The sequence below is a fragment of the Tiliqua scincoides genome, chromosome 6 (genome assembly GCF_035046505.1).
Source record: "Tiliqua scincoides isolate rTilSci1 chromosome 6, rTilSci1.hap2, whole genome shotgun sequence".
In the NCBI taxonomy this organism is placed as follows: Eukaryota; Metazoa; Chordata; class Lepidosauria; order Squamata; family Scincidae; genus Tiliqua; species Tiliqua scincoides.
The window spans coordinates 22,434,125-22,578,303 of record NC_089826.1 but is presented as its reverse complement, the minus strand read 5'-3'; the positions used below and the strand labels follow the sequence as shown (position 1 = coordinate 22,578,303).

The window sequence follows — 144,179 nt, the reverse complement described above, 5'->3', positions numbered from 1 at the left end:
TTTGAAGAAGCTTTTATTATTCCCCTTAATGTTGCTGGCCATGCGTTCCTCATAGTCTCGCTTGGCCTCCCCTATCACCTTCTTACATTTCTTTTGCCACAGTTTATGTTCCTTTTTATTCTCTTCATTAGGGCAAGACTTCCATTTACGGAAGGAAGCTTCCTTGCCCTTCACAGCCTCTCTAACTTGGCTGGTTAGCCATGCGGGCACTCTCCTGGATTTAGTGGAACCCTTCTTTCTTTGCGGTATACACCTCTGCTGGGCCTCTATTACTGTTGTTTTAAGCAGCCTCCATGCACTCTGGAGAGATTGGACTCTTTTTACCCTCCCTTTCAACCTCCTTCTAACCAGCCTCCTCATTTGAGGGAAGTCCGCCCGTCGGAAGTCAAGGGTTTTTGTTAGAGATTTGCTTGGTATTCTTCCCCCAACGTGCACATCAAAACGGATTGCAGCATGATCACTGTTCCCCAATGGCTCAGTAACGTTTACATCTCTAACCAGGTCCTGCGTACCGCACAAAATTAAATCCAGAGTCACCTGTCCTCTGGTGGGCTCCTTGACTAGCTGATCTAAGCCACAGTCATTCAGCACGTCAAGAAATCCGGTTTCCTTATCGTGACCAGAACACAAATTGACCCAGTCAATATGAGGATAATTGAAGTCCCCCATGATTACAACCCTGTCCTTCCTTGTCACCTCCCTGATCTGTTTCCTCATTTCAAGGTTCCCATCAGATTTCTGGTCTGGAGGACGATAGCACGCCCCCAGTATTACATTGCTGCACAAGCCTGGTAATTTAACCCACAGAGATTCTACGGTGGAGTCGGACCCACCTTCAATCTCTACTTTGCTGGATTCTATCCCTTCCTTAACATAAAGGGCCACCCCACCTCCAACACGCCCCTGCCTGTCCCTCCTGTAGAGTTTATAGCCCGGGATTGCGGTATCCCACTGATTCTCCGCATTCCACCAGGTTTCCGTTATGCCCACTATGTCAATATTTTCCCTTGTCACCAGACATTCCAGTTCTCCCACCTTTGCTCGTAGACTTCGGGCATTCGCATAAAAGCATTTATACACGGAATGCCCCAGGATGGGCTGCTTATTCGCTCCTTTGTCCCCGCATCCTCTCATTGTGCCAAACCGTCTATCACATCCCATCACCCTACCTTTCCCAATTTCTTCTCCTACCCTGCCTTTGTCTTGTTGTTCTCTAACCTCCCCATCCTCATCCCATAGGGATGAGGAGTCCCGAACCGGATGCCCCTCGGCTCCTGTCGGCCTTCCCCCAGGGATCAGTTTAAAAGCTGCTCTGCCACCTTTTTAATGTTATGCGCCAGCAGTCTGGTTCCATTCTGGTTCAAATGGAGCCCGTCCCTCTTGTACAGGCCCCGCTTGTCCCAAAACGTTCCCCAGTGCCTAACGAATCTAAACCCCTCCTCCCTACACCACCGTCTCATCCACGCATTGAGACCCCTGATCTCCGCCTGCCTAGCTGGCCCTGCGCGTGGAACAGGTAGCACTTCAGAGAACGCTACCTTTGAGGTCCTGGCTTTCAGCTTCCTGCCTAAAAGCCTAAATTTGGCCTCCAGGACCTCCCAGCTACACTTGCCCACGTCGTTGGTGCCGACATGCACCACAGCCGCTACCTCTCCCCCAGCACTGTCTACCAGCCTGTCTAGACGAGAAGTGATGTCCGCAACCTTCGCACCAGGCAGGCAAGTCACCATGCGGTCCTCACATCCGTCGCAAACCCCCCTCTCTATGTTTCTAATAATTGAATCCCCCACTACAAGAAGCCCCCGACCCCCCTCCCGCCGAGGAGTATCCCGAGTGCGCTCGGATACGGGCCCATCCCCTGGAGAAGGGATCCCCCCTAGGGGATTGTTTCCCTCCTCTCCAGGATGACGTCCTCCAGTCCCGAGACTTCCCACCCGGGCAGCCGAGGAGCTGCACGCCTGAGGTTGGGACGAAGCCTGATCGTCCCCGGAAGTCTCCCCACGGTCCTCCTCTGGCTGCCTGTGCTTCTCCAGGTCAGCCACCAAGGCTTCAAGGGAGCGGACGCGTTCCCTGAGAGCCTGGAGCTCCTTGCAGCGAGGACACACCCATGACTTATGCCCCAGAGGCATATAATCATACATGTGGCACTCGATGCAGAACACTGGATAGCCCCCACCCTGCTGCTGGCTGTCTGACTGCATAGCTTTTTTGTTGTTGTTGTTGTTTTATTTATGGGTCCTTTTAAAAACCGTACACTGGATAGCAGCCCTCTTCTCAAGGGAAGAGGAAGGGCAGTGTATGGGGCCCTGGCCTCCTCGCCCTGCTGCTGAACTCGCCCAGATGCTAAACTCTTGTGCCTTACCTGGCACTTAGTTCCCAGAGGCACTTGTTTCCCAGAGGCCACACGCGTCTGCAGAGGAAAGAACTGGGAAAGAACTGGGAAAGAACACAAAGTGATTATCTTTCTTTCATGTGCTCAGGGGGAAGGGAGGGGTCACTTGCCTTAGAGTGAAGCTCTTCTAAGTGCCTGGAGAGAGAATGATTGATGGATTGCCAGCCAGCTGCCCTTTCTCACATTAACAAAGCTATTGTTAAACAACTTTTTTCCTTAAATTTAAAGGGCTTTCTCATTGTGTTGAGATAAAACCCATGGATCATTAGGTTATTTATTATTATTAGCAGCAACACACCTGTATTAGCACTTTCATTTGTGGCTTTTGTGGTTTCACATTGTCAGTTACACACTATATTACTGTAGAGAATATATGACTCACTTTTTTCCCCCACCACATTGTAACTTAAGACTGATTTCAATGTGTGCCTCAGTGATTATTAATCATAATAATACGTAGAAACAACTGTCTTCTAGTCTATTAGGTCATTGGTTCCCAAACTGTGGGTTGGGAACCACCAGTGAGTTGGGACCCAATTTTTGGCAGGTCACAAAACTGACAAACTGATAGCTGACAAGGAAAATGTATTGGGTGCTATGGAAACCAAAATGGAGACACCTGTGCACATTTACTCATGAGTAGGTGACCTTGCATTGGTCCATTGCAAAAGGAAATACAAGGCCACCAGAATGGTCCAATTCCAATGAACATGGAGCTGAACAATGCCCCAGGAGGTGATTATCCCTACCCCAATAGAAAAAAGAATGAAAAACAGGGGCTTGACTGGCTGTGAAAACGTGAAACATTTTTAGGGTGCAATCCAATAGGTGCCTTATGCTGGCCCAAGTCTCTTGGGCCTGCATAGGAGGGTCGCAAACATGCCGTAAAGCATGTTTGCGCCTCCGTGGGAGGAAGCCGCATCGGCGCATACAGATGTGCTGATGCGCGGAGGCATGCAGAAGCCTCCATGGCGGCTTCCTCGCTACTGCTTGTGTCGGCGTGCCTGTGCCGACACAAGTGGCAAAGGTAGGCGTGGGGGGCGGGGAGGAGGTGGGAGGGGAGCTTTTCTGGGCAGGGGGAGGGTGCGATGGGCAGCCCCGGGGGCGGGCGCGCGGTGAGCTGGGGGCGGGGTTGGGACCCAGCAGATGCCGGATCCCAACCTCTGTCCCCGGGGAGAACGGAGCGGCTTCAAGTCGCTCTGCTCTCCTTGGACTTGTGCCACCTCCAGAGGTGGCGCAGATCTGAGAAGACTCATTGGGGCCAGCAGCTCTTACCCAGGGGTAAGGGGAAGAGTTTCCCCTTGCCTCTGGTTGAGCCGCTACTGGCCAGAAACCCTCGTTGGATGCAGCGCAAGCCTCCTGGCTTGCCTGCTCCAGCTTGGGTTTGGATTGCGCCCTTAGTCTTGTAAAGCTAGACAGGTCCTGTTCGAGGGCCATTTGAGTCCCGGTGCTAAAATGTTTGGGAACCACTCTACTAGGCCATTTGAAATTTAAAAGGTTTAGAATGCTTACTCCATTGCCATTCATTAGTTGTAATGTGAAAATTTGAAACTCAGTTCACGCATTTATAGCTGAAATCATGATATGTACGCCACAATATATGAGGTGAGAAAATAGTTTAAATGTGGTTTGTGTAATCCTACCTTCTGTTAATTAGGTCTTATATAGCTTATTTCAAAGTGAAAGACATACATTATCTTGGATACAATCAGCTCTATAAGATTGCCATTTTGGACCTTGTTATTATCCCCATATTCCAGATTAAAAATGAGGTTAATTAGATAGCACCTTACACAAGGCCAATAAATACTAAGCCAAAAAAAATCCTTCCCTAATTTGCTGCCTCGTTTGCAGGCAGTGGAGTTGAGGAGGCACATTTTCACAGTTTGAGCTCACAGTCTGAGACTAATTGAGGGAGCTCACTGCCATTAGTGGTGTTCTCTTCTAGGTTAACATCATATTTTTTCCCAAAAGCTCTGAGAAAAATCCTGTTAGGATATTTTTAAAACCCATTTTTTCAATGTTTACGCATTTGTTTTTAAACTATAAGAAGCCAATCAAGGAATTTGTGATGAAACAAGCTAGATCTTTATATGCAGAATCATAAGTTTCAAAGTAGAAAAAGGCAGCAGAAGAAAACACAGTAATGAAGAATTTAAAAGTTGTTTGTGTGTGCGTGCTTCATGCACGCGTGTGTGTTTCAGAGCCTAATCCTAGCCTTCCTCCCATGCTGTTGCAGCCACAACAAAAACAGACGTGCTGTATCCAGTGGGGGTGGATCAGGACCCTGTAAGCCTCCCACTATGCAATTGGTCTCCTTGGACCTGCACTATTTCACCAGCGCAAGTCCTAGGAGAGAATGAAGGTGGGGAGGCTGCAGGAAAGGGGGATAGGATCCAGTGCATGCCATCACTGCTGGATCCACCCCCTCCCACAGATTCCGCACCCCATTAAACCCCCTCCCTGCCCAGTTTCACCCCCTCCATATTCCTGTTCCACCCTCTTCCAGCCCTTCCTGCCTCTCCCACTGACTTACCTGCTCTGGCGGGCAGCTGGACAGCCAGTGACGTGGGTGGAAAGGCTCTGGCCTTCCTGCCAGTGTCCCCGGCAGCGCACCACTGAGCGTGCTGCTGGTTGGCAACCTTCAGTCTCGAAAGACTATGGTATAAGCCTACAGCACCCAGTATTCCCAGGCGGTCTCCCATCCAAGTACTAACCAGGCCTGACCCTGCTTAGCTTCCAAGATCAGATGAGATCAAGCATGTGCAGGGTAACAGAGCGTGCTGCTGGAGTACCTTTTACAACTGGTGCTGACTGCTTTATGGCAGTCAGCACCAGTGAAAGAAGCGCTAGAACGTATCTGCCAGTCCAGCTAGGATTGGGCGGTTACAGACTAAATGGGGTGTGGCTATGGCAGGGTGTCACAATGCACGTTGAATTTACCATTGCACTACTACCCAAAGGGCACAATCCTAACCCCTTATGTCTGGGCTTTCCAGCACAGACATAAGGGCAATGCAGCTCTGAGGGAAGGGAACAAACATTCCCTTACTTTGAGGAGGCCTCCGTGAGTAACACCCAACTGCAGGATGTAGCACACGTCCCATTTGCACAGCTATGCCAGTGCTGGAAAGGACTGGCATAAAGGGTTAGGATTACACCCAAAAGGGCTCAAAATCTTAATGCACACAAAACACCATCAATACCTCCTAGGAGGGCAGTTTGCTGAGGCAAATAAAGGCAGTTTTTCACCTCTTGCTAAAGAAAACCATTACTTAAAATGCATCTTACACTTACATGGCAGCTTACATAGGAAAATATGGCAGGCTATGGTAGAACATTGGAAATTACCTTATGGCAGTGGTTCTCGAACTTTTCTGGCCCGTGGCTCCCCTGATCCTTGTGGCCATTGGCTGTGGCTCCCCATTACAACATCTCACCTCAGTTACCCCCAAAATGGGGATGAAGGTGTTATAATTATACACTAGAAACAAAAAAAACAGCTGCCAGCACTCTGAGGCTGCAACCCTAATCACACTTACCTGAGAGTAAGCCCCATTGAACAAAATAGGACTTACTTCTGAGTAGACCTGGTTAGGTTGCAGGGCTAGGGCAGCCCCTGGGGGGGTGCTTGTGACTTGCTTGTGCTTGTGAAGGCAGGGCTGCAGCAGGCTGCAGGAGGTGTGGGGAGCCCTGATCAGCCCTCCGCAGTGCTCCCCGAGGCTTGGAACTTTCCCTGAAAGCGGGCGCAAAGCGCCTCCTGCAAAATTGAAGTGCTTTGCGCCCACTTTCAGGGAAAGTTCCAAGCCTCGGGGAGCACTGTGGAGGACTGTGCGGGGCTCCCCGCACCTCCTGCAGCCCTGCCTTCACAAGCATAAACACAAGCACAAGTAAGTTCAAGCACTCCCCCTTTGCCCCCCCATATGATGCGATGGGGATCGCTTCCCTGCCTCTCCCCTTCCCCCACCTCTTAAAGGGATGGGGGAACCTGTTCATGAACTGGTGGGTCGCAACCCACCAGTTTGAGAACCACTGCCCTAGTGTTTCAAAACCAGCTTGCTGGGTCATATGGAGATCTGTTGTTCAGGAAACACAAGTCCAAAGCTGCATTGAGCACATGGGATTAGTTGCACAATGATTTTGAAGAGAGTTGAAGGTAGTGTGGTAGAGATTTTACTTCCCGTGGGCTGTATATTCACTTATTTTGTCCCACTGTAACATTTAGTCAAACTGGTTTTTTCCAAGCTTAAAAAAAACCCTGAAAAATCCAGGAACAGAGATGAATGGAATGAATGCTCATAACAGACAGCAATGCCTCTATTATACCAAATTCAGCTCTCTGAAAAGAGCAATCTATCTTCAACCGAAAATGGTTTCTAGTGAAACAGTTCATGGAATGTATTAAAAGTAATAATAATTTTATAGCCTGAACTCTGCTTTTGTTCTTCTACTTTGTCTTCAAGAAAAGCACTGCTGTGTTGCATAATTTGGAGAAACAGACCGATGCTATTAACCATATAAATTATCTGCCAGGACTCAGCAAAAGGTCACCTGCATGGCTTATTCATCAAACATTTTTTCCTAGTCTTTTGGTCTTAATACCATTTGTTTGGCAACACATTTTTTTCTGTCTCTCTGTGCTGTCCACTGTGTCTAACTGGAGATTGGAACCAAGTGGCTCTCCTCCATACATATGTTCCAAACTACTATAACAACTTAATTGTTGAAAAAGGAACTTGTGAAGGTTTATTTTGAAAGGATATTCCCATTTTATGGTTAGTAAGAGCCCAATCCTACCCAATTTTCCAGTGCCGGTGCAGCCGTGGCAATGGGGCATGCACTGCATACTGTGGGGGGGGGGGAGCAGTCATATAGGCCTCCTTAAGGTATGGGAACATTTGTTGCCTTACCATAGTGCTGCATTTTGGCTACACCATTTTGGCTACATCCTATCCAACTTTCCAGCACCAGTGCAGCTGCAACCTTGAGGTCAGGGAACAAATGTGACCTTACCTTAAGAAGGCCTCTGTGACTGCCTCCCCAACAAAGGATGCAGCACACCCCACTGGTACAGCTGCCCTGGCACTGGAAAATTGGATAGGATTGGGCCTTGAGTTAGTTAGTTCATTAGAGCCGAGTCCTAGGCTAGGCGCGCTGGATTACTGCCGGCGCACGCTATTGTAAACATGCTATAAGGCACGTTTGTGGGCCCTACCACCAGGCAAGTGCCAGTGGTAGCCCAGAGCTGGCCGGCACTGGGCTACCACCAGGCAGGTACCCAGCCTCCACTGCTCAGCAGTTGCGCGGACCAATAAGCAATGGAGAGGTAAGTGGGGGAGGAGGGCAGAGGGCGGGGAGAAGGTGGGGGGAGGCGTGCCATAGGGAGGGAGCGGAGAGGGAGGGAGGTGGGACCGGTGGAGCGACGCTTCACCGGATCCAAAGCCTCCACGTCGGGCTCACTGCCCGACATGGAGGCACTTGATTCACCACCGACCTTTTTGTTGGCAGTGAATCAAATAGCCCCATTGCGAGGCTACTCTCTTTATTCAGGGGAAGGGAATAAAAGTCCCCTTCTCCTGAGGAGCTGCCATTTTAAGAAAACAAGTCCTTTTTCAGGTACTGTGCAAAATGTAATGGGTAAGAGGATGGAATTTTGAATAGTACAAGGAAACAGGATCATCCATCCAACAGCTACTCCAGATCAGAGATGAGTTGAACCATCTTGGAAAATATTTGGCAAACAGATATTTTTTAAAAATCCAGATATCCATTAAACCTTCATTTGAGAATATAGGAAGCTGCTTGACCGTGAACCAAAACATGAGTCTGTCTAGATCTGTATTGTCTATGTCAACTGGCAATGGTTTTCCAGGGTTCAGGCAGGGGTACTTCTCAGGCCTACCTGGAGAGGACAGGGATTAGACCTGGGCTCTTCTGCATGCAAAATATGTCCCCCACATGCAGAGAAATCACTTCATGAGACTTGAACGTGGATGTGCAGCTTCACAGCCAACCTCCTTTCCCCACTGAGCCAAATTGGGTGCCATGTAAGACATGATGATGATGAAGAAGAAGAAGAATATTTATATAACACTTTTCATCAGGAGTAGTTCACAAAGTGGTGTACGTAGCAAAATAAATCAATAAATGGTTCGCTGTCCCCAAGGGAACATACCATAGATACTCGCCTATACGGTGATAAATTTGTGGCCCAAACTCATGGGAGAATCGTCCCCTTGCCTTATCTCCGCAGTCACCCAGGCAGATGGAGGGGGCACCCAGGGGGGGGGCTTGGTAAGAGGATGGGCAGCTGCGCCTCCCCCCAGCTTGCACCCAACCGGTCACGCCTGGCACCTTGGAGGAGGCAGGGCATGCTGGGGCAGCCTGCCGGCTGGCATTCCCACACGCCCTCTCAGAGCCTTCTGTGCGCACATCCCGCCACAGTCCTGCAGCCCTCAGGGGCAGGGAGCAGGGGCATCTAGGCCGCCGCCACCACCAGACCAACGGAGGGCAGGGCATGCATGGGGATCGTCCTGTGCTGCCATGCACTCCCCAGCGCTTTCCCTCCCTGCCCGTCATAGCTGCGTGCTTGAGAGTGGGCAGTGCAGGACACACCGCGCATGGCTCCTGCCCTCCATTGATCTGGTGGCAGCAGCAGTAACCAGGACACTCCCGCTCCACTCCCTGCCCCCTCAGGCAGCGGGGCTGTGGTGGGGAATCCACACAGCGGGCATGGAGGGCTCTGAGAGGCAAGGAGCACTGGCTAGTAGGCTACCCCTTCGTGCCCTGCCTCCTCCAGGGCTCCTCCAGCTCCAGGAGCAATGGGGGGACCGGCTGGGTGCAGGCTAGCAAGAGGTGCAGCTGCCAGGAACTCTGCGCTGCTGCCCTTCCTCCGCAGAGGGTCTACTTCCAAGTAAATCAGGTGCAACTATGTGCAGCTGCAGTCACTCCTTGTTACTTGTCTGTCTCTTGTGAATTGAATTGCACACTCCCAGTTATGTGTTATATGCTGTGCTTAAGGCACCAGGCACCTTAAAGAAGAATTTGATTGATGGTTTTACTGCACTTCTGTAGTGCATCTTCTCTGTATTGTTGCACACTATGACTTCAGAGTGGCAGTGACGCAGGCATCTCTGTTTTATCAGTGTATGCATGCTAGGGATTCCAGCTCGTTCCAGGACTGTGTTGTTTGGAACTTTGTCCTGCCAGGTGATACCAAGGATGTGTCAGAGGCAGCGCATGTGGAAAGCGTTCAGCTTCCTCACCTGTCATATGCGAAGAGTCCAGGACTCACTGCAGTACAGAAGTGTACTCAAGACGCAAGCTCTGTAGACCTGGATCTTGTATGTCAGGAACTATGACAGAACCTTCCAGATGTTGACATGTGCCCAGTTCATTTCAGCGTGACAGTGACATGAGAAGATCTGCATATTTACCAGTTATTCAGATTTTGTAAGCCAGTGTTTCTCAAACTTTTACGGAGATTTACCCCCTAAATAAGTTGTTGTGGGAGAGGGCCAAGGGCAGTGACACGACCGCCAGGATCACATTGCTAGGGGGGAGTTTTTACTCACACAGGGTTGAAGGACATTGCAGGAGGTGTGGGGAGCCCCACACCTTGGAACATTCAAAGCAAGTGATCACAAAGCACCTCCTGAAAACTGAAACCCAGAAGAGGGCTGCATGGGGCGTCCTGCACCTCCTGCAATGTCCTGCAGCCCTGTGTAAGTAAAAGCACCCCCTCATCCCCCCCCCTTAGCGATGTGAACCTGGGGATCATGTCGCTACCTCTCCCTTCCCCCATGGGGGTTGGGGAACCTTTACACAAACCAGTAGGTCACTACCCACCAGTTTGAGAACCACTGTTGTAAGTCATAGTGTGCAACAATACAGAGAAGATGCACTATAGAAAAGTGCCTAATAGAATTACCTGGTTACTGTTAGGCACAGAAAGAGAACAAAATAGTTCACGAGGATTCATCCCCCCCAAATCCAAGATGCATCATTCTGTACAATTCATGTTTTGCCTAGTCAGTGTAGCTCACCAGCCATGTTGGGCAGCCCATCAGAAGCTAACTAGTTACTGGTTTTTTATAGACACAATCTCAATAGCTCATAACTATGCAAATGTAGAAAACTCTCCCTCCAGACGGGAGATAAGAGAAGTGGCATTAATAGGACAGCAACAGCAAACAAGTATATTTATGGCGGTTAGTAAGCTAACAGATATATGGGGCTGCCTTAAACTGGATTGGACCTTCAAATCCAGCATTGTGTACCCTGACGGACATGGCTCTCCAGGGTCCCAGCAGAAGACTTTTCTAGCTGTTGATGCAACTACGGACCTTCTGCATGCAAGGCATGTGCTATGGGCCCTTTAGACAGCTCATAAAGATCTCAGAGACTGTTCTGTAATATGTTCAGTACTGGATCTTCAGCTCATGATAAAGTAGAGCCCTCCAGGCCCTTGCAATGCGTCACTTGCAAGTAATTACAGAAGCTTAATTTATCCAAATTGATCATTATGGCTTATGTTTTTAGTAAAGGCCAAACCCCACAGCCCTTACTTTTTATTAAGGGCAAATTCCCCTTGAAGTCATGACCACCACCACGTTCACTGCAGCTGAAGCAAGGAAATAGTCCTAAATCTTACATCTCTGAGCAAGATATCAAAAGCTAGAGATGTTATTTGAACCTGGCAATGTCACTTTGAATTAAAATCCTTTTTATGTTCAGATAACCATCTTACTTTCTAGAAAGATAGAAAGTAAGAAAACATTAAATAATCTATTCAATCAAAAAATCACGTTTGCTCATATTTACCTTATTGGAAGATATTTTAAGACCATATGGGAAACAGCTGATTAATTTCGTAAGTTATTTTTTAATGTGGATCACATTAAGGTCTTAGAGTTCCCTTCTGAAAATGTGTAGGCTCCCTCTAAGCCTAAAATAAGGTATTTCCTGTCTATTTCACTTTAAATTAGAGGCAAAGACCAATTTTCTTCTATTTCCTAGCTGAAATATTCCTGCAATTACTGTAAGCAACCACCAGTGAATTCAAATTATAAAATATATTTGCCATGTGAACTGAAAAGAGGCCATCCTGGGGTAAAGTCAAATCCGTATGTTCCCCTTATAAAGCAAGATAGGGAAAACAATTTTTATGTAGGGCCACATTGCTCTCTGAAATTGACCCAGGGGTGACATCAAACCTGGATTAAAAATTAACCTGTATGTGTTGTCCCTCCCTTTCACACACCCTCACGCACTCCAAAACAAAGGCATAATAGATCTCTTCATACAGTTGTCAACATTCTCTCCCCAGCTATCCAATGCTCTCCCAACAGCAAAAATTCAATAATAGCAATTAAAAGGAGGTGATGTGCAACAGCTACAGCCTGTGACACCACCCAACAACCACAGTGTCGCTCCTGACAATGCTTTCTTATTAGCCGTGCATTGAAAGCATCAATCAACAAAAGGCACCAGAAGTCCTACCATGATGACATCACTTAATGTGTTCCATATTCCTCCCACGCATGATGCACAAGCATGGTACCAGGATGAAACGACAGCATTAGTTATAGCATAGCTGTTTGACTGAGATCATCTCATTAGGCTGAGCAGAGGGAGATAAAACTTTGTCATGTGCAGCAGTTGTTTTGATATTTCTTAGTTTTGGTTCTAAGACTGGAAAATTACACCGGGTATAAACAATGAGCTTTCCTTGTGGCTAGATGATTATTCACATGATAATTTGAATCATATACCTGAGTGATTTCCTGACCTTTCCACTTAAGGAATCCACCTCAGTTCATCCATGACTAATTTTTTGATAGCATCGCAATTGTATCATTTAGATCAGGTCTTGGACATCATTTTCAAACAGAACTTATCCTTGGGCTGGATTGAATGATATATCTCTCTTGATTCTAGTCCATTACATAGAAAAGAGTGAGAGTCCACCCACCTAGCCTGCTGAGGTCACATTGGGATGGAACATCCCAATTCTATTTAACTGCATGGTTGATTAGCTACTGCATACAGTATAAATAGGCAGTAGAGGAGTCAGAGGGTGAGCAGAGCTGTAAGTGCTGCAGGGCTCTGAAACTTGCTGTGTAAGCTGCCCCGGGGCCATTCCGAGGAGCGAAAGCAACATGGAGACATCTCCTCTGCATTGTTTTTGCCCCTGGACAGGCTCTGAGAGCAAGTTGGAGTAGCAGCTTACACTCCTCCAGGGGGTGGAATGCCAGGGGGCGGGCGGGAGGCATGTCAGGGGGAGGGAGAGAGGCGGATCAGCGGAACTATGCTCCACAGGATCCAGGGCACTCGTGCAGGGCTGCGCGCCCTACAGGAGTGCCTTTACTCTACTAAAGAGAGTAGCCCCATTGCGGGGCTGCTTCCCTTACTCGGGGGACGGGGACGAGGAGCCTCCCGCAATAGCGCGGAAGGCGCAGGATTCGGCGGCAGCCCTTTTTGGTGCCGCCGAGCCTGGACGCTGCAGGCAGCTCAGGATTGGGCTGTTACTTCTAAGTAGCTGTGCACAGGATTGTGTTGTAAGAGAAGGATGACAACAGATGCTGTGCAACAGAATTTCACATGCAACTTATGTAGAATTCAACTTAATATTACTTATCTGAGAGTTTTACTTAATTTGTGCATAGAAACAAGCTCAACTCAGTTCAGCCTTGAAGCACTTGAGCAAAATTTCCCCATGAAATGTCACTGCCAACCATGGGTGGCCAGCGTTTGCATATTCCATAACCAAATGAATGTCCTTAGCGAGAATTGCAGGGCTGGCGGCAACCATTCACCTGAAAGAGCATCCCTCCCCTTCAACTTTTCATTGTCACATGACCAGCTGTTTGTGCGACCAAGTTGGTCAAACTGCTGCCAGGCACCATTTTCATCACAGTTTCTTCCGACCCAAAGACTCCAGAATCAGAAAAATGGGTCTGGCAAAAGCAGGAAGTGAATGAGAACACCACAACATGTTAGTGAAGACCCCTTTTTGTGTCCCCATCCAAATGACATCCTGGGTTTGTCCTATGTGCATAGGGATGGCAAAGTTGGCGAGCACATTTTGGTTTTGCTCTGATACCATTGATGCTTTTGATACCATTGATGGTAAAATTTATTTCTTATTGAATCTCTTTACAGTTTGTAGTTCTCAGGGCGCAATCCTACCCTGCACTGGAAAAGGCAAGCCAAGAGGTTTTCACTGTATCCAGTGCGGGATAGGGGCCCAAAGTGGCTCAACCAGAGGTAAGGGGAAACTTTTCCCCTTACCTCTGGGTAAGGCACCCTTGCCCCATGGGTCTCCTCGGACTTGCACCACCTCCTGAGGTGGCACCAGTTCAAGGAGAGTGGAGCAGCTTGAAGCTTGAACGGGGGTTGGGATCTGGCATAACTGCCTGGTCCCAGCCCCGCCTCCCCTCCCTGTCCTCTCCCGGGGCTGCCCACTGCCCACCCTCCCTCCTACCTCCTCCCGGGCCACACCAGAGCCTTGAGTCAGCCCAGCTGGATTCAGCCTCTGAGTGCCAGTGCACCTTCGTGTACCAGTGCAGCTTACTCCTGAGGAGGCATGTTTTTGACCCTCCTGGGCCCTCTGGATTGAGCCCTTAGGCTCTGTTCTTCTATCTTGCTGCTCATTCTTTTGTATTTTTCTGTTAATTGTTATCTTTTCCTTATTGTTTCTACTCTCCATTGGTGACTTTTTTTCCTCCCAACACCCCAAGATATAAAGCTTTATCCTGTTTATTTTCTACTTTCCATTTTCTATTTGGGCAGTTTCATCTAAGTTCTTTGCTATAATTTGTATGATGAGACCCAGTTGTCACACTTGCTGTACAGTCACACATTTCTGATGCAGTTTCTTCTATTTTCACCTGGTTGCCTAATCATTACCTGAAACTTTACAGGCAAAACCCAGCTGAAATGAAGTACTTTTAATTCCCATTGATTTCAGTGGAAGAGTTAAGCATGTGCTTACATCTCTTACATGGCTCAAAAATATAGGCCTTGAGAAAAAGTTTGGGCTGAATCATATTCAATCTATCTAAGAAAGAATTTCTAGTTATTTCATTTAAATGAGCCTAGCATTAATATCATCCAAAATTTATATAAGCCTATTGAATTTATATCAAAATGCCCAACATAAAGAGAGAGCACTGTATTGGAAAGGATAATTTTAAACAGAAATTCCCCTTTTTCCATTGCAAAATAAGTCAACAAAATTAGCCAGAGTTATTTAAAAAAAAAAGCCAACAATATACATTTCCAGTGTCTATTTTTAAAGAGAGTTTGAAATGTCAGCCAGCTTAATTGAAAATAAAATATTTTCCGCTTGCAATTCAGAATTCATAAACTTTCATTTTGGACTTACGAGTGAACAAACTACAGTACAAAGAATTGACCCTTCCGTTTCTTTGTAATATTATTTTTTATCAGTCTGTATATGCTTGAAGCACTAAATATCCTATTGAAAGGTTTCCTCTTTGTCTTCAGGTGCTGGCTGGCAACCTTAAGTCTCGAAAGACTATGGTATAAGCCTACAGCACCCAGTATTCCCAGGCGGTCTCCCATCCAAGTACTAACCAGGCCTGACCCTGCTTAGCTTCCGAGATCAGACGAGATTGGGCATGTGCAGGGTAACAGTTGCTGTTGGTGAAGACATTTTTATTTGTTAAAACTTTTAACCTTGAACAAAATTGATTTTATTATCTTCTCATCCCATTCTTGTCCCCCCACCATAGGCACCGGTGCGGCTGCACCATGGAGGCTTGTGCTTATCCAGTAGTTTGGGTGTGACCAGCGGGCCTCTTCAGGTAGGCCCCATGATGGCCTAAGGGGCTCTCCTTATGCTGTAGCCTGCATAAGGTGAATAAGGAGGCATAGGCTGAAATCTGGGGGATAGGATCTGGAGTGCGCATTTGCCACTAAGATCCCCCTTCTCCGGCCCACTCCCCACATCCTGACCTTCCTCTGATATGCCCAGAGGTTTCCCCTGCCCTCCCTCTTCCCACTCATGAAACCCTGCACCAACTTACCCCCTGCACCAACTTACCAACACCAGTCCAGTCTAGCACCGGCTCAGATGGCTCATTTTATAGCAGTATGACACTGTCCTGATGTAGTAAAGAACACTGTAGGACTGGGCTGTTTATTTGTGTTTACTGAGTGTTGTGGTTCTTAAACTCTTTGGTTTGTTGTTTCATGATTATTTTTGGTAAGCAGTTTTGGACTTTTCGGAGGAAAAGTGAGGCGTAAACATGAGAAATAAATAAATAAAAACCTGCAGCTAAGGAATTGGTTCGTTAGTTCAATTATGGTCCAGTTTCATCCGGGACCAGCCCACATTGTACAGTGGTGCAGATGCAGCCTCCAGTGCATGCTATGGGCCAGCCAGGAACCAGGGAGTGGTGAAGAGGTAAGTAAATAACTTTTATACTTACATTTTCTGCAACACTATGGTCCTAATTGATCCATGTTAGTCACACTACGCAGATCCATGCCAGTTATTTTGCTGATGTAAAACTGAGTAGGTCCAAGGGAGTGTATTGAGCCTGGGCATAGGACATAGTCATGACACTGCAACTGATATCTGCCCCAGGCCCACCCCCAACATGCCCCATGCCTAACCCAATCTCCATTCCAATCCTCTCCAGAACACAAGGACTCAGCACTCTGTTGGCATCTGCATGGGGCCAGCCATTGCCCTGCTGACTCTGGCCCATGCACCGTCACAGCGGCTGCTGCACCAGCAAGCCCAGGGCTTGCAGTGACCAAGTGTGAGTTCTGTCAGTGCAAGGCCTAGATAAAATTGAGCCTTTAGTATGTCAAATTGACACACATGTCAATATGAGAGCCAGAACAGTATACAGGTCAAACCTTGTTATACGTGGACACGGAATTGACTCAGCACGAATGGCCACTGCATGAGAAGGAACATGCTGCTCCCTGGAGAAGGGGAAACATCATGTTGGCAACCTTCAGTCTCGAAAGACTATGGTATCGCGCTCTGAATGGTGGTTCTGGAACAGTGTCTAGTGTGGCTGAAAAGGCCAATTCGGGAGTGACAGTCCCTTCCACACCGGGAGCAAGTGCAGTCTGTCCCTGGTCTGTCTCCCTGGCTATGGGCCTTCCTTCTTTGCCTCTTTGCCTCAGACTGTTGGCCAAGTGTCTCTTCAAACTGGGAAAGGCCATGCTGCACAGCCTGCCTCCAAGCGGGCCGCTCAGAGGTCAGGGTTTCCCACCTGTTGAGGTCCACTCCTAAGGCCTTCAGATCCCTCTTGCAGATGTCCTTGTATCGCAGCTGTGGTCTACCTGTAGGGCGCTTTCCTTGCACGAGTTCACCATAGAGGAGATCCTTTGGGATCCGGCCATCATCCATTCTCACAACATGACCAAGCCAACGCAGGCGGCATACATGAAAAGGGGAAACATGCATCCCTTTAAAATCACAGTTTAAAAAACTGCTTTTCTTACTATTGTAGAGAGAGTCATGCAAGGAATTACAGGTAAAACCTAATTATCCACAGATTTTTCACCTGTGGAAAAATCCACAGATTTTTTTGTCTCAACAAAAAATGAGATGAGAAGGGCCCTTTAAATGAAAGGAAAAAAGTTGTTTAACAATAGCCTCATTAATGAGAGAGGGCAGCCAGCTGACAATCCATCAGTCATTCTTTCTCCAGGTACTTACAGCTTCACTCCAAGGCAGCGATCCTTCCCTTCCCCCTGAGCATGTGAAAGAAAGATAATCACTTTGCTCTAGATAAAGGGAGGGGTCGCTGGCTTGAAGTGAAGCCTTTCTAAGCACCTGGAGAGAGATTGATTGATGAATTGTCTGCTTAATGAGTCTGTCTTACATCACAAAGGCCAGCAAGGCTGTTTTTAAATCACTTCACAAAGGATCATAGTTTTTTAAATAGATTTACTTTAATTCGATTTTTGCCATTCACATGAGTTCTGGGAATGGAACCCTGTCGAACAATGAGACTCAACCTATAGTCTGGTTTGGGAGTTGGACCTAGAAGATGCAGCTTCAAATTCCTGCTCAGTAATGAAGCTTCCTGGGTGACCTTGGACCAGTCACTATCTCTCAGCCTAACCGACCTCACAGGGTTGTTGGGAGTACAAGAAGAGGGAAAGAACTATGTGTACCACGCTGAGCTCCTTGGAGGAAGAGTGGTATAAAACTGTGGAAAAAAAAATAAAATAAAAATAAAATCAGACCCTGACATCAACCCCCTTCTACTTGCATCTCGTTGCTCCATTAGGGTTATCAGCTCTTAGTGTTACCATTATGGTAGAAACCACAACTGACAAACACCCTCTTCTATTTAATTCTTAAGAACAGCATCTCTGTAGACCAACTAAGCTTATACCCTTCCCTTGCCTCAAACACAAACCCAGCCTGCATATTGTCTCGGGCCTGTTCACTTCCTTTCTGCCAGTTGTGTACTGCCCTTCCTGTTCCTAGGTCACATGTGAACTTTTGCCTCTGGACTATTTTCTTGTGTCCTCCTTTTTTGCTCTGTACCATCTATGGTTTCCTGAAGTCTCTGTTTTTCAACCTACTGTTTAATTCACCTAACTATCTTTACTGCCCAATCCTATGCATAGCTACTCGAAAGTAAGTCCCATTATAGCCATTATAGTCAAAGCAGACATGAACAGGATTGAGGTCTTCCAAATGTGATGCTTGAGACAGATCCTGGGTGTCTCTCTTTGTGGTTGCCATCTTAACGAGACAATTTGAATAAGGTGTGATCATCAACCATCAGCTGAAGAACAAATCAAAAACACAGATTTCAATGGTTTGGCCATGTCTGCAAAATAACACCAGCCAGCTACCACACAAGCTCCTCTGGCGAAAGCAACCTCCCTACTGAAGGGTTCAACGGCCAGCACCAAAGAAAATGTGGCTCAGACACATTGAGGAATATCTAAGGAACCAGTGATTGACCATTGATGAGGCTAGAAATATTGCGAACAATTGCAAAGTGGAAGCATGTCATTAATGACACACAAATCCCAGCAGCACCTATAGCAGTATACTAGTTGAGAGGACATCCTGCTCCCCAAGCACCAGCTAAGGACTAAAAAAGAAGAGTCAATGGAGATGACTCCCAAGTAAGTGTGGATAGGATTGCAGTTTCTGACATTTCTCTCAGACTACCTAGAATTCCATTTGTTTCTTTCTCCATAGCATACACCACCTCTGGAACTTAAGCATGTTGAGATTTTGCCAGAACCTCTTCTTGCCTTAATGCCCTGCCTTCTCTGCAAATCTTTGGAGAACATAGCTTCCTGATTCATTTGGAATATTCATACCAGCTCAGCCAACCAGCATTGGAGCACTGCTACAAGCACAATACAAAAAAGATTCAGAACTACCTTTAAGTAGGGGGGGGGATGATCACTACCAACTCCACAGCCCAGGACAATTAGGTGGGTCAACCTGGGCTCCAGGTTGAACTTGTTAGCCTCCATGGCCAAGGTTCATTGGGCGGGTAGTCCTGCTCTCCCTCCTGGACCTGGAGCCTAGATATACCTGCTGGGTAGACCTGGGCTCCCTATTTAACTTATGGTCTCAGTGGTAGACCTGGTCTCCTGCCTGGTCTTGGAGCTATTGGCTGGAATGGGAGCCCAGATCTACCCAGCCGGTAGATCTGAGCTCCAAGTCTGGGTGGGAGCCCAGATCTACTCAACCACAGAGACCATGTTAAATCAGGAGCCCAGGTCTACCAGGCAGGTAGGTCTGGGCTCCAAGTCCAGGCAAGAGCCCAGGTCTACCCAGCTGGTAGATCTGGGCTGCCACCTAGACTTGGAGCCCAGGTCTACTGACTGGGTAGACCTAGAATCCCATTCCAGCCAATCTTGCCGATGCCCCACCCAGTGGGTGTTCCCTCTTCCTGATTTTGTTCCCTAGTCCAGCAGGTTCCCTTCCATGCTGGCAGACAGCTTGGGAGGGGGGCATGCACCCATGGCCCCCTCCTTGGATCCACCCCTATGATATCTTAAATATGAAACAAATGTAAGCCAGTGCATTATGGCTTTTCTGAATCAAGGTCTGACAAGATGGTAAGATCGAGAAGATTGGAACAATTACTTGGAAAAGAAAACCCATTCATTATATTTCAATATTTTGGCTTACCTGTATTTTAAGCCTTTGGCAAAGAGTAATGACACATAGCTAAATGTGTTTCCTATTTCAGTTACAATGTCAACCATTTTAACTAATTTTTCTTGACATTTTCCACTTCATATCATTACAATTTTTTCATCAAAAGAGAAAAATGCAATAATAAAATAGATCCCCATGAGACAAATTTTTCCACTGTGAAGAATTTCTATCAAGTGCCTTGTCTAATACAAAACAGGAAAAAAGGGGGCAGGGTGCAAAGTAACATAAATTGTGTCTCTGATTTTCCCTTCCACCCTGATTTTATTCTACTATATGGCCTTTCTTCCCCTTTTCAGCACCTAATGCCATCCAAGACCATGATAAATTAACTTTACCTACAATTCTCTCACATTTTGAAATATTTCCTTTTCCTCTATCAGGTTGTCTTTTTGGAAGAGTATGATTTTATAAAATACATATGCCGGTAGAGATTGTTAATCTCTAAACCTAGATGTTAAAATGTGCAGAGAAAAAAATATTTAGTTTGTATTTATTATTTAATAGATTTGTACTCTGTATTTCATCACAGAAGTGCTCTCAAAGTTTTTAATTAAAAGTAATAAAAGAAATAATGTAAAAAAATGTAAAAGTAAAAAAAGAAATGAGATAAAAAATAAGCAGCAGTAACAGAACAGACACCAAATAGCTTCAGCTAACCTTGCGCATACATAAGTGTCTAAAGCAGCCATTTTCAACCACTGTGCCAAGGCCCACTGGTATGCTGCAGATGGTCTGTAAGTGTGCCATAAGAGTTTGGGGAGAGACATTTTTTAGTACGCCACTGGGGGATGCAAGCACCTGCCATCAACAGATGTGCCTGGTCAATTGTCAAAAAAAGACACGGATGGTGTGCCTTGACAATTTTAGTGCCTTGTAAGTGCCATGAGATGAAAAAGGTTGAAAATCGCTGGTTTAAAGTGACCAATGAATTGAAGGCTGAGCCAGAAAAATTTGAACCAGAAAAATTTGAATCCAATACCAATTTATACAGTACATAGTTTGAATTACATACAGAGACAAGCTAGCATGCTCCATTCACTTGGCTGTGATTTTGATCTACAGGTGTGCTTCACTTCATTGGCAAAGAGGAAGTCACGCAGACATTTCAGCTGGACTTTGCTCTCAGTCTGGAGAGGTTGAAGAGCTTTCCGTCTGATCTGGTCCGGAGATAGATGCCTTCTGTTGCGGTTCCAAAGGCATGCTTCAGCAGGACAGCAAAGAAAATCCCAAACAAGGTTGGCGCAAGAACACAGCCCTGCTTCACTCCGCTTCGGATGTCAAAGGGGTCTGATGTGGAGCCATCAAAGACAACAGTGCCCTTCATGTCCTTGTGGAAAGTTCTGATGTTGCTGAGGAGCCTGGGTGGACATCCGATCTTGGGGAGAATCTTGGCCGTCCCTGCTGACCAGGTCGAAAGCCTTGGCCTCTGAGCGGCCCACTTGAAGGCAGGCTGTGCAGCATGGCCTTTCCCAGTTTGAAGAGACACTTGGCCAACAGACTGAGGCAAAGAGGCAAAGAAGGAAGGCCCATAGCCAGGGACAGACTGCACTTGCTCCCGGTGTGGAAGGGATTGTCACTCCCGAATCGGCCTTTTCAGCCACACTAGACGCTGTTCCAGAACCACCATTCAGAGCGCGATACCATAGTCTTTCGAGACTGAAGGTTGCCAACAACTGTGCCTCACTTAATGATGGGGATACGTACTCTTATCCTCACTGTTATAGGATCAGGTTGTTAATTGAACATTCAGTCCAGTCTAGTGTCAGACACTCCCTGCCAGACACTAGTTGGCTGCACAGGCTACTGGAGACAGATTGCCTCTTCTTTGCATTAAGAGCCTCTTTGTTTTGTAAACAGAAACTCTGCTGCAGGTTATGGAAGACCTGCTTACCTCATTAAGAGCCTCTTTGTTGTTCTTTGACCACCATCATATATGCAGTTTGCCGTAGGTTGTTAAGCAGTGCACACTTGTATAATATGTTTTTGACATCCAATCCCTGTTGACTATCCTACTGACTTTATAATACAGACCCCTGGTGCTCCTGGACTTTGAACCTGGATCCCACTTAAACATACTTTCTTTGATTCTGAGCACCATACTCTAACTTGCCAGTTTGACTTTACACTGGCTTCTTTGTATCTCTAGATCAGGGGTGTCCAAATTTTCGGCAGGAGGGTGACATCAGCTCTCTGACACTTTGTTGGGGGCCCAGGAAAAAAAAATTAATTTACGTTTAAAATTTGAATAAATTTACATAAGTTTACATAAATGAATATATTAAAGATGAACTTATATGAATGAATGGTCTTGCAATAGCTCAAGGCCTATAAAAGGCCTTGCACAAAGCAAGGCTGGCCTTTCCTTTGCTGCCGCTGCTGCATCACAGATGTGAAAGAGCAAGCAGTGAAGGGAGCCCTCATCCCACAGCTCACATGAGAGGTCAAACAGTCACCCTCACGCTGAGAGACGTTGCATTGGGCCAGTGCAGGCTTCAACAAATCTCCGGAGAGCCAGAGGCTCATTGGAGACTGGGGGCTCCCTGAGGGCCGCATTGAGAGGCCTCGAGGGCCGCAAGTGGCCCCAGGGCCAAGGTTTGGGCACCCCCTGCTCTAGATGTATCTCTGAAAAAATCCATAGCTGTCTTCAGGGGAGGGAATTTATCCTACTTTCACCCTTGCACTTTCTCCACATGACTGGCACATTTATAGTATAGAAACTCAGCCAGAAAAAGGTCATTTCCACCTCACCTACACTTTCCTTAGTTCCAGCTTCCAGTGGCCCTTTTGAATACCACAGTTGGTTTTGCACAAGGTTAGCATGAGAAGGACAGAAAATCTGGTTTAGATCAACACCATGTCAGGAGATACCACTAGCTGTGCGGACCCATTACCACGCTGTTGTGCTGACATTATTGTCATCAGATAATATGACCCTAGGATTATGTTGTCTCGCCCATCAAGCCTGAATCTGAAGTGAGATGAAGCTCCTGCACTATTTTGGATCAAATACAATTATGTCACTTAATGAAGGAAGAGAAGCTTCCTTCTGGACATTCAGGAATACATAAACATGTGGAAAACAGTTAGGTTGGATTCAGTATAATGGCCAGGATCCAAGGAGCTGCTTAGATTTACACAAGGGGCTTCTGCTAAGTTTACTGGAAATTTCAGTGTATTTTCATTGGCTTAACTCCCAGTGTCATATTATAAACTGCTTTTGAACGTCCCTCAATTTCAAAAGCAGTTTGCCATATAAATATGTATATATAGGTCATGTGTTCTGGACTGCTGCTTCAGAAGAAAAAAAAACAACTAAGGTCCCCATCACTCACAGAACTGTCTACACTGTTCTTTGATAAGATCTCCTGGCAGGGCCTCTGAGAGGAATTTTATTAGGGGGTATGACGTTTCTTTTGGGCTCCTTTGCAAAAGGGGAGATGTGAAACAGAGTGGGGGAGGGTGGTGACAGGCAAGCAGAGTAGGGGCAGGCAGGGGCAAAGTATGGTGAGGGGAGGGTAGAGACAGCTGGAAAAGTCTTTGGAGCCCAGGTCTACCCACTCATGTGGGTAGTAATGTCCCTAGCATCCCCAGTTATGTTGGTGTCCCCAGTAGATAGGAAAATGTCAGATCCCAGGAAATGTCTGGGGCCCCTCCTTTGGCTCCTGGGCCCCCCTTTTGACCCTGGGCCCGGGTACAAATTACCCCTTTACCCCCCTCTCTTAGGGCCTGTCTCCTGGCTGTTGTTTACAATTTCTGTCATATTCAATCAGTAATTTTTCCTTTTTTAAAAAGTTGCTTTAATTAGACCCAAATCCTAACCCCTGCCACCAGCACCAAAGCAGCTGTGTCAAAAAGGTGCACACTGCATCCTATGGTGGGGGAGGATGACCTGAAGGCAAACAGGAGATAAGTACAAACATGTTTTACTAACTTCCACAAAAGCCCTGAGGTCAGCTATGGGTCTTCTTGGTCATAGGAGTGTACATCATCAAATATATGCTATTTTGGTGACGCATATCCAAGGAAGGAAAAGGGGTGGGGAGGTTTCTGATAAGAGGGAATAAAAAAATCCAGCATGTGCCATTGCCACCAGATCCGGGAGGAGCTGGGCAGGAGGTCTGGTCTAGAGGGTAGAGCCTTCGTTTGCCTGAAGATAACATCCAAAGGTTGCCAGTTTGAGGCCACCGGCACCATGAACAGCGAGACCTTTGAAGCAGCTGACAAGCCTAGCCGAGTTATGCCAAGTTATTCCACCTGCTCTTTGGCCGCTGTCAGCCTGTGTGGGAGGAAAATGGAGGCCAGAATGTGATACCAGATCATAAAAGATCCATCTGAAATGTTGTGGTTCTTGAAAGACAGAACCTTCTTCAATTGTAAAAATCCCTATTGGGATTTAGTATAGCCTGCCTATGTAAACTGCCTTGAATTAAAGTCTGAGGAGAAATCTGACGACCAAGAAAGGCGGTATATAAATACTAGTATTAGTATTAGTATTGGCAACCTTCAGTCTCAAAAGACTATGGTATCGCGCTCTGAAAGGTGGTTCTGGCACAGCGTCTAGTGTGACTGAAAAGGCCAATCCGGGAGTGACAATCCCTTCCACACCGGGAGCAAGTGCAGTCTGTCCCTGGTCTGTCTCCCTGGCTATGGGCCTTCCTTCTTTGCCTCTTTGCCTCAGACTGTTGGCCAAGTGTCTCTTCAAACTGGGAAAGGCCATGCTGCACAGCCTGCCTCCAAGCGGGACGCTCAGAGGCCAAGGTTTCCCATCTTTTGAGGTCCATTCCTGAGGCCTTCAGATCCCTCTTGCAGATGTCCTTGTATCGCAGCTGTGGTCTACCTGTAGGGCGCTTTCCTTGCACGAGTTCTCCATAGAGGAGATCCTTTGGGATCCGGCCATCATCCATTCTCACGACATGACCGAGCCAATGCCAGCGTCTCTGTTTCAGCAGTGCATACATGCTAGGGATTCCAGCATGTTCCAGGACTGTGTTGTTAGGAACTTTGTCCTGCCAGGTGATGCCGAGAATGCGCCGGAGGCAGCGCATGTGGAAAGCGTTCAGTTTCCTCTCCTGTTGTGAGCGGAAAGTCCATGACTCGCTGCATTATTATGCACCCATCCCCGCCCTCCATTTTCTCCCTGCTCATGACCATCCCCTGCGCCAGCTTACCTGCACCAGTGTAGGTAGCAAGTTTATTAAAGGTAACTATCTTTGCAAAAATATTCTAATTTTCCATGGGTGATGATGCTTTTTTTGAGTGGGAGGAGTTTTCAATCAAGTGACTCCCCCTAGCACCATCATTTCCCATCAAAAGCGATACAGTCGAGAAATAGTTTTACCATTCTTCTGCTATTGGTGTGGGCAGGGTTCTAATTCAGACTCCAGAAGAGTAGCTATTTCTACTATATCTCAGAGTTCTTGCAAATGGATTGTAAAATGTGCTTTTGTAGGTTCGAACTTAGGATAAATGTATTAGACTTAAAGATGCCACCGTCTTTGTAATGTCTTAATGCCATTACATTAATCTCACAATGTCCTTATAAGCCTTCATTTCATCAAAAACATTAGTGCTTTCATCATGGTTAAAACTGCTAACTTCATTTGGATCAAATATTACTGAAAGGAATAAGAAGTCCATAATAGAATCCAGAGGTTTATGATGAAAGTTTGTGTGTTACCTTTCGGGAAATAGTTCTCCCATAAGAACCCCAATTGAGAGGTAATGGGGAGGACACGGTCATTCTGCTTCTCAAAAGAAAGAAAGCCAAACAAATAGCCTTATATTAATGCTTTTCCTTCTGACTGTGGAAATAGAGCCATTTATCAGCCTGCTGAATATGATCTGTTTCTCCTTTGTAGACCTTTCAACACAAGACACATTTGGCTGGGCTCCTCCCTGTCCCTTGGGAGAGTCATCTGGAGCATAACCACATTACCAGCAGGATTAAACCACCACTTGTAAAGAAATGGATCCTTTTTCTTTTGGTTTTGTAAAACTTTTAAAACAACCTTAAGCTTTCCTCATTTAAAAAAAAAAAATGGAGTGTGTGTGTGTCTCTGTGTGTGTGTTCCTCAGGCCCCAAGCCCAGCTTTAAAAGTCCCTTTGAAAAAGAGAAATAACTGGTTTGGCTTTTATAATTTCAAATACCCTGCAGGCCAGAACATAACTCCTGATTGTTATCTGTATGCAGATTTGACTTTATGGTTGCCAGATCTAAATTTCAGAAACAAGGAACATTTGGGCTCTGTGGGGTCTAAAATATCCATTGTGTTCTATGCCACACAATCTGCTGAAAAGTGAAGCACAGAATTGAGGAATAGGTAGGGGCAATGTGTAGATGGTCCAAGGAGCTGATAACAAACTTGAAAACCCTCTTGGTGTGTCAACTGCCAGGGCCACAGATTGCTGAAATATAGGGAAGACTACCTAAATATTGGATAATCCTAATTCATCTGGATTATTAATCTGAATTGTAGCTCAGTGGTTGAGCGCACACAGGAACATCGCCATTTCAATCTTTGGCATGTCTGGGTAAGGCTGGGAAGGACCCCTTGCTGAGCAGCTGCCAGTCTATAGAGAATACTGAGGTAGACGGTCACACTTGGTACATGACAGCAGTCCCATCAGTGGAAATTTTGCCTATAGAAGAGCAACAGTTAAAAAGCATTAGCCCTGAAGACACTTTTTTTGTTCATACAGAAGTTTTGCCTTATCCTTCCACTAAAAATACAGACTTGGTAACTTCTGTCTTGCCTTGCCTGTAACAAGTCAGTATAAGTCAAGGATGGCCAACGTCTGTAGTCTTAGATGACCACTGAGAATGGAAGCTGTGGCACAATGGTAGAACAAACACATGCTATGGACAGGGAATAATGCCAAACTTTGCTTTCCAGGTAATAAAAAAAATTGTAGATATCTAGAATAATAACAGCCCAATCCTAACCAACTTTCCTGCGCTGATTCAGCTACAGTGCAGCCCCAAGGTAAGGAAGCAAACATTCTCCACCAGGGGTGAGCTCTGTTCCACTGGATCCTGAACTCAAAACCCAATCCTGAGCTTGGTGCTCCGTCACAAACGTGCCATAAAGTATACTTGCAAGGGTTCGTGCCAGCCAAGCACAGGAGCTCTGATGCTTGCCAACTCTGGTGCTGGGCTGGCATTTTGCCACTCAGTAGTTACCTGGACCACTTGGCGGCAGAGAGGTGAGTGGGGTGTGGGGGGGCAGGGAGGAGGTGTTCTGGGGTGGGGGAGGCAGATGGAGGATGGGTGGAAGGTGGGAAGGAACTGTGGCAGGAGCAGGCCAGGAGGAGGGTGTGACCAGTGAAGTTCGGCTCCAAAAGATCCAGATCCCTGTTTTGGACTGTACAGTCTGACACGGGACTCTTCAATTCTGTGGCAGCTCGAAAGTCACCACAGAACTGAGTAGCCGCATTGGAGGGCTACTTCTCTTACTCGAGGGAAGGGGACAAAATCTCCCTTCTCTCAAGAAGGAGGAGGAGGTGGCGGCTGCCTGGGATACGTTGGATGCCTTGGCTGCCATAATGGCGCTGCAGCAGCCTGGCGCTCCGGGCAGCTCAGGATTGGTCTGCCCGTGACAGTCCAGCACAGACTTGAGAAGCCCCATTGTGGGACTTGGGGCTTTCCCTGAGGAGAAGGGGATGAAAGTCCCCTTCTCCTGAAGATATCTCTGGTGGCCTTGGCGGTGCCACTGGATGCAGTGGTAGCCGTTTTGGTGCCGCTTTACATGGTGGAGATGCTGCCTTCAGGACTGGGCTGTCCACTCTGTGATTCCTGCAACTCCTTGCAGCTGAATCAGCACAAATAGATAGGTGACTTTGGCAAGCCTAGCCATTGACGTACAAGGCCTCCTTTCTGGTCTCATGTGCACTAAAATGGATATTGTTTAGTACCTTCATCTTTTACTTTGTTCTTTGAGTGCTGAGTGTGTGTTATTTTAACTGCTTAAGGCTGGAGATAAATCTCAGTTCTTCAAAAAATGATTTGCCTTACCCAATCTATCCAGGACTATGAGAACAGGAGAAATCCTATTGATCTTCAATTACAGCAGCCATTTTCAACCACTGTGCCATGGCACACTGGTGTGCTGCGAATGGTCTGAAGGTGTGCCAAGGGAATTTGGGGTAGGGTCTTTATTAGTAGGGCCATTGGGGGATATGAGCCCCTCACCAGCAGCATGGTGTGCCTTGTCAATTGTCAAAAGACTGATGGTGTACCTTGATAATTTTAGTACCTTGGCAGTGTGCCATGAGACAAAAAAGATTGAAAATTGCTGACTTAGAGGCTTGGGGCAATGGTTGTGAGGAATTGTTCAGTGGGAGATGCGAGCCTTCCCACGGCAAGTGAGTGATGACTTCATGACCTGCAGAGGGGCTCATTCTTTACCTGTAGCCTTGGGTTCAGGCTTCAGAAAACTGCAAATCAGCCATAAGAACATAAGAACAGTTCCACTGGATCAGGCCATAGGCCCATCAAGTCCAGCTTCCTGTATCTCACAGCAGCCCACCAAATGCCCCAGGGAGCACACCAGATAACAAGAGACCTCATTCTGGTGCCCTCCCTTGCATCTGGCATTCTGACATAGCCCATGATCTTGCACCACAGCCCAAACCTTTAAACCTCTCTTCTTTCTCCCCCAGTTTCCCTTCCCCTTCCTGCTATTGCAAAACCACCTATTTGTCCAGACCCAGTTCCCCTGGGAAACTCAGTACATTCTCCTCCCATTCCTTTCTTCTTTCCTTGCTTGTGACATCACTCAACCCCTTTTCCTCTTCTTGCTACATTTAGGGTCCAGTCATGTGAGTGACGAGTGAATGCTGCACTGCATTTTATTTTTGAGTCCCTGTTCCTGTTATTGTCTTAATATCATCCCCACAATAAAAGTTATTTGCTTATATGCAATCTGCTGAGGAGTGCCACTGGCCACTGCCATAAGCCTCTGCACAGATTTCTTCTGTGTGCACACATTGTATGTGTACTAAAAAGCACACCTGGTAGCACTTTGTAATGGAAACGTGCAAGATCAAGATCAAGGAGAAAGGTTGTGGTGTCAACAATGGCCCCTTGCTCCGGCAGGCAAGCATGGGGTTAACACCAGGGCCTTCAATTGCAGTGAGTGTGCTGCCCAGCTGCAGCCACTTGGAGGCAAAAGTGCCCTCAGGGTTAAAAGCAGCACCTGCAGGAAAGAAAAGGTGTAGAAGGAAGGAGGTTGGAAAGATTGAGAGCAGAAGGTAGGTGCTTGGAGGAGAGAGGCCTGACTGACAGACTAGCTGACTACCAGATAGATTAACAGACTGAGGAACTAATGGACTGGCTGACAACTAGACCTGCTGACTGACCAATGGACTAACTGGTTGAGTGACAGACAGACAGACAGACAGACAGACAGATGGGTGAATGGACTTCTGAGGATTGCTGGAATGAGGACTGTTGGAACAGAGACTGTTGGAGACACTGAAGACTGATGTGTGGCTGCCATGCCCAAGACCTGCTGAGGACCAAGGTGTTGCTGTGGTGGCTGGAGAAGCTGCTGACAGGAGAGGGGAGGAAAGAATACCTCTGCAGGTTGAACAGGCAAGCTACCCTGGGCCAGCAGTGCTGCAGTGCAGAATGAGGGCCATTGTTGGAGAACAAAGGGGAGCTAATTAGCTTAAAGTGGGTGTAGGTTCTCTATGTGAAGCTTGGACCGGGAATTTGGCAAAACACACTCCTCAATTCTCCCATCCCATTCACAAAAGGAAGCACTACCACAAATCTTAGAGGGGGCTCACCCAGGTAGGTGAGTTGAATTACCCTTCAATTTGCTGAGAGTCTCCTAGAACCAGCTCAGATAATGGTTGCTGACAACATGGCAGCACTCGCCCAGTGTTGCTGGTACATCCTAGGTTAACCTGTGACAACTAAGTGATGCTGATTATACTGGCCACAACATTTAGAGCTCTTCAGTCTAGAGAAAAGGTGCCTGAGGAGGGACATGATTGAGACATACAAAATTATGCACAGGAAGGACAGAGGGGATAGAGAGATGCTCTTTTCCCTTTCACGCAACACCAGAACCAGGGGGCATCTGCTAAAATTGAGTGTTGGGAGATTTCAGACAGACAAAGGAAAATATTTCTTTACTCAGTGTGTGTTTGGTCTATGGAACTCTTTGCCACAGGATGTGGTGATGGCATTAGGCCTAGATGCATTTGAAAGGGACAAATTTCTGGAGGAAAAATCCATCATGGGTTACAAGCCATGATGTGTATGTGCAACCTTCTGATTTTAGAAATGGGTTATGTCAGAATGCCAGATGCAAGGGAGGGCACCAGGATGCAGGTCATGTCTTGTGTGCTTTGAGGCATTTGGTGGGCCACTGTGAGATGCAGGAAGCTGGACTAGATGGGCCTGTGGCCTGATCCATCGGAGCTGTTCTTATGTTATCATCTTGTGCTAGCTCAGCAGTCATTGCACCCCCATCTGTAAAATTTATTTTGCCAGCACAGTGGCTCACAGGATTAGGCTATTTCTTTTTGAGTGACTTGTATTCTTCAGAAGACTACATATGCAGTTCTTAAGGAATGAGCTCAGGGCACCATCATCACAAGCTGCAATGTTTCTCTCTGACTTTTCAAGTAGAAATTGTGCCAGGATTCTGTCCTTGCACACCTTCATCTTTCTTCATGAAGACAATTCAATTATAGACATATTTAGTGCAGCTATTCTTAGGAGTATAGTTTATAGTTCTGGTGAAAAATCCATGCCATATATGACATGCATGAGCCAAGGATAAGTTGGCAGAACGCATTTCAATAGAAACCCATTTCCCCTGAAACACAAAGGCATTACCCCCTCTGGAAGATTATTTCCACTTTTTAACCACAGTAATTTTGGCTTAGAGGTTCTTTGGAAAAGTTCCTTTGCACTCTTATAGGGTATCTGGGTGCTTAGCATGAAAAATCAGGCCACATTATAGCGGTTAAATGTGGATTTGGAAGCCAACTTCATTTAACACCGCAGTTTTAAGACAAAAATAGATGGAGCTTTCTGTGCAAGAATGGTCCAACTGCTTACATTTTGACATCATAGAACTTTGCATAAACTTTATACTAGATGTTTATACTCACAATGGAGTCAGCATAAACAGCATTGGCAGGGGGGAATGAGAACACTCTCCTCACTGGCAATGGCCTCTTTGGTGGCCCAAGACACTCAGTGTTGGCCAGAGGCAATTTTCTTTCGCAAGTGACATCTAAGAGGAGTGCCATAGGATCTCTTTCAATGTAACAGAGGTTGCTGGGAACAGGATGCAGCGCTCTGATTATGTATACAGTGATGTTTTGGAAGAGGCTGTACCTTTGCTGAGTGATTCTAAGCTATTGGACAACTTCAAGGGCAACCTTAAAAAATGAGAGACATCTGCTATCCTTGCAGCTGCCATCCAGCCACCAGCAACAAACATACAGCTTCCCCACGCAGCAGAGGCTTAGTTAAAATGTGGCAAAGAATATAAATAAACGGAGGATAATGGGATGGTAAAACAGTAAAAAAAAATCCACATCACTGCAGGATCAATTACCAGTGTCATCTTACTTGTTGCTGGGAGGTTGTGTGCATCTCAGCAATCTTCCTTTTTCCCTCTGCTGCCTTTGGCACTTAGACATCTTTAAATTAAAAGTAGCTGGTCTTTGTTTATCGCATTGAAGATTAGCTCTTCAAATGCATTCACCATGAATTCTAATAAAACATTTTTATTACTCAAGCCTGCATCCTCTGTATGCTTCAAAGTACTCTGTCAGCCCAATCCTAATGGGGGCCTCCACCAGTGGAATGTGTGATCTGCTGGTATGCGCTGTTGCAAAAGTTCTGTAAAGCACTTTGCAACAATGCATGGCCTAGTGCAGGACTAGGCGTGCTGGTGAGAAGGCCAGGGTCTTCCTACTGGTGCCATTAGTCATCAGGAGGCCCACTGGAGCAGATAAGTCCAGCGCAGGGAGCAGAACAGGGCAGGGGGAAGGTGGAACTGGGCAATAGGGGTGGGTAAATCAGGATGGGGAGGCAGGATTGGTGGCACCAGCACATGCCATAGCCTTCTTAGGTAGACTTACCAGAATTTTTAAAGTTGAAACCAGGACCAGTTGGAATTTCACCAGGTGTGGCACTGAGTTGGGAGGGTGTAAAAAAAAAAAAAGGAAAGGCCACACCTACATAGGAGTAAACCCTGTTGACTATAATGGGACTCACTTCTGAGTAGACAAGCATAAGATTAGGCTCCAAGTGAATTTACTTAGCAGGCAGGGTATAGAGAGAGGGAGAAATAGGAAGGGCAACCCTGTTCCACCAAGAGAATAAGAGGGGCATAAGAGGGGGTTGTGGCTTGGGGGATGGCATGTTTGGGAAGGGGGCTGTCTGCTCCTGGGGCTGCGGGTGCATTTCTCTTGGAGTTTGCTGGGAGGTTTACACAACCGTCTCTCTCTCTCCCCCCCCCCATTTGTAGTCAGGTATAAAGAGGGTGCCAGGCCTGGAGCATCAGGGGGCAGCAAGCAGGGTAAGGGCAGAAGGCAGCTTTGATCTGGAGGTGGGAATGGTTGGAGGTGCTCCCAGCACCAGGGTGTGGCCACTTGCCTCATCTCTTGCCACTCAGAAGTGAGGCTTTGGGGCTCTGTGCCAAACAAGAGCACGTTGCCTCTGGCAATTCCAAGGTCCAAGCTGTGGCGCTCCCCCCCACACCCCCATCAGGCCTTCTGGGGGGAGAGTCTGGGGAGTGCTGGACCTGAGCTGGGGGGGGACAGACAACTCCAGGGAGGGAGACGAGCCAAGAGGAAACATGGAGTGGCTCCAGCCGGAGAGGGGGGCACAAAGCAAACAATCTTCTTATATGATGGGGACTGTGGTCTTGTGCACACTTACTTGAGAGGGCTCCTAATGGAGTTTAATGGGATTACTCATGTGTAGCATGGCGCCAGGAGGCTGCAGTGCCTTGGCCCCCTGGTGTGCCACGTGGAACACAAATGCAACCCCATAGTGCACCTTTGAATGCGCCTGCGCCCCAACCCTCCCTTGCAGCTTCTTCCTCATCTCCCTCCTCATCTCCCTGGCATTCAGGCTTGCCTAGCAATGTTCCTGTTCTCTCTACTGTGGTTTGGCTGCCTTTTTGTTCAGCACCTCTCTTTAAACAGAGTCCAGGGCAAACTGGGACAGAATTTCAAACTGGGTGGGACGCCGGGACAACATTGCTAAACTAGAACAATCCCAGTCAAACTGTGATGTACAGTAACCCTATTCTTAGGCCTGATCCACCTGCATGAATCAACACTTAGTACATGTTGGCATCCTTTAGTCTCAAAAGACTATGGTATCATGCTCTGAATGATGGTTCTGGAACAGAGTGTTCTCTCCAGTGCGCGAAGCCTGGGTAAAGTAGGTATGGAGGACAGGCTGTTACCCATGCAGCAAATCCCCCCTCTCCACGTCGCTGAAATGGTCCAATGGAAAGGCAGAGGCCAATGCGGTTGGTTCCAGCGGCGTCGCAGGAGTTGCCAGAACATGACTGTGTTCAGCCACGAACTGCCTCAGGGACTCCGGCTCCGGATTTAGCCTTGAGGTTGACTCCTGAAACCTCTTCCATAACTGGATGTAGCCACAAAGCAGTGGAGGTTTGGGATCAGAGTTTTCCTTCTCTCAGATGAGCTGCCTTCCCAGGCTAAGGAGTCCCATCTACCCGGTGGCTGTCTAGTCGCCTCTTATGACAAGTACAACCAAACTGAGGGCCTATTCTTATCCCCCAGCCGCCAGGCTGGGCCCCCAACACATAGTGGTGCCAGCAATATCACTGGTGCAGGTCTGAGTTGACCCATTTCTGATGCTGGGGCTTACCCTGGGACAAGGGGACAAATATCCCCTTACCCTGAGGAGATGTTCAGCAGCCAAAAATCTCTACAGGGTGCAGTATATCTTGCTCTGGTACCACTGCATCACCACACAAGGATTTACATTGAATTGGGCTGTGTGTGTAATTCACCAGCTTAGAGTGTTGAGGAGATAACAAGTATTCCATTAATGAACTATTTGAGATGAATAAATCTTCAGAAAAGCTGAGCACCTGTTTGAATGGAAAAAGGAATTTTTAATCTAATCTTATCAACGAGCTGGTCTATTGGTCCATACATTCAAAACATTCCTCTAACATAGTTTTAGTATTTTCAAAAATGTCCAAACAATCTTTAGGCGTTGATCATCCTGAGCATGTATTATCTATGATGAGTAATACCTGACATACTATTTTCCATTTAAAAGTACTCAACCCCGATGGCGGTGCATCCTCTTCCAGCCAGCACTGGGCCTAGCACCTGACTGGTGCAGTCCCAGCACTGGCACACCTTATTCAACGGGAGAAATAAACATGCTTTACGGCACTTTTATGGCACCCAGAGCAGGTGCCAGGGTTCAGTGCCTGAGCTGGCTGACTTTAGGATTGGGCCCTAAGATAGCATGTGTGATACTCATGCTCCAGTTCTTCATATGTTTACTACAGTTCAACTTGCTTCCTCAAAAGAAAGGTTAAGATTGCCGCATGACACTACAAAAGAATCTTAATGAGTCCATATGGATTATTGGGGAGTATACAACCATGTAATGTTAAAATATCACAATGCACACATTATTGGACCCAAGTTGGCCATCTGGTCTTTTTGGCATTTCTGAGAGCTTCACCATTTCTACCTTTCTACCCTGCTTTTAATGCAGATTTTTTGTTTGTTCGATTTTGGTCTGGAGTAAAAATGTGTGTGAATGTTATCTCGTTTATTTATTGTTCCTTTGGCAGCCGTCCTTGATCTTTTGCCTCTTCTCACACAAGCGCTTTCAACAATAGGTACTTGGCAGGAGATGCTGGATGTGCTGACTTTTTGAACATGAGAGCCCAAAGGGCGGAAATAAAGTTGCTGGAAGAGGTAACAGACGATAACTTAATCTTTCACTGGAGGCAGATTAGAAGTCTTTTATGCAGCAACTGTAGGAAAGGGCCTATGACATCATGTCTCAGACCTGGGCTCAATCACAGTACATTGTTTGCTCTTTGCATGTCACTCACTCTTTGAACAAAATTGATTGATGACGCAGCACCACCGAAGTCAAAAGGAGAGATGACAGAAGAGAAGTGGACTCTTCGTTTTTGAAACCTCTCAGCATCATTTCTTTGTCAAAGGGCTCTTCTAGATTATTTTTATTCTAAAATCCTGGGTCTGAAACCAATATGGATTTTGACACATTTTGTATCTTTTGGAATCCAAAGATGTTCCTAACCTTGCCTGATCACGAACGAGCAATAAAGATTTGTCTGACCAAATCTGTGCTTTTTCCTTTTGCCCAGTTTTTAACTGAAGACAGACCATGACACCGTAATTGATTAGGAAACTATTCATCCCATGATAAATAATCCTAAACCTGTCAGATAGAAATGGAACTATCAGAATGGGGTGCTGCCAATTCCCATTCCATAGAGCTGGCTCAGAAAGATATTATGGTAGATGATATTTTTTTGAAACCAACTTTCTGAGAGATTTAGGGAATGCCACTCCCCTTCCCACAAATGTGGGCAGGACTGTATTTTGCCTGGTTCTCCCCTATACAAGGCAGAGGACAGGTCTTTAGCCAAGAGGCTGGTTTTGACAAAGGGAAGGGAACTGCTGACAGTGCTTGTTTCAAGTGTAGCAACCTCCCTCTCATCAGTTGAGCATTGGAGAAAATGACCTGACTTAGCCCACCTATGAACATAGTTCAAGACTAGCTGGTCACTGTTTTAGGGCTGGATAGGAATTGTTTGCTCCACTCCTGATTAGCCTTGGTGTTATCCAGGTTGACCACAGCTGGCAGATATAGTGTGAGACAGAGAGTAGAAATGATCCAGTACCTGTCCTTAGGCAAGCAAGAGTCTGACAGAAAACCAGAAGTGATCTCAAGAGGTGGTCTGGCTCTAGCATGCAGGCTGGTGATTCCTTAGGCTTGAATTGTGATGTCTACTTTAAAGGCGGTCTGACTTGAGGCGGCTGGAAATATATGTCTTCCTTGACCCCCTTTCCAAGGATTGGAGGTGAAAAGGCTTGGGTAGCCAGGAGGCAATCCTGGGTTTTGGAGCCAGAGTGGCATCACCCACAGAGGTCTTGGTGAGTTGTCTCCTCCAGGGCAGGTGCCTAGACATCGGCCCAAATCCTAACCAACTTTCCAGCACTGGCAAAGCAGTGCCAATAGGCTGTGTGCTGCATCCTGCAGTTGGGTGGCACTCAAGGAGGCCTCCTCAAAGTAAGGGAATGTTTGTTCCCTTAACACGGAGCTGCATTTCCTTTATGTTGGTGCAGGAAAGTTGGTTAGGATTGCACCCATCCTCACCTAATTTTGGCCCACAAGTCCTTCCATTAATATAAAAATGATTAATTTGCCATCTTCACCTTGTTTTGTTGGAAGGCCCTACTGGCTTTCCGCTCCCATACTCTGGAAGTTGCTACTCTTGAAGACAGGACATCAGTTACAGGTTTATTCATTTGGATTCATTCATCCTGAAATTGCATAATTAATGTTATTTCACAGTCCATCTGAAGGCTACTACATCGAAATTGTTTTCTCCCAAACTCTCAAATTCCTCATACAAAGACAGAATCATACCACATTAACATTCAGTAGAGGGTATGACATATTTGCAAGAGGTCTGCTGTTCATTCAATGCACTTACTGCTCTGCAGCATCCATCCATTGAGGTGAGGGACTGAGAAATGGAGGTTGAGCTTATGTAAGAACCAGTTCCATGTGTGGTGCAGCTTTGATAAAATACCATCAAATAAGCAATTGAAAACCAGGAAATTGCAAGGCCTGTGGTTTTATGATACCTGTGTCTTTCCTAAAGCTCCAAGAGCAGACAATTCTTTTTTTATTTGAATATGTCCCTGAGGGATTTGGAATGATAAGGAACAGTTCATATCACAGGCATTGGTGGGGGTTTTGGAACATCTATTTCTCTTGAAAAAAAGGTTTTCAAAATCCATCTAAAAACAACCCAAATAAGCCCAGTGATTGCCACATCAGCAGAGCACAAGACTCCTAAGCAATTCACAGAATCTGGAACAGAGGGAAATATCTGACAGAGAAAAATGTGCTTTGGTTTCCTGAATTTTTGGTTGTTATTTAAAAAACAACAGCAATTGAAACCACCCTTTAATGGGCTCACCCAGTCACTGATTCATGGAAGGAGATTCCTACAAAAATGGGCCACTTTCTCCTTCTTTCCCATCCTACTTAGGCATCCGTCAGGGCTGATGGTCCAGACACACATAAGGGCAGGTAGTCAAAATTCAACTCAGTCTTGGACTTAGCATCAGAATGCTCAGACCAAAGAACCAAGCCATAGTCAGCAGCTTCATAGAATGAGTTGAAATCCCACTGGCACTTTTCAGTGGCGTAGCTGGAGGGGGGCAGGGCACTCAGGCTGGCAGCAAGGCGGGCAAGCGGCCCCTCCCTTCAGAGCCATTCCTGGCGGCGAGAGCAAAATGGAGCCATATGTGCTGGTGCTGGTGGCATAGCTGTGGCATAGCTGTGGCAAAGTGCTGGTGGCATAGCTGGAGGGGCGCGGGGCACTCAGGCTGGCAGCGAGGCGGGCAAGCGGCCCCTCCCTTCAGAGCCATTCCTGGTGGCGAGAGCAAAACGGAGCATATGGCTCCGTTTTGCTCCCGCCACCGGGAATGGCTCCGAAGGGAGGGGCCGCTTGCCCGCCTCGCTGCCAGCCTGAGTGCCCCGCGCCCCTCCAGCTATGCCACCAGCACTTTGTGCCACCCTCTGGCCATTTCCAGTTATGGTGCTTCAGCAGAGTGGTGACACGAGACAGCACTTCTTTCTTTCAGTACACAGCATAAAGGACACTGCTGGAGTCTGGTTTGTGCCCCCTTCCAACCTCTTGTTCAACAATTAAACCAAGCTGGTGATTTATTATGGCAAACAATAGCCAGATTCATGAGTGCATGCTTTGTTAGAAAGGGAAAAAAGCAATCAATGTCAAGAGACTGAAGTCAATGACGTGATGGGTGCTTGTTCAAGTGTACCTCTAATGATGAAAAAAAATTATTCACTTATTCTCCCAAATTTGGGAAAGAAATCACATCACTTACTGAGTCATGGTTGGTAAATGCCTTTGCCGGCTCTCCTTCCCTTCAAACACTGTCCTCCTGTAGCCTTCTACCTGCAGCACACCCTTTACTTTCCCTAGCAGTCGTGAGTGGCTCTTTTCTTCCTGCCTCCTTGCTCTGCACTTAACATGGTTAAATTAAAGTGTGTGGCACAAGGGTTTTTTCCGCTTTTCTCCAAGCAGGAGGAAAGAAAGGTGAAGGGGCTGGTGGGAGCTGTAGTCTTTGTGAAACCTAATGCACTGGAAGTAAACCTCACAACAATTGCAATTCTCATCGGCCCCTTAGCCTGCTCTCTTCTTGTTTGGAGGGACAGAAAGAAACAAAACACAGACAGGACTGGCCAGTATGCATCTGGGTAAAGGGGGTGGCATAAGAGGATGAGTAGGTCATGCAATGACCAAGGGCCCACACCCATCAGGTTACCTCCTTGCCATGATGACTTCTGAACCTTCTGTACTAGTGGCAACAGCTGTGCCCAATGCACCAATGGGGGCAAATAGGGACTGTTACAGGGGAGACCAGCACAGGGCTTTTCCCCAGGGCCCCCAGCAACCAGTGGTGGGATGTGGTTAGTGCAATTCTGAGGATCGCCTTGTGCATTTTCTTTCCAGGGAAAGGGAATATCTGAGCAGGGCACATACCTTCAGCATAATGTGTATGCGCAGACAACAGAGAGAGAGTTCTTTCCAAATGATAAAGATCCCAATTGACCTACAAGTTCAACAGAACACCTGAGTTCTGGAGTGAGGTCAGTGCGAATAATCCCACTCCCCTACACTACACATGCCATGAAAAGTATAAAAATGTGATCAGTTTTGAATGAATTCTGCTTTATTTTTTTCCATTTCCAAATGGGAAAAGGATCTCACGTTTAGCAAAATTAATTCTTTTTGTCCTGGAGCAGCTATTATCATCCCATTGAAGTTAGACCCCATTACTCCCTTCCTGATTTATAAGTGCAGAAACATGAAAAGAAATGCATGCCTCAAAGTGTGTAGGGACTGTTGAGGAAAAGGCATTCTGTACAGGATTGGAGGTGATTTTCTTATTGCATTTCACCTCTATAAGATAGCGAGTGACCAAAAAGGAGAGAAAGTGCATGACCAACAATGAGAGGAGAAAGCTAAAGGGGTGTTGTTAAAGGAGCTGAGATGGAGTTACAAAGTTATGGAACTTTTAAGCAAGTTTTGCCATGGGCTCCCCCATGGTTATTTGTATATAAACTAAAATTGAGAGCCCCCCTCCCAAGCTTTTTGACAAAATTCTTGTGGGAAGCAAAAATGGGGGGAGTTTCATGTCTTCCATGGAGGGCCCATAAAACTTGTCATTTGGGGGGGGGGGTGCAAGACTAAAGATCCATGGCTAACCAGCCAAGTTAGAGAGGCTGTGAAGGGCAAGGAAGCTTCCTTCCGTAAATGGAAGTCTTGCCCTAATGAAGAGAATAAAAAGGAACATAAACTGTGGCAAAAGAAATGTAAGAAGGTGATAGGGGAGGCCAAGCGAGACTATGAGGAACGCATGGCCAGCAACATTAAGGGGAATAATAAAAGCTTCTTCAAATATGTTAGAAGCAGGAAACCCGCCAGAGAAGCGGTTGGCCCTCTGGATGGTGAGGGAGGGAAAGGGGAGATAAAAGGAAACTTAGAGATGGCAGAGAAATTAAATGAGTTCTTTGCATCTGTCTTCACGGCAGAAGACCTCGGGCAGATACCGCTGCCCGAACGGCCCCTCCTAACCGAGGAGTTAAGTCAGATAGAGGTTAAAAGAGAAGATGTTTCAGACCTCATTGATAAATTAAAGATCAATAAGTCACCGGGCCCTGATGGCATACACCCAAGGGTTATTAAGGAATTGAAGAATGAAGTTGCAGATCTCTTGACTAAGGTATGCAACTTGTCCCTCAAAACAGCCATGGTGCCAGAAGACTGGAGGATAGCAAATGTCACGCCTATTTTTAAAAAGGGAAAGAGGGGGGACCCGGGAAACTATAGGCCGGTCAGCCTAACATCTATACCGGGTAAGATGGTGGAATGCCTCATCAAAGATAGGATCTCAAAACACATAGACGAACAGGCCTTGCTGAGGGAGAGTCAGCATGGCTTCTGTAAGGGTAAGTCTTGCCTCACGAACCTTATAGAATTCTTTGAAAAGGTCAACAGGCATGTGGATGCGGGAGAACCCGTGGACATTATATATCTGGACTTTCAGAAGGCGTTTGACACGGTCCCTCACCAAAGGCTACTGAAAAAACTCCACAGTCAGGGAATTAGAGGACAGGTCCTCTCGTGGATTGAGAACTGGTTGGAGGCCAGGAAGCAGAGAGTGGGTGTCAATGGGCAATTTTCACAATGGAGAGAGGTGAAAAGCGGTGTGCCCCAAGGATCTGTCCTGGGACCGGTGCTTTTCAACCTCTTCATAAATGACCTGGAGACAGGGTTGAGCAGTGAAGTGGCTAAGTTTGCAGACGACACCAAACTTTTCTGAGTGGTAAAGACCAGAAGTGATTGTGAGGAGCTCCAGAAGGATCTCTCCAGACTGGCAGAATGGGCAGCAAAATGGCAGATGCGCTTCAATGTCAGTAAGTGTAAAGTCATGCACATTGGGGCAAAAAATCAAAACTTTAGATATAGGCTGATGGGTTCTGAGCTGTCTGTGACAGATCAGGAGAGAGATCTTGGGGGGGTGGTGGACAGGTCGATGAAAGTGTCGACCCAATGTGCGGTGGCAGTGAAGAAGGCCAATTCTATGCTTGGGATCTTTAGGAAGGGTATTGAGAACAAAACGGTTAGTATTATAATGCCGTTGTACAAATCGATGGTAAGGCCACACCTGGAGTATTGTGTCCAGTTCTGGTCACCGCATCTCAAAAAAGACATAGTGGAAATGGAAAAGGTGCAAAAGAGAGCGACTAAGATGATTACGGGGCTGGGGCACCTTCCTTATGAGGAAAGGCTACGGCGTTTGGGCCTCTTCAGCCTAGAAAAGAGACGCTTGAGGGGGGACATGATTGAGACATACAAAATTATGCAGGGGATGGACAGAGTGGATAGGGAGATGCTCTTTACACTCTCACATAATACCAGAACCAGGGGACATCCACTAAAATTGAGTGTTGGGCGGGTTAGGACAGACAAAAGAAAATATTTCTTTACTCAGCGCGTGGTCAGTCTGTGGAACTCCTTGCCACAGGATGTGGTGCTGGCGTCTAGCCTAGACGCCTTTAAAAGGGGATTGGACAAGTTTCTGGAGGAAAAATCCATTATGGGGTACAAGCCATGATGTGTATGCGCAACCTCCTGATTTTAGGAATGGGTTAAGTCAGAATGCCAGATGTAGGGGAGGGCACCAGGATGAGGTCTCTTGTTATCTGGTGTGCTCCCTGGGGCATTTGGTGGGCCGCTATGAGTTACAGGAAGCTGGACTAGATGGGCCTATGGCCTGATCCAGTGGGGCTGTTCTTATGTTCTTATGTTCTTATGTAAGAGTTTCCTGGAGTTGGCAAGGACAGTAAATTCTTCTTTTCTGCAGGAAAAGCTACGGTCTCTGAGGATAGGTCCTCCTGGTGCTGTGTGGTGCCAGGATATGCTCTTGAATGAAAAGCTACACCCCACAAGAGGAGACCAGGAGGGCTTCCAGTGTTGCAAGGCAGATAAGCAACTCAGAACGACTCGGTACACAGGGATGAAGGTTCATAGGCTTTTATTGAATTGTATACAATTGGTCCACGGGACTCATGTCCAAATCATGGGCCCTGATTTGACTGTGTCCAGAACTCTTATATGACTCTTAGCACTTTGTCTGATAATCCAGAAATTCGCTGAAAATTTGACGTCATAGATGGGGCTAACTCTTAATAGGCTATAGATAAGATACCATTTATGTAAAAGATAGAAAACAGGTGGGCAACAAATGAGCAAAACCGTTGATTGGCTCTGATTTACATACGGGTGAGGTTTCACATTAAAACTTAGCCAAAATTACACAATTTCCAAAAGTTTTCAAAAACCAGTAGGGTTCGCTGTAACATCCTCATTAAAGAGAACACAAAAACACGGGTGTGAAGACCTCATTTGGCAGAACTTCTGACCCATTTATTGGCATATATTCCCTCCAGACCCTTCCTAATTGGATGACCTTGCTTGAGCCACCAATCTTATCTCTTCTGCATCTCTTCTCCTGGTTTTAGTAAAACACTGTGAGTCCCTCTGCAAACCTCTGCGAGGCAAAGTCCTTTAAACTTCCTTTAACAGTTTCACTAACATTCTATGTTTTAATTCTATATGACTATTGTGACCAGTTACCTTGTGTACATTGGTATATAGTGGTATATATACCACTATATATATTGGTATATAACTCTCTTACAAGTTACAATTAAATCTGGATAAGACAGAGGCTCTCCTGGTTCGGAAATCCTCGATGCAGGTGCTGGATTATCGGCTTGCTCTGAATGGGGTTGCACTCCCTCTGAAGGAGGAGGTCTGCAGCTTGGGGGTCCACCTGGACTTGCAGCTGCTCCTGGATTCCCAGGTGGTGGCTGTGGCTAGGGGGGGCCTTCGCTCAGCTTCGGCTGGTGCACCAGCTGCGGCCGTACTTGGATCATGCAGACCTGGCTACGGTGATCCATGCTACGGTGACATTGAGGTTAGATTATTGTAACGCGCTTTATGTGGGGCTGCCCCTGAAGATGGTTCGGAAACTGCAATTAGTGCAGAATGTAGCGGCCCGTGTGGTCACTGGAGCTAGGCGGTTTGACTCTGTCAGCCCGCTTCTCCGGGGGCTACATTGGTTGCCCATTTGTTTCCGGGCCCAATTCAAGGTGCTGGTTTTGACCTTTAAAGCCCTATACTGCTCTGGGCCAGGGTATCTTAGAGATCACCTACTCCCGTACAATCCGGCTCGTCCTCTCAGGTCATCAGAGAAGGCCTTTTTACAAGTGCCGCCGCCTAAGGAGGTACATAAGAACATAAGAACATAAGAACAGCCCCACTGGATCAGGCCATAGGCCCATCTAGTCCAGCTTCCTGTATCTCACAGCGGCCCACCAAATGCCCCAGGGAGCACACCAGATAACAAGAGACCTCATCCTGGTGCTCTCCCCTACATCTGGCATTCTGACTTAACCCATTCCTAAAATCAGGAGGTTGCGCATACACATCATGGCTTGTACCCCATAATGGATGTTTCCTCCAGAAACTCGTCCAATCCCCTTTTAAAGGCGTCTAGGCTAGACGCCAGCACCACATCCTGTGGCAAGGAGTTCCACAGACCAACCACGCGCTGAGTAAAGAAATATTTTCTTTTGTCTGTCCTAACCCGCCCAACACTCAATTTTAGTGGATGTCCCCTGGTTCTGGTATTATGTGAGAGTGTAAAGAGCATCTCCCTATCCACCCTGTCCATCCCCTGCATAATTTTGTATGTCTCAATCATGTCCCCCCTCAAGCGTCTCTTTTCTAGGCTGAAGAGGCCCAAATGCCGTAGCCTTTCCTTATAAGGAAGGTGCCCCAGCCCCGTAATCATCTTAGTCGTTCTCTTATGCACCTTTCCACTTCCATTTCCACTATGTCTTTTTTGAGATGCGGTGACCAGAACTGGACACAATACTCCAGGTGTGGCCTTACCATCGATTTGTACAACGGCATTATAATACTAACCATTTTGTTCTCAATACCCTTCCTAATGATCCCAAGCATAGAATTGGCCTTCTTCACTGCCGCCGCACATTGGGTCGACACTTTCATCGACCTGTCCACCACCACCCCAAGATCTCTCTCCTGATCTGTCACAGACAGCTCAGAACCCATCAGCCTATATCTAAAGTTTTGATTTTTTGCCCCAATGTGCATGACTTTACACTTACACAAAACTCATTTAATTTCTTCTGCCATCTCTTGCCGTACGTGGGGTGGCAGCAAGAAACAGGGCCTTCTCAGTAGTGGCACCAATGTTATGGAACTCCCTTCCCCTTGACTTGAGAATGGCTCCCTCTCTTGAGACTTTTCGGCGAGGCCTGAAGACCTTGCTGTTTAAACAAGCCTTCTGACTTCATGGCCTTTTTAACATTTTTATACATCTTTTAGTTGCTTTTTTACAGGCCTGATTCCTCTAAGAACTGCTGTTTTATGCTCTTTTTTATTCTGACTTTTATCTGACTACTGTTTTTATGGTTTCTGTTAATGTGTTTTTAATATGTTTTTATCTGTTTGTGAAATTATGTTTTAATCTGTTTTTATATATTGTTAGCCGCCCTGAGTCCCTTTGGGGAGAAGAGCGGGATAGAAATAAAGTTTATTATTATTATTAGTGGTGTATATCCTTGCTATGAAGTGGCCTCTTTGAGCTAAGGCTTCAGCCAGCTTCTTTGCTCTCTTATATCCTTGAATCATCACAACATCACCTTCCCTGCTTGATTCTTCATATATTTTAACATATCCTTCTCCCATTTACCTTGTTTGAAGGTACTTATTTGAAGTTACTCAGATTTCCTTACATTACATGCACTGGGCAAACTGCTTGAAACATATCTCTCTCTCTCTCTCTCTCTCTCTCTCTCTCTCTGCACCTTCCTAACAAAGCTGCACCAATTCCCTCTAAACATACATCTCTCCTTTTCAGTTGCACTTCAAACAAAGAGACTCCAAAAGCAGAAGTTTCCTGATTCTCAAGGATGGTTTTCCTTATCTAATTAAAATGTTTGTTGTTTTCTGTCTTCTAGAATTCATCTGTTGCAGGTGTCCATGGTTAGCTAGCTAGACGCTTTGTTAGTTTGCCAAAAACATTGCCAACTGATAAGCCTTCCTACAATAGCTTTTGTCTGTTTTAAGGCTTTTCTACCATGTCTCCATATATGTATCTTTTCAGAACTGTGATGTCCTTGGTAAGATGTGTACTTCTGCGAAAATGAAGCCTATCTTCTCCGTTGCCTTAGTTGCACTATCTTTTCCAAATTCCAAAGTGTATCAACGCAGCCTTTGAGGCCCCAAAATCCCAGCTTCTGTGAAACGAACAAACAGCTTCTAAATAATTCTTATTAACACAGCCTTTCTGTGAGACTAACTATTTGCTTTTTTAGATAAAAACAGCTTTTACTATTCTGTGTGCCTTTCATGCTTTAGCAGTGTGGCTTTTAAGCTTTTTGTACAAATGGCATGCTTTTAAAACCAAGCAGCTCTTTAGCATTGTGTGTATGCTATAATATTTCTGGGCTATCCAGTGGCTCTAGGGTCAAAGGTCACCGTGCCTCACCAGCACTGCTGCCACCACTCTCATGAGCTGCAACTCTTCCTGTACATAAAAGAATGCACCACCACTGCCCCTCAGAAAGGCTCCCCATCTTCAAAATTGACTACTATGTGCATGAGTCTTCCCACAACTTCAGTCAAAACCCCTAAAACCAAATTCTCCCTAAAATCAAAGGAAGTGTTTTCAGCCCAGCACAAAACTAAACTGATGTTACAAAAGCAGCATAAATCGCGAGTACTCTCACCTTACAATGGCATTGCCTCTGTGAAGAACTGTTACTGGGACTCCCTATTATGTACAGAAATGGGCGGCAGAACACAATATGGATGTGAGATCAGTATCCAATTGCTGGTGAATGGGCCTAACACTGTGGTCTTGCCACATGACAATGCCTGGTCAGAATCTGGGATTTGACAGAAAAGCTAAGGACGCAATCCTGACTGCGCCTTGGGCTGGCGCAAGTCCCTTGCGCTGGCCCAGGAGGGTCGCAAACATGCTGTAAAGCACGTTTGCACTTCCTCAAGAATTGGCTGGGCCAGTGCAGGGTCGTGTGCCAGTTCGCAGAGGCTATATCCAACCTCCGAGCCGACTTGAGGAGGGAGGGTTGCATCGGCTGAGCTTAATCAACACAGGGGTCTGGGGTGGGTGGGGAAGAGGCAGGAGGGAGGCGTTCTGGGGAGGGGGTGGAGGGCTGTCCAGGGGGGCAGGTGGGCAGGCAGGCGGGAGGCGTGGCTGGGACACAACTGTTATACCAGATCCCAACTCCACTCCCTGAGCAGTGCAGAGCGGCTGCAAGTCGCTCCACTCTCTTGGACTTATGCCACCTCCAGAGGTGGTGCAAGTCCGAGGAGACACATTGGGACTGTGGTGACTTACCTGGGGGTAAAGGGAAGAGTTTCCCCTTGCCTCTGGCTGAGCCATTTCAGGCACCAATCTTGCACTGGATATAGTGCAAGGCCTCCTGGCCTGCCTGTTCCAGCACAAGATGGAATTGTGCTGTAATGTTGCTTAAAGGTCAATGGATGCTTCCTTCACGGGACAGTTCTCTGGGAGGTGGAAGGCCATTGGAGCAAGGAAGAAGTGATTCCCAACTAAGAGAGGGTTGATGTAAGGTGCTGAGTAGCTTTCTGGTGTGAGGCAGGAGACTGAACGGGAGATTGAGTGGGAGAAGCTGAAAGAGAAATCACTGAGAGCTAGAAGTGTCTTAGGGAGTATAGTAGCTCGCTGCGGTGTTCTGAAGTGAGATGCAGACTTGTGGCTTAGGACAGTGTTCTTCAAGTGTGGGCCAGGACCCAGTGAGGTTGCAAATCCTCATTTTGGGGGTCATGGCAAACTTTCAAAGCCTGTGCAAGAGAGTGCTTGAATCCAATCCAATAATGGTACTGCCTTATCAAAACTGCACTCTTGATATAATCCTGCTTAACCTCTTCTTGCTGTCTTGCCCTGCAGCACCTAAGGCTAGACCTGCTCTTGCTGCTACCTCACAGGGTGGTTGTGTAGACGCAAGAGGTGCGGGAAATGGGGCAGGAAGGGGCAGAAGTGGGCAGCGATGGGAGGCAGATCAGACCGTGGTGGGGGCGGGATTGGCAGTGGGTTCCTAGTGTCATCATTCATTCATTCATTTGGGTCGTAGCACATAAAAGGTTGAAGATCACTGGCCTAGTAAGGCATGCTGTTCAACTCCACCTGATGCGCCACTTGTATACTGTAAATAAATCAAACATTACAAAGGCACCATAAATCTCCAGTGATTTCCCCTCCAAAGGAGGCCCAAGCCCAGGAAGCACTGCCTCTGGAACTTTGGACTGCTCAGGGTTGTGGAGAGTGCAGAACAATATTTTAAACATGAATGCATCTACTAAATAATTACTTCTTGCCTTAATAAGTGGTTGTCCAAGCCTGTATAAAAAGCACATGCAACATGCAAAGAAACATGCAGTATGCAATTTGCATCTACCTCCATTGCTACCTGATTTTAGTTAAATGTAACTCTGCCCGAGGATTTATCACTGTAAAATCATATGAAAAACAAACTAGGCGCATTATCAAAACCATTCTGGTTCCAGATAAGGAGAAAAACAAAACAGCTGCAGTTCTTGGCATCTGCTCCGACACTCACATCAATATTCAAAGAGACCCTAGCAGATGAAGGAAGCTGTGCTGAAAAATGTATATTTAAAAAGAAAAGTTTGTTTTGATACTAGCAAAGACTATTCAAGGGCTTGATTGTTTGTTGCTTCGCTCAGATGGCAGTTTCCCATTCTCTAAATTTTTCCTGTCCAACTAAAGTCATTGTATTTATTCTGTATTAAAAAGAGTAGGATGCGTTGAAATTAAAGAGTTTTTCCTTGACATATTTCAGGAAGTCATTAAGTATCAAATTCTGCCAAACTAATTAGCCTGTCAGCAAATGTAAGCTCACAGGACTGTTAGTGAATCAAACATGTGAGGGGTGTAAATTTGTTCATTAGATCATGCAGATTACACATTTCAGTGGTGGACAACTCACTTCCTTAGCAGGGTGGAATTAATTAAAAAAAAAAAAAGAATGGTGCCCGCTGATTAGTTAAATGACATGTTAAGTCACACCAGATATGGGCTGCATGGTATCAAATGAAAAGTACTGTTGTTTCAAGTACAATATTGTTTAAGAAATTGGTTTGGGTACAATAAATGTGAAAAATCAATCTTGTAGAGTTCAGTGATTCTCCACAGTTTCAGGGAAGGATCTTTCCCAGTTCCACATGGAGATTCTGGGGACTGAACCATGGACATTTCGCATGACAAAATGTGTGCAGTGCCACTGGGCTGCAGTTCCTCCCCAAATAATTCTCTAGTCACAGTGACCTGACACATATGGGACAGTGCCACTAAACATCTTTTTCTTCAATTGCTGACTGAATAGCGGCCCAAACCTATTGAGCCATTCTGCTACTGTAACATGTTCTGGTGGCATAGCACACTTTCTGCTTGTTGAAAGACGACAACACCAGAGAACACAGCCTGGCCACCCCTGCAATCAGCAAGTGGGGCAACAGACTGGGAGTGCCAGTTGCCACAGGTAAGGCTGCATAGAGGATGGAGGGAGGTTGAGAAAGGGTGGAAAGGGGCAGGAGGAGATCTGGGGGAGGGCAGAAAGGGAAGAGATGGGGGTGCGGAGAAGGAAGGGTCATGCCTGGGAAGGGGGCAGTTGATGAGAGTCTGAGGTGTTGGCGCATGACTTTATTCCATTGACCGGATTGTGAGTGTTCAGAACTGCAGAAGACAGAGATCCTAAGTAATGATCATACCCTGAAATCATTTAACTACGAACAACCACTTGGCAGAACAATTAACTCTAATGCAAATGTCCTGCCTTCTCCCTTTGCTCCAGGGTGTTGTTAGGGCAGTTCATCCAAACTACAGCCGAACACATGGTTCAAATAGTACTTTAAAGTGGTATTTAAGTCACTTGTAGTGGGGCATCTTTATGTGATAAAGTGGTGGTGCCTGGACCTGAGAAGAAAGAGCAAGGCATGTGTGCTTACAGTGCATTCACATCCTGAATGTTGCATGAAGCTGGTCTAGTTGGGAAGGCATTGCCCTGTAAACAATGAGGGATGGAGGGCAAAACACTTGCAGAGCCTAGTAGTTAGTGCTCATCCTTGCTCTTTGCTTTACTCTTCTTACTGGTCAGACTGGAATTTACTAGGAAATGGATTGTCTTTCTGTTGCCAGCACCCAAAACTCGGAAGCTCAGACAGAAAGAGGACATCTTGAGAAGACTCCTCTCTGGGTAAACAGAGCGCTCCAAAATCAAGGAAATTCTCTTATAGAACAAGCCAGAAGCGGAACATGGTAATCTGGTAGGCCTGGCAATCCATGTCCTCCCAAGAGAAATTGGTCCAGGCATGGAAAACAGTAACAAAAAAAAGTTTATTTAAAAGCTTGAAGGAACAAACAATAACATTAAATTGAATCAAAACAAGGCACAGATCAAAAAGCAAACAGAAGAAACAAAGAGGGTCGTGGCAAAGAGATTAAAACACAAGCAGGCAAATTTCCTGATGCAGCTTGCTGAATACTGCCCTTATGCTATGCTCCTCCAGGGTCTTGCGTCTTACTACTTCCCATGTCGGACCTGGGCAACACATTTAAGCATCTTTGTGCGTGATTGTAAAAGAATTAGGGTTTATTTATATCATAGGTCAATAGTTGACAAATATCTGAGCTTCCCTACCTGCCCTTTAACCTGGTCAGTTGGGCTTGGATGCCCAATCAGTTGGCACATCCCAATCTGAATAGGTGGTTAGTATTGTCTTAGTTTACCAAGACAATCTATCAACCAGATGACCTATCAGCTCTGCCATGCAGTTTTTATTCAAGTGCACTGATCTCAAAGAGCTTCAGGGAAGCACCCCAGGACAATGGCTGTTGCAACAGGATGTCTCAGGCATTTTTCTCAGGATGCTGAGGCTTCATGAAGTCTCTGGAGCACCAGAGGCATTCAAAATAGGTGGAGAAGAGGCAAACAATGTGGGGGAAATCTTTGATTTTCCCCACAAGTTCAATGGATTATTTCACTAATAAATTTTCCCTAAAGGATGAAAGTAATTATTCCTGATAGTAACTAAACTTCCAACAAAAGGAGTACTACATTATTTGAATTATTTTTCTTAAAACTGCCATTCAACTGTATGAAAAGTGGTTTAGCTTGAGTTTAGAGCCTCCTCTCCACATTTGATTGCTTTGCGGTAGGCTGGCGCACAGAGAGCCTGCAGCATCTCAGTCTGAAGGAGGGGGGAATTAGGCAAACACTCGGCTTTTTTTTAAAGCAATCCCCTCTGTTACTACTGCACCTGCCCCTCTGTGTGTGTGTGCGCGCGCGTGTGTGTGTGTGAGTGAGTGAGTGAGTGAGTGAGTGAGTGAGTGAGTGAGTGAGTGAGTGAGTGAAAGAGAGAGAGAGAGCACCTGAGCAAGCACAAGCTCACAGGCTCCACCTTGCTACACTGTTCTGGTGACAGAGGTTTTTCCCTTGGCTTCCCTGCTTCAGCCTCTTTGCTGGCTCAGGAGTCTTACCAAGGCACACAATCATCCAGAGCCTCTTCCGAAGTGCAGCCTCTTTTCAGTGTTTTGGGCTGCCTTGAAACTGAGCGAGACAGCAGCGCTGGGCAAAGGAGGCAAAGGTGTGCGTGACTTTGAATTCCACCCCATGAACTGCCATCCTATTTATGAACTAGGTCACTCTGTATTCACATGACTGAGGGTAGCAATCGGGGAAGGGAAATCCGTGTATAAAAAGGCTGCACCTGTACTATATACACTAAGGGCGCAATCCTAACCCCTTATGTCAGTGCTTTCCAGCACTGGCATAGCAGTGCCAATGGGACGTGTGCTGCATCCTGCAGTTGGGTGTCACTCACAGAGGCCTCCTCAAAGTAAGGGAATGTTTGCTCCCTGACCTCAGAGCTGCATTACCCTTATGTCAGTGCTGGAAAGCACTGACATAAGGGGTTAGGATTGCACCCTAAATGTAACAATACTGTATGAAAACATTTCACACTTTTAAGACTGACAAGACAAGATTGGTTATTGGTTATTTTTCTTGTGCCGTGTTTGTAAATTCTAATCTGCTAACTAGATAGTGTGCAGAACGGTAGAGCTGAGATGTATACAACAGTGTAGCCAGGGGCAATGCCACCTGTGTCATCACTTCCAGGTTTGGAAGTTCCTTCACCAGCAGCTTCCTGGACAACTTTCTGCTTCTGCCGAGCTGCTGCAGGCCCTGTGCTAGGAGGTTTGCAGCACCTCGGCGGAAGGCAAGAGTCAGTCAAGAAGCTGCTGCACAGTGGTGCCACCCTTCAAGTGGCATCCAGGGCATGTGTACTACCTCATACCTTGGATATGCTACTGGATGTATAGCATCTTAGCAAAGTGCACTTTGATCAACGTGAACTGGGATTCAACTCCACTTCAGCCTGGCGGCTCAGACAATGCACTGCTCATTTTAATTAGCTAGCTTGCATGAGATAGCTCTGCTTTTACCTGAATGTCAAGTAAATGCATTGTTGTTGTGGGCAACCTTCAGTCTCGAAAGACTATGGTATCGCGCTCTGAATGGTGGTTCTGGAACAGCATCTAGTGTGGCTGAAAAGGCCAGTTCAGGAGTGACAATCCCTTCCACACTGGGAGCAAGTGCAGTCTGTCCCTGGTCTGTCTCCCTGGCTATGGGCCTTCCTTCTTTGCCTCTTAGCCTCAGACTGTTGGCCAAGTGTCTCCTCAAACTGGGAAAGGCCATGCTGCACAGCCTGCCTCCAAGCGGGCCGCTCAGAGGCCAGGGTTTCCCACCTGTTGAGGTCCACTCCTAAGGCCTTCAGATCCCTCTTGCAGATGTCCTTGTATCGCAGCTGTGGGCTACCTGTAGGGCGTTTTCCTTGCACGAGTTCTCCATAGAGGAGATCCTTTGGGATCCTGCCATCATCCATTCTCATGACATGACCAAGCGAACGCAGGCGTCTCTGTTTCAGCAGTGCATACATGCTAGGGATTCCAGCATGTTCCAGGACTGTGTTGTTTGGAACTTTGTCCTGCCAGGTGATGCCGAGAATGTGTTGGAGGCAGCGCATGTGGAAAGCGTTCAGTTTCCTCTCCTGTTGTGAGTGAAGAATCCATGACTCGCTGCAGTACAGAAGTGTACCCAGGATGCAAGCTCTGTAGACCTGGATCTTGGTATGTTCCGTCAGCTTCTTGTTGGACCAGACTCTCTTTGTGAGTCTGGAAAATGTGGTAGCTGCTTTACCGATGCGCTTGTTTAGCTCGGTATCGAGAGAAAGAGTGTCGGAGATCGTTGAGCCAAGGTACACAAAGTCATGGACAACCTCCAGTTCATGGGCAGAGATTGTAATGTAGGGAGGTGAGTCCACATCCTGAACCATGACCTGTTTTCTTCAGGCTGATCGTCAGTCAGTAAATGCATAAGGGGCCTAAATATACACATACTTTTTTGCCCTTTATTTGGAGACAATCCTAACAAAATTCCTAGATCAGGTTTTCAAAGCTGCAGGAAAGGAGTTTTGCCTTAAAATGAATACATTGCTACTAGGAGATATAGAGTTGGCATATCATTGAAATGTTATTCAGAAGAACCATTGTTAGGGTCAAACCAGACTTTATATGGAATGAGTAATGCAGCTTGGTGGTTTGGGACATGTTTTCACCCTTAAAATAGCATCTTGGGGAGGCACAGTCGGGATTGGAATGGCAGTGAGAGCAAAGTCCTAAAGCCTTTCAACCCCCTGCTGCACTTCTGCCCTGTTTGGCACCCAGATGCTTTAAAAAAAAGAACCACCAGGCCAAGTTACGCATTCTGCAAAACGTGTAGTTTGATCCTTAGGGAGCAAACCATGCCTTAATCCGTTACCTGGAAATTTAAACCAGGCAAACAAACTTCAAGATTACACAAGATAAATGTGACTTAAAACATCATCTCCTGGAATTGTTTGTTTGTGGAATAAGAATCTGGATGGAAACACATGGAAAATACCTCTGTAATTTACACCTATCTCAAAAAAATCTTTGTTTCATCTCCAGTCCTGCCAACATACTTGGCAGTTGAACATACTTGAGTTGAGCTGTGCGCCTTTAGTCCTGTCTGTCTTTTGTTACTGCAGGGGCGTGTGGCAGGCAGCAAGCCAGCTGCAGGCAGAGATTTTGACTACTAACTACTACCATCTGATGCTCTGCCTCCCAAAGTTAATATAACCAACTGGTTCAAAGGCCTTGCAATTCATTTCTAAAATCTATATCAGAATGCTTTAATCAGGATAGTCCCAAGCGTTTCACAAAAAAAGACCCACAAAGAGCATTTGCTTTTCAGACTGTAATAGCCATTGATCGACTGGTCCTCGGTGAATTCATCTAAACCTCTATTCATCCCCACATAGCATTGCTCTCAGTTGCTGGCATCTCTTTTTTCTCTCTTTTTCTTTTTTCTTTGAAAGATTATGAGTCTATTGAGACCTGTTTTTATTTCTTTGTTATGTATACCCTGCTTTGAGAACTTTTGTTGTCGTAAAACAGAATAGAAATATTGTAAATAATAGTAATATATACATATGTAATAATAATATATACATAGTAATATACATATGAGAGAAAGAGAGATTTGGAGACATATGTTGTTGGCATCCTTCAGTCTCAGAAGACTATGGTGTCACGCTCTGAATGGTGGTTCTGGAACAGTGTCCTCTCCAGTGCGCGAAGCCTGGGTAAAGTAGGTATGGAGGATAGGCTGTTACCCATGCAGCAAATCCCCCCTCTCCACGTCGCTGAAATGGTCCAATGGAAAGGCAGAGGCCAATACGGTTGGTTCCAGCGGCGTCGCAGGAGTTGCCAGAACGTGACTGTGTTCAGCCATGAACTGCCTCAGGGACTCTGGATTTTGCCTCGAGGTTGACTCCTGAAGACTTTTCCATAACTGGATGTAGCCACAAGGCAGTGGAGGTTTGGGATCAGAGTTTTCCTTCTCTCAGATGAGCTGCCTTCCCAGGCTGACGAGTCCCATCTACCCAGTGGCTGTTTAGTCGCCTCTTACGACAAGTACAGCCAAACTGAGGGCCTATTCTTATCCCCAGCCCCCAAGGGTAAACATAATGGAGACATAATGGAGCATAATTACCTGAGTGTTTCTAATGGGGGAGACCAGAGTCATTCTTGAAAAAGTCTGTCAGGAACTTCAGAGTTTTAAACTGGGAACCTTATTATCTGAGCTTGGATACCTTGGTCAGATACCCAGAACTGTATGCATGCAAGCCTTAGAGCGAACCCTCTTCAAGCAGTGAAAAGAATATAGGCATTCAACATCCATGATTGGCAGGCAGTATGAAGCATTTAGGCTGATCAGAACTGGTACCAATACTAGGAGTGTTCTTACTGTGTTTGGTCAGCAGAACAATATCTATGGTCCGCTGCATTTCAAGCTCCACAGTCCTCCTGCTTCCCAGCTCCACCATTTCCCAACTGCTTCCAGCTTCCTCACACGTTCTCTAGACCTAATTTGGAGTAGGGCTAACCGTACTCTTTCTAGGTCTTGACCATTTACATTTAGAACGTAGAGATTTTGCTGTTGTCAGGAAAACCCCTGTGACATTCTCTCCTATAGGAACAATTGAAAGACCACTCAGGGTAGGAAGCAGACTAATGCCTATTCTGCACAGTATTGTACTGTAGTGGTGAAGCTTGGGGACTATGACGCAGTGAACGAGGACTTCCTCAATTTGAATTTTGCCTCTGCCATGAGCACACCATGTGATCTGACCTCACATCCTCTCAGTTTCAGCTCCCTAGTCACCATATGGGGATAACAAAATTGACCTTATTCTATGAATTACATCAAGATGATATATGCAAAGTGCCTTGAACACTTGAAAGAATCCATAGGAAGGTAGGTAGGTATGTATCCATATTAATGCTTTGTGCTAGGTATCCATATTAATGCTTTGTGCTAGGTATCCATATTAATGCTTTAAGGTCAAACTGTATGTGACATGGGCAGCCCAATCCTAATCTGCCCTGCAGCAAGTAGGTCAGCAGGCCTGCCCCACATACAAGACAGGGTTGGGACTGAAAGCAGCACAGCCTGGGGTAAGGGGCAAGGGGAATTGCTTCCCCTTACCCCAGGTAAAGCCACAGCAGTCCCAATGCTGCTACTTTGGATCTGTGCCACCCAAAGAGGTGGTGCAGTTCTGAGCAGCCCAGAGCTGCCCCAGGTACAGGGATAGGATCCGGCATAAGTGCCGAATCCTGGCTCCAGTCCCTTACCCGCTGCCCGCCCTCCACCACCTTGAAATGCCTCCCTTCCTCCCTCCTCGTGCCCCCCCCCTCAGACTCCTACACTGGCCTAGCTCGGCCAGCGTGGGCTTATCCTTTAGGCCAGCCAAGTGGGGCTCACGTCGGCCTCCATCCTCTCCCAGTGGCGCGTAAATGCTTTATGGCACTTTTGCAACACCAGTGGGCAGGCAGAAGGGACTTGAGCTGGCCCATTGCCTTTTTAGGATTGTGCTCTTAATGTGTCAGATCTCATGGGCTTAGTTTTACTTTATATTGACCATGTAGCTCTGATCCAGATTGGCACTATGTTATGTGAGAGAGGGAAGCTTTAACTTCTTGCCCCTGCTATGGTCCAAAATCCAGATTGCCCCTCCTGCAGTTGCTATTTACCCAAGAAAGCTCCTTTATTCCTAGGGGACTTGAAGCTTTGGTTGGCTGGTCCATATTGGGACCACAGCAGAGTCAAAAGTTTAAAACCACCATCCTTCTTGTCATGGTTCTGAAGTGAATTAGCCCCCTCCCCCCTGACTGTTTTTGGCTAAAGAAGTTCCTCAGATCTAATAATGCATTAAAAATCATGTGCAGTTTTGATTCTGTTATCTAATACAAAAGGCACCAAGGTTGCTGGAAATTTTCTCATAATTTAGTGCTTGAACAGTGTGTGCCTTTGCAGGCAACTTTTCTGCAACACTGGGTATAACCACTGAACTGCATGCTTTAAGGAACATTCAAATTCAAGTTTTATTCTTAGTGGCTTCATAGGAAATTGATTTAAGGAGTTTTGTTCTTTAATATATGGGTAAGATCTACATATCATTTGGACAAAATATTATATTAGAAAGCATGGAGCATAAACAAAAAAATTAAGTAATAGATACAAATATATTGGGAAAGGGTTCTTTCCTAAAGGAGATTAAAAACATAACTTTAAAGCTTGAGAAAATATTATTTCCCTTGTTAAATCCAGTATTAGAGACCCCTTGTATTTCAGCTGTACCGGATTTCTTTAGTGTATGAAATATATATTTTAGGAAAAATATGTTAAAAGAAACATAACAAAATCATACAGTTTTGCAGCTCGTGAATAACTCTTAGGCAATAATTTTTTTAAAAAATGTTGATCTCAATTTGTAGAGTTTCTCGTTTCTCTTCTTCCTGATGGGGAATGGAGAATCAGAGATGGTTCAGTTCAGTTTGATCAACCACAATGGTTTCAACCATTTACAACCCAAACTTGATGATTTTAAAATATAACACAGGGAAGGACTAAGAATTTTAGGAACCAGGTTGAGGCTAAGTGGTGGCTCTTCTTTTTACAAGGGTGATTATTACAGACCAGGGGTGCCCAAACCCTGGCCCTGGGGCCACATGCGGCCCTCAAGGCTTCCCAATGCGGCCCTCAGGGAGTCCCCAGTCTCCAATGAGCCTCTGGCCCTCCGGAGATTTGTTGAAGCCCGCACTGGCCCGATGCAACTGCTCTAAGCGTGAGGGTGACTGTTTGACCTCTCACGTGAGCTGTGGAATGAGGGCTCCCTCCACTGCTTGCTGTTTCACATCTGTGACGCAGTAATGGCAGCAAAGGAAAGGCCGGTCTTGCTTCGTGCAAGGCCTTTTATAGGCCTTGAGCTATTTCAAGACCTTCATTCATTCATATAAGTTCATCTTTAATATATTCATTTATGTAAACTGTAAATGTAAATGTATTCAAATTTGAAATGTAAATTAATTCTTCCCCCCCCCCGGCTCCCCCAACACAGTGTCAGAGAGATGATGTGGCCCTCCTGCCAAAAACTTTGGACACCCCTGTTACAGACTATTGATTTGCTTGCATTTACATTGGTTGCAGTAGCATAGCTAGAGGGGAGGCAAAACACTAAGTACTGCATGAGAGGCCCCTTGCATGCTGTGGTGAGGCTCCCTGCAAACTTAGTGCTTTGCACCCCCTCTAGCTATGGCACTGGAGTTGAGATCAAAAGCCACATTCCCAGAGCAAAATGCAGAGCACCTTTGTTAATATAATAACAAGTTATAGCCAAAGTTCACGCTGTCAGATATTTGCCATAATAAATTGAAGATCTCTGATTTTTCATCATTATACTTACCCCAATATTCAATGCCTTCTGTATAGTGTCAAAATCACTAGTCCTTCTGTATTTTGATGACCTCAAAGCCAATAATGAATCACAGGCAAATCTTGCTGCCATCATTCTATCTTCAATCCAAAGACTCCTGGTAAATGTTCATTTATGAGATACATTTCTCTCATGGACCCTAAATAAAACCAGTACATGGTCTTTAGGTAATGCAATACCAATTATCCACTTAATAACTCCCCAAACCCTTTTAAACCTTTGGACAACTCCACTTTCGGAAAAAAAAGTCTACTAGGTTTTCTTAACAGAACAAAGTAGAAGTCAAACATCCACACATTGTTCTGCATTGTGCTTTTAATCAAGTGCTCAGAGACCAGTATCTCCCTCCATTGTCAAGAATCAAAAAAGGTCTCTCTGAGAACACCTTTTTACAACTTCTGCTGGCAGGTGAATTTGAATTAGTGACCCTTCCAGTTGCTAAATTTTTATATTTGAGCAACTTGAAGCGGGCTAAGCTGCTGGTCCTAAGCAACTTGGAGCAACTCTGTAAGTAAATTGATGTGTTTTAACCCTTATTTTTTTATCTCTCTTTTAACATATACTTTCATAAATGACTGTCTGGAGATATTAGTTGTAAAACTATATGCCTAATAAAGGTTTGTTGTATGTAAAAGTCAAACATATAAGATCATATAAAAGTCAATTAAAAATTGTGTATTTGTGGTCATAAGGTTACAACATGACTTTGGCATAATTTCTGGGATATAGGTTCTCCTTTGTCTATCAGGGTACTGTCTATTTTGCTTTATTTCCATGTGTCGTAAAACATTGAGCTATGAAGTAACTTAATTACAACATCTTTTGTCCATCTTGACACATTTTAACAAGGTTTCTGTTGTTTCTGAGGACTACAGAAAGAGAAACTGCAATTATGCAGAGGTTAGCCACAAGATTTATAAAAGAAATTGAAGTTCACCCCTTCACTGAAAGCAGCAGTTCCCATTTTGAGAGCATCTCAAGATGTGTGTTATAAAAGTACTAGGGCCTTCCTCAAAAGCAGTTAGAATCTGACACTTTAAAAGGAAGGTTTTTATACACAGTCATAAAATCACACTTGAATAAAATTATCAGCAGATGAATCTTGGAGGTTTGACGGGTTTTAACCTTGGGCTAACTGCTCATGTGGTACTCAGAGAGAGAGAGAGGGAGAGAGAGAGAGGGAGGGGGAGAGAGCATCCAGCAAAGGTGAAGGAGTTTTCATAGAAGAGAGCAATTAGAGCAATTAGATTTGCCAACAGGAAAACATTAAGTGCAATTAAAAACTGATGCCATTCTTCAATGTGTGCTGAATTCTTGTCTGTCCTCTCCTGGTCTCTTGGGTCTTCTCAACACCAGCACATGAGTACCTTCCAATAGTGCCTGAAGTGATGTGACTAACAGCTGTCATGTGTGACTCATTCTTTCTCCAGAAGAGAATTGTGCACACAGCAGGGAGGGCTTTGTTTAGTAGGTGTGGGTTTTGTTTGTTTTGGTTGGCTTTTGACAGGAATGTACATGCTGCTAAGAGTTTACATGAGCAATGGGAGGCCAAAGACATTTCACCTTGTGCTTGTAGTGAGAGGTGATGGAGCCTGTGAAGCTCTTGGGAGTGGCATGGGAGCTGCCCTTCAATGAAATTTTGACAGAATGAAAACACAGGTGTCTCTTTTATGGAGAGATCATCAGCCTGTGTTTCCCTTGAAGGCCCCTGCCACAGTTGAAAGTTTCCCCAATTTTCCCATTAGACTCCAGCCTTGACAACTAGTTGCCATAGCAGCATCGCACGGTTCTCTGAGGAGCAACATTCTAAGCCTATATCACTGCCAATATTATTTAACAGCTAAACCAGTGTTGCCAAACATGCGACAATTTTCACTTGTAGGTACAAGACCATTTGCAATGTGGTTCACAGATATATAGGAATTCAGGGTTGCTCTGTGCAATTCTAATGGGCAATAATTAGCAGCTCCTACACTGGCCAGCCCGCAGTCTTAAAAAGAGCATGGCTGAGGGATTGTGCTGGATAGCTCCACTTTATGCTATTGTTTTCTCCAACAAAAGGCAACAGGGTCACATATCTAGTGTCAGTAGCAGAATGTGGGGAGCAGAAATTTCTCCCCATGTTCTCTTCTCGGTTTACCTAGATGGGTTGTAGGCAATTCCCATAGGAAAGTGGAGTAGAAAAACTGAGGGTTTCTTTTGCAATGGAGCAGGTAGAAGAAGAGAAAGAGTACTGCTATTCCTTGAAACCATTTTTGATGTGAGGGGCACCTGATATACCTGGGGTTGAGACTGCCTGGGAGAGGGAGGGGAGGTGTAGGAGGAGGAATGTTTGGAGTTCCTCCCTTCCTTCCATGTTTGAGGGTTTGGGGGAAAACATTGAGAATTTTGAGACTTTGAGCAAGAGTGGCACCAGCAATTGTCCAAGTCTCCTGAACTCTCAGTACTGATGGCTCTCAATGGGCCATCATGGAGGACCAATGTACAGAAGAGAGACGCTTGAGGGGGGACATGATTGAGACGTACAAAATTATGCATGGGAAGGATAAAGTGGATAGAGAGGTGCTCTTTACACTCTCACATAACACCAGAACCAGGGGACATCCACTAAAATTGAGCGTTGGGAGGGTTAGGGCAGACAAAAGAAAATATTTCTTTACTCAGTGTGTGGTCAGTCTGTGGAACTCCTTGCCACAGGATGTGGTGACGGCATCTGGCCTGGATGCCTTTAAAAGGGGATTGGACAAGTTTCTGGAGGAAAAATCCATTACGGGTTACAAGCCATGATGTTTATGTGCAACCTCCTGATTTTAGAAATGGGCTATGTCAGAATGCCAGATGCAAGGGAGGGCACCAAGATGTAGGTCTCTTCTTATCTGGTGTGCTCCCTGGGGCATTTGCTGGGCCGCTGTGAGATACAGGAAGCTGGACTAGATGAGCCTATGGCCTGATCCAGTGGGGCTGTTCTTATGTTATTAAATTGGTGCCAGTTGTGGCTCTGAGGGCCTAACTGTATGCTACATTCACCATATGATCAGTAGCCAGGCATTGTTTATTAAGAACCCTGGGAATGCCATTTAGCAGGCCACATTTGAGAAGAGCTTGAAAGTATTTACCTTGACATCATCTAACAGGGAAGGAACTGCTGTGGGCTTTTGGGCTTTTATCTGCCATTACATCACTCAGCTAAAATGCAACTGAGAAGCAGGAGACATTAGCAGAGCAAAATTCCAAGAAATAAGAGTCTGTTTGCCAGCAGTGGTTCCTACTCTCCATGATGTGATGGCAAATGCCTGCAAGACATCCTTGAATGTCAAAGCATCTTCTGAATTCCCAAACATCAAAGTTCAGCAGTGTTCACCTGTTGAATATAATGTGTAGCCAGGCTGTCAGAACAGTATTCTAGAATTATAATCTGACAGTGCTAAGTGAAACATAAACTTGGTAAAAATGAGCAAACCTAAGACTCATACCTACAGCAACATTTCACCTTTAAGTAGGAATTGCCCACACTTCAACTCAGTCTTCTGAAAAGCTCATACTCATCACCAAACAAAATGGATCCTCCTTCCCCAGCTATGCCTTCTAGCTATGCATAGAGGTTAGAGCCTCTGTTAGCCCAGTTAGCCCAAAGATAACATCGGAAGGTCGCCAGTTCTCAGCCACCAGCAGCTCCATGAATGGTGAGTCCTTGAAGCAGCTGAGAAGCTGAGCTGAGTTATTCCACCTGCTCTTTGGTGTGAGTGAGGAAGCGTCTTGGCTGCCCTTCATGTGAGAGATGAAGGAGCTGCTTGTCAGCCTGCATGGGAGGCAACTGGAGGCTAGAAGTTATACCAAACCAGAAAGATCCATTCTGAAATGTTGTGTGGTTCTTGAAAGATGGAACCTTTCTGTGATTGAAAAATACCCTTGGGGATTTAGAAACAGCCTGCCTATGTAAACCGCCTTGAATAAAGTCAGAGGAGTAATCTGATGACCAGAAAGGCAGTATATAAATACCCAGTTGTTGTTGTTATATTACTTCTGGGCCCCTTTGCTCAGGGCTGCTAATCAGACTTCCATTCTTTCAAACAGGCATCAATAACTGTAGAAATGTAGGAACAATGTCAGCAACAATATAAGAAAGCCATTATCTGATTCTTACCGGCCTCCACTGTGATGCTGAGAATGTGGAATACTCCAATCATGGTGATAAGCTGGGCCCCATCTCTTTTTTGTTTTAGATGCCATTATTTTGAACACATTTTTATTTCAACAAGTGTTTAATATATGAATTTTTATGAAGAACTGCCATTTTAAAGAAGATGGTCTGCCGTTTTGTTTAATGTTCTACCTTATATTTTTTTACGACAATTCAGCTGTTTTGTGTACTGTACTTTGCCATTTTTACAGAATGTGATTGTTGCTGTGGTTTTAATATTGGATGTTTTTGGTAGAAAAATGGATATTCATTTTAATTAATAATGATATAGAATCATATTCAATATCAATAACACAGGCCTACAAAACTGAGGGTCAGAAACGTTTTTCCCAAACTTTATGGTGGTTTGATATGAATTTGGGGTGCCGATTCCAAAAATGGCATCCGTTTTGCCCTATCACGTCTAGTTTTGGAGATATAGTATAACCTCATTAGTGAATGGTTCAAGCAGCTTCCTCATGAGGAAGCCATGGTGTAGGCTTCCTCATGAGGAGGCTGCTTGAACCGTTCACTAAAGAGGCTATGCCGTGTCTCCAAAACTAGACGTGATAGGGTAAAACGGATGCCATTTTTTGAAACAGCACCCCAAATATACCCAGGAATTGGTGCAACGTTTAAGGAAGCAAAATGTGTGTTGGTCTGTGTAATTCTAAGCTCACTTTTTAACCAGAAACAAAACCAGCTTTCAAAACCGCACAGAAAAACCCACAAGCACCTGATCAGTGCAGGCTTGTATGTACCCATCACAAGTCAACATTTCTTACTGGTATGGTATCTTATCCTGACTCAAGACAAATAAGAATTTCTTCTTAGAAGCAAAATACAATGCAGTAATTGGAAGTGAATCTCACCCTTTCATACAGTGCCAAACACCAAATAAGTGCACAGGCAGAAACATCTTGTAACAATTCAGCAAATGAGAAAAGGTTGAAGAAATTGGGTATATTTAGCTTGGAAAACAAAACACTGAAGGGGGAGTTGGGGGACAGACACATCAACTCTCTTCAATCACCTGAAGGGCTGTTATACAGAAGAGGGCAAAGCCTTCTTCTCTATTGCCCAAGAGATAGAATTAGACCTGATGGGCTTAAGTTACAGGAAGGTAAAATACAGAAGAATATTAGGAGAAATTTCTTAACCGTCAAAGTAGTTTGACAATCGAACCAATTACCTAGGACCTATGGCACAATTCTATACTCAAGTAGCGTTCCCTGGGTGGGGCCACAACACTAACAGCCCAATTCTCATTTGTACTGGAACAAGTACTGTATCCAGCACAAGTTTGGGGCCAGAATTGGCACAACCCGAGGCAAGGGGGGAACTTTCCCCTTACCCCATGTCGCTGCACTGGCCCCAATGGGTCGACTCGAATCTATGCCACATCAGGAGGTGATGCAAATCCAAGTAAAATGGAGTGGCCAGAGGCTGCTTCACACCGCCTGGGAACAGGGTCAGGGTCAGGATTCAGCATGACCACTGGAACCTGGCCCCGCCTCCTGCTCCCCACCCGCCCCAGGAACGCCCGCCACCCGCCTTCCCACACCCTAAAACGACTCCTCCACTCCTTCCCCACGCCGCCCCCCCAGACCCCTGCATCAGCCAAGCTCAGATGACGCAAATTTACTGGCTGGATCTGGTGTATGGGGGCCAGTGCAACTCCTTGTGCTGGCCTCCCCAACTCTTAGGTCAGTGCAAACATGCATGTTTGCAACACCCCCAGGTTGGCACAAGTGACTTGTGTTGGCCTAACCTGGGAGTTAGGATTGCACCCCAAGTTTTGTAGGGTGCCTCAATGCACAGTGTAAGCTGCCCCTCTTCTTTGCCATCGGATCAGTTCCGAGCAGGAAGAATAATTCTCCCTTACCCTTTCAGTCTGCTAAACTCCTCCACAAGATGCAGCATAGCCCATGCTGGTGCTGCTGCATTGGCACAGGTAATTTAGATAGGTTGCCCGTGAGAAGGTTTTCCCTCACTAGAGGTCTTCAAGCAGAGGCTGGGCAGTGATCTGCTGGAAATGCTCTAGCTCTGAATTTCCCATATCAAGAAATGGGTTAGACTCAGGGCTTTTTTTGTAATGGAACACACCGGAACAGTGTTCCGGCACCTTTTTTCCCCCCTCCTCCTGGCCCCCACCTTTTTTCCCTCCCTGCACTGCCCAGCACTGCTGGCTAGGGAGGGATTCGAACCTCCAACCCTCCTTCTGGCCCTCACCTTTTTCCCCCTCCTGGCCCCCACCTTTTTTCCCTCCCTGCGCCACCCAGCACTGCTGGCTAAGGAGGGATTCGAACCTCCAACCTTGTGCTCCACAGCCCAGCACGCTCTCCATTGGGCTATAGGAAAGCCTAGAGTTACAGTGTTCAGAACTAATATATAAGGTCCTGAGCCCAGCTGGTGGCCATCAGCGCCTCAAGTATTAGTTCCAAACACTTTGAGCCTAAGACTTCCAATGGCTCAGTTACTAAAGTGCTTGTCTGTGGAGCCAGAGATTGGGGGTTCAAATCCCCGTAAGGAATAAGTTTTTTTCTTCTTTTCTTTTTTTAGGTGGGGAGGTAAATAAATAAAAGATTACACTTGTTAATCTTAAACTTGTTCTTGTAAATGGGTTCCTGCACCTTTTATTTTTTTTTTTACAAAAAAAGCACTGCCCCTGCCTCACCGCACTCAGCTCTCACCTGAGCCCAGCCCGCCTTTCCTCTCCCCGCGCTCTGCTTCCCGCGCAGCTACCAAGCCGGTGAGGGTGTGGGGACGTGTGCTGAGGAGGAGGAGGACGACGACGAGGGACAGCCAGCCAGCCAGGGAGACGGGTTGCAGCACCCAGGTACAGGCTTGGCAAGAGGAGGGGGGAAGGAAGCTGGCTGGTGCAGCCCCTGCACCTGAGACAGCCTAGGCATGTCTACTGAGAAGTAAGTCCCCTTGTGTTCAGTGGGGCTTACTCCCAGGAAAATGTGGATGGGATTGCAGCCCAAGCCTATGCAGGTCTACTCAGAAGCAAGTAATTCATTCATTTTTATAGTTATTAATATAAGGCTTGGCTGATCTAAATTAATTAAGCAAAAATTATTACTAATAATTTAGTAGCTTTGTAACGTCATCAACAGGAGATTTAGGTTTTTAACTATAAATGGGGAAGCTTAAGTGTCCTGGCTGCATTATAACAACACTTAGGAAATATGTATTCCTCTGTGCAGTATGTCAGATCATTGTTGTCTATTAATTTTTGGTTTTTTTAGACTATATTTAATAATCACTATTATTATAATGGGGAATGGGGACATAGTACACAGGGGAAAGGGGGGAACCACAAAAGATGGGTTAATGAATTGATTAAGTTATGAAGTTATGAATCAAAAATCATGTGGTCACACACCCTCTATTGGTTCAAGATGAGTTGTAAAATAGATTATATTCCGGTATTATATAATTTATCTATTTTACAATTCATCTTTTGTGTTTATTCTTCTGCTCCCCCCTTGTGTGCTTATATTGCTTATATTGTGTGCATTCATTGTTATCTGATCACATATTTCTCTTTTTTTTTGCACCAATCATGTTTCAATGTCTTGAGCCAATAGAGGGTATGTGACCACATGATTTTTGATCCATAACTTGTTTATTAATCAATTCATTAACCCATCTTTTGTGCCCCCTCTCCCCTGTGTGCCAATTGATTTGGGTTCAAACAAATCTGTAGAGTGATGTAATGTAATCATTTTTTATATTTTGCCTTCATCAATTGTTTTAACCAATATTTATTAAATGTTTTAAAAGTTTTAATTAATTTTTTGGTTGTTAAATAATAATAATAATAATAATAATAATAATAATAATAATAATAATAATAATAATAAAACTTTATTTTTATCCCGTCCTTCTCTCCAAAGGGACCCAAATACATGCAACAAGCCATGATATAAGCCTTGGTTTGTGCTCCAGAGGTGGTCCGTCTCTTTTTGTTCTTCTCTCTTGAAGATCTCCCCTCATTTTCTAGTTCTTAAGCAGTTGGGGAATGGGAATTTAAAGAGAGAGAAATGAGATGAATGAATGAATGAATGAATGAATGAATAAATAAATAAATAAATAAATAAAAGATTTATTTTATTTTAAATAAAAAAAATATATATAATAAAATATTTTATTTTAAATAAATTTAAAAATAAATAAATAAATAAAAGATTTATTTTATTTTAAATAATATATATATATATATATATATATATATATAATAAAATATTTTATTTTAAATAAACTTAAAAATAAATAAATAAATAAAAGATTAACAAGTCGTGAGTTCCTGCACCTTTTTTTTTTTTACAAAAAAAGCACTGGTTAGACTACACGGATCACAAGGTCCCTTTTAGCTCTATAATTCTATGAATCGAAGGGCCCAATCTTATCCAGCTTTTCAGTGCTGATGAAGCAGCATTCCCTTACTTTGAGGAGGCCTCTGTGACTGCCTCCTCACTGCAGGACACACCTGATGGCACAGCTGCATCAGTGCTGGAAAGTTGGGTAGGACTGGGCCCTAAGTGTCCTAACTGATGTGCTGCTACTGATATCACCACTCTAAATGCATAGGATGGCAATACAAGATAGTGCCATTAAGAAGATGCTCTCATGAATGTCTCTTACATAAATTATAATTATATCCAAAGAAGGAAGTGGTCTCTAAGGTATCTAGTGCCCAAGCTGTTTAAAGCTTTGGAAATCCAAAACAGAGTTTTGAATTGGGTCTGGAAAGCTTTAGGAAGCCAGTATATTGTACCTTAGGGATATATTGTTCCAGGAAACATTAATATATGCATATGTTTGCATTTGCACATTGTTTCTAAAGAGCAGGAAGCATGATAGTTGGTCCTGAAAGCTCACGTCTTATGTTGTCTAATACTATACAATATATAGCTTGGGCACCCCTTATCTGAAGTGCTTGGGACCAGAAGCATTTTGTATATTGGGTTTTTCTGCATTTTGGAATACTTTAACATACCTAATGAGATATCTTGGGGATTGGGCCCAGCATAAAAGTCATTTATTTTCATATACACATAGCCTGAAGGTAATGTTAATACAATATTTTTAATAATATTGCACATTTTGTACAACCCATCACATGAGGTCAGGTGGTGGATTTTTCCACTTGTGGTGTCATGTTGGTGCTCAAAAAAGTTTTTGGAATACTTTGGATTTAAAAACTCTGGATAAGGGATGCCCAACCTGTAATGAAAAAATTATGTCAAGATGCAATCCAGTTACTCCAAAATAAATTCCATTAAACCAGTATGACTTGCATCCCATTAAAATGCCTAGGATTGAGGATGCAGATGCTGATAATGGATGATGATATCATTTATATTTCACCTTTCCATTTTGTGACATGGGGGGAGTATGTCAAGGATCATTATCCAACTCAGGTAGAACTTACCACCATCCAGATTTTAACACCCTCATATGGTTCATTGAATAACATCATGAGATGTTTCCAAAGTCCAATCCATGTTAGTCATGTGTAAGGAAATTCCTTTTTAATTCTCTCTTCCCCATCCTTCCCCACTATGAACTCTTTCACCAAGAAGTAAGCTAGTTGAGATTTTATTTTCTGGGGTTTTTTTGTTTGTTTTTTACACAGGAGTAATGTGCGTCCCATTTGGGACCCTCCTTTTCACAGGAGGTCCCAGTTGCTTGCTGCAACATTCTGTACCACTTGAAGCTTCTGAATGGTCATATGACACACTACTATGATTCAATCCAGACTTTTACCAGATCGTGGTTAAATGGACCAGCATCCCAGAATGCAAGTGCCATTGCAGAGTGGTTGATAAAATTTGGGGGTTGATATGGGAGAGTCAGAATCAAAGACTTTGCTACCCTGGTTCACTGGATGGCCTTGAGCAAGTAAGGGCGTAATCTTAACTCTGAATTAGGCTGGCGCAAGTCCCTTTACTTGCGGCGGGCGGGCGGGGAACGGGAGGTGGGGTTGGGATCCAGCTATTATGCCAGATCACAATCCCTGTTCCTGAGCAGCACAGAGCGCTGAGGTGGTGCAAATTCAAGGAGACCCATAGAGATTGCAGTGGCTTACCTGGGTGTAAGGGGAAGAGTTCCCCCTAGCTCTGGCTGAACCACTTTGGCACCCTATCTCACACTGGATACAGCACAAGCCTCCTGGTTTGCCTGTTCCTTTGCAAGATAGGATTGCGTTGCATGTCATTGTGTCTCAGCTTAACCTATCTCACAAGGTTATTGGAAGGATAAAATGAAAAAAAAAGTTATATTAGCAAACTGCTGTGAGTCCTGGGAATAGGGCAGGAAAGAAACCTACATAAATAAATAGCTGCATCTTGGAATTACATTATTGTAAATAAAGCAGGAGCACACTCTCCTCTCCCCCAACAATAAAAAGGGAATCAGAGAAGAACTCCAGTTTTTAAACAAAAGCCTTGTCTTACCAATCTTGTTGCTGGTTCTACAGCTTAAACATTTATTTCCCACCCAACACATAGTCACAGAACACCTTTCACATGAAATCATATCTAATATATATTCTTCAACTATACTGGGATTTCTTGAAAATGTATGGATATTTTTTTAACTTTACCATAGAACCCTGTGGATTATCACAATATTGTGAATTCTAAGAGATGAGTTGACATACCAGTCAATTAATAAGGAGGCAACAACATGACTTTGGTCTTGTGGCAACCACTTGAGCCCTGTGGAATTCATGAATCTGAGCTTATTTTTCATTTTAAGCCAACAACGGGTGTCCTCTGATAATATGAGACCAGCACCTTCTCCAATTCATATCCAGCATGACACTTGCTATACACAAACAATCTCCTGTGGCCTCAAGGATATGGAATCTGAAGTTCTTCTGACAACATCCATCAACTCCATTAGTTTTAATAGGAACAGAGGTGGGGGGTCTGGGGTGGTAAGTAAAGAGGCGCTATAATAATCATCATAATAATACGTTTTCAAAGGGGAAAAACAGAACTTGACTTGTAGCCAGAAATGTGCCAGTATTCATCATTTCTGACAAAGGGGAATCTCACTAGAAATAGCAAGTTTTGCTTTCCTTAATACCCACTGAGACGCCAAAACAAAAAGTGAATGCATAAGCGGGAGTATCTAATTCTATTACATTAACTGAGTGACTGAGCTTAAAACCTGAGTTGAACTCATGGAAAACACTCTACAAGAACCAACATTTTTCATCAAAATTCCTAAGGTATCTTGCGGTCCAAACCTAACTAAAGGAAGCGCCAGCATAACATGTGTTCTGCCACAAAGTGCTTTGCAACAGCACATGGACCCAGTGTGCTGGCGAGAAGGCCAGAGCCTTCTGGCACACACCGGTGGAGTGACAGAGGCCTGATGGAGCAGGTAAGCCTGGCACATGGGGCAGAACAGGGCAGGGAAGAGCAAGGAAAGGGCTGAACAGGCACAGGGAGGGCAGGAGTTAGGGCAGGGGGTGTGTCACTGCAGCCAAACCCACCTCATCCTGGGGCAAATCAGCCTGCACAGATCAACACGGACTGTCCAAGATGACTTGTTGTGGCTGCTGGACTTACCTTGGGGCAACAGGACAAATGCCCCCTACCCGGAAAAAACCTCCAGCTGCCAGAAAATGCTCTGCAGGATGCAGTGGAAGCTGTGCTGGTGCTGCTGCACTGCCATGGGAGGATTTAAGTAGGATTGGGCTGCCCATTTATCAGCAATCCCAAATCCAAACATGTATTTTGTTTTGTTTGTTTGAAGCATGCACATCCTACCTTTCAGTCACAACATTATGGACTCTGTTCAATGAGCAATGATATCTTACAGCACAAGCCTATGCCCATCTACTCAGAAGTATGTTCCATTGTGTTCAATGGGGTTTAGAATCATAGAGTTGGAAGGGGCCTAATAAGTCATCTAGTCTAACCCCCTGCTTGTAGTAAGAAATCCTCCTAGAGCATCTCCAACAACTGGTTGTTGAACATCTGCTTGAAGATCTCCAGTGAGGGAGAGTCTACCATCTCCCTTGGCAGTCTGTTCCACTGCTGAGCCGCCCTTACGGCCAGGAATTTTTTTCCTGATGTCCAGTCAGAATCTCTTCTCTTGCAGTTTGTACCTGTAGGTTCTAGTTCTACTTTCAGAGGCAGCTAAGAATAAATTGGTCCCTTCTTCAGGTATTTGAAGGGCACCACCAAATCCTCTCTCAGCCTTCTCTTCTCCAGGCATACCAAGTTCCCTCAACCGTTCTTCACAGGGCTTGTCAGATAAGGCTTGCTCCCAGGAAAGTGAGTATAGGATTGCTGCCTTACAGTCTGATCCTGAACATTGCGCACAGGCTCATTACTGGTGCGCACTGTCGCAAAAATGTCATAAGGCACATTTGCGAGCCCTTACTGTGGGCAATGCACTGGAGCTAGCCCAGCACAAGCCCACACTGGGCCAGCTCCAGTGCTGGGCCCACATTCTGCCGCCTAGCAAATTGGTGAGGCCTGGTGAAGGAGAGGTATGGTGGGAGTCAGGGAGGAGGCATTCCAGGGCGGGAGGAGGCGGGGGAGGCAGGTGGAGGGCAGGAAGGAGGTGTAGTGGGGAGGGGGTGGGGAGGGGCGGGGCGGTAGGAGGACGAGACCAGTGGAGCTAAGCTTCACCAGATCCTGAGCCCTGAGTGGGACCATGCAGTCTGACACAGGACCCTCCAGTTCTGTGGCAGCTCCAGAGCTGTTGTAGAATTGAGTAGCCCCATTGCAGGGCTGCTTCCCTTACTTGGGGGAAGGGGACAAAAGTCTCCTTCCCCTGAGGAGCCAGTGGCGGCTGGCTGGTTGCGCGCTGAGATACCGCAGCAGCCATTTTGGTGCCACGGCAGCCCCGCGTGCTGGACAGCTCAGAATTAGGCTACCTGTCATCCCCATGAAAACACTTCCACATATCTTTAAATGTCAACAAAGAGTTCTGAGGAGGAAAAAAGAAATAAGTTTGATAAGTATTTTCTTTCTTGCTCAGTTTGATCTACTAGACATATAAGTGAAACAGAATACTACTTGGAGCGCGAGTTTATACCTCACATTCTTTACAACAGCTGCTTTTATTTCACTTTAAAATTAGCAAAGCCTTTACGCCAGGTCTTTGGAACTGACTGTCCTGAACAGCAGTACCACTAGACCTGACCACATGTTTTCCATTTGGTGTATCTGAGGTAAAATCCCTCATGAGAGTGGGAGAAATGAAAACGTGACTTGCAGGAAATATAAAAATCTGTATGTCTCTCTCCATGGAGTTGAAAGAGGAGCAAGCATTCGTGAGGATATAAAGCAAAAGCTGCATAGATTTAGAGAAGCAAAATGTTAGAGAGTGAATTTCTAAACATTCCCTAAGTCACGAACAGTTGATCACTCAGCACTGTTTCAGACAATAGCCTGGGGACCCTCATAAAATCCCTGATAACACTTTTGTCTGAGAGATTGTTTTTGTTTTTTGCTCCCCATTTACTTCCTAGAGCACTTTTAATGTGATTCTATCCTCACAAATTCTTGTTGCACCAAAGGTTCAGTGAGTAGCAGCCCAATCTTATCCACCCTATCCTGGGAGTAAGCCCCATTGACTCTAATGGGACTTACTTCTGAGTAGACATGCATAAGATTGGGGTGTCAGGTTGAAATCCTGTACGTGCTTTCCTGGGAGTAGGCCTTATTGAATTAAATGGAACTTCTGAGTAAACATGTGTAGAATTGAATTGTAAGAGTGAAGTCCTATGTCCATTTTCTTGGGATTAAGCCCCATTTAACTCATTTCTGAGTAAAAACATGAAGGACTTCTTGGCAACATAACATTTGGGGCAGGGGATTTGGACAAATGTCCTTGCTTACATGGTCCTTCCTTTTCATACTTCAGTAGCTTCAGACTGCAATCTTACACACATTTACCACTGAACAGAATGAAACTGACTTCTGAGCAAACATGCATAGGATTGTGCTTCCAGCCATATTTAGCAGTATTCTTAACCCTAAATAAAAGAAAGGAACAGGGTTAACTGGAAGAGATGTGTTCATGCATGCATTTCTTTGCGTGCGTGCGTGCGTGCGTGTGTATGTGTGTGTTTAATTGTAAGGGGTATGCATCTGAAGCTGGGGGAAGGCAAAGCCTACAAAGGAAGAAGGGAAAAGGGAGGGGGGCAGACAACCAGTTTAAAATTTGTGTACGATGCAAGATGGCGCAAATAGGTTGAGGATGATTTGATGAAACACACTGCAGATCACTGTGGTGAAACAGAACCATTATTAGAGATAGCAAGTCACAATGTAATGTGCAAATAGCATTTTAATGGTATAAATTAAATATACAAATGTGCACATTTCAAATAGCCACAAAATAATAATAGATGAAATACAATCCTAAACAGGAGGATAAGGACTCAACATCTAAAGACTGTTGATGGAAAATCCGTAATTCACCAGTGAGTAGCTGGTCATGAACTGCTTCAAAAGAGCTTCATCAAGTCCCAATTTGGATGCAAAACTTTAGCAATTCATAAATGATAGAAGGACTATAAAAACCTGCAGTTTCCCAGAGGAATTACTATTCAAACCTCACTTTATGATTGAGAGGTACATACAAGCTGCCTTATACTAAAGCAGGCCATTGGCTCATCTAGCTCAGTCTTATCTGTACTGACTGGCAGTGCTCTCCAGAGTTTCAGACAGAGTCTTTCCAGTAATACTTGGAGATCTTGGCATTGAGCCTGGAACTTTCACCTTGTAAAGTGGAAGTTCTACCAGGGCACTGGCTAGACTAACCCATGAACCCACAAGTACTGGTCACAATGGTAGTGCCAAATGTTTCATCAGGAGCAAGTTTTGGGGCCAGGATTTTGAACCAGTGCCCCCTGTCGTAAACAAAGGAGGGTTTGGAGACTTAGGGTTCTTGGTTTTTTGAACCTCAAAACTCTCAAGGCCCCTTGCCTGGTAGTACTGCCACCACCCTGTATGTGCCAGTGCCTCAGTCCAGGGACACTGAGACCCTCTAGGCTTAATACTATCCCTTGCAGGCAATGAGCTCTTTCTCTAATTAAAGCCTCAGTCCTCAAGTTACTAGACTTCAACAAGTACTTGATAGCTTGCTGAACGGCTAGGCAGGATTCTGAACCTTTGTCCCCAACAGACAATGAAACAACTTAGTAAAAGATATTTTAGTTTATTAAGTACATAAGGTTACACACTCTACAATAAGGCAGCAAATGCTAGAGGCATAAACATCTAGGAAACATATCAGCAATAAAATAATAAAGTTAGCTGGCTATCTCTATTAATACTTATCTCTCACCTGGATCAGTTACTCTTGCAGATCACTTAGCTCCAGGGTTACCTATGGGGCCAGGTGCCCATGATGGACAATGGAGCTTACACGCATGCAGATCGTCACACCAGAGACTCTCTGTCCAAGAGAGAACTTCTAACACACCCCCTGGGCACTCATTATTATACCTCTTATGCTAATAGTACTGAGGTGACTTCGTAATTATTAGACTGTCAAATCAGAACCCTTGATGAACAAAACCTTCTCGAAGTTGGCCTGGTTGCTAACCCCTCATAGTTCTTACCCCTCCCAACTGAAGATCCACAGCTACACTCAATCACCCTTGCTAAGGAGACTCTCTGTCTGCTGAGGTGCCAAGCACTCCAATTGATCATAATTCTTGTTATCTGTCCTTCCTGGCCATCAAAGGAGAGACAACACATTCTTTCCTCTTTGTTTATTTACCCACATTCCTGCAGCTAGGAACTGCTAACAACTTCTCAGTTACACTTTCTTTGTTTGGTTCAGGCTTCTCATGACAACTTAGGCCTAACATGGATTTATTCATGACACCCCCTCACAACCTGGCATCACTGCAACCCCTGAGCTACAGCCCCATCCCAGTGTTTAAGCTTTAAGACCATGGCAGAAAGCTTTGTCCATTCAGCTCAAGCATTGATTTCTTGAAGAAGCTATCTCTCAAAGTGTCTCTCAAAGCTTGCAGCTTAGACATGTGAATCTGTGAAGGATGTCCTCAGTTATGGTTCTCATGGATTACAAACTTCTAATCATGGAATGTTTATAATCATGGAATGAATCATAGAATTACTTCAAAAAGTAATTCAGCTCATGCAGTGCTGGGAAGCATCGTATTTTATCATGCTTGTAATGAGGTTTGGTGAAGTATTTTCATACTCTATTACCCTACCATGTAGGGTGCTGGAAAATCTTTAGGTTTTCTCCACTGTCAAGAGAGACTGAGGGAACCTACTGAATCCTGCAAATCTGCCTATAAGAAAATCCATCAGATTAGTTAGCCCCATCAAGTAAATAATAAAAAATCAATCTGCTTCCATTTGTTTTTGAGAGCTGGTGCCAAGAGCAGATTGACTGATGATGATGTTTATAAAACCTGTCCATCATATGGGAGTTGGCTTAGATTCCCTATGTGAGAAACAGATTGAGAAACTTTCATTTTAAAAAAAAACACAAAAAAACCAACACACATCCACAATTCTCTGTGTTTGAACAAGAAACTGGTGAATCTTTTTCAATAATGTTATTCCCTAAAAGTCAAAGGGTTTGCCTTCAGGAATGAACATTTTCATTCTCTGGCAGAGAAAAAGAATGGTAAACAGAGGCTGGTTGATTGAGCTATGGTGGCCTGTTAAGTAGTATAGGATAGACCTGCACAGCCTTCTTCAGCAAGCTGTGTTACTTTGGTACATAGTCAAGTCACCACAAGATATTGCCACCATGTAAGGAATGGTAAAAACATCACTGAATGGTGAAAAATTGTATGTCCTCCAACTTGTTTGCTCTGGCATTTTTTAAATGCATTTTTATTTTTGCATTTTTTGCATTTTTAATGCATTTTTAAAGCACTTAATGTATAATAGATTATATTATACAATGTATACATTACAATGTATACATTATTGGTCCAATGTATAATAGATGGAGGGCATTTATCCTTACAGTTTTTCATAATCAACCTTTTAGCTATTGTTAGAGTGCAAAGAATCCACCTGACTACTATTTTATCTGCAAGTCATGGGTATACACTTTAACATAACATGAACATCAGTAAATATCAATTTTTGTCCAGTTATAATATTAATATTGTTAACAACTTCTTCCCAAAAGCCACATATTACTGGGCAGGACCACAGCATATGAGTCATTGTGGCATTCAATACATTACACCTCCAACATCTTGGTTCAGCAATTAATCCTTTATTATATAACTATTGAGGGGTCCAATATATCCGGAAAATAATCTTCAATTGGATTAATCACAATCTAAGATACACAGATATCAAAGAAATATTTTGTAATACGTTAATTCATTGATTATATTGAATTGGTCTGGTAAGCTCCTCATTCCATTTTTCACATAGTATATTAGTGTCATATTAGTTATATACCAACAAATATTTATACAAAAAAATCGTAGGTTTCCTCTTGTCATTCAATTCTATAAGCTTTTTTAATAATAATGGAGTCTCTGACGCAGATAAGGTGAATGGGCCATACTTTATTGTTAACAAATGTATCATTGTAGATATTGCCAATTCGCAAACTCAGGTAATGCATATTTTGTTTTTAAAACAGAAAAAGAGAAAAATGAGTTATTTTGATGTATTAATTGATCCAGAGTTACAATAGTTTTACCAGCCCACGTCCTCCACAAAAAGGGTTCTTTCCCTATCCTTAATTCAAGGTTCTTCCATAATGTAAGTTTACCATGTGAGTAAGGATTGAACTCATATTTACGGGCCAGCATTTTCCATACCAATTGTGTTGAGGATAATGCTAATAGGCTCTGGCTTGTATTGGTGTATGTGGATCCTAATGTCATCCATTTCCACCATGGGGCAACAATATGCCCTTTCCAAAATAATCCACGATTGTTTATCAACAAACGGCCCAATCCTGAGCTGTCTAGGATGCAGGGCTGCCGCCATCTTCACACTTCAGGCAGCTGCCAGCGGCTCCTTGGGAGAAGGGGACTTTCATACCTTCTCTGGGTAAAGTGAGTAACCCTGCAATGGGGCTACTCAGTTCACCACCAACCAAAAGGTCATTGGTGAATCGAGCCTCTGTGTCAGGCGGTGAGTCTGACACGGAGGCTCTTCCACTGGTCCTGCCTCCCTCCCTGCTCCCTCCCCCCGGCACGCCTCCTCCCTGCCCTCTCCTTGCCTCCCCCCTCCCCATAATGCCTCCTCCCCACCCTCCCCCTGCCTTCTGCCCACCTCCCGACTCCCCAGAATGATTCCTTCCCACCTCCCCCTGCACCTCCACTTACTTCTCCACTGCCTGGTGGTCTGCACAACCGCCAAATGGTGGAGCTCTGGTGGCTGCCCAGTGGTAGCCTAGCGCCAGCCAGCACTGAGCCACCAGCAGCATTCGCCTGGTGCTAGGGCCCGCAAATGTACCTTATGTAACGTTTGCAACTGTGTGCACCGGCAGTAAGCTGGAGCGCACTGTTCAGGATTGGGCCCTAAGTTATCCCAATAAGTACAAGAGGATCAATCAATCAATCAATCAATAATACCTTTATTGGCATATAAACAGGTAAACTGTTGTAATTTTGTTTACCTGTTTATATGCCAATAAAGGTATTATTGATTGATTGATTGATTGAAGTACAAGAGGAAAGTAAGTATGCTTAATGATATGCATGCAAATCAGGCAATCCAAACCCAACCTCTCTAACTGGCAATTGCATCCGCTTCAACGAAGTCCTAGATGTTGCTGATCCCCACAAAAATTTCCTAAACAAAAAATGTAACTTGCTCTTATATATATACCGTTATAAAATATAACGGTAAATACCAGTTATTTTACATGATTCCAATAATGTTTCCCCAGATCAAGCAGATGCATTAAGAACACCATGTAGTAATTATGTCATGTAGCAAGCATGAGTCCAGGCCTCCACAGGTTTTAGTTCCACTGGAATGCAATAAAAGAAGCATTTTGACACTTTTGTGACTAGTGCTTAAATCATAGGGGAACTAGAGTAAGGTTAGACCCCTACTCTAAGCAAACACTGGGTGGCTGTGGTCACTGGGATCAATCCCTGTCCTGGGCCCCTCATGCCAGATTTTGATGGTATCCTCAGCCACTGCTAATGAGGTTTCAGGAGCTGACTGCGCCATGTGTGCCCTCTGATGTCTTGGGAATCTTGGTCAATGGCCAACTGGTCAATCCCTGATGCCACCCCTGCTCTTACTTCTTGGGGTGTCTTTTTAGTGACTGCTTTAGAAGTCCACAAGATGGCCTTGATTGAAATGGGGGAGGAGCCATGGGGGAAGGACTTGTAGAATCAATGAGTTCCCACTTTTTCCTCTATATTCATAAGCCCAACTGCTATTTTTATTTGTTTCCACTGGAACCCAATAAACATATTCTTGCCTCATGCCCAAAACCATTCCATCAAACTGCACAGATGAGCTTCAGATCCTGACCAAAACTCTGTTGACTGCACCATGATACACTGAAAGTTCCTTCCAACCAAGCAGTGCAAAAATTGCAGCTTGAACTGTAAAAATGCCAGCAGTATCATGCAGTTAAGTTCAGGAATAAAGCTTGTGCTGCCTGGAGGGAAAAAGCTATCTCAACAAATAACTTGCTGCTCAATTTTTCAACCCAGCCAAATACAGAAAACTAGATTGAACATTGTGGGGATGTTGCCATATGTTTTCAAGGAGTCTTGGACTCCAAGACTTTCACTTGGACCACTAATCCACCCACTCCAATTTACATGCATTGTGCAGGGCTTTTACATTCCAGTTATAGTAATTTCAGGCTTCAAAACAATTACATTGCCAAAGAAATCCACATTGGTTTGCAAAGTAATTTCCATAGTATTTTTTTTTTTTTTTTACAATATGTTAGCAATGGCTTGGAACTATAAAATGTATAGGGAAAACATCCTTGTACTTGGGTCATTAGAAAGCCTTAAATGCAAAAATATTTTTAAATTATCTGGGTCAAATATTACATTCTAAATCTCTAGTGAGCATTGGAATATAGGAAAGTTAAGAATGTATATCATATATTAGTTTGTTTACTCTATATCTCTGTAGAAATTATTTTGGAAGAAAGGGTGACATTCATGAACATATGTCCGGTTGATTCATATACGAATTCAATATAAATCCAAGAGGTGACATTAGAGCTTTAACAAACCCTATGCATTAGTATGGACGTTTAATAACAAATAATGTCTGTTCTACAAGATGTAAGCCCAGTGTTTTCCTATACACCATTGTCCCCTTTTAAAACAGGATTGTCAATAAAGAAAAGTCAGAGGAAAAGATGTACAGAATCTGAAGAATGATAGGAGAGAAGACCACTGAGGTTAACTACTGGTGTACAAAGAAGTCCTGGGGTACTGAATGATGACTTCAGTACAAAAAGCTCAGGCAAAAAGATGACTCTTCAGGTACCTCTTCTGTGAAAGCTAATACTGTTCATTTGAAGTGAGACTAAGGTGTGAGGGCATTGCCTAGTGCACCATGTTTGACTATTCATTTGGAGACACTAAGGTTGCAATCCCAACCACACTTGCCTGAGAGTATGCCCCACTGAACAAAATAGAGCTTACTTCTGAGTAGACCTGATTAGGATTATGTCCTAAGGCTCCAATTCTGTGCACACTAATCTGGGAGTAAGTTCCACTGAATGGAACATTATTTCTGAACCTGACCAGGATTATGCTGTAACTCCCTGTGCTAGGATGGGGTAGGTAGGTAGGTAGGTAGGTAGGTAGGTAGGTAGGTAGGTAGGTAGAAAGAAAGAAAGAAAGAAAGAAAGAAAGAAAGAAAGAAAATGACACCCACAGGTTATAACCACAGGACATCTGCATGGGCATGAACCACTTGGAAATTGTTCATTCCCTTTCCCAAATGCTCTGTTTTCTTCAAAAAAATAAGAGCCCAAACTTATACATCCCCCCCACCAACAAAGTGATGCCAAACTGGCGAATACTGCCTCCATGGTGAAGGGAGGGCCAGGTGACTTCAGCTGGGAAAGGGGATTGTAGAATGTATTGTAGAATCCTCTTAACCCTGAATAAGCCTCCCAAACCACAATAGGCCCCCTCAGACTTGCAATGGCAAGTTTGCCAGTGCAAGTCTGAGATGAGATACAGGGTGGGAAGGCTGCTGCCGGAAGGGATAATATCCATCGCGGACCACCTGCAACCAATCCTTTCCCTCTTGCAGTCTCCACAACCCTGTTCCGCCTCCCTCCCCACCTCCATTCCACCCTCCCACCTTCCCCATCAGCCTACTTCCTCCAGTGAGTGGTGATTCCTTCACTGGCAGGCGCTGGAAGACTCAGGCCTTCCCACCATCACTCCCAGCAGTGTACTGACTTGCATGTTGTTGGAGCACCTTGTGCAGCAGGCACTGGCTGCTTTATGGCAGTCAGTGCTGTTGGGGAAGCCTCGCTGCCATTGGGCGGTGACAGAAGGATTGAGCCATAAGTCTCTCGTCCTTTGATTTTTGCAACAACTTTCATTTAGTGCATGTGAAAAGGTTTTACTTACATATTCAGCGGAAAAAAAATGATGGAACAATCTATGATATCATTATCGCTAAAAGCCAAATTACTGGGGGAAAACATTTCCATCAGAAATGTCCATTTCCAATGTATCAGTAAACCAGAGCAGTAAAGTGCAGTGCGGTGCATATGTGTATGTGAGATTGGGATAGCAACCATAGCAGAGGCAACACATTAATGCTTCCTACCCCCTGCCACTGTTTTGCCACACTTCACACACAACTCCCAGGGGTTATTTATAAAAGAAATAAAAAATCCACCAGGACACATTATGCAGCTAGCATGACATGTGCTTTAGCATAACAACTGCAGCAGAAACTTTTTGTAAGCAAATAACATGGAAAATATTGATTTCAGTGGACACTATTTTCATGGCTGGGATCCAAAGGACATGTTTAGGTGTGGCCAAGGCCTTGGGCATGCTCAGAAGCTTGTTTGGTTTTTTCCCCCTTGAAATGGCAGACCACCCTGCCATCTCACAGACTCCCCTCATGTTCAAAGGAGGTTTGCCATGTGACATGAGGAGCTGGTGCTTGAAAAACACATGGGCACGTGGAACTAGTTGCCAAGTTTCTTGGAACCAGGCCAATGTGTTGGGTATTAGATTTCAGTTCCCTGCCTCCTAGTAAGCTTTCAATCATATACATTTCCTATTATATAGCAGAACTGTGACTCTGATTTCAAAAGAAACAAATGCACAGGCTACATTCTGTTTCCAATATATCTCAGCTTCCCATGATTTTAGGAAGTAATGGTACCACTTACCATCTGCCAGTGGTAGTGCATTCATTGATGTCACTTGGTTTCTCATCAGAGTGTGAAACTCACAAGACCACATCTTAAATTACTTATTGTGGCATTATCTCTGACTAAATCACAGTGCCTGTATGCAATGAAGTTCAAAGAAGTTGGAATTCATGGGAACCAAGAATCAAAGAATGAGGATTTGGGTGGCAATGCAGCTTATCTAGACAATGCATCATAATCTTGAAAAGGTATAAATTCTCTGGACCAGTGTTTCTCAAACTATGGGTCGGGACCCACTAGGCGGGTTGCAAGGCAATTTCAGGTGGGTCCCTGTTCATTGCAATATTTTTTCATATATTAGACGTGATGCTCCCAATGGTATGTGACTGCATTTGGGGAAATGTTACAGACCTGTACTTTTAACAGGCTACTATGTATATTCTTTTAACAATGTTGGTCAATGGGATTTACTCCTGGGTAAGTGTGGGTAGGATTGCAGCCTCAGATTGTTAAAAATTTTCCTGCTTGGTGATGTCGCTTCTGATGGGTCCCAACAGATTCTCATTCTAAAAAGTGGGTCTCGGTGCTAAGTGTGTGAGAACCACTGTTCAGGACACGTTTCTTTCCCTAAAGAAACATCAAATATGACAACCAGAACATGATGTAATAAGATACATAGGAAAACATTCCAGATTTTAATTGGGCATTACAATATTTTCACAACATAACGTGAGATTGCCAATGACATTTTACGGGACGTAGGAATTGATTGAAAATGTGGTTAGGATCCTAAATTTCAATACATTGTTTATGCCAAGCCTTAAAATGTGGGTTTTTTTCTCAGAATATTTTCAAGAAGACAGATAAACTGGAAACATCAGCAGCAGACAAAAACTATGAAGGTGAAGCCACTTAATAAAGAATCAAAACAATCAAATCAGAAGGAATAGCTGTTCACCTCTGTGAAACAGATCAAGAAATGTATTAATGGATGTTCTCTACTAGCAGGGCAAAATGGTTCTAAATGGCTCCATTTAAGCACTGCATTATTCAAACCTGTAAAGACTGTTTTGCTGATTAAAGAGCAGTCCTGACCTTTTGCTGTCAGCATTCTTGAACAGCCCTTTACCCCAGTAATCAGCCTGTATGGTTGGGCATCAGTTCTCATAGTTCACAACTTTCTCTTGATTAGGTGTTTTTTAGACAAAAGAATTTCCAGCTAGTTGCCTTGGTACATGTGGAACAGGCATATGCTGCCACCTTGGGGAAGCTGCTTTCCCTGAAGTTGAAGGAGCCCTGAGTGTTGTCACATAAATCAATTTCATGTTTTGCTTGTCATGTCCCCAAAGGATGAAACATTTCTTAAACCTCTCTCCTCATGCAGTCATAAGATCTTCCAGATGTCTCCCAGCATCATTCACATTCTGATCCTCATTGTGGAGAATTGCCATCATTCCTAGTAGGAGAAGTAAAGTTTAATGTGTAATTTCACAATGGCTGCTTTAACTTAATATACCTGGTACCATATGCTAGTAAAATGAATGATCCAGTATCTATAAAAGATAACCAAAAGTCTTTAAAGCTTTATTGGGAACTCAAATAGAAAAACGCATCCTAACACCCCATTCCTCTCTCTGAACTTAGCTGTTCTTGAAGATTTCTGATAAGGTTAAGAACATAAGAACAGCCCCACTGGATCAGGCCATAGGCCCAACTAGTCCAGCTTCCTGTATCTCACAGTGGCCCACTAAATGCCCCAGGGAGCACACCAGATAACAAGAGACCTCATGCTGGTGCCCTCCCTTGCATCTGGTGCTCTAGGAAGGCATTTCCAACTTTTTTGTAACAAGAAATTTACACCAAGCACCTGCTAGCTAGCTCACAGAATAGCTCAGCATTACCAAGAACAATTAATTAGGAATGCAACAGAAACCCAACATTAATATTCCAGGACATTTATGAATTAAGTAGCAAAATGCAACTGAATTTTTTTTTTTGTATTGGCAACCTTCAGTCTCGAAAGACTATGGTATCACGCTCTGAAAGGTGGTTCTGGCACAGCGTCTAGTGTGGCTGAAAAGGCCAATCCGGGAGTGATAATCCCTTCCACACCAGGAGCAAGTGCAGTCTGTCCCTGGTCTGTCTCCCTGGCTATGGACCTTCCTTCTTTGCCTCTTAGCCTCAGACTGTTGGCAAAGTGTCTCTTCAAACTGGGAAAGGCCATGCTGCACAGCCTGCCTCCAAGCGGGCCGCTCAGAGGCCAGGGTTTCCCACTTGTTGAGGTCCATCCCTAAGGCCTTCAGATCCCTCTTGCAGATGTCCTTGTAACACAGCTGTGGTCTACCTGTAGGGCGCTTTCCTTGCACGAGTTCTCCATAGAGGAGATCCTTTGGGATCCGGCCATCATCCATTCTCACAACATGACCAAGCCAATGCAGGCATCTCTGTTTCAGCAGTGAATACATGCTAGGGATTCCAGCACGTTCCAGGACTGTGTTGTTTGGAACTTTGTCCTGCCAGGTGATGCCGAGGATGCGTCGGAGGCAGCGCATGTGGAAAGCGCTCAGTTTCCTCTCCTGTTGTGAGCGAAGAGTCCATGACTCGCTGCAGTACAGAAGTGTACTCAGGACGCAAGCTCTGTAGACCTGGATCTTGGTATGTTCCGTCAGCTTCTTGTTGGACCAGACTCTCTTTGTGAGTCTGGAAAATGTGGTAGCTGCTTTACCGATGCGCTTGTTTAGCTCGGTATCGAGAGAAAGAGTGTCGGAGATCGTTGAGCCAAGGTACACAAAGTCATGGACAACCTCCAGTTCATGCTCAGAGATTGTAATGCAGGGAGGTGAGTCCACATCCTGAACCATGACCTGTGTTTTCTTCAGGCTGATTGTCAGTCCAAAATCTTGGCAGGCCTTGCTAAAACGATCCATGAGCTGCTGGAGATCTTTGGCAGAGTTGGTAGTGACAGCTGCATCATCAGCAAAGAGGAAGTCACGCAGACATTTCAGCTGGACTTTGGATTTTGCTCTCAGTCTGGAGAGGTTGAAGAGCTTTCCGTCTGATCTGGTCTGGAGATAGATGCCTTCTGTTGCAGTTCCAAAGGCCTGCTTCAGCAGGACAGCAAAGAAGATCCCAAACAAGGTTGGTGCAAGAACACAGCCCTGCTTCACTCCGCTTCGGATGTCAAAAGGGTCTGATGTGGAGCCATCGAAGACAACAGTGCCCTTCATGTCCTTGTGGAAAGATCTGATGATGCTGAGGAGCCTGGGTGGACATCCAATCTTGGGGAGAATCTTGAAGAGGCCATCTCTGCTGACCAGGTCGAAAGCCTTTGTGAGATCTATGAAAGCTATAAAGAGTGGCTGTCGTTGTTCCCTGCATTTCTCCTGCAGTTGTCTAAGGGAGAATACCATATCAGTGGCGGACCTGTTGGCTCAGAATCCACACTGCGATTCTGGATAGACGCAACTGAATTATGAGTCAGATATTTGAAAGTAAGGCTTGCCTTTTTTTGCACATGCCAACAAAAATCCAGCCGTCAGGCATATTGTCAGAAATCAAACACTGTGCTTTCTTTGTGACTTCTATATGGAATATTGGGCTGAAATGAATAAGATGAAGTTCAACAGGGAAGTTCTGCACTTGAGCAAAAACAACCAAAGACGCAGGAATAAAATGGGAGATACATGACTTGGCAGCACTACATGTGAGCGGGATCTTGGAGTTGCGGTGGATCATAGGATGAACATGAGTCAGCAGTGTGATGCGGCTGCAAAGAAGGTGAATGCAATTTTAGCCTGCATTAACAGAACTGTAGCTTCCAAGTCACAAGAAGTTGTGGTTCCACTTTATGCTGCACTGGTTAGACCTCACCTGGAGTATTGTGTCCAATTCTGGGCACCCCACTTTAAGAAAGATGCAGCCAAGCTGGAGCAGGTTCAGAGGAGAGTGACAAGGATGATCAGGGGGCTGGAGGACAAGCCCTACGAGGAAAGGTTGAGGGAACTGGGCATGTTCAGCCTGGAGAAGAAAAGGCTGAGAGGGGATATGATAGCTCTCTTCAAATACCTAAAGGGCTGTCATATGGAAGAAGGGAATAATTTATTCTCAACTGTCTCTGAAAGTAGATCTAGAACCAATGGGTACAAACTGCAAGAGAGGAGATTTCAATTAGACATCAGGAAAAGATTCCTGACAGTCAGGGTGGTTCGGCAGTGGAACAGATTGCCAAGAGAGGTGGTGGACTCCCTCACTGGAGATATTCAAGCAGAGGCTCGACAAGCACCTGTTGGAGATGCTCTAATGGGATTTCCTGCCTAAAGCAGGGGTTGGACTAGAAGACCTGTTAGGCCCCTTCCAACTCTATGATTCTCTGATATCTGAACCAGGATGGTGTAGTGGTTTGGAAGGCGGACTTAGATCTGGAAAATCCAGGTTCAAATCCTTGCTCAGTGATGCAGCTTCCTGGGTGACCTTGGGTCAGTCACCATCTCTCAGCCTCACCTACCTCAGAGCACCGTGGTGAGGACAAAAGGAAGGAAGGAAGTTCATCCTCCTGAACTTCTTGGAAGATGGTTAGTATAAAAATGTGAAATAAAATAAATATTTTTTATGGCCCTCATGGCAGTTTTCCATTTGAAATGTGTACTGCTGTGGTGGTTGTTTCAATTTTGAATATATTCATCTCATGTGCCATCTGTAATTTTTTTTTGTTCTGTATGGAAAAAAAAAATAACTTTCAATTTATTTCACAAGAATGTTGTTGCCTTCTTTGCCAAAGTCAAACACAACAATAAAAACATCATAACAGGATCAGAAAACATACAAAACAATCAACATAATGTAAAACTCAAAATCAAAAAGTCAACCAACCAGAGATATGAACCAACCACCCAATAAATTCAAATACCAGCAAGCCAACTAAAAAATCCCCAAACATCACCCATCCCACAGTGAGACAGCCAGGAGGTGAGGTAGGGCTTAAGAACTAAAGTGCAGGAGCCAAATGGGCTTCTGAGAGAAAAGTGCTCCAAAAGGTTGGCACCACTACCAAGCAGGTTGGTTGGCAACCTTCCGTCTCGAAAGACTATGGTATAAGCCTACAGCACCCGGTATTCCCAGGCGGTCTCCCATCCAAGTACTAACCAGGCCTGACCCTGCTTAGCTTCCGAGATCAGACAAGATTGGGCATGTGCAGGGTAACAGTTGACCTGTGGTGAATGTCTGCCCCACCTCAGAGGGTAAATGCACTTGGAACAGGGCCTCAGATGATCCCAGAAAACAGTAACCAAAACGTCACATTTCAAAAAGAAAGAAAAGAGGACTTGAATATTGGGGTAGTAGTTGTGCAGTGCAGCCCGTTGTGGGGTACCACTGTTAGGGAAGTATTAGCAGATTTGTTCTTAGACAGCACTGGCCACTGCTGCAGCATTTTGCTCTTCCCTATAGGAAATAATTGCCATGATTCAGTTACCCTCTCTCATACAAGGGGGTACACAACATAGGAGTTGTTCCCTGTCCCTAGTGAACCCCCCAAAATGGAGACTAAGGGCACAATCCAAAATCCCATAACACACGTTTGCACCTCCTTGAGAGGAAACCGGGCTGGTGCTCCGAGAAGCACCGGCCTGTGGAGGCTGACAAAAGTCTCTGCACCGGCTTCCTCCTCGAGTCTTATGTCGGCCCAGCTGTGCTGACACAAGGAAAAAAGGTAGGCGGGGGGAGGCAGGGAGGAGGCGGAAAGGGAGGTGTTCCTGGGTGGGGGAGGGCAGGCAGTGGGCAGCGGGAGGCGGGGCTGGGATCCAGCAGTTATGCCAGATCCCAACCCATGTTACTGGGGAGATCGGAGCAACCCCAAGCTGCTCTGCTCTCCTTGGACTTGTGCCACCGCAAGAGATGGTGCAAGTCAGAGGAGACCCATAGGGACCAGCGGCCCTTACCCAGGGGTAAGGGGAAATGCTTCCCCTTGCCTCTGGCTGAGCTGCTTATGGCCACTATCCTGCGCTGAATCCAGCACAAGCCTCCTGGCTTGCCTGTTCCAGTGCAGGATGGGATTGTGCCCTATGTCTCAGAATAGTGCTCAGAAGTAGGAAGCTTGAATGGAAAGCTACAAAATGCCCAACACGTTTCCACATATGCCTTCTACGAGGCAAAGGGATTCCAGCTGGGGTGATTCAGGAAAGCATGAAGTCAGAATGTTATGGAAGTAGAACAGAATCTAAGAACCAATGGCTTCACTAGGGGGTGCAAACAGTGTGTGTGTGTGAAACCACTACTGACCAAAATTCTGAAATATTTGTATTTTTTAATGTTATTAATATTATATCTCATGTTATATGTCATTCAATGTGGAATGTTATGCAGAATGAAATGAAACAAACTGTATTTAAATATCTGTATTCTATCAAAAGCTATGGATAAATAACCAGCCAGGAAAACACAACTGCCTTATGTAACAGAAAGTGGATTTTCTTGACTCAAAACTGGCCAATGAGACTGATTGTTCCAAGTGAGCCAACGAGGTGATGCTGTGACACAGCAGGGAACCAATAAGGTGCTAGTTTGAGTCAGCTCTGATTTCCACGCATCACAAAAAATACTAGAACTCTTATTTAGTTGTGTGAGTGACATCAAGTTGGCCACTGGTTTCTTTGTTGGTTACTGATTTGTTGGGCGACCTGTACTGTGATATATCAAAATAAATAGTTAATGGGGGCTACAACAACCCTAGTGATGCCACTGCATTTAGGCTGTGCATATGAAATTGTACTGTATAGTCTGGTATGGGGGCGGTTCATCATGGGGTTGATGCAATGAGCTCTTGCTCTGGGTGACACAAACCCTAGTGACACCTCTGCTAAGAATTGACACTTTTCAAGAATGAGAGTTTGCCATTGCATTGTTTTTGACACTTGGGAATTTGACAACCAAAAAGGAAAGGGTGAAAGTAGGTGGAAATGAACACCATTGCCCCTTTCAGTCATCCCCAGAGTAACAGCTCTTGCAAACAAAAACGCATTTAGAAATGATATTTTCACCATTATCTTTGAGCAGGGAAAGCAAATTCAATGATAAAACCATTTAACAAGAAGGAGGAAGTTAAGAGCCAAGGCAGATTATTGGGGCATTCTTATCAGTTATAAATAAGGATCATTCTGTAACCGATTAACCTGGAGTAAAGAGTACGTATCAGTCTCACTGTGGTACATTAGCAATGTCCGCTTCAAAGTCCAAGCAGAAACCCATCACAGACAAGCTTCTGAAGAACAGAAACTGATTGCAGGAAGATTTTCAGAACCCAACAAGGTAAGTGGATGAAACTATTAACTCTGGAACAACAGATTAAGCACAGAATTCTCTTTGTGTGTGCTGACCTTAATCATGGAAAAAACATTTAATGCTAAACGTATACTGTAATATATAAGATGCAACAGCCGACGCCTCAGCTCACATGCAGTATTTTTGCTTGAAAATGTGTCCTTTCTTGTTTGAATGAAATTGAGCAGCAGTAGAGCAATTTGAATGAAAGCAAAGCAAATACCAGTAACTCAGTTAACAACCAAGTTGTAAACTTCCCATGGACATTCTTATTTGATAGTTTCTTAATGATATATCAATAGTAAGTCACAGTAAGTCAAAGTGCATTCATTTAATTCCTGATGAAGCTTTCCTAAATTGTACAAAATATGATATATTTATGCAGAAGATACCCAATCAAATTTTGTTACTCCCAGGTTTATTCCAAGAAAGCGCAAGTTTTCTACCTTGTTTTATTGGAGTCGAGGGATGGAAAACAAGTCCTTTATTTACCATGGGTGCAAATCAAATGGCTGAAGGTGGAGGATTCAGTAGCTCTTAATGCCAGGGTGCTTGTTTAATAATGTCACTTCTGTTTAGGTCTTCGCCAGAATGACTTTGTAAGACATGTACAAGTAGTTTGAAGACTGAGTGAGAATCACTGAATTGGAAACATGATAGAATATGAATAAGTTGTGCAGTGTTGCGAAAGATCTTAGTGTGATACATTAAAACTAGCAGCCCTATCTCTTATTTTGATCACAACACTTGTTTCAAGGGGTTCTCCATGCTCTAAGCACTCGCCAGCTACAATTCAGCCTGCAACATTTCTTCAACACAATTCTTTTGTCATTGTTATATTGTGGGTTCTCTTTCCAAACTGGATCTTCCTTACAAGTTATCCGTTTGCCCCAGTGCTCTTTCTTCTAGCTTTTAATTAAACGCTTTGCTTCAGAGACACTTGCATAGGAGTTTAAACCTTTAACTACAATAAGCAACTTCCTTCACAATTTCTCAAATTGCTTGTGCCTATGGCCGTTACATCATTTTGCACCCCTTCCTTTTGGTACACATATACATTCAGGAAAGGGTAGAATGCAAGATTGAGTCTTAGAATGTAACCCTATATGCACTTACCTGGGAGGAAGTCCCATAGAACTTAATGGGATTTCGTTCTGAACAGACATGCGTAGGGTTGTGCTGTTACAGTTTGTGATCCAGAAGACCAAGAGCAAGAACATTTGCCAAATCTGGAGCATTTCTTTTGAAAGTATTACACCCTTTGCTTCATCCAACAACTCAAATGATACCTGGCCAATATTTGCAGTAGCTGTTGTAGGATGCAATTATTGCATTGTTATTTTTTTCTAAATATTATTAACATTGCATTTTTAGAGATTATGGGAGAAAACACAGTGCCTGATGATAGCAAGATGACCATCAATCTCCTCTTGCTTGGAAGGACCCAGAGTGGCAAAAGTGCTGCTGGAAACACCCTTCTAGGCAGTATTGACTTTGCCAGTCATCTATTGCCATGTTCTGTGACCACATCTTGCCATTTGGGTCGCAGCTGTCACATGTCGGGCTTGGGCCGTCGGCGTGGTAATGAGCTATCTGTGCAAGTTCAGGTACTGGACACTCCTGGATATCCTCACAGCATCCTGAATGGAGAACAGGTCCATCAAGCAGTGAAGACTGCTTTAGTTCAGCACTTTGGGGAGAAGGGCCTGCACTTGGCATTTTTGGTTCTGAGAGCTGATGTTCCCTTGTGCAAGGAGGAAGATGAGCCCTCCATCCAATTAGTCCAGGTAAACTGCACACTGATAAACCTATCTAGCAACATATATATGATGGCATAGGTTGGAACTAAAAATGACATTTCTATTCACATGCATTCCTAGGCTGTCTGTACTCAGAGAACAGGAGATGCAAAGTACTACCAAAATTTGAATGTTAAAATGTTGGAAAATAACTTAAAATAATCATTCGAGGTTAAATTAAAAGTGGTTGGTCTTTAGACTTGTGTACTACATATATGCTCTACTTTTTTTTTTTTTACCAAATTCCCTGTGGTTCATGGATGTACAGTATTTTATATTTACAAACAAGAAGACATATTCAAGGTCTCTATGTTGTGAGATCCTGAGATTAGACAGGTTGAGTCTCCTCATTCCCAGAACTCATGTGGATGGCAAAAATCTCATTAAAGCAAATTCATTTAAAAAACAATGTCCCTTTGCTAAGCAATTTAAAAACAGCCTTGCTGACCTTTGTGATGTAAGACAGAGTCATTAGGCCAACAATCCATCAATCAGTCTCTCTCCAGGTGCTTACAAAGACTTCACTCTGATGCAGCACTTCACCCAGAGCTGGGAAAGAATGCACAGTAATTACCTTTCTTTCATGTGCTCAGGGGGAAGGGAGGGGTCGCTTGCCTTGGAGTTAAGCTGTTCTGAGTGCCTTGAGAGAGAATGATTGATGGATTGTCAACCAGTTGTCCTTTCGTGCATTAACAAGGCTGTTGTTAAACCTTTAATTTAAAGGGCCCTTCTCATCATGATAAAAACTGCAGGTGAAAAATCCATGGATAAATAGGTTATACTGTACTCTTGCTTCAGAACATAACAAAATGCATTGGTGATTGGATTACCCCAAACTTCACCTAGTTCAAGATACTATTCAAGAATAGCCCAACCAACAGATACTTTGTGGTCCACCAGAAGTTGATAAGTTGCCTATCTTCTTCCTAGTTGTAGAAATACAATTGGGGATAGCTGTGAAAGGATCCTTCATCTAGCCTTCATTTTTGTAACCCTAACAGTGACTTCCCAATGGCTAGAACTGTTTGAAAATGATTTTATTGTTTTGCAGATTTCATGATTAGAAAAAAAAGAAAACGGCTGAAAGGGTTCTTATGTGTTTTTATTCTAAGGTCCCATTCCAAGTTCTCGTTTTTATTAATTTTAAACATTTTTAAAGTGTACTAGGTAGGTGATATAGTGTCAGCAGATGCAACCACTGGATTATTTCTATTTTAATTTCTGGAAAATATTTTAAGCACCAAAATGTGGTGTTCTGTGTTTTTGTTAATAATGACATATAAACAAACACCTCTATACTGGGTACTGATAATAAATTACTATGGTCCGAATTACTTAATTTCATCAATTGTATTTCTTTTATTACATTAACCTTCAGAATTACTGGTAGCTACTGAATTACAAGATGCTAAACATCTGATCAGTGCTTCTTTATGAACTATGGGGTGTATGGCTGGATCACAGAAAGGTGGCAGTCACATGGTGAAGTCTGCCACAATGATCGGGCACAAACTTTATTACTCGCTTATCATGTTGTTTGGTGTTCTCTGAGTACACACTATGAGATGGGGTGGTCTGGAGTTGGGCTGATTCCAGCTGTGCAAATGTATGCTTTCAATCCTAACCTAGGACGCAGGCCAACTCTTCATCTGAAGAGGGATGTTGAGAATAAAGCAAACAGGAAGGTAATTCAAGTAGGGAAAAAGAGGATTGATGTCTACTGCTTCCCTTCCAGGATTATAATTACCTTTCACAGTTGATGTAAAAGTTGGCTAATTATTCATTTTCCTATCCAGATATGATCATAAAATAAATGGGGCAAAAGAACGGATGATGTCATAGGGAAACAAGTGCAGCCTCAAGAACAGTGTTTATACCTTGCAGTGACTTCCTCCCAGGGATATTAGGGCCATGACCACACGTTAACAACAAGAACAAGTTCTTTATTAAATATAAGGCACATGGGAGTAAATGATATTCACAAATTGCTTTTAATATTTACACTTGATTTTCAAGTGTGACAATTTCAGGCCCATTCTCAGCTTGCCAGCCCCCAAAAGCCAAAGAGGGATAATATAATAATAATAATATACAGTATTTATATACCGCCTTTCTTGGTCTTTATTCAAGACTTTATTCAAGGCGGTTTACACAGGCAGGCTTATTAAATCCACGCAGGGATTTTTACAAATTGAAAGGTTCTCTCTTTCAAGAACCACCACATTCAAGATGTTACGCTCCGATCTGGTTTCACATTCTGGCCTCCATCCTCCCACGCTCCGAGCAGATGGAACAGCTCAGCTGCAGCTTGCCAGCTGCTTCAAGGTCGCACGGTGCCGGTGGCCTCGAACTGGCGACCTTGTGGATGTTAATCTTCAGGCAAATGGAGGCTCTACCCTCTAGACCAGACCTCCTGCCCATAGAAGGAGGATAGAAGCGTAAATAGGAGTCTGTATACACTACCCATTTGCACTTTCACCTGGAACACTTCTTCTTCCTCAGTCAGGTCCACAGATAATATCTGGGGCAGAACCTATCCCATAAGAAGTCATCAAGAGGCTCCCACTGTCCTAGATTTCCCCTCCCTGCCAGTTAATATGGGGTGGACGCTAGTTCATGTCACACCCAATCGTCAGCTGCTCCACAGTCGATAAGAAGTTGTACATAGTGAATCATAATTAGAAATCATACTATTGGAAAGTAGCTGAAAAGTATTAGTAACTAATGGTCCATTCCTAATAGGACTGTACACTGCCAGAACAAGAGTTACAGCAGTGTTCCTTTACAGCTGTCATTAACCATGACACAACATTCAGTATGGCCTGGTCACTGCTGCAAGCTGTGAGCAGCTGGACCCAGACACCAGCAGAGAAGGAAGGAGGCTAAGAGGGAGTGGTATTGGCAACAAAGGTGCCACATATATCTTATCCCCCTTACCAGCCTTGATCCGCCTACCTGGGTCCACTCAGACTTGCACCTGCTATATAGCTGGCACATGGGTGGGTAGACCCAGCAAGGGTTACCCCTGGGGCAATGCAACAAATATTCCCTACCTCAGGGAGGCCTTCATGGCACAAAACTCTTCTGCAGGATGGCATTGGCATGGCTGCATCACCACCTGGGGAGTGACATAGGACTGGGCTGCCTGGCATTATTTAAGTGGTAAATATTGGAATCCTTCACTTAACCACCAGAGGGCAAATTCACTGCACCTTTTCCGTGTTTTTTGTACTTCTTTCAGAAGCAGTAAGACAGTTGTTATTCTGAATGGTGAAATTTCACAAACTTCAGTTATGCACTGCATTTATTCAGCTACCTGAAGTTGTCTGGTTTGCTCCAAAGAGCTCTGGAAGGGCTATATGACTCTCCACCTCCTATTTGTCCCCAGATTTTTAAGTCAGCCTGGCCACACTCAGTCAAATATACATTTTAGTTTACAGTACAGGTCCCAACCTTGGTATACACTGATTTTTTATACATGGATTTGACTCAACACGAATGGCCACTGCAAATGAGAAGGAATGTGCTGATCCCTGGAAATGGGGAAAAATTGTAGAAAGGCAGTCATGCAAGCAATTACAGGTGTAACCTAATTATTCATGGATTTTTCTATCTCAATGAGATGGGAAGGGCCCTTTAAATTAAAGAAAAAAACTTGTTTAATAGCTTCGCCAAACCATCAATCATTCTCTCTCCAGGCACTCAGAACAGCTTCACTCTGAGCCAGCAACCTCTCTCTTCCCTCTGAGCACATGAAAGAAAGATAATCACTGTGCACTTTCCCAGCTCTGGGTGTAGGAAGGGGTCACTGGCTCGGAGTGAAAAGCGTTTCTAAGTGCCTGCGGCACTGTCTCTGACTGACGGATTGTGTGCCTAGTGACTCTGTTACATCACAAAAGCTGTTTTTAAATTGCCTAGCAAAAGGACATTTTTTTTTTAAATATGAATTTGCTTTAATTCAATTTTTTGCCATCCATGTGAGTTCTAGGAACAGAATCCTCATGAATAGTGAGACTCAACTTGTATACCAATGCAGTGTATTTCTTATGGCTATAGTGAAAAATTGTGGCCAATGGCAAATTATAGAAAATAGTCTTGTATTGGAAAAGATGACATAGCGTTATGGAAATATGGAAAAATGTAATCAAGGATGTATTGATTTTTCCCCCAATAGGAACTCCTCGGTCCTAACTGGAAGAATTACACTGCCATCTTATTTACACATGCAGATCAGGTTGACCAGGCTAGGTTCAAGAGAGAAGAATACTTGGACATTGCTTCTGTCGCACTGCATAAACTCATGCAGACTGTACAACAAAAGTACATTTTTGTAGACAACTGTGCAGCCACACTAAAACAAGAAAATCGAGCAGCTTTAAGCAAAATCATGGAGTTTCTAAGACAAAATAGTTACCAAGCAATTCTATTCAAATAAACCATGGTGAAAATCTTGTGCTGAAACATGTTCATGTCTCAGTTCTCAACCCCTGCTTTTCTATTTTTCCTTTATACTTTCTCTCTTGAGTCTTGTCATTGGAGTGATGAATTCTTTGTGTAGACACTAATCTACAGGTTGAGCCTCATTATTCAAGTGGGTTCCAAGCACTCACATGGTTGGCAAAAATGCACTATAGCAAATCAATTTAAAAAACAAAGTTTCTTTGTTCCGGTGATTTAAAAACAGCCTTGCTGACCTTTGTGATGTAAGATAAGAGTCATTAAGAAGACAATCCATCAATCAGTCATCCTCTTCACTCAGTCTCTCCCTTCACCAATGCAAAGTGATCACCTTTCTTTCATAGGTAGACCACAGCTATGATATAAGGACATCTGCAAGAGGGATCTGAAGGCCTTAGGAATGGACCTCAACAGATGGGAAATCTTGGCCTCTGAGCGTCCAGCTTGGAGGCAGGCTGTGCAGCATGGCCTCTCCCAGTTTGAAGAGGCACTTGCCCAACAGACTGAGGCAAAGAAGGAAGGCCCACAGCCAGGGAGACACACCAGGGACAGACTACATTTGCTCCCAGTGTGGAAGGGATTGTCACTCCCGAATTGGCCTCTTCAGCCACACTAGATGCTGTTCGAGAACCACTTTTCAGAGCGCGATACCATAGTCTCCAGAGAGTGAAGGATGCCAGTGATGATGATGTGGTTGCAACCTTTCACCTTTCTGGGTGATTGATCACTTTCCATATTATGTTTCAGCTTTTTTACTGCGCTCGTTTTCAATCACTGGTTCATACATGAATTGATGACCAAAAACTCACTATTGGTGGGGCTTTCACAGCCAACTAGCTACCTCCCTTCCTGCCTTGCTGGTCCTTGCAAGGCATTCTGGAGCAGGACCTGCCTTTTTTTTTTTTTTTGCCATTATTCCATTCTTTTTCAAGTGCCCCTAAAGGTCCTGTTGAGTGTCCCTGGGACTGCATGTATACCAGGTTGGGAGCCATTGTTCTACTGGTATGTTGTTTACAGTCCACTTACTCTGATAGTGTTTACAAAACGGTGGTGAAGACCAGAATTTAAAAAGAATAAAAATGTATCTTATGATCTTTTACTCTGTTTTTAATAAATTAGAGACTACAGTTCTTAGGTAACAATTAGTGGTAGGTTTTTTACAATTTTACCGAGGATCTGGCGTCGGGTAAAATCAGACAAAACTATAGTCAGGCACCCCCCTAAGTTTAACCCCCGACTTATCTGTGGGTCATAGAAAATTCCATGATTGTTGGCTCAAAGCCTGCCATCGGCTTATCTGTGGGATCGACTTATAGGCGCATGCCTGCAGTATTTGATAATTGATGCAGTAGTTCTGCTTACATTTGTTTCACTAGCTGCAAAATTCTTGGGTTTACACTGTCGCTCAAAGCTGTGCGCAGGTCATCACCAACCAATTCCTTTGCTTGTTTGTTGTTTTTTTTTTTTTTAACGTGAGCAGACTGGAAAATCCGTTCACACAAAACGGTTGTTTAGAACACAAGATAGTGCAAGGTGGTATACAGGCAATTTTAGAATACAAAATCGCCTTTTTGCACCAGAATTCCTTGAGGTTCATGTCAGATTCAAATGTTTCCTTGCAGTTGCTCTCGTTTTGCAATTTGATGACCTCTTCCTGGATTTCATCAGGCCTTTGCTCATCACCTGGGAGCTCCTTTCCCACAATCCTGAATTATTTTCTACCCTCCACACTCCCAGGACACACCTTCACCCACTCTCCAACCAGGGGCAGATCCAGTATTTGTGTGTGTGTGTGGGGGGGGGGGGCATGAGCTCTCCCTTAACTCCAAAGCCCAGGTCAACCTGGAGCCTAGATCTACCTGCAAGGTAGACCTGGGCTTCCGGATGAGCTGATGGCCTCTGTGGCCATTTGTTGGGCAGGTAGACCTGGGCTCCCACCTGGACATGGAGCCCAGTTCTACCTGCCAGGAAGACCTAGATTCCTATACCAACTCAGCTCAATCGGCCATCAATGCCCTGCCCAGTGGGTGTTCCCCTAGCTCCCAACTTAACTCCCCACTGGTACAACAGTTGTGGGGGCTACACACCCATGGCCCCCCTTGGATCCACCCATGCTCTTTCACTCAGCATGTAAGCAAGATTTATGCACCACATGTCAAATGCCTATATTCAAATTCAGAAAACAGAAATGTAAACTTATCATCCATGAACACTCTTACTTTTGGCAACATATGTTAACAAGAATGAATAAACAAATCATGGGTTTGGGTGAGGCAATATTTGTTTTTAATTAGGTTCACACTGTTTTCCACTCAAAATGACCTCAAGATTTCCCCACAACTGATTCTGTTTATTTGATTCCACTGTTGGCCATGGTAGAAGCCCTGCACACGCCTTTCCCTTTCACTTCAAACGGCACTCCTTTGTATGTAGCTACACACTCATCATTGGTATGAAGATCAGGCTGGATCTGCTCCCATATTTTTTTCTTGGGATTAAGTTCTTTCTCAGGTGCACCTACATTAACACAAACGAAAAGTAAGAATGAGTGTTTTAGAGAAGCTTTCCTTTTCAAACTGTGCTTGACACAGCATCAACCAACTGCTGACAATTTCTCTTTCATCAAAATAAAAAATAATGCCAAGTTTACTTGTATTGCTTGTATTTACTTTAACTCGTATTGTATTGAAGGGGAAGCACATTTTCTGATCCATTTGATGCTATAAGTACAACTACAGAGAAGAAACAAATTAACTTTAAGAGATATCTGTCAAATTGAAAAACATGCAACAGACATATGATGGTTAAAAAACAGGAAGCGGGTCACAGAATTGCTCACACCCTTTTCTCATCTCCTTTCTTTCCATGTGCAAATCACTCTTGCCTAGTTATTATGTCTGCATTATGCATGTTAGCCATAGTTTGACACTAGAACCAACGACAATTTGCTTTTGAGCAGAATTTGAAATCATGGTTTGAAACTGATTTCAAATCCTGGCAATGAGCAGTTTTTGATTAGTGTTAACCATGGTGAATGCTTTGTAGATAATTTTAGCTAGGATTAGTTTAGATCTGAACCAACTCTCTGACATCATCTGTGGAAAAAGACAGATGGGGAAAAATCGCATTTTAAAAATCTACGTCAAAAAAGAAAGCATCACTCAAAGTGGTTCAAAATTGCTAGGTAAAAAAATGGATTACATTTTCCAAGTAATCTAGAGAGCACAGGCACTTTTCCTATTATTTGATGAAACTTCTGCAAATGGTTAAGACGGTCACAATAATGGAATAATACAAAACCCATGAGTAAGATTATCAAAACCATTCCAACTAGTTAGGTGTTCTGCTTCCCATCATAAATGTGAAAGACCATGCAGAGCAGCAGAAATGCTTTATTCATTATTCCCTTACCTTGAGATTCATATAGCAATTAGTGACTACATTAATATATTCACAAAGAACACATCCTTCTTGAAATGAAGAATTCTCTCTACAAAGTCATGGAGCTTCTACATATTAGATATAATTAGCACCCAACTCCAAAGGACATTAGAAGTATTTTTATGCCTGCATTTATACCCATTTGAAACAAACAAAACTTCTCTGCCACTGTGAAAACTTGATGTCAGTTGATGCCATGATATGCCACATGTCAGCAATATAACGCTGCAATCCCATTGCAGCTTGAACCATTGCTTGAACTAAAGAGGCTATGGTGCGTCTCCAAAACTAGATGTGATGGGGCAAAATGGATGCAATTTTTGGAATCGGCACCTCAAATTCATATCAAACCACCATAAAGTTTGGGAAAAACATTTCTGACCCTCAATTTTGTAGGCCTGTGATTATTAGCCCTCCATGCCTTTCTGTGGAATAGTTTAGCCCAGGGCTTCTCAAACTGGGGCGTTGCGACGCCCCAGCCTGTGGGCCATGAACTTTGCCCCCTTAAGGGGCAGGGGCAGCCGGGAGGCAGTGAAACTAAGGGTATTGCATCACTAAGGGGGTTGCAGAGACTTGCATGCACTTACCAGTCCCTGCTGCAGCCCCCTGGGGGTGCGAAGAGCCCTGCGCAACCCTCTGCAGGGCTCCCCATGTCTTAGAAAGTGAGAGCGGAGCGATAGCACTCCAATTCTGGTTTGCAATTGCAAACCTGGGGATTGCATTGCTGCCTTCCCCCCTCCTCCACAATGCCTTACTGCCATCCTCAAACTCCCTGAGTGTCTGAGAAATGCTGGTTTAGCCCAAGACAAAGAAAAGCTTCAGTGTGCCAGTTATACACTACTAGTACTTTCTACTAAGCAATATGTTGCCTTTTATTTGCTCATTTGGGATGCCAAATGAGTTTATCTGTCTCTGTAAGTAAAAAATGATAACCACCCCAATTTTGGAGCAAACTGGATATTTAAAAGCAAACAAACAAATATGGGTAATCACAAAGCAAAACAAAAACTATCACACCACAAAGGTGAAGGCAATTCCTTAAAATACAAACATTATAAAAACAAATTTAGTTTTCAAGAATAAATTAAAATCTGGCTTTTATTACACAAACACCTTCTGGATTGCATTAAAACTTGCTTTGGAATACCCAGGCAAACTCCCTTGGGATCTGTGGTGGGTTTGTATTAGATTAGCACAGGCACCACTTTTAAACACTACCAGAACCCTGTGTTGTGCGTTCCACAGTAACCTCCCCTTGCATCCTTTCCTTTCAAGAGAAACAACCATTCTGAAGGACATCTAAAAATAAAATTGGAGCAAACTCATGCTTCTTTCCCTTTTGGGGAAAGAGGCTTTTTTCTGAACATTTAAGGAAAGTAAATTGACAGGCACCATGGTGCACTGCTGCTTTGGTTAGTCCATGCTAACTAGACCTCAATACTTAGCCGAAAAATGAACAACCGATGTAGATTAGAAAGTGATCTTTTAAGGCATGATGTACAGTTAATACCAAAATGGCCCTGAACTGCACCTCCTCCTTTGAATTCTACATAATGAGTAAAACATTATCACCATTTGACATCTTATCTCATGCACCTCCTTCAGGTGTTCTTGTTTTTTGACTTTGTTATCTTCCTATGTACTTCCTTATAGTTATATATTCCTCAGTTGATGCATACCAAATGCCTGCACCCTTTGGATCTGAGAGGATACCAGGTCCATTTCTGATTCAGTCTGGATACTTCCAAGAAAAGGGGTAACCCAAAAAAGATGGAGGGAAGAGAGCAACAACTTCCCAAAACAAAGGAAGAGGAAAGCAGAACACCACAAAGAAGAAAGGTGTGCCCCTCTTGGTTGAAGAATGCCTTTGATGCTCAGAGACAGGGGAAGGGGGTTGTTTCATTCATGTCATTGTTCTCCTCAAGGTGGTGTCAGTGGCACGCCTCTCTCCAGTCAGTCAAAGTTCTTAATTTCTGGGCCAGTCACGTTATAATTGGCTTGGAAAATCAGTTTTTAAAGCCTTCAGAGTCTCAGCAATCCCCACTCGCTCCCCTTCCTAGATCACATCCTGGACTACATTGCCCATCCTGGACCACATTGCTGGGGCAACAGAAGCAGGCAGTTCTGCCAAAACTCTTGCAACAGATGAGTTCCTGAGCAACTTCCAGCCATTCCCAGTGAGGTGCTTTCTGCCCTGGGTATTCTGAGACAGGCTGCCCCATCTCTCATGGCAATTCTGGATGTCACAGGAAAACTAAATAAAAAATGAGTTATAAAGTCAGATCATACCTCTTGCACTGTTGTAGTGTATGGTATATTCCCACAAATAAGAGTTACTGCCTTTATTTCACACCTACCATTTTTTTTGTAAACCGTTATATCTCTTCAGTGACTTACAGCCCAATCCTGAGCTGCCCGGCATGCAGGGCTGCAGTGGTGCTGAAAATGGCTGCTGCCGCATCCTGCACACTCCAGGTAGCTGCCAGCAGCTCCTCAGGAGAAGGGGACTTTTGTCCTCTTCCCCCAGGTAAAGTGAGTAGCCCCACACCTCCACCTACCATGCGACTGCCGAGCTTCCAGTACTTGCCTGGCGCTAGCCCAGCTCCAGCCAGCAGTGGGCTAGCACCGGTGGAGCACTGGCACTAGGGCCTGCAAACATGCCAGTGCACCGAGCTCAGGATTGGACTCCTAGACAACACTGCCTCATTCTGCAGCTAACACACACAGTCTCAGAAGACCAAACTTATTTAAAATGGAACTTATAAATCTTTCATTTGGAACTATTAAGACTCCAATGTTATTTCCACTTTTTGATCAAAAAGAAGTAGTGGTAAAGTTCAAATTCTTCTCTTTCACAACATAGGTTAATTCCATATTGCAGAGTTTGAATGCATACATTACACAGGCTTTTTTGGGGGGGGGCCACACACACATTGGCTCTAGCACAGCCATCTATATAAATATAAATAGCAAAAAAATTCCCAACATCTTTATCCCATCTCTTCTTTGCCCAAGGCAGCTTATTAAGCGATAATAAAAGCCAATAAAAAAAAACAAAATTTACAATTCATCATGATAAAAATAAAGCCAATTACAGCAGAACTACAATTATGCTGTAAAGAAACCCATAGTCAACTGGCTTCAGTTTCCAACACCTTTTTGAAGACTGGGTTCTACACAACAGCGTATTAAAATAAAAACACATTTAGCAACCATTTTAGAGCAATTAAAGGCAAAGCTGATTTTTTACTTTATATATTTCTGGAAAGGAGACAATCACAACTGAAAGTTTCCAAAATTGCTTTACTAGTAAAAAGGCCCAACGGGATGCAAATGAACAAACAAACTTTTAAAAGAATCAATTATAAGGATTGGGGCAGGGTAGCAGATGAAGCGAATTAAGCTGGGTTTAATAAAACAGCAAGTTGGTGTACTGCTCATGAACACCTACAACCTTGCTTTCATGAGTTATCTATAAGGCAGTGCTGTGACTTGTACAATAATACGATTTGCAAGTCAAAATAGATAAATATAAAAACATTCAAACTTAAGCAAATGTGTATTCATTGATCATCACCATGTATTTTGAAAACACGGACAAAGAAGCATAATATTGTACATAACAGGTAACTAAGCTAACAATTGGAACAGCTGTTATCTAAAAATTTAAAAAAGGGATAGCTGCCATTATCATCTTTCAAAAAAAAAAAGAAGGCGGGGGAAATGAGATCGGATTGAATGGTTCTCTCTCTTTGAAAGAAAGGAAATTTTTAATCCAACCTCATCCCTTGTTCACAGAGGCTCCTTCTGCTAACAGAAGCCGCATCCATCCATGCAGAGTCCATTCCCTGAACAGAGAGGGTGCATGTGTGAGCTTAAACAATCAACAAAAAAACCTGCACGTGCAGGGACAAGTCTGGATCCAAGCCAGTATCCTGAAAACTTTAACAAAGAAACACACTGCAAAAGAACAAATTCCCCAATCAAATATGATAAATAGGCAAAAATAATAACCTTTCTGAAGATAATCTTAACTGCTTGAATTGGAAGAATGAAGACTGAAGAAGTTACAACATGGTGCACCTAATATTCACGTTATTTCCACACACAAATATAATTTAATGTATGTAAACCAAAAAGGTCACTATAGAATTTAACATCTGGGAACGCAGGCATTTGTCTGGCTGAAGTTTAAGCATAATAAGCACACAGGAAAAGTAACATATTAATTGCAGTTTTGCTTGTCCCAGACATTTTTATTTTCAAACTGATGATGTAATTTGGTATAATCTATAATTCTCCCAACTCTTCATTACTGAAATGGGCAATGTGCATACTTTGTAATAACGCATAAGCAGTACAGGTGGAGCCTCCTTGTTTGCAAAATGGTTATTTGCAAATCTGGCTCAACACAGGTCCCCAGGACCTGCACGGAGCCAGACCTGGCCCCATCTGAGCCCTCCAAGGCTCTTCTGAGGCCCACGGAGGCTGTGTGCAGCCTCCACAAGCCTCACAATGGCCTCCAGAGTCCTAGAGAGGCACTTCCAGTTTTCGCCTGAAAACTAAGTGCCCTTCTAGGACCTCCAGAGGTCATTTTGAGGTCAGTGGAGGTTGTATGTATTATTTCTAATTGTCACCATTCTAGAGGTCTTTACTAGGCTTGTATTAGACCTATTGGCTTGAAAAGAGGTATTTGCTATAGTAATTTGCTACAACACTGAACCTGCATGTCTAGCAGTCCGACAATGGCTTGTGTCGGAAGTCACACACAGTCATGGTCCGTTTTATGTAACTGTGGTTTGATCACTTTAACCAGGGGTTCCCAATCCTGGTTAGGGCTCTGCCCCTTCCCTTCTGTGGTGCCCAGGGTTGAGGTGCTGTCAAAGTCCTGCCTGGAAACAGCCCTTCCTCTGTTGTAAAAGGGGAAGGGAGCAACTATACTGCTGAATATATATGAAGTTGCCTTACGGCTTTCCAAGGTGGCCTTTCACAGTGTGGCTTCAGCACTTCTTTAGCTAGAGACACCAGGAATCAGGCTTAGAAGTTCTACACGCAAAGCACATGCTCTGTCACTGAGCTTTGGTCTTTCTAACAACTATTCAGAAATTGCTGTACAAATTCATTATTTTGGTTGTTTAGAAAAACAGTATGAGCACAAGCAAAGGAAGAATACTAATCTCAGCACAGAGATGTACTGTAGCAGGGAGGCAAATGTAGACGACTCCTGAAACAAAGTTGCTTGTCAAAGTTGTCCACTGAAAATTCTGACTATACTTAGGCCATAAGGAGGAATGATTTCCCTTTCTAGTCCTAATAGTTTATCTACTTGATATCTCTGCTCCTGAACATATTGTGTACACTTTGCTGGCGTAGCAAACCTCAATAGCTGATGTGTATCGGCTTATAACATTTAACCTACTTGGTAATTCTTACTGAAAACAATCATGAATGCAATTTGATGGTCAATTTCTTCTAGGATACCTCTACTTACCAGAAAAACCTTCAAAGGTGACTCTTTCTCCAGGAACAACCCCTCTAGGAGGGATCAGTATCTCCACTTTCTCTGGTGTGCTCGCACACATCACCATGGCCTGAGACACCACACCTCGCATTTTTGCTGGCTTCAGGTTACAGAGAAATACTGCCATCCGGTTCTGCATCTGCCAAAGGACACAAAAGATTTCTTAAAAAGTGACATTTAATTGGTTTTTTTTCTGAATAGCTTCCACAAAGAAAAAACTTATGTATTCACACACAGTAAAACACATGCAAGTCTAGGGACACAAATACCTTGGCAACAATTAACATTCTTTCAAGCCTATAATCCAGCAGTAAAAGCCAGGAAACGGCCAATTAAGGAAAACTGTCTTCTAATATGCAGGCTCAACAGGGTGCAATAAAGATGTTAACATTGTATCCTGGATGGGCTGGGACAATAGCTAAAACAATGCTTACTGGCTTTCCATGTGTCTGTGGTCCTTAGGTTCAACTTTCAACATTGCCATGTTAGGAATGAAAAAGAAAAAACCCAAACTGAATTCTTCTAAAAGAATCAGGAAAAGGATAACAAGTATGTCCAGGTGGTTTACCATTTAGGATGTAAATATGGTATGCACACTTAGTGGTCCCAAATGCCAGAGGCAGAAGGAACTGTTTGGAGCAAATTAAATTAAACTGGTTGCACTTAATGGATACTGTAATTCATTAATGTAAAAATATAAATGCTTCTGGTTTTTTTTACTCCAGGAAAGAATACCATTAAATAAATACCAACTAGACTCCATCAGGAAACACTAGTCAAAAGTTTCATTCAAGAAAATGAATTGTTCTTTTGACAAAAGGTAATGAAAACAAATCTGGGTTTCAACCTACCAGCCTCTTATCAACACTACTATTTTTACACTAGAGATTTTTTGTACACAAACCATAATTTAGGCAGAGTTTTTTTATTAATATTTTTGTCGTGAAAAAGAGTAAAAACAGCTATTGACCATTAACTAATTTTAGGTTGGAAACCAGAAGTTTATATCTAAGAGGAAAATTATTTAACTTTCTCCTTCAAACTGGAGTGTGCAAAGAATTTCAGTGGTTTCAAGGAATTAATGGATAAATTTGAGGCAGACTCATTTGTGACCAACTGTTCTCTTTTGGAACATCAGAGATTGTCACAAAAAGAGACAGGATGCTGAGCAGACTGCCTTGCCCCCTCCCACAGTCATCTCTCTCCCAAATAATCTCTTGGATTACTTTTACTTAACACTCATGATCTGACCTATTGCAATATGTTTGAGCCAGGAAGGAATGTTCCCTGAATTCAATTCAGCTGGTGTATCCTTTGGACTGAGGAGGTTCCAGGGTATTTTATGTAAGATACTAACACAATACACTGGTTGCTTTAAACCATATTGGACTTCTGATGAAGCCAATAACAAAGACCTCTCATAGTTGCAATTTCTGGCATAATAAAACTGCCAAAATTTACAGACCACAGAACTGGCTACACAAAATGTCTTTTTTTTTCTTTTAAGTTTCCTAGCAGAAAAAAATTGAGCAATGCTATCTAGCATGAGCCCTAAAATATAATGTTCTAAATGTAAGACTATAGGGCCAAAAAACCATGCATGACCATCAGAGCTCTGAGCTGGGGTTTCTGAGTCACTGAGCAGTGACTCCCCAGGAGCAAAATCTCTTCTGAAACCAAGAAATATCAAAAGGAAATTGACATATGGCATGGGGACGACGACTCAGAAGTCAAATATTCCAATGGGCACACCCCAAATAGCTATCTAGATCCTAGCCAACAAAAAGTTTGGAGAGTCTGGGTGTTGTTTTGTTTTTAATTTAAGCAGCAGAATGTCCTATTGGACAAAGTCAAAAATTCCTCTTATTTTCACTTGAAGTGAGAGTTTATGGGTGTTCTCCAAGATATTTCTCCATTAGAAGAAGAAGAAGAAATGAACTGAAAGCTGAATTGTGTGCCTCCCCTCATTGGAAAACACCAAACGCCCTATGAGAAGCAGAAGCTGGAGACACATATCAACCTGCTTTATTATTGTAGTCAACAAATGCATTGAGCAAAAATACTGTAAGCTGCCTGGGTACCTCCCAATGGAAAAAGTGGTTATAAATATCTGAAATAAACAAACAGGAAACAATACATAATGATTTTGGAATATCTGGCCAATTCGCAGGCATTTGATGCATTTCAAAATTGCCCGTATGTGTTCAGCGCTAGAGTAAATTAGAATATAGAAACACAGTAAACTATAAGGTGAAGACCAATCTTGTATCTTTCTACCATCCCCTTCAAATCCCTGCTGCAACATATTTCTGTCAGTATATAGCACACATGCCTTTTTCTTCCACATATATGAAAGTAGTTAATAGGGTCATATTAACTGCTTGTCTGATGGACTTGCTAGCTGGTATAAGCCTACAGCACACGGTATTCCCAGGCGGTCTCCCATCCAAGTACTAACCAGGCCTGACCCTGCTTAGCTTCCAAGATCAGATGAGATCAGAACAGTTATGCAGCAACTGTTACCCTGTAACTGTTATGTTACACTTGCCATAACATCTATCTTATTACAATATGCATGAATAAATGCCTACGACTTGAACAGCAAAGGGTTATTGGTCATTCTCCATGATTCATATACAGGAAGGGGATGAGACAGGATTTTGTACCAGTGCTGATACAAGCAGAAGTTCAATTAGTCTTCATATATCTGCATTTAATTTGTTTCTTGAGTAATAAGTTCAGGATTCTTCAGGGTATAATATGCAGCATGCCAATATTGAACTAGTGGTGGAGTACCTCTCAGTATGGGGCCTCACAGAAAGTATCTTATTTGTATCTACAGTATTGGGGTTTCCATAGATAAGTACAGTTATGACCTAATTACCCACGGACTGTTCATGGTTTTATCTCAACATGATGAGAAGGGCCTTTTAAATTAAAGGAAAAAAGTCGTAACAATAGCCTCATTAATGCAAGAGAGAGCAGCAGGCTGACAATCCATCAATCATTCTCTCTCCAGGCACTCAGAACAGCTTAACTCCAAGGCAAGCAACCCCTCCCTTCTCCCTGAGCACAAAAAAGAATGCTAAATGGCAGTGATTATCACCGCCTCCATTCTTTCCCCCTCACTGCAGCTCCTGGTGAAGGGAGAGATTGCTGCCTCTCCAAGTGAAGCCTTTCTAAGTGCCTGGAGAGAGACTGATTGTCTGCTTGATGCATTACAAAGATCAGCAAAGGAACATTTTTTTTTAAATGGATTTGCTTTAATGTGATTTTTGCCATCCACGTGAGTTCTGGGAAAAGAACCCTTGCAAATAAGAAGACTCAACCTGTACACATTCCAGCACAGGCTGAAATTGAGGTTGAGTTGAGATGGCAGTTAAAGAGCCAGACACCAGAACACAAGGACCAGGGGCAGAAATTGGCCTTTTAAACTCTTTAACATCTGGAGATGGGAATTAAGACTGGGGAGAGGTAACAAAAAGGCAAGAGGAAGACGAAACCTGCAGCAGATATATCTCATTCGCACCAGCAGTGCCAGACGTAAAAGCCTAACTATGGTGAAATATAACAAAAAAATGTTAAAAGCAGTGCTTATTTAGCAAAATAAATGTTCCACAGAAATTCCATCTGTACCTCTTCTAAAGGAACATGTTTCACTAGACCACTGACAACAGTTCTGGGATTTGCTTCTCCGACATCAACCTCCTCAACGTAAAGAGAATCAGCATCTGGATGCTTCTTTGCTGTTGTGATGCAACCAATACGAATATCAAGCCAAGAAATATCTATAGGCTTTGAATCATCACCTGTAGCAGATTGCTGCTTTTTCTCTTTCTTTTCTCCTGCAGAAAGAAAAAAAATCAGAAAGCACTTTAGGAAGGTAGGTAGATATAAATTTATCAGTCAATTGATCTATATATAAACATGCACACACATTCCTTGGAATGTGATTCAAGCAAGTCAATAGATATATGCATCTTCCCCCCCTCCACTATACCATGTTTTGCAAGATTCCAAGGCCAAGCACCACCTAGAGAATTATGCCCACTTTATGCTAATTAGCTCCCCTTCTTTCCCCAAAAATGACCCAGGTTCTGCCCTGCAGTACTGCTGGACCCCACCACCAGGGTAGCTCGCCTGTATAACTTGAGGAGGTCCTCCTTTCTCCCCTCTCCTTCCAGCAGCTCCTCCCACCACTACAGCAGCACACTGGTCCTCCACAGGTCTTGGGAGCCAAACACCAATCTCAGTGTCTCCAGCAGTTTCTGTTCCAGCAGCCACCAAAGTCCATTCACACATCAGTCCATCAGTAGGCCATTATATCCTCAGTCCATCAATCCAGTCTCCAGCTTTCCTCCTATGACCCACGTCAAACTCTCCCTTCATCAGGTGCTTTCATGCCTGAAGGCCCTATTGCCTTCAAGTGGCTGCAGCTGTGCAGCACACTCCCTGCTGAATGCCCAGGCCTTAACCCTTAAAGGGGCCACTGTTGACACCACATCCTATCTCCTCAAGGTATCTTGTGCATTTCCATTACATACCACTCCATGTTTGTGAACTATCTCAGTGATTTCAAATCATGAACATTCAATTCATGAACATTAACATTCTATATCAACAAGCTTCCTCACTGTGCAGTTCTATGCACATAAACACAATGGGGCTTACTGCAGGGTAATGGTAGAAGTTTACAGCCTTAAACACTGACACCCTCTTGGAATCACAGTATCTTCAATAATTTTAATGAATACATCTCTAAAATTTCTAAAGAAAATGACACAAATTGGATGACACAAATAGTATGTTAAAACTGATGGGGCTGTAGCTCAGTAGAAGAGCACAAGGTTTGCAAGCAGAAGGTCCCAATTCAATCTCCAGCATCTCCTGGCAGGGTTGGGAAAGTTCTCCATCTGAAAATGGGAGAGCCACTGCCAGTCCATATATTCAGTACTGACCTGGATGGACCAATGGTCTAACTGAGAAGGAGGCAACTTCTTATATGCTCTCATGTTAAAAGAACATAAGCATTATTAGACTGAAAATGTTCAATTTATTCTGAGCTTTTATTTCATAAAAGCTTTTCAAAGTATTTATTGATTACATTGTCCACCCTTGCAGTTATTAATATATATTTTAATATAACAAGCATTCAATAACAGAAAACTATACCAGTACCCATTTCAAATGCTGAAAATTTGCATAAATAAAAGCAGATTCTTGCAGTTTCCATACAAATTCTTTTTCCAGTAGTGTTTTAACATGCTGTTCTGGAGTGAAAGTTTTGTGAATCTGGTCTTTGATTTCATTTCTGGAAGTTTTGTGAACAGGCCTTTCATTTTATATCTTTAAAAACATAAGGATCCACAATGTTCTGTGATTTTTCCCTTCCTCAGAAGAGACTCTTCTGGAGGGAGAAAACAAGATAATCCTGCAATTCTCTTTCCGCTGGGAATTAAAACTGTACTGCCATTAATACAGACATACCCCGACAACAAAAATGTTCCTGTTTCTTTAGGTACAATTTTGCCTATTGTACAATTTGTCACCAGTGCCTTTATATCCCTTTTCTGCAAATTATATATTTCCTTCTTGCCAAGACTTCAGTCTAGGGATTCCATCCTATCGAACTTTACAGCACTGATGCAACCATCAGCTAGTCCGAAGAGACCACCAGTCTACTCAAATCTAGAAAAGGATACAGTGGGAGCTGTTTGGAGCTGCTGCTGCTGCCTTGGATAGGTCATGGCTCTTAACAGTTTTATAGTTTTAGTTGGGCAGGAAGAGGGCGGGACAGGGGTGGGATGGGACCACCACTGGACCAGCAGTGGCTTACTCCACAGAATCCTATGCCCCTTCTTGGTTTTGAAAGTCTGACATAGGGCTTCTCAAGTCTGTGCCAGCTAAATAGCTGATGAAGCTTGGAGAATCCCAATTGAGCATGCTGGGTGATGAATGCCTCCTTAGTCTGAGGAGACTGCCAGCCTTCTCAAATCCAGAACAGGAAACAGCGGAAGCTGTTCCGTGCCACCACTGCTGCGCTGGATAGGATTGAGCTCTTAATAGCTGTAAGATTTCAATAAACGCATACAGATCCATATGGAAAACAAATCTCATACTGAAGTCATCTTAAAAACGTGGACATGTGCTAGATTGTGCATACTTTTCTTAATCAGAATAACTTCCCTGGACCACTCTAAATTTGGTATCCATGACACGGAAAGTAGCTCTTTGTCCAATTTCTTCCCAGTGTCATGAAATTCTATGATGAAAATTTCTGTCTTCAGACTTACCTTTCTTTTCTGCTTTGTCCTTTTTCTTCTTTTCTTCACTTGATCCTTTAGGTTGGTCTTGAGGACCAGGTAGGGTGACCGCAACAGGCAGGGAGGGAGAGCAGTCTTCTGAAAATGAAACTGTGGATGTTTTTCCACTGTGCGGTACAGAAATTTGTTTCACTAAAACACAAAAATGAATTCATTTTTACAGAATTACTCTGATATATTTTTTATTTAGGGCCCGATCCTATCCAATTTTCCAGTGCCAGTGCAACTGTGCCAATGGGATGTGCACTGCATCTGATAGCCACTGGTGGGGAGACAGTCACAGAGACTTCTTCAAAGTATGAGAACATTTGATCCCTTACCTCGGGGCTGCATTGTGGCTGCACCAGTGCTGGATAGGATTGGGCCCTTAGTTAAATCTACTGCAAAAATTGAATAAATTGATTTAAAATCTTGGTTCTACATGTCATAAAAATATTAGTTGGTGTAAACTGTTGCATTCAATTAAGAGTCAGCATTCATGCAATGAACCAAGGGCTCATTACAAAAATTAATCTCATTCTTCTGTTCTTTGTAACTATCATGAGAATTAATGAGTAATTATAGTAAAATTATTGTTACTGTAATTTTCTTTCTATTTCTTAATCCAAGAAATATGCTTTTAAAAAATGAACTTTTGACTTGTAGTTCCCCATTCCTGTTCTCTTCTCTTTTGTGTACAAGAGGAAGAGAGTGAAAGTTTTTAGTTTGAAGCAAACCACTGTACATACAAACTTGGGAAACTGTGATTTATTTAAACCACAATTAGGGACCCAAACCAGGATCTGAGACTGCAGTCTGAATTGACCTTAATTCTAGTGGTCACCTAGTTCTTAAGAGCTCCCAAGACAAGTAAGTGGTATGTACATTCCTTAGCCTCTACTGTGGTTTGTTCTGGGAGACAAAAATAAAACACTCAAAACAATGTTACTGAATGGTAAAATGAGTGGTGCATGCATAAGATTCCTTCTACAGTACTAGTTCAGTTACCTCCATTTCGAATTTCTGCCTGGATCAATTCCTGCTTTAGCACTTCAATTTCTTTCTTCAGTTTAGCATTTTCTACACGAAGCTTCTTCTCTTCCCTCAGAGATGCCTGCAAGACTAAAGCAAGCAAAATTCCCATTAGAATTGCAAGTATTAAACTGTTATAATTATAAGCTGAATTTCACTTTTTGGACCCAACTGAACTCTATGAATGGCTATCAGTTTGACATTCAAAAGAACTTGTTCCTAAATTTCATAACGCAGGTAAACAACAAAATATATAGACAAGTTGCTCCTTATATATTTGGTTATCTGTCTACAACTGCCAATTCTAGGCAATGACCAATGTAGAAAAAAAATAATGAAGCTACATTCATGGGAGCACACAAATGTGGTCAGTGCTCTACAATGTAGCAGATTTATTCAATTTGGAAAAAAATGGGGAAGTATTAAAAAAATGAGAGGAATAGTCAAGACAATGGAGAAGGCCTCAACATAACAAAAGAAAGTATGTTATTTCTTTTAAGGTCCTGAAATGGCAAGTAGGATAGTTGAGTTATACCTGTTTCACAAAATGTCTATATGACTGTTGAGGGAGGGATGGTGTGTTCTATAGGTTTCATGTTTTAAAAATTGGTCACTTGCATTTAATAAAGTAGCCCAAGGTAAACCCAAGCTGCAGTCTAGTGTTTTCTCTGGGGGATGCGAGGGTAAATATAATGACAGATGCAGGGAGTGGCAGCAAGATACAAGTATCTTGTTGTCTTGTGTACTTCCTGAGGCAACCGGTGGGCTGCTGTGAGATACAGGAAGCTGGAATAGATGGGCCCTGGGCCTAATCCAGCAGAGCTCTTCACACACTATATCAAAGTGCTTCAGTAATATATGCTTGACTCACATATTTTTGCTTTTAATCCCATACTATAAACAGAAATGAACTTCTTAATCTTATCCTCCCTTTCTCCTTCCCTTTTACTAGGCATTGTTCCTAAGAAATGAACTATTCTTCTTCGGTTCTTGGGAGAATACAATCTGGAACTGCATTGTATGCCTATTACAATGGAATATAAAGACAAGAATTTGATTCTTCAGAACCTTTTTTATTTTTTGTAACTAAAACAGAAAAGCAGTGATGGAAAGAAAATGACAGAGCAAGATGAACTCTATAGGTACTACCTTTGGGCTATGTAGAACTTGTGTTGAAAAGTTTGATCTCTGATATTTATAAGCAGAACATTTGTTACCCGATCCTAGGCCAACAACTATCCTTGAGAATTGAAAAAATGTGAGATGAGTTCAGTTACATTACTAAGACAATATGCTAAAATTCTTCACCTGGAGACATTATGAAGAATGATCAGAAAGGTGGACATCTTCCTTTGTGTTGTAGTTCCAAATCTAAATCACAGGAAGACTATTTTTTGTAATAGTTGCCTGTATAGAGGAAGTCCCCAACTTACAAACAGGGCATGTTCCATATGTTTGATTGTAAGTTGATTGTTTGGAATTCAAAACATTTTTTCAATTATATTGGGTTCCCTGACTAGCTGCAAAAGATAATTTTACATTTAGCTGAAATGTAGCCTTGTCCTCCAGAGAAACCAGATTATTTCTACTGGGCACAAAATCTTGTTACTCTCCTGCTGCACAGAATGCTCAGTATATTTTTAAAAAATAATTTGGTACAAGCATTTTTCTCAAAACTGGAAGTATAAGTGTTTTAAACAATGCCAAACAAGTAAAATAGATCAACATCACTCTTTGTGGCTTGGGCATGCTTTTGGGTCTTGTGCTCTTTCTGAATGTCCAGTTGACAAAAGCAAGTTGTTTTACTGACTGGATCAAATATTTCAACTCCAGACTGTTTTGCTCAAGGGGACTAGAACAGTGTTATTCATGCACTGATGGTGCAAAACACAGTTTAGAGCAGTGGTTCTCAAACTTTTGAGTACTATAACCCACCTTGTCCTCCACAGTGGATTGCATCCTGGTGCTCAAACTACAGACACTCCATCGACAGAAAAATGGTGAACGTAAGTTATGGACTTTGCAGAAATGGACAAACTGACAACTTAACAAGAAATCAACAGAAAACTTTATGAAGAAATGGAAATCATCAAATTTCTGCATGAGAGAGGATAATGAGTTGCGGAGTTAAAGATTAGATTGTAAGAGACAGAGAACATTCTGAAATAACCATTTGAAATGGGCTGTTGGAGGTTATAACAAATATATGGGTGAAAATTTAGATTACTGATATAAAGCTGTAAGGAATCAGAATGTTTCAGAAGGAATGTTCGTCCTTGCTACATTATTAGAGGCTTTATTTATCTATATTTTAATGTATTTTAATGTTTTTTAAATTTTATTCTGTGTTTTCTTTTTCTTTTCTCTTTTTCTTTTATTATAATAAAGATAATGCTAAAAAAAAAAAAGAATGCTTTGCCCAAAAGCCTTTTGGGGAGCTCCTGGAGGCTGCTTCTGGGTTGCGCCAGCCCTACGTTGGCTTCCATGCGTCCACAAAGCCTCCCTGAAGAGACCGGAAGTTGCAGGCACAAACTGGAAGAAAACAAGAAGTTGCTTCTGGTCACTTCTGGGAGGTATTATGGGCCCACAGAGGCAAAAGAGTGGGTTGCAGGCCCACTGGAACCCAAAAGCAGCCTCCAGGAGGTCCCAGAAAGGTTTTGCAGGTGAAGAACTGAACATTGGGCCACAACCCTCCACACATCAGGTCATGACCCACAGTTTGAGAAATGCTGATTTAGAGTATCCCGTGAGCTTCATGTCCTCAGAGGCAGTCTGAATTTCTGCACTGACAAACAAATTTCGGGACCCAATTTAAGCAGCTAGTTGTCATTTACAAAGCTCTAAATATCTTGGTACACCATAAGAAACAGTTTTTCCCATAAGTATCTTTCTAATCACCCTAAAACAAAGCCTGGCTCCAGGTGTCATCTATTAGACAGGTCAAACAACAGCTGCCACAGTAGAGCCTTCTAGATAATTGTGAAATATTCTTCCCATGGAGGACTGCCAGTAACATCTCTGTGCAGATTCTGGTACCTGGCAATTACTCTTTAAATTCTCACACCATTTTTAAATGTGAAAAATGTTTATGGCTTTGCCATTCCTATTTTTACTATTTCTCTCATTTTTTTTTTCAAAATTTTGGGAATTTTTAATGGAAGAGCCATATATAAATTTTCACCATTTAGTTTTTAACATTTTCAAAATACAAAGCAGTAAAGAAATGGAATGGAGGGAAAGGAAAGATGCCTCTTAAATAAAATGTGAAGGTTTACAAAGGACTTGGTCTACAACAAGACGTTCAGGACTCTACTCACTGGTTCCAGATAAACACATATTTGATACTGAAGGTTGGCAAGAAACAAGATTTGTCAGGGATATGCTTAAAGATTGATTTCTTACTTGCTTTTTCCTTGAGAAGAGCAACTTGCTGCTTAAGATATTCAATAACTTGATCTGCTTCTGCGCCTTTCTGCTCCAATCTGTTCAAAACTGCATTGTTGGCTGCCATTTTCATCAAGGAACGGACAAAAACCCTAAATAAAACAGGATGATATGAACAGCTTATTAATACAATTATCTACAGTTCTGCTTTGAATAATCAGAAAGAAAACCAACCATTACTGGCGCAGCAGAGCATCTACTAAGAGTACACGACTCATCTCATCTAGCTCAAAACACATATTTAAAAAGTGTCAGACTGATTTTGCTGTATGACATGTACTTTCCAATGCACTACAAGAAAACCTTCTTTTGCCACTCATCTGTAGTAAACATGTTTCTTCTCTGCAGTATGTTATCTATTCCACTCTTCAAGATTACGAGGGGGACAGAGTGCATGATTCCATCAAAACTAGGTGTTTTTAAGATCCATCAGTTTTCACAGAAGAACTAAAGTACACACATGAATGGCTTTATGGTACGGTATCATGTTGTTGGCATCCTTCAGTCTTGGAAGACTATATGGTATCACACTCTGAATGATGGTTCTGGAACGGTGTCCTCTCCAGTGCACGAAGCCTGGGTAAAGTAGATATGGAGGATAGACTGTTACTCATGCAGCAAATCCCCCCCTCCATGTCACTGAAATGGTCCAATGGAAAGGCAGAAGCCAATTCAGTTGGTTCCAGCAGCGTCGCAGGAGTTGCCAGAGTGTGACTGTATACAGCCGCGAACTACCTCAGGGACTCCGGCTCCAGATTTTGCCTCGAAGTTGACTGCTGAAGCCTTTTCCATAACTGGATGTAGCCACAAGGCAGTGGAGGTTTGGGATCAGAGTTTTCCTTCTCTCAGATGACCTGCCTTCCCAGGCTAGTGAGTCCCATCTACCCAGTGGCTGTTTAGTCACCCCTTACGACAAGTACAGCCAAACGGAGGGCCTATTCTTATCCCCCAGCCCCCAGGGTGATACTTATGGTATCAGGTATCATGTCAAATACTGGGATAGAATAAAAGAGTTAAGATATTTACTAGAACATGTAAAGGTATTTGTGATATAAAGAATATAAGATATTTTCTTTTGTAAGGAAATCCAAGGAGGTCGCTAACTGAAAATAGGCCCACAGCTCAGTGGCAGAGCAATGGTTTGCAAGCAAAAGACCCCAAGTTCATCCCTGAAATGCCCAGGTAGGAAACACTCGTCTGGAATTCTGGAGAGCCACTGCCAAGCAGCATAAATAATACTAGATGGGCCAGTGGACTCAGGATATGTCAACTTCATAAGTTCAGTTAAGACCAATAGAACAACATCAAAATACACATTAATAGCCTTCTGTTTAGTGACTTTAAATATTTGTACTCCAACTTTCCTCTTGTTATCAAGAGGCAGGAGGTCTGGTCTAGAGGGTGGAGCCTCCTTTTGCCTGAAGATCTGAAGGTCGCCAGTTCGAGGCCACAGGCACCATGAACGGCGAGACCTTGAAGCAGCTGACCAGCCTAGCCAAGTTATGCCGAGTTATTCCACCTGCTCTTTGGCCGCTGTCAGCCTTTGTGGGAGGAAAATGGAGGCCAGAATGTGATACCAGATCATAAAAAGATCCATCTGAAATGTTGTGGTTCTTGAAAGACAGAACCTTCTTCAATTGTAAAAATTCCTATTGGGATTTAGTATAGCCTGCCTATGTAAACCACCTTGAAATAAAGTCTGAGGAGAAATCTGATGACCAAGAAAGGCGGTATATAAATACCTGTATTATTATTATTATCAGGATACCCAAGGCGTGCCTTAAACATGGGGAGGGGGAATGACGCATAGAGCAGAACTTCTAATGTCAACCTGATAACAGAAGAAGGTATATATGGTAGGAAGTAGTTGTAAAAGTTTCCGGGTCCCTAGTTATTAAAGGCTTGAAAGAACCAATACTTTGAAGCAGATCTAGAAATGCGTAAGTAACTAATGAAAATGGAGCAATATCAGAATCATATGCTCCATCAAAACTGGTCTGTTAATATTCTGGGGAAAACATTTTGAACCACTGTAAGTCTCCTGTCAGCTCAATGAATACCTGGGTTGTGAATTGCATCTAAAAAGGGAATACATTCATTGTTCACCTAAAATCAGGGTTGTCTAATCCCCTACTCTATTTAAGAGAATTAAGTTTTAGTTTGTTCACCAACATCCAGGCCCTCATTATCATAGACACCAGCCCAGGATCGCCAACATCTTCACAGACTAGGATCTGAAGAAAGAGACAGAGTTGAGTCTCTGTCAGCAATGTCTCTGCATACTGGTGTCACTACAGCATATGGGTACCATAGATCACTATTGGTACCACTACAGGGTACTGGTGACACAATATTCCAGGTGACCTCATCCAGTTGTATCATAATGATATTAAAAACATGAAGAATGAGTGCAGTGTCCACTGGCACAACTCAGTGGTTCAGCTTATAAGGAAGAAGGAGGCAACGATGAAGGCACAACAAGAAGAACATTATTATGGGCATAATACAATTGCAGGGAAAATTTAAAAGAGCAATGCAATGTTACATAAAGCCCAATCATAACCTGCACTGAACAGGTGGGCTGGCCAGCCTGTGCCATCCCCAGAATGCCCCCGCCGTCCCCAGAATGCCCCCGTTCTGTCCTCCCCCACGCTACCCAAGTCCCCATGCTCGTTTCCTCAGGGCAGCATGAACCTACCCTTCCACCAGTGCTACAGAGGCCAGATATGTCTTCTGGAGGTTGGCGCACATCAATGTGCTAGCTTGCCGGCTGCAAAATCATCACAGACATACTTTATCGCACATTTGCAATACCTCCGGGCTGACACAAGGGACTTGTGCTGTCCTAACTGGGGTTTAGGATTGGGCCCTTAGCCATTTATACTACTAGACCCTAAATGTAAGCTGTTCCTCTCAAAAGAGAAAGGAAAGAGAAGGAAATTCTTACAAGGGAAAAGGAGCACATCATGGGGAAATCAGAGGAGTTACCCAGGTGGAACTGCGGCTGAAGAACCAGGGACTTTGCTGTTGCAAAATGAGGGAGGGAGAAGAGAGGAACTGAGTGTCATGAATATGTAGAGTTTAGGCCTAGTAGCATGTAGCCCCAGAACCAAGCTAAACCAGTAACAAAGAAGTGGCTTGCAGTTCCTAGCTGCAAGGAATTTACAACTCAATGGAAGGTGATAATGTAGCACCTAAGCAGAAAGAGAGGCGCCCATGAATCTCCAGTGGGGAAGGGAAGAGCTAGGAGGACTAGCATTCAGTCCCACTTCAGGAAGATTCTGGCCCCAAGGGTCTCTGATTGGACAGTTTAAATGAGTACAGAGTCACCTCAGACCTGTTAGCATGAGAAGTATAAGAACAAAGCCCAAGGGGTGTGTCAGGGTCTGTGTCTTTTGGTGGAAAGGTTGTGGGTGCAACATCCTGCAAGAGAGAGCCTGCTCCACCAGGGCCATGTGGCCTCAAAGGTAACTTGGAGGAAAGATCTACAAAAGAACGCTGAACCAGGTGAGAGTTAGGGAATAATAGAGATAGCCAGTTAGCTTTGTTATTTTAATGCTGATATGTTTCCTAGAAGTTTTATGCCTCTAGCATTTGCTGCCTTTTGTAACTTATGTAACCCTATGTATTTAATAAAGTAAAAATCCTTTTATTAAGTTGTTTCATTGTCTGTTGGGGACAAAGGTTCAGAATCCTGCCTAGCCGTTCAGCAAGCTACTAAATACTCATTGAGGACTAGTAACTTGAGGTCTGAGGCTTTAATTAAAGAAAGTGCTCAGTGCCTGCAAGGGATAGAATTAAGCCTAGAGGGTCTCAGTGTCCCTGGACTGAGACACTGGAACGTACAGGGTGGTGGTAGTACTACCGAACAGGGGTCCTTGAGGGCTCTAGGGTTCAAAACCAAGAACTCTGGGCACCCCAAAACCCTGGGAGTGTACGACATTGAGAAAGAAAGAAAAAGAAGCAAGAAGGATCTCAAGGTTCAGAAGACTGTGGTGAAAGACAATGGCTGAATTGAGGTCCTCTGTAGCCTGAACCACGGGCTACAACACAACCAAGGAGTGAATTCCTTGGTGGGCCATGAAATCACTTTACCATGCAGTTCTTCTTGTCTAGCTATCAATCTAGCCATTTCACCACTCCTTGTTTAATGGTAAGTCATGAAGCAGAACTGTCACAATTAGTGGGAGAGGGTATCTACAGGCAATGTCATTCACTTGAAATCAGCCAGACTTAAAAGTGCTTAAACTGAGCCAGGTGGATACCAAAAGAGGTAAAATAATAAAAAAGTTAACTAGAAAGAAAGAATTTCAAACTACAATTGTGGAAAACATCTGAGAAGGCCAGTGAACAAAGACACAGGTTGTTGCTTGTTATGAATATACTCCATAACATTTTTATTCTCAGTAAAATTCACAGGAGAAAAAGCTCTTACTACTGATTCATTTCTAAGGAGGAGTTGTTTCATAAAACAATGGGTGTGTGCCCTTAATTTTTTTTTTTTGCTATTTAATTACTTCAAAAAGCTCTACCTCAAATTAGTGTTTAAAAGAGAAGAAGTTGACTCGAGAGCCAAAACATGTTAATAGTATAAATTTAGCCAACAACAAAATTATGCCTAAAACTTCAAAGTGAATGAAATTGGTACATGATATCATTTAGTAAACTATGCAATGAATTGGCTAATGAACTGAGGTTTGTGAATGAAGCTTCATATCTGTACTGGGTAGGGTTCTCACATTTGTCAAGAAAGTTTCTATAAATAAATGTTGTAACAAAACAGAGAAACTAGGTATTTTAGAATCGAATAAAACCATAGGGCAAGGCATCTCAAACTGGGGAGTTGCAACATCACAGCCTGATAGCCCTGGCCTCTGCCCCCTTAATGGGTGGGGATGGGGGGGACGTGACCCCCAGGATCGGGTCGCTAACAGGGGCATAGGGACTCGCATGTACTTACCAGTCCCTGCAGCAACCTCCCAGGGATGCAGGGGGCCCTACACGACCCTCTGCAGGGCACCCCAGTCTTCTAATAGTGAAAGTGCAGCAATCACACTCTGCCTCGACAAAACCAGAAGTGAAGCGTGATCGCTGCGCTTTCACTTTTAGAAGGCTGGGGAGCCTTGCAGATGGTCGGACAGGGTTACCTGCACCCCCGGGAGGCTGCTGCAGGGACTTTTGAATACATCCCAGTCCCTGCAGCCCCCTTAGAAATGCGATCATGAAGATTGTGTCGCTGCCTCCCCCCCACCCTGCAAGAACTTACTGCCATAGGGTAAAAAAAAAAGAAAAGAAAAAAGAACTGCTGCCATAGGGTAAAAAAAATACAGAAGAGCCTATGTGAGACCAAACCAGGAAGATCCATTCTGAAATGTTGTTGGTTCTTGAAAGAGAGAACCTCTATGATCCTCTTGAGGATCCTCTTGAGGGATTTAGAAACGCCTGCCTATGTAAACCGCTTTGAGTAAAGTCAGAGGAGTAATCTGATGACCAGAAAGGCGGTATACAAATACCTAGCTACTACTACTACTACATATAACATGGAATATGTCATAAAAAATTAAATAATCCAAAATGACTGAAAGTTTTACACACATGCGGGGGGGGGGGAAATACAAAAATAGGTGCAAGGCGATGTGGTGGTTTCATTTTCTGAGCAGTGGATCGTATCAGAGTAACACTTTCATGAAAGGAATCTGTGAATGGAAGCTTCCTCCAAAAATGAAAGGAGCATTCTATACAACCACTTTTTTCTGTAAAAAAAATTAATGAATATAAAAAGCACGAAGTTCCATATTTTCCTTTTTCTCTTTTGTGAGAAAGCACAACTGTAGCAAAAATAAAACCTTCTAATATGAACACAGCAAAGCAACCACTCTTGCATCTCCCTTGGTTTCAGGTTTTTATTTTATAAATAACTGGTCCTTTACAGACTTGCATAAGAATTGCCTAACCATCTTAAATTTTATACAGAACCACAGAAATAAGTGCACCATGCCCAAAAAGAGATGCTGAGCTTATGTAACTTGAGCAGCAGCCTCTCTGGTCATATAATAAACCACTTTTAAAACTGAAGGGAAGGATTGCTGCCCAAAGGGGGGGAAAAATAAATCTTTTACGGCATGTTTAAGGGTCAAACTAGGCATCCTAACACGGCCCTTTGTTTTGTTTTTAGTATATATAGTAAAAAGGGAGACCCTTTATCAGGCAAAACCACAGTGGGGGTAGGAGTACTTTGGAATTTTGCTCCTGTCTTGTTCTGAACCTGATTGTTGTCCTGTATCCCCCCCCCAATGCCACAGAGAAAGAAACCTTCAACTGGTTTTCAATGAAAGATTTTTCCCCCAAGAGCATGGAGTAGGAATCAGAACTGTAGTGGGGCCAAAGTCCTAAAGATCCCTATTCCCCTGCCATGCCCCCTACACCCTATTTCAACTCTCCTCCCAGCAAGTTAAACAAAATAAAACCATGCAAGTTGCATGTGCAGATTGAGGTTCAACAGACCCCAGCCTTGGAGTGCAGAGAAGTTTTAAGATCAATGTATCACAAAAACTAGGATGAAGGGATGCTAAACAACCATTGCCCATGTGTCTTCTGTCGTCCCCTTCCATTTGCTACTACTAATGATATGCCCCTTAGAAATGTTATGGCACAGCGGTCAAGAGACTGAGGTACAAATCAAGATTTCTTTGCTTGATTTTGCTTCTGCCATGAACTCATCGGTCCATGAGACAAATTGCTAAGACAAACTACTATGTCTATGACTATAGACCAGGTGTGCCCAAACCCTGGCCCTGGGGCCACTTGCAGCCCTTGAGGCCTCTCATTGCGGCCCTCAGGGAGCCCCCAGTCTCCAACGAGCCTCTGGCCCTCTGGAGCCTGCACTGGTCCGACGCAACTGCTCTCAGCATGAGAGCAACTGTTTGACCTCCACTGCTTGCTGTTTCAGGTCTGTGATGCACTAGCAGCAGCAAAGGAAAGGCCAGCCTTGCATTGTGCAAGGCCTTCTATAGGCTTTGAGCTATTTCAAGACCATTCATTCATTCATATAAGTTCATTTTTAATATATTCATTTATGTAAACTTATGTAAATTTATTCAAATTTTAAATATAAATTAATTCTTTTTTCCCCCGGCCCCCAACACAGTGTCAGAGAGATGATGTGGCCCTCCTGCCAAAAACTTTGGACACCACTGCTATGGACTATGACTATGACATAGTCAAGCCATTTGCTTGGTCATCATCAGTGACCTTGAAATTAAGACTGGCAAGTAGCTGTGAAAGGGCACTTGTCCTGTTTTTAAAAAAATTTCATCACAGCTCTGTGGACAGAGGTAGCTTTAGCAGTGTTTTAAGTGCTGATAACTTTCCCAGTGGTTGGTTGCCAGTTTATCCTCTTTGAACATGCTGCTTGTAGTTGCTGCTGTGGCCTAAAAATGGACCAAAAAGTGTTTTAAGAAAGAACAAATGCCCCACCAGGAAAGTTATGAAAGCTTTATATGTGTCTGACACTGCTGCTGCCTGCACAATTAAAAGATGTTCAACAACAGTAAGCCCCATCTTCATAGTCAACCAACAATTTTTGTGGGTGGGTAGATCTGGTGCACTTCATCACAAAGCTAAGCTAATAACACTTACCAAAGGGTTGCTTAAAGACTTCATCAAGATAAAACATATGAAGTGCTTTGCATATTTCTAACGCACTTCACCAATGATCACTATCAGTATTAGAAAGCTGTTGCGCTCCCAGAAACAGAGTGACAGGAAAAATGCGTTTTGAGTCTGGTTGGCCTGTATGTTGCTGAAGGTCTGTGAAAGCTTGATTCTAGGGCAAATGAACCTTTTCTCCTAAACTTTGCCTTCTGTAATTGACCTAATCATGGCATCTCTCCAAATGCAATTCATATAATACATGAAGTGATGGATATGTCATTTCATTGCGAAAGCGAAACAAATAATATTTTCCAAGAATATTATTTATTATACTTAGGGGACAACCAACTTACACAGTACAAAACAGAATAGTACACTTTAGATCATGTTAAATTCTGATAACTAATATTAAGAGTACTCCCCCATCCCAACCTGGAGTTTTCTCTGGGATATAGACTTCCTAATTTCTGATAGCACTTTTGGGAATATATGAAATATATACACCATACCCAATATGTTTTTATTATTATCATTTACTAGGCTAATCTTTTTGTACCTTCTAAAATAAAGAGAAAGACAGACAGATCCTCAGATGCCTGTTCCTGCTGGTGTGTTTTTAATTTCAGTGTATAGTCTTTAATGTCTCTATTGTACGTTGTTAATATTGTGAGCCATTCTGGAATCTTTAGTTGAAATAATTAAATCAAAGCTCCTTACATTAATTCAAGAGAACAGTTTAACAATAATTGGTGCTATTTATATTTTCAATGTTCAAAATGGTTTTCAACCATTGTATTCAATCTTGTATTCAATCTTATTCAAAAATGAATATCTAATTTGGGTTGGAAAGAAACATTTGCAATTAAAATATAGTTGCAATAATATAATACCAAAAAAAAATTATGTCATTTCTGAGTGACACTGGCTTCTTTCTGCTTGTTTCAGAGCAATTTTAGGTGACAACATTTTCAATTTTCAACATTTTCATTTATTATGAACCAAGAGGTTTCATAATAAAAACACATTGTGTTATTCATAGGAAAATGGTTTCTTTTTGTGGTTATCTCTTAAAATGTTGTTTAGCTTTGAAAATTCTGAACGCAGCTTAAGGCTCTGATAATTTTAAAGAAATAGGTGAAACCTTCTCACTATTAAGTTAAGACATGCTTATTAAAGTTCCAAAAATATACAATGCCAATTTAAGAAAGCATGCAGCGGCCATTAAGTGATCTTACTGCTCTAAAGTCAACACAACCTTTCCCACCCATAAATGCCCATTTTTAACCATTTACAACTGCAAATATCCAAAATTACAACAGTATTCGTGTACTGAAGAAGAAAGGGTAATCTGCTAGATATTATGTTCTACCCAGTGTCATATTTTACAGTTCAGTTCACTCAATCAAGCACTCCCAAATCAAGGGGAGACATAAGAAACTCAAGCTCAGATAGCTAAAATGGTTAAAAAACAGAAAGACCCGTACTACCCAACTAACTTTTACATTACCTGAATAAATATTATCGATTTGTCAAATACTAAGACCGAGGGCATAAACCATGTTGCTATGCTGCTTGGCAGCAACGGGCTCTTGTCAGTTATTTATAGTTGCACACCACTTCAATGGTGGTGATATGACAGTGGTATTTCTGTCTTAAATATTTGGCATTCTTGACTGAGGGATGGTGCAGATAAAAAAAGTGACCATGGTTTAGGGATCCAGAGGGTGCAAACCTGAAGCACTCTTGCTAAATCACGGTTAACTGCTACATCTTTACTGGAAGAAATCACAAAGGATTAAAATGTGAACACTGAAATAAATACTAGCCTAATATACAAAAACATCCCTTAGAATTTGTTCTCCAGTCGCACTGACATAAGGTCAATCAAACTTTTTTTTCCGGTTCTGACAAACCTTAAGGAACAAGCTTATGTATTTACATGAACACGAACATGTATTTAACATTTTACACATGACACCATGCAAAACTTACGGAAGGTAGGATATTGGCGGAGCCACTGCAGCTGAAACTGCCCTCTTCCCAGTCTCATTCTTTTCTAACCATTTCCATTCCACTCATCCCTATCCTGTTCTGCCCACCCCTGCCCATCACCCACACCAACTTACTGGCACTAGGTTTTTCCCTGGTTATCACTGCTGCAGCCTGACTGTGCCGCAGAAAAGCATGTCAAGTTTTGTCATCACCATAAAGCACAGTGCACCGTGTTCCTGCAGTGCAGGGGCCCAGGAGGATTGGGCCATAACCCAAAGAACAGAGGCATTAGTATTTAATACAACTCACCAGGAGATTCCTAAGGAATTTTTGTGTAATTTATGAGTAACTTACCAGTGAATCCTGGCAGACAAGGCATAACCTATCATGTACAAAAAGGCAGATTAAACATCTCCAAGCCTGGGCCATAAGTTAAGTATAGAAGAAGGATACATACAAATCAGAGGTATAATGAAGATTTCTACAGCTTTCATAACCCAGACAACCAAACCATCAAGACACTTTTCCATTGAAAAAAGCTTCTAATGTATCTGAGAATGCACTCTCCTCCAGTCTATTTTATGCTTGCCTAAAATCATGATCCCAATTTCAAACTATTGACAAGCCTACCCTATTGTTGAAGAACATCTTAGCCGGCACTTAACTGAGCAAACAGACAAGCCCAAAGATATTCTGAAGATCTTTTTATCATTCTCTCCAGCACCTGAACAGCTGTTCCTAAATATGGTAGATGAACTATATTCAGTTATTCATCAACGACCACGTTTGCTTATCTAGCAATCTCCTCCTGGCCATCTATATGAGGAAATGATCCAGTTACCTATCTCCAAAGCCTGAGTAGAATGTCACAACAAAACTGTATGCTTAACGGAAACAGAGAAGTACAGTTCTGAAACTACAAATAATTTCATGTTATATTAAGGACTACTCGGTTTATTGTGGCCTAAGTTTTTGCGGACAAGAACTCGCTGTCAGATACATAATGTGGCATTCTTGTTTGGTAGATTATACGTTAGTATTTAACTATAACTATGTATACACATACACACAGGTACAGAGAAACAGAAGTTAAATGGATGACACACAAGGCATGCAACATTTCTATGCAAAGGTTAAGATTAACCCATCTACAACAGTAATTGGTGATACTATTTTTCTAGCAACACAAAGCTTCTAAAAGTGGTTAAACATTAAGTGACGCTCAATGTTATGTCAGGACTGTTCCCAACGAAATTGCAAGTAATATATTTTGTAATAGGAAATGTATGCCTAGAATACAGCACCACATGCCCGTAATAAAATTTTCAAGCTCAAGATATGTTTTCTATCAAAGGCTTTTTCAGTTTGATTCTATGCATCTTTACTTAGAAGTAACTCCCAAGGAATTAAGTGGGACTTACTTCCAAATGACAGCCATTTTCCATTTTGCAGATTGGGCGTATCTATGGCAACTAAAAAATAGCACCTGCAGAAGACACAGGACAATGTAATGAAGACAAACACCCTGTTCATTTCTTCACAAAAGCAATTGTGAATTTTGCTTTAAATAAGTCATGATGCTCCATTACCCTCATCCCTGCTCTCCCTCTGCAATCCCTCATTACCCTCATCCCTGCTCTCCCTCTGCAATCCCCCATTACCCACAACCCCCTCTTCCCTCTGCAATCCTCCATTATCTGAAGAAAACACAGGTCATGGTTCAGGATGTGGACTCACCTCCCTGCATTACAATCTCTGCGCATGAATTGGAGGTTGTCCATGACTTTGTGTACCTTAGCTCAACAATCTCTGACACTCTTTCAATACTGAGCTAAACAAACGCATTGGCAAAGCAGCTACCACGTTTTCCAGACTCACAAAGAGAGTCTGGTCCAACGAGAAGCTGACGGAACATACCAAGATCCAGGTCTACAGAGCTTGTGTTCTGGATACACTTCTGTACTGCAGTGAGTCACGGACTCTTCGCTCACGACAGGAGAGGAAACCGAACGCTTTTCACATGCGCTGCCTCTGACGCATCTTCGTTGTCACCTGGCAGGACAAAGTTCCAAACAACACAGTCCTGGAACGAGCTGGAATCCCTAGCATGTATGCACTGCTGAAACAGAGACGTCTGCGTTGGCTCGGTCATGTCGTGAGAATGGATGACGGCCGCATCCCAAAGGATCTCCTCTATGGAGAACTTGTGCAGGGAAAGCGCCCTAAGGGTAGACCACAGCTGCGATACAAGGACATCTGCAAGAGGGATCCGAAGGCCTTAGGAGTGGACTTCAACAGGTGGGAAACCTTGGCCTCTGAGCAGCCCACTTGGAGGCAGGCTGTGCAGCATGTCCTCTTGCAGTTTGAAGAGACACTTGGCCAAGAGACTGAGGCAAAGAGGCAAAGAAGGAAAGCCCATAGCCAGGGAGACAGATCAGAGACAGACTGCACTTGCTCCCAGTGTGAAAGGGATTGTCACTCCCAAATTGGTCTTTACAGCCACAGTAGATGCTGTGCCAGAACCTCCATTCAGAGTGCGATACCATAGTCTTTCGAGACTGAAGGTTGACAACTGAAGTTCATGATGCATAAAGTAGCTTTTCAATTCTGGTAGCAAAACTGAATAATAATAGGTAGCAACTGAATATACACATATACAGTAGTGAATATACACATACACAGTAGTGAAGCTGAAATCTTATTCATTTACATGGGACATTTCTGAGTACTCAAGTCTATGATAGTACTCTAAGTCTCACATACTTGCATCCTAGATTAAGTTAACCCATTTTTGCCTGGCCCACAAGTGTACTGTTGTGTAATATGCAATGCTGGGCAGAAATGGCTTCAACATTGCCCCATCTGAGCACAGGATTCAGGATGCAAATAACAAAAAAAAAATTGCTTTAAGGGTGTTCTACCAATCAACCTGAACTTTTTCCCTTCCTTAAAGAAAATATGAGAAAACATGGCCTATTCAGATCCCAGCGAGGTTTTTAATTGCTTTTGCTCCAAGACCACAGTGTTCTTAAAGTTCTGATTACACTTCTGAAAACAGTTTTTCCTTTTCAGCAAGACATTCCATCAATTAGGAAAATTTTAGATCATTAGTTTTAAGTGACAAAAACTGCATATATCTATGGTGGTGGCTATCTCCTGTTGTGGGTTTTTTAAGCACTTAAGTTTTCAAATAAGTTTGAAAACTTGGATGCTTGATTAATTAGAGGCACCTTTTTATAAACAATCAAAACATCTTTTTAACCAGTTAATCTTAACTAAACATGGCAGAATCATCTGACTTTGAGCATTCAATCACTTCTGTGAAGAACAGTTTAAACTAGGCTTGTAGGCATCCATTATTATCACCTGTGACCTGCACCAAAAAAAAAAAATCTCCCGCTGGTGAACAGACAAGAAAGCTTGTGTCAATTGGAAGACAGCAATTATTTTCTACTCATTCAGGTATTTACAAATGCACTTGCCATCCTACATTCTAGAACAGGGTGGCCAAACTTTCAACTTTAAGACTTCTGGACCTTAAACAATTGTGCAGAGGCATAAATTTCAGCCGGTATAGCTTGTTATCTAAGATATGACATAGATTAGTGGCTCAGTCCTATTGCCCCCACCCCACCAGCAGTATGTGTATTCTGCTGGTGGCAACTGCTGCAAAGTGCCTGTAAAGTGTGCTGCCTGAAGGTCGGAGCCTTCCTGTGACCCTCCAGGGGATGAGGACTGCTGAGCAGGTAAGCCAGCAAGGGTGTGTGCCAGCTCCTATTCCTTCATTATGCAGCCTCCCCGCCCTCTTTATCTCTCAGGATCTGCACCAGCAAAATTGCTGGCACAGGTCTGAGGAAACCCATTGCAGAGTGGGAGGCTTATGGAGGCATAAATTAATTTTAATCCCCTTTACCCTCCAAAGTCTCCCAATCCACCTCACCCGCTGGATACAGCATGCCCATTTTTGATGTAACTGCACTGGGTGCAATTGGGCTGTGAGATAATTAAACTGCAATTCTAATCATAATGCAAACCAAAATAAACAAAAACACACACCAAATACCCACCCCAAACAAAACCCTTATTGATATACAAGCATTACCCTCACATGAAAAAAAAATACTCTTTACATAAATATGAAAAACTCAACCTTAATAGATCAATTTTATAACCAAGGTAAAGCTACTGTCACAAAATCATTTTGTTAATTCTACAGCCTTCGATGTGCAAATAATTACAGCTGGCCTACATTTTGTTCATATTATCTTTTCAGTGGGACTAAGCATCTGTCTAAAGCAGTTGCTTTTGTAACACTAAAGTCACACATGAAAACAATTTAAACTGCAAATTGGTTCTGCTTGGCAAGCAGGTCTTTTCTTTCTCCAGGTGCTGAATGCAGATGATTTTAAGAGGTCTTGGCCTAAGCAGTCTTCAACCCACCCCTCCCTCCCTCACGAGCTTAGCACAACTTTCTTAGGTTCAGGTTCAAGACAATGGGTTGTATCCTAAGAAAGGGAATCATGACTAAACTCCTTTAAAAATAATTGGTCTTAAATTATTTTTAAGACCAAGGCCTAACTTGTCTTATTCATTTAAGTGGTGCGCAACCATGACGAACTTCCTTATGATACTACACCTCAATGAGTGTGTGACATCTGCTTAGCTCGCTCATAGTCTACCCTAAACAAACATCAGAAGGCAAGCAAGTGGGGAAAAAACACCCACTTGAATTTACGACTGTAGGTGTTTTCTTCCCACTTATACCCCAAACAACAACTGTGTGATGAGGAAGGATTTTTATTGATATAGCCAATTCTAGAAACAATATTTCTAGGATGATCAACTCAGAACTAAGTCCCCCAGAGTCTAACATTTGATCCCAAGAAAAGAGTGCTCAAGATTGCAGGCTAACATCTTCAGTGCATCAGTGGGACAGAACAATTATTTGAGAAATGTTTCCAAGTAAAGCTGCAGACCATTATAAATCTGGATATTAAGTATAGTTCAATTTAATTCAAACAATGCAAATTTCTCAACAGAAAGCCACTGAGCAAAAAGATTTGGAAAACTGATTAGCAAATTTTGCACTGATGCCAGTTTTTCAATACATACCAGTGTTTAACACATATGGTTTTATGATTTTAGAATACATTCTCCCTGAAGGGAAGAGAAACTTGTTATGTAAGAAATGGTAACATTCCTGCTCTACAGGGTTTAGTCTGATGCCCTAGTATGCGATACTGCTGGATATGAGTGAAACAGCATGGCGTACCACCTAGTAACAATATAACTGCAATACACATCTTAAACAGCCTCCATGTGGCTTGGGCATAAACATGGACGATTACCTGTATTTTGCTTCTGGCCTTTTAAAAGCCAGGCCTGTGCTATAATCAGCAGACCATTAGGCATTGAGCAACTGAACAGTGGATTTGTTCCATGCATGGCAGAGCCAGCAAATTCCTTCTCAACCAAAGTTCACTGGAGGGCCATGGGCAGTTACTTTCTCTTTTATTCTTTATTCCAAGACTGCTTTGAGATCATCTGCAGTCAGCACCTGGAAGAAGAAAAGGTCTTCTTGCCAAGCAGAACCAGTTTGCTGTTTAAACTGTTTTCATGTGATATTCAAATGTTAATATAAGAGTTAAGTCCCACTGAAAACTTTAAACAAATAATGTCTTAAGCAAAGAACTTTCTGTGCATTGCTATGCTTTAGAAAAAAATGCTAAAAATTTGTGACAGTGGGCAACTAAGCCCCTGTAGAAAATGTCACTTAGATGTAAGATTCCAAGGAAAATACAAAACAAGAAAAATAGTGGCAGAATGAGAGATGTGATGAACAACTCTTTAAAGAGGAAGGGGGGGGGGAAGGCTACTGCTGAGAGCCACCTTCTTCCCCCCTCCCCTAACACCCAAACCAATCTTTTTATTTGTTAGAATACTTCTAGTCTGTGTGGACCTTCAAACAGATCCTCAAGCCAGATTACAAGAAAATCAAACAAATACAACAATAAAAAATTTCAAAAGTTGAAACTATAGAACAATTAAACTACTGTAAAAACTAAAATGATGGGAAAGCTGCATGAGTGTTAAAACTCCTAACAAAGAGGGCAAATGATAAAATCAAATCAAACACCATGAAACAAAACTGTTTTAACCCATTGCCAAAAGACCGCCAAGGCTATCCAGAAAGATACCATGGTTGATAACATGGAAAGCCAGAGAAATCAAAAAGAATGAACTGCATTCAACTTTCCTTGGTCAAAGTAATTCACTAGGGCAGTGGTTCTCACACTTACTACCGGGACCCAATTTTTAGAATAAGAATCTGTCAGGACCCACCGAAAGCAGGAAACCCGACATCATCAAGGACCCACATCATCAAGCAGGAAAATTCTTAACGATCTATGCTGCAATCCTACCCACATGTACCCAGGAGCAAGTCCCACTGACTACCATTGTTAAAAGAATTTATATAGTAGCTTGTTAAAAGTACAGGTTGTAAAATTTCCCCAAATGCAGTCACATCCCAAGATAGCATCAAGTCTAATATATTAAAAATAAATTATTGAAATGAATGGGGACCCACCTGAAATTGGCTCACGACCCACCTAGTTTACCACCCATTGTTTGATAAACACTGCACTAGGGCAACCAAGGTGGTCTCTGTTCAAAAACCAAGTCAGAAAATAAACTGGAAAAGATCCAAATAATGCGTTTTATCCAGAACCACTTGGAGTTGAGATGCTACCACAGCTCCTGCAGCTTGTCCAAAATTGGCATATTTGAAATCAAGTAATTTTTATCATCCTAGGCCACAGGTGGGCAGCTTCTGTTTGTTTTTGAAGAGAGATATACAGTATCATCACCTGCAGTTTTACAAGAACCACACTGTTCCCCAAAGAGATGCTGTAAAGCATGTTTGCATCTCCATTTGATTAGAGGAGGCTGGGGCAAGGATGTGGGCCGGCCTCCCCATGCTGACGTGGGTCTCAGGCTTGGTGAGTTTGTGCCAGCCTTTCCAGGTGGGCAGGGAAGGGCTAGGGCGGGGAGGAGATGTCTGGGGGCAAAGGGAGGGCAGGCAGTGGGCAAGTCTGTGGGCGGGTGGGCAGTGGGGCTAGGAACTGGCACTTATGCCAGATCCTAGCCCCATTCCCAAGCAGCCTGGGCCAGCCCTGGGCTGCTCAGATTTGTGCCACCTCTATAGGGGGCATGGATCCGAGCAGCCCCTTTGGGGTGTTATCTGGGGTAAGGGGAATTATTTCTCCTTGCCCTGGGCTGGCCTGCAGTCAGCCCCAAATTTGCGCTGGATACAGCACAGGTCTACCAGCCTGCCTGTTCCAGCACAAGTAAGGATTGCACTACTGGAATCGAAGGAATTCACTTAGTTTATAAGACTTTAAAAGAGTATAAGAAAGACTTGTGGAATGTAGGTATTTCAGCAGCCAGTATTCATGATGGCTACATGCTGCCTTTAGATTCAGAGGCAACATGCCTCTAAAGAAACACTGCAGGAGAAAAACAGCAGGAGAAGGTTATTGATCCTTTATCCCCTACTTGCAGGCATCCCAGGGATATCTCATTGGCCACTGCTGGCCTGATCCAGCAAGGTTATGTAAACTCTCTGGTAGAGGCTCTGCTTGCTCCTTCTGCCATTCACCAGACTGAAATCTCAGCTAATACATAACATGCTTGTAGCACCCACCACTTGGATTTTTCTCCTCATTCTCTTTCTCCCTTTGTGTCTTCTATCAACAGATTGAGTAACTACTCTTCTCTCAAGTTGTTTGTTGATATTGAAGAGACATGTTGCGCAGGTGCCATTATTCTCGATTTTCGTAAAGCTGTGATATTTAAATGTGCTTACAACATTTTATTGATTTTAAACTGTTCTGCACATTATCAGAGTGTGTCCATAAAAGGAAAACATCATAATAAGTAATATACATAAATAACAAAAAATTTGCAGCAAAGGGCACCTTGCAATGAAACACAGTTACTTTTTCCATTCACACCCTCTCATTAAGTTTACATTACCCACACTCCAGGTTTCCCCAGATATCCTCCTGTCAACATTAATTTAAACTGGACTCTCTCACAGTTACCAAAGCTGCTTACAAAAAGAACCTACTGCAAGAATGAAACACACCAATCCTAACTGGTTTATCAAATAACCAAAATACTTCTAAAGTATGTTTGGTGATGCTACAAAATTTATTCGGACGGTTTAAGTTTCAAAGTAAAGTTATTTCCAAGTGCATAAGTACAGTTATTTAAAAAGTGCATAAATGAGGAAAATTTTAACAGTTTTCAACTTAGATTTTCATGCTTATACATTTTATCTTCCCCATACAACAGGCCTTTCAACCTAATTATAGGGAAATGTCCATTGCTGATATATATTTGAAATCATCTTTTCATACTAATAACTGTTATTTTTTCCAAAGGGAATTTCAAGAAAAACTATAATGTGTGCTATATATTCAAAAGTTGAGTAAATGCTCTATTATTAAATGGGTGATATCGTGCAGAATCAAACTGCTAGTGTTGAAAAGACCTTCAAAGATAGGGAAAAAAAGTCTCTAAAAGTATTCTGAAAGCCTATAATGAACTACTTAGGACCAATACTAACTTCAGTTCTATAGAATGGATAAAATCTTCACTAAGAACAGCAGTGTTACAACAATATATTATTATTTAGAACTCTACTATAAAACTTTATTCTAAAGCGGTATCAGAGCATGTGTGTTCCTTAGGAACAAAACCAAGTAAACAAATGAAGGTTCTGAAATATCCATGTTATGATGAAGTCAACCCTGCTCTGTTTCAAACATTTCTCTATAGTATAATTTGGTACAACCATCCAAGGATGAAACAATAATTCAATATATTGCCTAATTTCACTTTCACAACCCTGATATCAGGAAAACTTTTCAGCTATTTAAAGGGACCTAGTGTTAGCCACATCTTAATGGAAAAAGTCAACCTGCTGATAAATTAAGGCTGGGGATATGAATAGTCAAACATATTTAGGGCATAATCCTAACCAACTTTTAAGCATCAAGGTAATGGATCAAACATTCCCCTACCTTAAGGTTCCCTCCATGACTGCTCCCCAACCGCAGGGTGCACCACATGCCCCATGGGCACAGCTATGACAGAGCCAGAAAGTTGGTTAGGATTTAGGCCTTAGGGTACAATCCTAACTCCTTATGTCTGTGTTTTCCAGCACTGACATAAGGACAATGCAGCTCTGAGGTAAGGGAACAAACATTCCCTTACTCTGAGGAGGTCTCCGTGAGTGACACCCAACTGCAAGATGCAGCACATGTTCCATTGGCACCAGTATACTAGTGCTGAAAAGCACTACCATAAGAGGTTAGGACTGCACCCTTAGTCCACTAACTAGTCAAAGACTCAAACAAAAGTTAGGCCAGGATCAAGGTACAGAAGGTGTTGCCAGTGGAACTTTGCTTTTGTCTTTAATGCAGAGAGCTATCTTTTGACCTAAATATCTTATAGCTTTGAAAGTTTAAAAAAATGCAGGAACAAGAAAATCTCTAGATTTATGCTTAGTTCTTTTCTCTGCCTTCTCTAGATACTGACTTAAGTTTGTAGAAGTTAGTTTCTAATAAACTATGGTCCAAATCCTAATTTTCCAGCTCTGATATAGCTGTGCAAAAGGGCCATGTGCTGCAACTTGCAGTTGGAGGGCAGTCACAGAGGCCTCCTCAAGGTAAAGAAATACTTGTTTCCTTATCTTGGAGCTGCACTGCCCTTACCCTGGTCCAGGAGGGGGGTAGTACCAGGATCTGGCACTTAGGCCAGATCCTGATCTTCCTCCCAAGTAGCCCAGCTTTACACCAGGTCGATCAGATCTGCTCCACCTTTTTAGGCAGTCCAAGTAAACCCATAGAGGCAGCTGCCGTTGCGACACAGGGTAAGGGGAATTAATTCACCTTACTCCGAGTTGTACTGCAACCCAGCCCAGCTCTGGATGCAGCACAGGCCAGCTGGCCTGCCTTCTACAGGGCATGTTATGATTGGGTTGCCCATATTACAAAGGCTACGTACCTTACTTCTCCAGGAGTTGGTAATAAATATGGTGAGGCAATGAAGCTACACTTGATCTTAGCCGAAAGGCCAAGAAGTTTTACCAATGTTTGCTTAGCACAAACGTGAATGACACTCAAAACTGAGGAGGGCCAGTTAAGAATAAACCAATGCACCACTGCTTCCCTTCTGATATTCCCTTTTCAGTTCCATGGGAGAAAAATGAAATGATTATGCCTCAAAACAAATGTAGCTCACTTCAGCTTAATCAACTTGCCTTTCCAACACTGACATAGGTCATTATATAATTTTTAAGTGTAAAAGTGATCAAAATATGAGAAAGCAACCGCTATGTGGTTACTAAGGAATGCGCCAGCAAAATCACTGACACACGTTCAAGCAGCTCTGTATAGAAAAATCAGGCCTGAGAAGAGGGATAGGATATGGCCATAGCCACTACCACTGTTCACATCCCCCTCCGGGGCACAATCCTTCCCTCCCCACACCTCATTACCCCACTCCATTCCCTGCCCCTCTGCTAGCCCATGAAGAAGCTAACTACTCAGGCAGGCACTGGTCTCAAATTGGCACCAAGGCTGATGCAGACCTTTCTGCCAGTGCCACAATCCTTATGGTACATTTGTGACAGTGCATGCAGTCGTCCCACAGGTGGTAGATGACTTGGGAGTGGGCCAAAAGAGAAAACAGAGGTTGACAACATGATGCATTTCCTTTAAGAGGCTGAGCACTGCAAAGGTACACAATCTGTTCTCCCCCTATCTTTTCTCCCTGCAGGCCAGTGACACTGCAAAATGCTAGACACAGCTGCTTGTGGCTTGACAGGTGTCATGAGATTTGGCAGTGCTCACAAGGTTTAAATAGAAGCAGCATAAATGGGGAAAGAAATTGAAGTTTCTTACAATGCAACTCTATGTAAGTCTACTCAGAAGTAAGTCTGAGTAAATGTGAATATGACTGCAGTTTTAACAATACCAGAATGGCTACCAGTGCACTTGATAGAGAGAAGCAGCAATGGAGTTTGGTCCATCTCCAGTAGCACTCTAGGCTCATGACTGTGAGGAAAAAGCAGCACACAGAAATGGCTGTGCTAAATCTTATGAATTTTTGAGTGTGGGGAGTAAAGCAAAGCACACAGAATGAAGTACTATGTCCTACTGCCAAATACAGTTTCTGAAATGTGTTGATATTAATAAGAATAAAAAGGTAGCAAAGAATGCATCTGTTTCTGAATGTGTTTTAACTTCCCTGTGCTTATCAGTTCTTTCTACAAAAGTCCCCCTAAGCCCAGATTGCCTCTTCTAGTTTCTGTGCCAGGTGGGGAGAATCAGTATTATCATTATTACTAAGAAAGTCTGAAAAAGTTCAAAGCAGTTTGCAGAGAAAATCAAATATTATAACTAAATGGCATGAGAAGAATTTAGCAGCACCCCCAGGCCATTAAATCTTGCTTGGAAATGGACCATCCAGCAGTAACATTTCATAGTAACCACACAATTTGGACCTCATTTTTGTTTGTTTTAACACACTATTCCACTCATGGTGATTAGTTATTTTCATGAGTTAATTGGTGAGTTTATTGCCAGATGCAGGGGAGGGTACTAGGACACAGGTTGTGTCTGTTGTCTTGTGTGCTCCCTGAAGCATTTGGTGGACTTTTGTGAGATACAGGAAGCTGGACTAAATGGGCCTTTGGCCTGATACAGTGGGGCTCTTCTTATGTCTTTGTTCTGCTTTTCCTGGATTCAAAGGAATGCTTATATCAATGGACTAAGACTCACATTTAACAGGTACAGCCAGAGCAGAGATCCTCACTGCAAGGTTCAGTGGAAGACAGGACCCCAACTCTGCTTCCTCTTCCCCACCAGATATGTCCTTTGTGAGCACCTGATAGCAGGAGAGGCAACATTAGCTATACAAAATCTCTCTGCATGCCACTGAGAAACAAGCCCTGTGAATTTGAGAATGTGTTACACTGGCAGGGAATTGTATGGGTAAACTCTGTCATGATTAAGAATTTGACAGCATACATGAGCAACTTTGTATTCAGTTAGGCCAATATGACAACATAAGAGAAACACAGAGAACGGCATTAAGGTGTATTGCAGAATAATGGAAGTAATGGAGACACAGCACAATCCTGTGTGTGTTCGTACACAAGTAAATTGCACTAAATTCAAGGGGACATATTCTCTACCAAGTGGAGTTTATGAATGCAGCCACAGAAAACCAGTAAAGTACAGATTTCATTCATTCGTTTTTTCTCATTTTTATACCACCCTTCCTCAAAGGAGGTGTACATAGTTCCTGCCCTCCTTTTGTCCCAACAACCCTGTGAGATAGGCAAGGCTGAGAGATAGTGACTGGCCCAAGAGCAGCCAGGAAGCTTTGTGGCTGAGCAGGGATTTGAACCTGGATCTTCCAGGTCTAAGACCAAATCCTGAACCACTAGACCAGGGGTGTCCAAAGTTTTTGGCAGGAGAGCCACATGGTCTCTCTGACACTGTGTCGGGGGGGGGGATTAATTTGCATTTAAAATTTGAATACATTTACATAAGTTTACATAAATGAATATATTAAAGATAAACTTATATGAATTAATGACGGTCTTTCAATAGCTCAAGGCCTATAAAAGGCCTTGCACAAAGCAAGGCTGGCCTTTCCTTTACTGCCACTACTGCATCACAGATGTGAAACAACAAGCAGTGGAGGGAGCCCTCATCCCACAGCTCATGTGAGAGGTCAAACAGTTGCCCTCACACTGACAGCAGTTGCATTGGGCCAGTGTGGGCTCCAACAAATCTCCAGAGGGCCAGAGGCTCATTGGAGATTGGGGGCTCCCCAAGGGCCACATTGAGAGGCCTCGAGGGCTGCAAGTGGCCCCAGGGCTGGGGTTTGGGCACCCCTGCACTAGACCATCCTGGCAACACACACTGAACAATGTGCAGAAAGACAGTATTGGTGAAGATCATAACTAACTGATCCACTGATCATAACAATCCACTTGCAACTGATGAAGCAAATACACCTGTGGATTCAGAAACTACCGTAGATACTCGCCTATACGGTGATAAATTTGTGCCCCAAAGTCATGGGAGAATTGCCTCCTTGTCTTATCTCCACTGTCACCCAGTGGGCAGAAGGGGAGGGGGGCCATTTGCATGGGGGGGGCTTGATAGGAGGATGGGCAGCTGCGCCTCCCCCCAGCCTGCACCCTGCCTGTTGTGCCCGGAAGGAGGCAGGTCACGGGGGTCAGCCTGCCCGCTGGCGCTCCCCTACACACTCTCAGAGCCCTCCACCCCCCACCACAGTCCTGCCGCCAGCAGGAGCAGGGAGCAGAGCGGGGGCATCCTGGCTCCTGCCGCCACCGCAAGACCAACGGAGAGCAGGGAGCAGCGGCAACAGCCAGGATGCGCACGCTCCGCTCCCTTCCCCACAGGCAGCGGGACTGTGGCAGGGAGTGCAGACGGAGGGCTGTGAGAGGCGAGGGAGCATCGCTGGTAGGCTGCCCTCACATGCCCTGCCTGCTCCAGGGCTCCTCCGAGGCTCCAGGCGCAACCGGCCGGGTGAAGGCTGGGGGAGGCACAGCTGCCCATCCTCCTCCTAAGCCCCCCCAGGTGCAAATGGCCCCCTCCGCCTGCCTGGGTGACTGCCCCACATGCCCTAGCTCCTCCAGCTCCAGGAACAATGAGGGGAGCGACTGGGTGCAGGCTGGCAGGAGGTGTAGCTGGCAGGAACTCCACATGAGGCCCCGCTGTCCTTCCTCCACAGAGTGTCTACTTCCAAGTACATCAGGTGCAACTATGTGCAGCTATACTTGCTCAGTCACTCCTTGTTGCTTGTCTCTCTGCTGCGAACTGCATTGCACACTCCCAGTTGTGTTCTCTACATAGAGCCTTTGGCTTAAGGCACCAGGCACTTTAAAGGAGGGTTTCATTAATGATTCTACTGGGATGCTGTTTCCAGTGTACTTAGAGCCCAAGTACTAGGCTTGTCTACTCAGAAGTAAGTCCCATTAAAGTCAATTGGGCTTACTCCCAGGAAAGTGTGGATGGGATTGTGGCCTTATTCTGATAGTCTTTACAAATAGTTGTTGAGAGTACAATTTTAAAAATTAGTGAATAAAAATGTATCTTATGATCTATGAGACAGATCATAGTTTTTAATAAATTAGAGACTTTTTAACAGTCTATGTGTATGTATGTATACAAACTATGTATGTATGTATACATACTACGTATGTATACTTTGTTTTTAATACTATGTTTTTAATAAATTAGTGACTGTACAGTTCTTAGCTAACAATTACTGGTAGGTTATTTTTCAAGATCTGGCTCAGGTAAAATCAGACAAAATTAGTCAGACATCCCCCTAAGTTTAACCCCCGACTTATCCAAGGGTCATATAAAATCCCATGATTTTTTTGAATCAAAGCCTACCCTCGACTTATCTGTGGGGTCGACTTATAGGTGAGTGACTGCGGTGAGTGCAAGCTGATCTGCCCTCTCTCATGGTCCAGAAACAGATGTCACCCTGCATGTATTCAGAAACATCCAATTGCAGTAATTTCTCTGTTACCATTTCTACATCCCTTACAATTGTCTAACAATGTGATGAGACCTTCCAGTACTTGATCTATTCAACCTTATGCTATATCCAGAGATAATTAGTTCAGATAGCTTCCACCTAGTAATAGCTTATGATTCTAGTAATGACAGATATATTATGACAGATAGCTTATGACTCTAGTAATTACAACCAAGACTCAACAACAACTAATCCTGAAATTTAATCAGTGCCCAGGACTCATTCAGGCAGAAAATTCTTTAGTACCATATATGTACATCCCTCCACATTAAGCAACCACAATCAGCTTCCATAAACCAGAGATTAGGAGGAACAATTTTTTTAGCCCAATGCATCTTGTTTTAAAACCATACACTGACAGCAAATCTATCTCTAATTGTAACTAGAGAAAAACTGAAACAACTGAAGGAGCAAATTGCACTTTTAAAATAAAAGCTTCTCACCAAAGGTTAACAATCAGTGGACAAACGTCCTTTCCCCATTCCCTGCTCATACTCTCAGTGTCCCCACAACACCCACTGACACATATTTCTCCCAGCTCTCCATTCTCCTAAAATGTAGGAGGACAGATGTCATACTTTCAATTGGCATCAGATGCAAAATAGTGGCTCAGAAACAGAACCAGTTACCTGCCACAGCCTGTGAACAATTCACTAGGACAACTGGATATAATACAGTACACACACATACCCAAGCACGAACATGCATCTGAGCTACTACAGATCAGAAGTGCAAACACAACACTCTGAACAGTAGCCAGCATAACTGCACAAAGAAAAAAATGAGGCTAAGAGAAAAGGAAACAAGGCCACCCAGTGGAGATATTTTGCTGAAAAGACCTGCAATTTTACCTGTGATTAACCCATTTCTGCCCAGCCCACGGATGTACACATTTGATCCCTGTTGCGTATATGCAATGGCTTAAGCTGATCAGAAATTTATTTGTTCATTATATTTCTGTACTGCCTTTCCTCCAAGGAGCTCAGGGTAGCGCACATGGCTCCTTCACTCCTCCTGTCCTCAGAACAACCTTGTGAGTTAGGCTGGGTTGAGAGGGAGCAAGAGAGAGAAACACTACCCCAAGGTCCACTAAGAAGTTTCATGGCTGAGTAGGGATTTGAACCCAGATCTTCCCGGTCTAAGTCCAACTCCCAGAACCACTTTGCCACCCTGGCTCTTCTTAACGACCCTTAGGCACAGGCGGATGCAAGGCATGGTCACGGGTGCGTGCCCCCCCCCCAACTGTCTGGTACCAGGAAACAGCTCATGCTGGGCTGGAGAGCAAGATCGGGAAGGGGAATGCCCACTAAGAGGGGTGTCAGCGAGATTGGACTCCAAATCCAGGCAGGAGCAAAGGTGTACCAGATGGGTGGACCTGGGCTCCTGTGGAACCCACGACCTGCCAGATAGACATAGGCTCCCATTACAGTCAATGGCTCAGAGTCCAAGCAGAAGCCCAGGTGTACCAGGTGGGCAGACCTGGGCTCCTGCCAGGTAGACCTGGGCTCTCAATTGAAATTGCGGCCTCTGTGACCAAGGCTTGTGGGAGGGCAGACCTAGGCTCCTCCCACTCCAGCCAATGGCTCAGAGTCCAGGCAGGAGCCAGGTCTAGCCAGCTGGATGACCAGGGCTCTGGAGTGGATGGTGATCATGCCCCATAAACACAAGCACTGGCTCCGCCCCGCCCTCAGGCTACACTTCTAGCCACACTTACACGGGAGCAGGTCCCAGTGACTACAGTGGGACTTATTTCGGAGTAGACAGGCCTCGGACTGGGCCCGTCCTCTGACCCCCTCCCGGGCTCTGCCGGCCTCACACTCACAGAGAGAGAGAGAACAAGAGCTCCCTCCACTCTTCCCACTAAGACTATGTCAGCCCGCGCCTGAAGGGCCGCAGCTGAGCCCCCGCAGCCACGGAGCGACCTTCCCCCCGCCTCTTCGGGGCACCAGGAGCTCCACGCTCCCTTCCCAGGCACGAAGAGCCTGCCCTGACAGGCCTCCCCCAAAGCGGATCCGCCCCCCGGCACGAGCCGCCCTTAACTAGCGCTCGCCGTCCCCTCTTGCCTCACCAACCTCTCACTTCACGGGCAACGGAAGCTTCTCGCGCACCCCCCTCCCGACGCCTCACTGCGCACGCTCGCGCGCGCGCGCGCGCGTCCTACACCGGAAAAAGCGGGCCTCGCGGGCGTGCGCTTAGCGCGCATGCGCATCGCCTCTCTTGTCAGGGGAACAGGACGGGGGCGTAGCCATGGGGGTTGAAATGGAATGACTGAACACAGGTGTGTATGTTGGGCTGGGCTGGAGAGCTACAGGTTGAGTGGCGTGTGGAGGGGGGCGCTTGGGGGTTCTAGGTTTTTGTTCTTTCTGAGTGTGAGTCAGTCATGGGGAGGCAGGGCCTCCCCACAGGAGTACCTTGAGAAGCACCGCCACTGTGTAAGGTGCCCAGGCTCCCACAGCCCATGTACAGGCAGGTGAGGCAGAGCCTCCCCCCAAGAGTCCCTTGAGAAGCACCGACACTGTGTGAGGTGCCCAGGCTCCCACAACCCACACGCAGAGCATGGGTGCCTCACATGGCGGTGGTGCTTTTCAAAGGACTCCTGTGGGGAGGCTCTGCCTCACCTGCCTCCCCACCCACCACACGTCCCTGATATATACATGCTTATTTTTAAAAAGGCTGAGAGGCTTCCTTAATTTTTTTAAGTCCTATACTCCAAAAGGGTATTTGAAGTATAATCAGCTTTTTTTTTTTCAGCTGTGTTTTCATTCATGCTTACTGAGGAGTAAATTGAATTTTTGTGGTGGCTTCATTTTGAGTATGTTCATTCTTCACAATGTCCTTTAGGCAGTGTTTCTCAGCCAGTGGTATGGGTACCGCCAGTGGTACTTGAGGTGGTGCCTGGTGGTACTCGTGGGACCCCTAGACACCTGCTGCCTGGCAGCGAGACCAGAAGCACGACACAACAACCAGTGGTAGGAGGCTCACCTCAGTGGACAGAACTCCAAAGCCTGTTTTTCTGCACTCAAGAAAGCCCTCTCCCAACAGAGGGCCAAATCCTATCCAATTTTCCAGTGCCAGTGCAACTGTGGCAGGGAGACAGTCACAGAGACTTCCTAAAAGTATGAGAACATTTGTTCCCTTACCTTGGGGCTGCATTGTGGCTGCACCAGTGCTGGAAGGTTGGCTAGGATTGGGCCCTTAGTTAAATCTACTGCAAAAATTGAATAAATTGATTTAAAATCTTGGTTCTGCACGTCACAAAAATATTAGTTGGTGTAAACTGTATAAAATGTAAAATACAGGCATGTACTGCATCTTGTGGTGGGGCAGCAGTCACAGAGGCATGCACATGTGTTCCCTTACCTTGGGATTGCATTGTGGCTGCACCAGTGCTGGAAAATTGGATAGGATTGGGCCCTGATAAGTAACTGGCAATGATGTCATTACCAGTTACTTCCAGTGATATTTTCAGTATGTGGACCATGTGAAGTGGTACAGTGGAGAAGAAACATTGAGAAACACTGCTTTAGCATGTATTCTATTACCTACAGCTCCATAACTTTGATATAGTAAGACCCCAGACATAGTAAGACCCCAGATACAGTAGTCTTTTAAATGACTAGTGTAGAATGAGTCTGAAAGGAAAAGTTGGGGGAGGATAGAAGAGGGGCCCTAAAACAATGAAATGATGTGGAGTTTGTGATTCTTTGTATATTTGGTAGGAGATAAGGTGCCTTGAACTTTGTGGAGCTTACTTCTGAGTAAGGGCCCAATCTTATCCAACTCTTGGATGCTGGCCAATAGGGTGTGCACTGCATCCTGTGGGAGGAAGTCATCAGGGCCTCCTCAAGGTAAGGGAAGGCTTGCTCCCTTGGGGCTGGAAGGTTGGATAGAATTAGGCCCTTAGTATACTTACAGTCAGGCTGCAACCTGTGTTCAGGGAATGGGGTAAAGCAGTGGTTCTCAAACGGGGGTGTTGCAACACCCCAGCCTGAGCGCCCTGGGCTCTGCCCTCTTAAGGGGGGGGGAAGGCAGAGATGCAATTCCCTAGATCTTGCCTCTGATCAGGGCACAGGGATGCGCATCCACTCACCCCCACCTTCAGCAGCCTTGGAGGACCCTGGTGCCAGTTTTAGCAAGGCCCTCCACACAGTGTAGGCCCCTGTAGAACGTGATTATGACCACTTCCTGTGGGTTGGGACCCACTAGGTGGGTCATGAGCCCATTTTAGGTGGGTTCCCGTTCATTTCAATATTTTATTTTTAATATATTAGACTTGATGCTACTGTGGTATGTGACTGCATTTGGGGAAATGTTAACAGATCTGTACTTTTACTATACTACTACTATAGCTACTGTATATGTTCTTTCAACAATGATAGTAAATGGAACTTACTCCTGGGTAAGTGTGGGTAGGATTGCAGCCTAGGATTGTTAAAAATGTTCTTGCTTGATGATGTCACTTCTGGTCATGACTTCCGGTAGGTCCCGACAGATTCTCATTCTTAAAAGTGGGTCCTCATTCTAAAAAGTGCTAAATGTGTGAGAGCCATTGCATTAGGGGCTTGAGAGTCATAGGGAAGATTTAATAAGGTAGAGGAGAGGGGGAATATCAGGGAAGGTGATGGGAGCTAACACAGGAATCAAAGAAGCTCAAAAGAGCTGAGAGAGTGAATCTAAATCTTATTGAATGAGGAATGTAACCAGAATCATGCATTTTTTGTTGTGGGCTGCTTGTTTCTCACACCTCATATCCAGTGAGACCTATTCAAGTGCCTTGCTCTGCCCTCTGGCTGTGATGGAATGGAAGAATGAAGGGTCTTTGAAGAGTTTACCTTGCTGATGCTTAAACTGTCTTGGGAAAGGGCAAAAAAGATACATTTGGTAGCAATTTTTTCATTCCTTCCCTAAATCTGCACCTGAAGAGGCTTCCCACATCCTCAGTTACTAAGTAGATACATTTGGTAGCAATTTTTTCATTCCTTCCCCAAATCTGGACCTGAAGAGGCTTCCCACATCCTTAGCTACTAAGTAGAAAGATACTTGAGAGTTAAAACCACTGAGCTTAAAACAAGGGACTAGAGAGGAAGTAAACTGACTGTGGTTTGAGCCTAAGCAACTCTGTTGTGGAAGGAGGATTTGTTGTGGAACAGCTGGATGGCTATTCAGGTATAGGGTTATGTTTCAGTAATCCAGAGGTTTACTGATATCCGGAACTGACCATGTTGCATGAGTCCATGAATTGTAACCTGGAAGTAGGAAGGGAGGTGGAATAAAGTAAGACCAAACCTGCTGGGGGGGGGGGGGTTGGCAGTCAGCAGTGTAATGCTACTGCCACAGAAAGAGGCATGCAAATAGAAGTGTGAATACATACAGGTTGAGTCTCATTGTTCAGGAGGGTTTAAAGGGTTCCCAGAATTCACCTGGATGGCAAAAAAATGAACTAAAGCAAATCAATTTAAAAATCAAAGTCTCTTTGCGATTTAAAAACAGCCTTGCTGACCTTTTGAAATGCACACAGAAGCAATCAGTATCTCTCCTGGTGCTTAAGCTTCACCAGGAGGCAGCAATCCTTCCCTTCACCAGGAGCCCCAGCAAGGGGGAAAGAATGGGTGATAATCTCTGCCAGTTAGCCTTCTGTGCTCAAGGAGAAGGGAGGAGTAAAATCTGCAGAGAGAATGATTGATAGATTGTCAGCCTGCTGCTCTCCCTTGCATTAACAAGGTTATTGTTAAATGACTGTTTTCCTTTAGTTTAAAGCAGGGGTGTCCAAAGTTTTTGGCAGGAGGGCCACATCATCTCTCTGACACTGTTTCGGGGGCCAGGGAAAGAAATAATTAATTTACATTTAAAATTTGAATAAATTTACATAAGTTTGCATAAATGAATATATTAAAGATGAACTTCTAAGAATGAATGAAGGTCTTGCAATAGCTCAAGGCCTATAAAAGACCTTGCACAAAGCAAGGCCGGCCTTTCCTTTGCTGCCACTACTGCATCACAGACGTGAAACAGCAAGCAGTGGAGGGAGCCCTCATCCCACAGCTCACACAAGGAGGTCAAACAGTTGCCTTCATGCTGAGAGCAGCTGTGTCGGGCCAGTGCGGGCTGCAACAAATCTCTGGAGGGCCAGAGGCTCATTGGAGACTGGGAGCTCCCTGAGGGCCGCATTGAGAGGCCTTGAGGGCCGCATGTGGCCCCAGGGCCAGGGTTTGGGCACCCCTGGTTTAAAGGGTACTTCTCATCATTGATGAGATAGAAAAATCTGTGGATAATTAGGTTATACCTGTAATTGCTTGCATGACTGCCTCTGCACAACAGTAAAAAGCAGTTTTTTAAACTGTGATTTTAAAGGGGTTCATTTTTTCCCTTCTCCAGGGATCAGCGCATTCCTTCTCACTTGCAAGGGCCATTCATGTTGAGTCAGATCCATGTATAAAAAATCCGTGTATATCAAGGTTGGACTGTATTACATAAATATATGTATTGCATTCTTATCCTGTCCTTTTTTCAGGAAGCTTTGGTCAATGCACGTGGCCCCTCTCTCATTTTGCCCTCACATCAACCTGCGAGTTAAATGAGGCTAAAAATTGTACTTGGTCCAAAATCAGCTGTGGTTGAGCAAAGATTTGAACCTGTCCTCCCTAATCTTAGTGCACTGTCACACTGGCTCTCACTGCTGCAGATTACTCTTATGTTTATCTCTCATAACTTTGGAGTGACCCAAGCCTAGCCTGGAGTTTATCTTACTTTTTGCCCTCCTAAAAGTGGATTTGGCTAGCTGGTTCTACCAGTTTGTGACATTTTAGGATTTATAGGTCCTGGGCTCCAGAAGGCCTCTGTACTTGTAAAGTTCCATAGAAAGGAGAATGTCATCAGGTGTGGCTTTTCTCATCAAGGGGCCAGTTTGGATAATTCTGGCTGTGGTTGCTACTTTCACTTCCTGGCATTGTGAGTCTGTGTAGCTTAATTGTGTGAGAGGAGGGTTGAATGGGGGGGGGGGGTATTCAAACCTTTGCATATGCTGCTAATGCAAATGCATTACTTTAAATGCAGTAATATTAACAAATATAGAAAGGTGATTTGTCCAAATTGCCCTTTCAAG

At 43.8% G+C, this 144,179-nt stretch overlaps 2 protein-coding genes and 2 pseudogenes across 7 annotated transcripts; 1 reads left to right on the top strand and 3 right to left on the bottom strand.

Annotated features, from left to right (window-relative positions):
• Positions 1–14,943: 14,943 nt before the first annotated feature.
• On the bottom strand, positions 14,944–15,063 carry LOC136656324 (5S ribosomal RNA; annotated as a pseudogene).
• Positions 15,064–84,556: 69,493 nt separating this feature from the next.
• Positions 84,557–84,670, bottom strand: LOC136656197 (5S ribosomal RNA; annotated as a pseudogene).
• A 3,486-nt stretch (positions 84,671–88,156) lies between these two features.
• GIMD1 (GIMAP family P-loop NTPase domain containing 1) lies at positions 88,157–93,011 on the top strand. Its single transcript, XM_066632333.1, has 2 exons — positions 88,157–88,564; positions 92,751–93,011. The coding sequence occupies exons 1-2, from the start codon at positions 88,157–88,159 to the stop codon at positions 93,009–93,011; spliced, it is 669 nt and encodes a 222-aa protein (XP_066488430.1).
• A 2,286-nt stretch (positions 93,012–95,297) lies between these two features.
• On the bottom strand, positions 95,298–139,228 carry AIMP1 (aminoacyl tRNA synthetase complex interacting multifunctional protein 1). 6 transcript variants are annotated; one of them, XM_066632475.1, is made up of 8 exons: positions 139,150–139,197; positions 134,272–134,377; positions 112,733–112,866; positions 109,307–109,420; positions 108,290–108,451; positions 105,633–105,841; positions 101,967–102,135; positions 95,298–95,551 (listed from the first exon to the last, which is right to left on the bottom strand). In XM_066632475.1, coding segments are annotated over exons 2-8 (957 nt in total). In that variant the 5' UTR covers positions 134,274–134,377; positions 139,150–139,197; the 3' UTR covers positions 95,298–95,384. The 6 variants fall into 6 exon arrangements, with proteins under 6 accessions (XP_066488572.1, XP_066488573.1, XP_066488576.1 ...); XM_066632476.1 differs by lacking the exon at positions 139,150–139,197 and adding an exon at positions 138,792–139,073; XM_066632479.1 differs by lacking the exon at positions 134,272–134,377 and having other exon boundaries at positions 139,150–139,228.
• Between the last annotated feature and the right edge of the window lie 4,951 nt (positions 139,229–144,179).

Bases quoted from the DNA above. Each gene is read 5' to 3' on its own strand.
- GIMD1 (XM_066632333.1), top strand. From the start codon at position 88,157: ATGGGAGAAAACACAGTGCCTGATGATAGCAAGATGACCATCAATCTC. The intron at 88,565-92,750 runs GTAAACTGCACA...TTCCCCCAATAG, and splicing joins CCTCCATCCAATTAGTCCAG to GAACTCCTCGGTCCTAACTG.
- AIMP1 (XM_066632475.1), bottom strand. The intron at 109,421-112,732 runs GTAAGAAATCAA...TGCTTGCTTTAG, and splicing joins TCTTCTCAAGGAAAAAGCAA to TCTTGCAGGCATCTCTGAGG. The intron at 102,136-105,632 runs GTACAGATGGAA...GTCCTTTGGCAG, and splicing joins AACATGTTCCTTTAGAAGAG to ATGCAGAACCGGATGGCAGT.